Below are 137,172 nucleotides of genomic sequence, written 5' to 3' on the forward strand. Positions count from 1 at the left end.
TGGGGCTTGTGGGCACTGTGGTGGGGGCAGCGTTTTCCCAGCTCCAGCCTGTGGTGACCTGGCGGGGACTCCTGGGGTCTCCCGTAGAGTAGGGGTAACGCTGTTCCTTGTGTGGCCTCCAGGGGCGCCGTTCGCCCGGAAGCAGCATGGCCCAGGCTGTCCCCAGACCCCGGAGGGGAGGAGGTAAGAGAGCGCCCCAGCGTGGGTGTGTGTGTGTTGGGGGGGGGGGTCTGCTGTGCTCCGTGGAGTCAGAGGAGTTTCTGTTCTTGCTGTTTTTTTTTTTTTTAAAGATTTATTTATTTATACAAGAACCAGAGTACAGGCCAGATGTGGGGAAGGGCGAGAGGATCCAGCAGAGACAGAGCGGGGAACAGGACAGGCAGACTGATGAAACACACTGCTGAGGGGGGCAGTGGGGAGACAGGAGAGGTCTGTCGCGCCATGTGGGACCCTTGCTGGCAGCCGGGGATCGAACCGGCACTGCAGAGGCTGCGGGCAGCTTCACAGCCCAGCGCTCAACTGCTGCGCCACCAGGGGACGCCCTGTTCTTGCTGTTCTGGTTTGTCTTACTCTGGGGGCTCCATCACTTACTTCTAAAAACTGACACGTTTCCGCAGCCCCACAAGCTTTATTTGAGACAGACCAGTCTAGACACGTGTCCAGTTCTTCCTCTGGGTCCTCTCCCCCCACGCCATGGCAGCGTGTGGGTCCCACGGCACCCCAGGTGAACACAGCGGCATAGGGTTCCCAGACCTAGCCAGCCCGGGGTGGGGCCTCTCTGCACACGCGCAGCGTCCCTCTCCCACTGTCCTTGGGACGGCTGGTCCGGTTCCCCTCATGTGCCTGCGGGCATCCCAGCTTTGCCTTCAGTTGTGCCTCTGCTCCTGGGAGGCTTCTGCACTGACTCCCCCCTGAGCCCTCATGCTCGGTGCCGTCTGCCTTCATGGCCATGTCTCCCGGAGCCCCCCGTCCGGGCTGTCCGGCCTGTTGGCTGCAGGTGTCCTCGGCGCTTGCTTCCAGCATTTGTGTCCTGGGGCATCCGCGGTGCGTTCTTCCCGCGGCTGCTGCTCTGTGCACTCCAGCTCCTGCTCTGTGTCCCTTCCGGGCACGCTGCCCTGAGCCCGCGGGTGCAGAGAGTCTGGGTCCTCCCGCTGCCGCCTTGAACCGGCCTTCGTGTCAAGTGGTGGGGGAACGTGGTGTAAACATGTATGCTAAAGAGGGGAGGCCGGGGCCGGGGCCATGGCAGCGGGCGGAAGGGGAGGGGGACGCACCTGTGCGTGTAGTGGGGAGCTGCGTGGGGCACTGAGCCGCGACGTGAGGTGGTGGGCTGGGTTGTCTCTCGAAAATTCAGAGAACGTGAGGTTGAGAAGATGACTCTCTCCACGTGCAGGACATGAATGTTGCAGACAGTGAAGACGCACGTGGGGTCCCGCCGGGGCTCGGGCTGTGCGTGCGGCCAGTGCCCACGCTGGGCAGGGGGAGCGGGACGGCCCAGTTGGCCTCACAGCCCAGCCCCGGGGGCCGCCTGCAGCGGGGTCCGTGTCTGCCGCGCGCTGGAGTCAGAGGGGAAGGGAGCGGGGAGGGGGGCCGTGTGGCTGGGGCCCAGGAGTGGGCCCCGCTCCGCTTGGGGAGGGCCGCGGCCACCGCCCCTCCTGCCTGCCCTGGGAGCTCCCGCTTCTGCAGGCCAAGGCCAGGCGCGCGGGACTCGGGGGAGCCGTGGGATGGCCGGATGCGGCTGAGGGGGTGGCGCAGCCACGGGCCCCGTGAGACATCAGGGAAGACCTTTAACTTCAGCGACGAGGACAGACCCCGGGTTCAGAGAAGGGAAGCACACGGGAGTTTCAGGGCCGTCGTGAGGGGGAACAACGGCGGTGTCCTCCGGTGGCCGCAGTGACCCTGTGCTCCCGAGCAGACAGGCCGAACCCCGGCGACGTCCCTGTCAGGGAGCTGCTGTCCCGGCTGCGCCGCGGCCGCCCGGCGCTGCTCTCCGCTTCCCGTCGTCTCCTGCGCGGTCTCACGCGTCTGCTTACCGCCGTCCGTGGGGGCGCGGCGGCCGGGCGGCCAGTGCAGCCGGCTCGGGGGCTGATGTCTGCTTTTCTCCTAGACGGCGGCGGGACGAGGACGGCGCCCTTTGGAAGACGGGTCGGCCCGCAGGGACCTCTGTCAGTAAGACGGCGGCGCGTGCGCCCTTCTGAAGAAATGGGTGTTTAAGTGGGAAACACGTTTTTAAAGATCTTGCCAGCGCGCGTCCGCCCGCGGCCACGTTCCAAGGCAGCCGCCTTCGGCCTCCGGTCCCACGCGCCAGGGCACCTCTGTGGGGCTGCAGCCGGGCACCCTGGGTCCGGCCCCCGTCCCGCTGCCCTCCCCGCCCACCGCGCGGCCCCTTCTCGGCCCCGTGGTAGCGCCACCTGCTCGTGCTTGACTCCTGCGCGCGCTCGCTCTGCCGCGGTGGTGCTGGCACTTCGGGAACAGCCTCCGTCTCTTGGGGCCAGAAAGCACATGCGTGTTTTAGCTGCTGAAGTCTGTGTAAAAAATTGTGCTTTCTCAGGGTCACCCTCATCACAAGCACGGCCCCGTGTCCTCTGCGTCATGTGGGCTGTCTGCTCCTGCCCCGCGGCTGCCCCTGGGCCCGCTGGGGCCCGGCTCAGTGTCTGTCCCCCCACGGCGAGATGCTCAGCGCCTTGGGACAGGCATCCCTGGTTCAGAGCTGAGCCCCACCCCCTGCCTGGCTGGGGTCCACTGGTGCATAGACAGCACCCCACCAGCCCGTGTGGGGGCGACTGGCCTGGCCCGGCCCTTCTGGTCCTTGCCTGTTGCTTTGTGGTCTGAACCCCAGGCCCGAGGCTGCCTATACTGGACCCAGCCCTCCTGCTCCGCAGCGTTGCTGCCAGAGGCCTGACCCCCGTGCAGCCCCGCGAGAGCCCCTCCCCAGCCAGCCGCCCCCCTCAATGCACGGGGACCCCAGTCGGCCTGCTGCCCTTTCTTTCTCTTTCTTGTTGATGCAAATGTTTCTATTTTACAATAAACCCGTGATGCTGTGTGGGGCTCACGAGGGAGATGTCTAACTCGGGCGCAGCCGCGCACGCCCTCAGGCTCTGTAGTCGGTGGCTGCCCTTACGGGCCGGAGGCGTCTCCTCTGCCGTGGACACGCAGGGTCACAATGACACCGTCTCAGGGGCTCCCCTTGGTTTCAGATCATGACTCTCCGCGGAGCAGCCCGACTGCTGGCTGCTCCCCTCAGCCCGCAGGGGGCGCGAGTCTCAGCGTGAGCCCGGAGACGGTAAGCCGCGCTCGGGTGTGTGTTGTGGTCGCTGGTGTAGCGCGGTCGGCCTGTCTTGCCGTTCACCTTGTATCCTGGAGAGAGTGGACGGTGGTGGGAATCGGCGGCCAGAGCTGTAAGGCGTGTTGACGAGCAAGGAGAGGGAGCTGGGACCCGCAGCCGCAGCGTGAACTGCCTTGTGTGTAAAGCGCTGGACGCGGCCACTGTCCATGCAGTTGCCCTCGCGAGGCGTCTGCTCCGCTCGGGCCTTTGTCGCGCCTCCCTCAGCAGGCCCGGCTGGGACACGCGGTGGGGAGCCTGGCTGGGGGGGCAGCCGGGAAACGCCCCGATACCGCGGCCTGCTCCTCGGGGTCAGCTGCGTGCCCAGGGCTCCCTTGTAGCGCTGCCTCGAGTGGCCTCGCGAGGAAGGACACGCAGGGCCTCCTGCTGCAGGCTCTGGCCGCTTTTCACGTCTTTTTTAATGGGCAGTCCTAATAATCGGAGGAGAGGATTCGTTCCTTTGGGGCCATTTTCCTCCTTGCCGCTCTGTGGGGACGGCTGTCTTGGCTTCCTGAGCCCCGACCCGCTGGCATGGCCCTGCGGGTGCTCTGCCGGAGCTTCCCTGCAAACCCAGCACCTCCCAAACCCAGCACCCTCCTAGGGTCCTCCCCAGCCCCTGCCCCCCCGGGGCCACTCGGCCCCCTCCCAGCCCTCCCGGGGCCACCCGTTGCCCTCCGGCGTCCGCTCTGTGTGTGACGGGTGACCCCCACAGTTCCCGCCCCTCCGTGGCGCTCCTGCATTTTCCGTGCCGGGTGCACGGCTTACAGTCCCCTAAGTGACTGCGGGGCCCAGTGCAGAGGCCTGGGGTGGGGGGGGGGGTTCTCGCTTGAGACGGCAGCACGGGGTGACCTGATCCTGCCGCAGTGTGTCTCGGGCTGCCCGCAGCATGGGGTTTAGGGGTGTCTGCCCCGAAGTGACCACATGGCGCATGTTTCATTGAGGCGCCATTCACAGCATCGTTCCCTTTCAGCCGCCCGAGGAGGAGGGCCCCGTGCCGCCGCAGGGTGAAGGCTCAGGCAGGAGACCCCATGAGGCTGAGGAAACGGGGCGCCGTCAGCATCCGGAAGGGGGGGCAGCACCCCCGCGCAGTGGGCCTGTCGATGGCAGCCCCGAAATTCATCAGGGAAATGTGGCTCGCCCCTCTGTGAAGGCCGGCCTGGCCACTGCCCCCGGGTCTGCACACAGCCCGTGCTGGCCCCCCACCGGGGACTTCCCCCGCCGCCACGCCTGGGCGCAGACAGCCCTGGGGCCCTGGACGGCGGAGGCTGCAGTGCAGTGTGACCTGACCACGCCCTGCCCCTGCGGGGGCAGAGGCCAGAGGGAGCACCCCGGGGAGCAGCAGGCGCCCCCGGCCCCGCCCTGAGCCAGTGCCCCTGGTGGTGGGTGTTCTGGGGCCGCCGGCAGGTTTGGTGTCTCGTTGCTCTTTCATAGCTTTGGTGACTTTGGGTTTTTAGAAAATAAAATTTGGGGCGATGATTCATCGCATGTTGCGCTGCTTGCAGGTTTAAAATGCTTGCTTGTTGCGTTTATTTTAAAATTGAGTACTTCCCAAAATTTTAAGAATTTCAGGTGTTTTGTAGTCTCTTAAAGAAATTTGTAGCTGTTCATCTTAAATATTACGCCCCCATTTTAAAGTGATGGCATGAATTTTTGGATGTGTATTTTCTGTTTCAAGAACATTTTTTGTGGGTCTTTTCTATGAATTCAAAGTGATTGTTTTTCCTTGAGAAATAAAATACTTGTTTTTACTGATTTTGGCTTTGCTAACATTTCCTGCTGTATGCATCGCATCAGGATCTCGGATAACATACAGACGCGGTGTCCAGCTAGCTCTTTCGGGATCCTAAGTGTCATTCTCTAAGCTCCCAGGCGGCACCACTAGGCACCACTAGGCCCCTCGGGCGTCCCCGGGCCCAGGGCTCAGTGTCCTCTCTGCTCCCTGCGGAGAGCGGGTCACACGCGGCAGGAGGGCGTCTACAGGAGGGCGTCTGTGCCTCGCGGGCCTAGGGCCTGTTCCCCAGCGGCCGCCTGGGCCGTGGATGGGCAGTTCTCATCCTGCCGGGGAGAGGGCGAGGGCTTGGGCGCCCGGGCTTGGGACGGGCAGGTGTCGCCTCCCGACCCCTGCACTTTGTTGTGTTTCCTGCTGACAAGATCTTCCCGTTCGATGGGCCTGTTTTCTGGGTTGTTTTTTGTCCCTCGCAGCTGGAGCAGGATGTGGATGCCCGGGAGGGTCCCCTGTGTTTTAGGGTTTCAGGTGTGTAGTCGTCTGGGGCCCATTTTGAGTTGATTTGGGGTTTGGTGTGAGACAGTGGGCAACACTGCTTAAAAGGGGCGTCTCTGCACGATGGAAGGGCAACACCCAGGAACACACAGGCTGCCTGGAGGCGGCGCCTCTGCAGACACCTGGCCCCGGACGCCGCCGAGGACAGAGGGAGGCACAGAGGCGCCCGGATGGCAGTGGTCGCCTTAGCTTTATTGGTTATGTTCGTTACAGTCGGGCACTGACACTTTTATTAAAAAGATTTAAATTTTCTGTAAAGATTGAACTTCAATAAAATAACTTAAAAAACATTTACATAATATATCACTGAATCTCCATAAAATATACAATACTTTGATACAGCCGGAAGCTGGGGTGACTTTGAAGAAAACGATAGATACAGTCTGCGAGGGCTCACCTGTCACGTGTGGGAGTGACTGTACTGACCTCACCGGGACACGCGAAGGATCCAACACCGTGACATGCACTCGGAAACGAGATATACATCGTGAAATGCATATATTTTAAAGACATAAAACTGTATTTTGATTTAATCTAGATGTACATTAACTCTAAACAGAAATCTGAACATTTATTACAAAGAAAAGGTACCGTAACGCCAGCAAGGTGGAACTCGGAGCTGCAGAGCATGGGCTGGGCGTGAGGAACGTGGCTGTCGGCTTTGGCTACGGGTCGTCGCTTCCTTTTCAGCTTCACACGAGAGCACGACGGTGAACTGGCTGCACGCTGAAAGCCCCGAAACGCCGCGTGGCCCGTTTCTCCTCGCGGTTACAGTGAAGCCACAGAGCCGAAGGCCCGACCTCAGCTGTCTGAGGAGCGTTACGTGGACAAAGGCGGCGCCTCACAACGTTGCATGTCTGGCCGGGGGACGCGCGGGGAGAGGCTGGTCAGGGCGACAACGCTTTACACTCAGACGCGGACGGCGGGTAAAGTCCTCCCTGTGCTGGTGGACGTTGCCACAAACGCCCCTCTGTGAGGATGGGCACAAAGGTCCCTTCCTTGGGAGACGACAGTTGTGGCGGCGGCCACGTGTTCAGGCCGGTCTACCTGGAGAGCCGCTGGCCCTCCCTCAGCCCAGCGCCGGCTCCGCGCAGGCGACAGGACCCGGTGGCAGTGACAGCGGCAGGACAGCCCGAGTCCGCTGGGGCAGCTGCTCACAGAGCCCAGCCCTGCCCGGCATGGCCCGCCCCAGGCGGCCTGGGCTCCTGCTCTCATGGAGGGTCTGGGGCGGCCTCTGCAGAGGGGCAGGGGTTGCAGACGTGTAACCTGAGACCTTGCCGCCAGCGGAATGTGAAAACCACACACAGTCGTTAAACATCTGATTCTGATGCAAACACTTCTGTAATTTTGCTCACAGCTGTGCTGATGACATGAAATCAGGACCACCTCCCACCCTGCCCTGCACCACACTGCCCAGTCCCGGGGGACCTCTGGCTGAAACTCAGCAGGGAGCAGGTGGGTCGCCCGCCCCGCCTCACAGCTCATGGGCTCCGACTTCCTCGCTGCCCTGGATCCCGCTGGGGAGTGACTCACAGCATTTTGAAGGTAGTCACCCTAGGCCTTTCCCGTCAGGGAGCCAGCGGCTACGAGCGACTGGGACACAGACGTCGCCCACGTCTGGGTATCGTCGACAAGGGCCCCGTGGCCCCAGCACAGGACCCTGACCTCCCCGCCCGTCCCGCCTGAGGGCTCAGAAGCGGCTGAATGTGCCGGCCGAGCATAGGCCTCGCTGCTGCCGTGCCACCAGCATACTCAGAAGAAGGCCTGTGGCTCCAGGTGGGAGCTTGACGCCGGCTTGGAATGAGCAGGGGAAGCCGCCACGTGTAACGCCGTGCAGACGCAGCGGCCGGCGCTCAGCGCAGCCCTTAACGTTGCAGTGGCGGCCGCGGTGCTGAGCTCACACTGCGGAGGCCTGGACGCCAAAGCTTTGATTTCTCATATACTGTGACTTGTCACTGGATCTGAAAATAACACTAATTGGGGAAGGTCCCTCTTCCGTGGCAACCTGTCTTTTAAAAAATGGAAAATAATCCTCAAGCCGTGCCTTTGTCTTGTACGTCACATAAGCGGATCGTAACGTTCTCGCCGTGTACACAGCAGGCGAGACATCTGGGAGAAGAGGCCTGTGGCTAATTACTTCCCTGGTTCCTTGTGCGGTTGTGGATTTAAAGTTGAAAATAACATCCGCTTGTGCCAGGGAGAAGACGCCGGGCCTGGGGGGTCGCCCCCACCCCCAGCTGAGCGCCTGCGCTTGCAGTTAAGGCTCCGGAGACAATAAAGAGGAGTTGAGGCGATCACTGGGTAAATCAGAAAAGTAAATCCCTCAAGAGGGCACTTCATTGGCGCGACTGTTTCTTCCCGTCGTGGCTTCTCGCGCATCTTGCTTCTGCCTTGTTTCCTTGCACGAGGGGGTGCAGGGTGGGGGGCCACGTGCAGCTCCTGGGGACTGACTGCGAAAGCATCTGATTGAAGGGAAATAGCGTTCGGCTAAAGGGTGTTTCTGGCAGTAAAGGACTGTTGGGGGCCCGCACCCCCGGGCCTGGAGACCACGCCGCCTCCGCTAACTGTGATGGGGTCGCCGGCCATGAGGGAGGGCGTCAGGGGGCCGCGGAGTCGCCCCAGCCAGCCGGGACGGCCCTGCGCCGCGGGGCCAGCGAGCCTCATGGCCACACGGGCCAGCTCCCGACCCAGGCGTGGCCAGAGCTCGCTGGCCCACGGGCGCAGAACGCGGTGGACACTGGGAGAACGCTCGGAGCTGCCCCGCCTCCATCCCTTACATGCAGCACCGGGCCGTCCCCCTCGTTGCCCCCGGAAACCCCAACTTTTGGAAAAAAGGAACAAAATTCTCAGTGTGAAGAAAAAAGAAAACATTATAAATCTGGGTTGTTTTTAGGTTTTTTGGGTCAATTCCAGGGAAACTGAGAAGGGATCCAAAATAACTGCTTTTTTATGTTTTCATTAAAAATGACGCCTCAGTAAGCGGGGACAGCGCCCCAGGAGGGCAAAAAAACAAAGGTCAAGCCAAAGAGCAAGCCCCGCTGTGACTGACCCACACAGCCAGGGCCCTCCCTCGCCGGAGCTGCTGTCCATCCTCCCAGGACCCGGCGGGTGGAGGTGGGGCCTTGCACTGGACAGCTGTGGGGGGCCGGGGGGACATCTTCCTGCACTTGGGGGTCGGAGCCCGCACCCTGTGCAAAGGGCTGGCAGGGCCGCCCGCTCTGCGTGGCGATGGTGGGCGCTCAGGCCACACTGGGGGTGGTGGCCGTAAGTGCGGACCCTGGGGGCCGGGGATGGTGCTCCCCGCAGGGCTGCTGCGCCTCCCCCAGCCGGTCAGGGCGAGCTGCAGCTGGTTCCCAGGGCGAGGAGTGCCAGTGGCCGCATTCCGACAGGACACCCCGGACCCCACCCCAGAGCCCCGCGTCTGTGGCCGGGCCGGACCTTTGCCCTCGTGATTCTGGGTGGTCTCAGGAGAAATGGGTGCCACTGGCCATAGTGGATGCGATACCCACAGCCACTGTCTTGGGGACACGCACACGGTGCCAGGGTTTCTATCAGTTGGCGTCTTTGCATATGCTGGTTTCTTGTGTGTCTCTTGTGAAAAAAGGCCCTCATGGTTTTCTCTTCCACCTGTTGGAATATTCCAGAACACGAAGGTGTTGAAAGCCGGCTGCGGCAGGAGTCGGGTGCGCCCCCATGCCAGGCCAGGCGCCCGGTGCCTATTCCACGTCGGAGGCATCGTTGTCGGACAGGTGGTAGTTGCTGCCCTTCACACGGATGTACTCGATGTAGCGGCCCTCGCCCGCGTCCTCCGCGCCGCACGAGCACAGCCGGCCGTCGAAGAGCGACTCGATCTCCTCCAGCGTCTTCCCCTTGGTCTCAGGAAGGCAGCCGTAGACGAACAGGAGCCCCAGGGCCGCAAACCCGGCGTAGAGGAAGAAGGCTCCTGTGGGAGAGCACAGGGTGAGGGTGGCGGCGGAGACGCGGGCCACCTGCAGGGCGGGCTTGGGGACCAGCAGGGTGGGCGGGGCTGGTCGCAGCCTCTGCTGCCCGCTCCCCGGCACCTGCTGATTCCCGCGCCCCGGTGTCGCCATTACCTGCCTGTGCCCCGTGCTTATTTCTGTCATCTGATTTTTTAAGGGGGTTTATTTTGTGTAGAAGAGCTGGGGTGCCGGCCAGAGGTGGGGGGATTGAGGGGAGTCCCCCTCAACAGAGACAGAGTGGGGAGCAGAACAGGCGGATCCACTGAGACACTGCTGAGGGAGCAGCGGGGAGACGGGAGAGGTCTGCTGCGCCTGTGGGTAGCTCCCTGGCCGGGGATGGACTCGGGCCGCAGCGGTGACAGCCTGAGACTGACCACTGGGCCCCAGGGGAGGCCCCTGTCTCGTCACTGGCTCTGGGCACGGCGGTCCTGTCGCTTGCCGCGCACTCCCAGAGCTGCGGAGCGGGACGGCGCTGGGTCAGGCCGGTTGGTCCGCTCAGACTCACTGAGCGAAACTCCAGGTGGAGGTCGTTGTTTACCTTCCTGGATTGGCTGATTTCATTCTGTTGTCTTCCCAGCCTGACTGACCGCACTGACACCGTGTATGCTCGCGTCCCGGGACTCCTGTCTGAGCAGCCTGTGGCTGTGCCCCCGAGGTGCCCAGCGCGGCCGCGGGTCATGTGCCTTGCTGCCCGTGTGTTGCTCCGCTGGGTTTTTTTGTGATTTCTCAGTGGCCGCGGGCTGTTCGGCAGCATGTTGCTGAATCTTGACATTTGTGGAGTTTGGGTTTTTTGTTTGTTCTCATATTTGATAGCTCAATGCCCAGGCAGCTGGTGTGACATCACCACGCCTGCGTCGACCGAGGCCTGTCTGCGCCCGACCTGGAGTCTGGCTGGAGAATGTTCCACGCCCTCTGGCCTGCTCGGCCTGTCACCATGTTCTGACACGTGAAGGCCAGCGTGCTCGCTGGTTTTGGGTGTTCTCTTCTCTGACCTCAGAGGCGAGAGCTGCCTTCAGCCTCTCCCTCACGCCTGTCAGTGTATGCCCTGCATGTCTCTGCGCTCCTGTGCTGCAGACGCGTCCTCCTGCCGGCTGACCCTTTGTCATCACGCAACGGCCTTCCCTGCCTCTTCTGTCTGTCTGTCTGTCTGTCTGTCTGAACCGCATCTCCTGCAGGCGAGCTGTGAACGTAGCTTCTGTGAATCCATTCAGCCACGCACCTCCTGACTTGGGAATTTAGTCCGTTTACACGTAGAGTAACTATTGAGACGTGTGGACATCTTGCCGTCGTGTTAGCTGGTTCTGTAATGGTCCCACCTTTTTCTCTTTTCCTTTGTGGTCTGATGGTTTTCTCTAGTGTTATGTGCAGATTCCCCCCTAGTTTCTCATGTGAATTTAAGGTAACTTTGCTTGTTTACAGTGAGGTTTACAGGTACCATCCTTCGTGTATAATGGTCTGTTTTGAGTTGATACATTTTTTTAAAAGTTTTTGAAAAGATGTTGCTGAGCTTCGGGAGTATAGCGCCCTAACCCTAACCTCAGCAGTGCACGGCCACCCCCACCAGCCCAGCCCCCCTCACCACTACCAGACTGAACCCCCCCCACCCCTTTCCCCCCTGTAACCCCCAGGTGTCCTCATAGTCCGAGCGGTTTTCATTTGTGGACTATCTGTGACTACAGCCATCTGGTCTTTGTGTTTCTCTTTCTGGCTATTTTGCTGCTCAACATGATCACCTTAAGCTTTATCCCAGGTGCTGCAGACAGCAAGACCTCGGTTTTTCATGTCTGTAGGATTCCCAGGGCACGTAGGTCGTTCCGAGCTCCTGAGCGCCGTCGCCAGTCTGCACGAGCCGCAGGCCTGATGTCACTGCGCGGCGTGCGCCATCCGGGTTTCTCAGCGCGCGCGCGGGCCTGGGGCTCTGGCTCCCCTGCCGCAGGGGCGTGGCTCCCGTGTCATAAAGGAACTGCCCATAAGCGTGTGGGTTTCTTCCCCTGTGGCGTGGATCTGCGTGTTTTAATTCCAATTCCATGAAGTTTCAGTGATCATTTCCCTTTTGCTCATGATCACTTTGGCTATTTGTGGTCTTTTGTGGTTCTGCGGAAATAGAAATACTATGTAAGAAATGCCGTTGGGATCCCACCAGGGATACAGGGAAGCTGTAGGTGATACAGTCATTTTAACAACGTTAACTCTTCTGAGTCACAAACACGGGATGTTCTTACGTCCCTTGTGTCTGCCGGTGCTCCTGACAGCGTCTCAGACGTCCCAGCATAACGGCCTTTCTTGTCCTTTATTAACTTTATCCCCTTTTTGATGTGACTGTAAATGGGATCATTTCTTGATTTCTCTTTCTTCTAACTCACCATGCGTGTGTAGAAACGCACAGGTTTCTGTATATTGACTTTGGAGCCTGCCACCGTGCTGGTGGTTATTCAGGAGTATTTGGGTTTTTCCTGTGTATATTAGTCATGACATCTGCAAGCAGTGACGGTTTCAGGCACGGATGGGGGGAGCCGGCGGTCCTCAGGAAATCCAAATGGGCGAGTGATCACGAGGAGGAGTAAAAAGCCCCGATACCCCAGAGCCTGGACCCAGCCGCGTCCAGTGGGTGCAGGCAGGCATTGGAGAAGGCAGCCCTCCCCAAGGGGCTTCCCTGGTACTTAGGACCCCGACGCCACCGGCCCCAGCAGCAGACAAGGCCATTGGACCTTGAGAAAGCCACGGGCCAGCGTGAGGTCCCCAATGGGCGTGCCTGGAAACCTCGCCCGCACGCCAGTCAGCACGGGCGTTCACTCAGAGGCCGGAGGGCCGCACAGGGCAGTCAGTCAGCAGCACAGGCCACGTCCACAAAGGACAAACCCTCCCTCAGGACTGCGTGGCAGCTGCAGAAGCTGCGGGTGGGCATGTGACGGTGCAGGTCACAGTCACTGCACGGCGGCTGCTGCCTGTCTTGGGCAGCAAAGCAGCCACGGAAGGGATCAGGAAAGAGCCCCACGGCCATAGCGATGGCCAGTGTCCCAGAAGCCTGACCAGGTGGACGCCCCCCAGGCCAAGCAGCGAGACGCCAATGGGGACGGTACAGCAGCAGGGAGGAGGCCCTGGCGTGGGCTCCATGGCGGTTCTGGCATCTGAGCACCTGGTGTGCTGCTCACTGACAGGGGCTGGGGTGGGGGACACTGCACGTCAGGGCTGCCACAGCCCTCTGTACCCCGCCATCCTCATGGAGGATGCCTGCACCCCGTTGTCCCCTCAAGCCCACGCGAGGCTCCCCACGGGGGTGGCAGGAGAGACCGCAGGACCGCCGGGGCGGGCATGGAGCTAAGGGCAGGAGGCGCTCTTCCTACATGCGTCTCCAAGGCCTCTGGGGACAGGAAAGCTGCAGGGAGGCTCACCACGCCCCCTTTCCTGGGGAGATGTGGGCGCCTGAATCACAGGTGGACCCAGGCCCACAGCTGGGGCCTCTCTGCGGAGACACCCGCGCAGAGCAGCACAGATCCGTGGTGGCTGCTGCTGACCACAGCCACTGCCGCCCCTCGCTCCACGAGATGCAGGCAGAGCCCCGCGCGGCAGTCCCGCAGCCGCGGCCTCACCGTGGTAGGTCAAGCGCTCCGCCACATGCAGGAACGTCAGCGAGACCAGCACATTGCAGACCCAGTTCACGCCGGACGAGCAGGCGTTGCCCGTGCTCCGGGCCCAGAGCGGGTAGATCTCCGCGTTCACCGTCCAGGGCATGGGCCCCATTCCTGCAAGACACCGCAACAGCTCAGCCGCGGGGCAGCGACTGCGAACCCCTGGGAGACAGACGCCTGTGCCCCGGCACCGCCGCTTACCAGGCGCAAAGAAGGCCAGGTACAAGATGAGGCCCAGCAGCGCCGTCCAGGAGTAGGGCGTGGGGCAGAAGTTGTAGGCCCAGAACACCTCCTCGGCCTTGAAGCTGGTTTCGTTCTCACACCTGAAAGATACGCGACCAGGGTCCGCCCCGGGCTCTGGGCCGGGCACGAGGGCCCGAGTGGACGCGTGTGGACGCCAGCTGAGAGGTGGGGCACCTCGGAGGGCAGCTCCACGCTCGCTCACGCCGAGCAAACACCATGGCAGCCCCCGTGGATGGCGGATGGCAGACGGCACCAGCCGGGCGCCCGGGCTCTGCGCCCCAGTGTGCTCGCTGGAGCCCCCACGGCAGGACAGGGCCAGGACGGGAAACACTTGATTGCAAGTCAGCGACGTCAGTGCAGAAAGGCTGGCAAGTGGCTTCTGAGACGGGACGTCTGACCTGACCTGAAGAGGAGCAACTCTAGCCCTGGACACACGGCCCTTGTGGGCTGCACAGGCGGGGTCACCCCCAGGCTCTCTGGACATGAGGTCTGCTGGTCCCGGTGCCCCAGGAGCCGCTACTTTGCTGGCAGGAGTTGGGTGTGCGCTGGGCCTGGCGGGTGCCTGGGTGTGGGCCCAGTCAGGTGCATCTTGCCTGGGCGCTTCCTGGGGTGCCTCTTGGGGCGCCTGCTGCCAACTGGCAGCCCCACCAGGCCAGGTGTGGCACCTTGGAGCACATGTGCCTCCGTCCCCAGGGCTGCGGCCAGCCGGCTGCTTGGCGGAAGGGTGCGCCTGCGCCTGCCCAGGAGCCCTGCGGCCGTGGCCAAGCCCAGAGGCGAGTGTGGGAGCCCTTGGCTGTCCTGAAAGCCGGAGGCTCTCACCTGCAGTAGGAGCCACGCGCTGCTCTCGCCTCCCGGGGCCCGCGCCCCGCCCAGCGCAGCTCCTGAGGCCTCTGCCCGCAAGGCCAGCGCTGTCCCCGCGGCCCTCCTGCAGCCCGCCCGGAGCTGGTCGGCTGTTTGCAGAAGACGCCTTTTGTGTTTGCCTCCAATGACCCCAGCACATGGCTCTGGGGTCGGGGTGGCTGAAGCCCCCTCCTCTGTGGGGCCCGACCCCTGCCCTGGGGCATTGCACGTGGCCGGCAGGGCGCTGAGCCGTCAACTCGCGGGGTATATGGCCTGGAGCCCAGCCCTGTCACCCGTGTGCAGGCAGCACCCCGACACTGCAGGGAAGCCGGGCAGTGACCCCTCTGGAGCCTGGGGTGCGGACCAGCTGCAGGGAGGCACCCCGCACACAGCGGTGCTGCCCACTGTGTCCCCACACAGCCCCTACTTACCGGCCCCAGGCAGCCTCGCTGCTGGAAGTCTCCCCGACCGGCACGCATGAGGCCTCGCTGACCGTGGACCCGTTGAGCTTGTAGCAGAAGCCGCAGCCTGGGTCCAGCATGCAGTCCTCACAGACACTGAGGGAAGATGCAGGTCAGCAGGGGCCTTGCGCCTCTGGACACGCCTCCCTCCCTGCACCCCGCTCTGCTCCAGCCGGGGAGACCCCCACCCACGTGGCTGAGATGTTGGCCGGGCGCTGGGATGCAGCGCCGGGAGCCCGAGCAGGCGGTGGGGGGCAGGGGGTTGCCTGCGTGGCCGGGCAGCCGGAGGGCCACAGCCACTCAAGGCCCAGGTGCCCAGTCTCCTCCCGACCGGCCTCCTCTGGCCCCACAGTGTCCTGAACAAGCCGGTGTTCGGAGCGGTGGCTCCTTCCCCGTGGGTCTCCTCAACGCCGCGCGCTCGGTGCTGCCTTAACCCCAACTGGACGCGGGGCTTGGCTGGCCGTGCTGCTGCCTGAACTGGCGCCCACTCCTGGGGGCGCAGCAGCCCCTCTTCCCACTGGTCTCCCGGAAGCCCGAGGGGTGTGGTGAGCGGAGCTGGGCTCCGGGTCTGAGGAAACCAGCAGCCAGGCAGTGGCCCGCAGGCCAGGGCGCACCTGTACCGGGTGCAGGATGAGTTCTGTCCTGGCGGGGCCGCCGGCCTGAGGGAGACGTGCGGGGACACGCGGGCGGACAGCAGGAACCCCAGCGCCAGGACGAGGAGTGCGGCCGTGGTGCCTGGGACAGGAGGCGCCATCAGGCTTCCCCCACAGCCAGGCCCTCCCGATGCCCACCCTCCTGTGGCCCCAAGGTGTGCCCATAAAGCGCATAGGCTGGGATCCCTCCACCCTTCCCCTGCCTGGCCACCCTGAGAATCCCCAGCCTGGGCACCCTGGGAGACCCCACCGCCCGGAGAACCCCCACCAGCCACCTGGGGCGGGGCCCAGAGGGAGGTCGGGTGGCCCAGCCTCTGACCCACAGGCTGGGGCGCAGCGGGGATGTGGGGCTGGCAAGGGCTGGGGAGACCCTGTGCTGGCCACAAGGTGCCTTCCACTCCTGTCCACTCCTGTCTGCTGCGGCCCCTGGGGCCTGGGCTGCCTCCCCTGTCCCCCAGCAGGAGGCGCGAACCGGCGAGGCTCCTGGGGCACAGCGGGCTGAACACCTGCGGCCTGTGGACCTGCAGCTTCTGCTGTGCGCAGGGGCCTCAAGGGCTGCTCGCCGCACGCAACCGGCCCCGCGCTGCCCTCTCCTGTGCTGCGGAAAAGTGACCGAGCACAGGTGGGCAAGGAGCTCGTGGGACGTGGCTGCACCAGCTCCCGCCTGCCCGCCCTGCCTCCGCCCGCTGGCATAAACGAGGCTCCGACCTGCCCCCCGCCGCACCCGGGGTTTGCAGACAGCCGGCTTCTCACCCAGCGGGCTGGGGTCCTCTTCTCCGTGCACCGGCCAGCACGGCTGCCCTCCAGGGAGCTGCAGGGCCCACTTGGGGGGGTGGGGGAGAGTGGGGGCTGTGCTTGCTGAGAGGCCGTGAGGCCTGGTGCCGGCAGCACCTTCCAGGGCGGCGCGTCCCCTGGGAGGGCTCAGCGGACATCGGGATGCCTACCGGCTAGGCTGGCCAGGGTCAGCTTCCTGCGGCCCGCCTTCTCCACCAGCCAGACGCCCACGAGCGTGAAGACAAAGTTGGTGAAGGCAGTCAGGGAGGCCAGCCAGATGGCCAGCCTGTCATCGGCCACCCCCGCCATCTGCAGGATCGTGGCGCTGTAGTACCTGTGGGAGAGGACACGGTCACCCCGGCCCAGCCTGCCGCCTCCAGGAGCCCCGCGGAGCCTATACGCACATGATGGTGTTGATGCCCGCCAGCTGCTGGCACATCTGCAGCCCACAGCCCACGGCCAGGGCTCGGCGCACCGGCGGGTGGCTCAGCATCCGGCAGATCACGGGCCCTGCTGTCCAGGAAAGAGGACACGGCTGTTATCCTGGGCTCCACACCCACGAGGATAAGCGTCCCTGTCCCCGTGGAACCCACCAACCCAGCCGTAAGACGGAACTTACGGGGCCGGGGAGGATGGGGCTGGACCAGTGGGGAGCGCAAGCAGGCCTCGTGGACCATCCCCTGTGCACCCCCCTACGGTGCCTGTGAGTGACAGGGAAGGCCCCTACGAAGAGCCCTGGCCCCAGGCACAAAGCTGCCCCAACCCCACGTCCACCGGGGCCCCCGGGGCCCAGAAACGGCGTCAGGTTTCTGCAGTGTGAAGGGTCTGGCCATAGGGCCTGGACCTGAGGGACCCCAACCAAACCAGTCCCAGGGGCGTCCTCCCGCCCAGGGCCCGCGCCATGTCAACACTTATGCTGCTCGGAAGCACCCACGGAAGGGGGCCCCCTCCCTCCACCCCAGCATGCAGGCCAGGCCCTGTGCCCTGGGGAACAAGCCTGGAAACCCGCCTATAGAACTGGGGCTCCCCAGAGTGGGGAGGGGCGCAGGCCGGGGGGCCCAAGGGCATGGTGACGCTGCGGGCGCCTGGGTGGCGGTGGCAGGCCTGGGGGCTGTGGGTGAATCACATTCCGCTGTAAACAGCATTATCCAAAATGCCACGCCCCAAAGAGCTGCGCGTGTCGTCAAAACGTTTCAAGCGCAGCCCTAAGGAGAGGGGTGCGGCCGGCGGGGGCGCACCTGAGCCGGCCTCCTTGGCCTCCTCCTCCACGCCGCTGCGGATGCTCTCGAACTCCTCGTCGATGGTCTGGCTGCCGCGCATCTGGGACAGGATCCTGCGCGCCTTCTGCGTCTGTCCCTTCTGGATGAGCCACCGCGGGCTTTCAGGCAGGAAGAGGAAGCCGAGGAACTGCACGGCTGCCGGGACGGCCGCCAGGCCCAGCATGTACCTGCGGAGGAGCGTGGGCCGTGGGCAGATGCCTGCGGGCGCCCTGGAGCCCGGACGCCCACGCTGTGCCGGGGCAGGGCAAAGGAGCAACGTCTGGCTCGCGAGCTGCACGAAAGGGCCAGGCGTCTCGGTGCCCGCGCACCTGCGGCCCGGAAGAGTTGCCTCCTCCCCGCAGCCCCCGCCGGGCCCGGGGCAGGTGGACTGCGGCTCAGGCCACCTCGTGCTTTCTAAGTCGCTTCTCGTTGAGAGAGAGGCCCAGGTTGATGGCTCTACGGTCATTTCCACCAGGAACGGACCTTGTCATTTTGCTTTGCTGTCCAGTCTCCGCTCGGTCCTGGAGGAGCCCAGACCCATCCTCCGGCCCAGACAGGCACGCGGAGCCCACCCGACAGGCACGGGCCACGGGGACTGAGGGCGGGCATCCGCTCCAAGGTGGCTGCCCACCGCCCCGCGTCCACTCCTCCCGGGGATGACCATCCGGCTGCCGTCTCCGCCCCCACAGCGGCCAGTGCGCCGCTGCCGTCCGGGGTCACGGTCCGAGCGGAGCGTGCGGGGAGGCAGGGCCGACGGCGCTTTCGCGGGACAGTCCCGCGGCTTGCAGGCGAGGACATCGCGATTCCCGTGCAGCAGGCGCAGGAGGGGGCGGCAGCTGAGGGGCCCTGTGGCCTCCCTGGACTCAGCTGAACCGGCCCGGAGGGGGTTCCGCCCGCGTGGGGGCGTCAGCATCACGGCCCGACCCCAGGGGTCCGCGACAGCCGGGCCAGGTCAGACGGGACCGCGCTCGCGGCTTCCCGGGGCCTCTGCGCCTCCTGGGTTAATCACATCGTCACCAAATTTGGGGGGGTTCCCGCCATCTTTATCTGTTTTCACTTCAGTCTCTCAGACTAAATTATGTGTATCGAGCTCGGTCACTGTAACTGGACCAGCCTAAGGTACCTGATACCGGGCCAGATTCCTGACTCGCCTCAGCCCCACTGCCTCCCTGTCTCGGCAGCTGCCGTCCGCACCGCGGGCATCGCCTCGAGCCAGGCCCCGGCGCTGTCACCAGCCCCGCCTGTCGTGCTCAGTGCAAGGCCCAGCCTGGCGAGGCGCTCAGTGTCAGACTCTCAACGGCTCGTGTCCCTCCATGGAGGCCCCAGGGCGCCCCATGGCTCCCCCAGCCCCCAACAGCCTCGCGACAGCCAGAGGCCTTTCCTGGGGAGAGGCCGCATGGAGCTGCCCCAGAGGGAAGCCCCACTTCCCCCGCGGCTGGGCCCCAGCAGTGCCCAGGAACAGGCAGGTGGGGGAGCTGAGCTGCCGTTCCCAGGGGCGCACGGGGACCCAGTGGGGGCTGGGGGCCTGCAGGGCGGTGGGCGGGGCTCAGACCAAGCGCGCGCCTCCCACCCCTCAGGCCTACGGACCTCCATCCGTCCTTCTGCAGGCAGCTGAAGGCCCCGTCGACGATACTGGCGAAGAACTGGCCCCCGGTGATGAAGAGGGTGTTGGCGGTGACCAGGCGGCCGCGCAGGTGGGGCGGGGACACCTCGGCGATGTAGACGGGCACCGTCATGGACGCCAGGCCTGCGGGCGGGCGAGAGGGCTCAGGGCTCTGGGCGGGGCAGCCACCCTGGGCACCCGCGGACGGGCAGGGGAGGCAGGGGCGAGCCAGAGGTGCGGGCACCGCGTGGGGGCTGCGGGCAGGTCACAGGCACAGCCAGGAGCCTGGGGAGGCCTTGGGGGCGCAGCCTCTGGGGTCAGCCTCTGCGGGGCCAGGTCAGACACAAACGCCTGCACACGCGTGTGGCCAGGGCCACGGCTGGAGGGCTGGGTGGGTAGCCCCAACCGATGGGGCCCTGCAGGGGCCGGGCAGGCAGCGCCTCCCGCAGCCAGGAGCCCCGTTCTGCAGCCCCACCCGCGTGGACACGCTGGGCCACCACAGGCTGCACACAGTAGGGCACCCTGAGGGCAGCCAGTCGCCCGTGGACGAGAGGTTTCCAGGGTGTCCCAGGGCACTGGGTGGCCCTCCAGGGGGTTCCGAGGGCCACGCTGCCGCGGCAGTGCAGCCGGGCACCTGCGCAGAGCCCACGGCCAGCAGGCGCCAGGCCTCCGGGGCCAAAGGTGCCTGCTGAGGCGGAGCCGCAGGGCGGCAGGAGACGCCCGGGTGCCCGCTACCTGCCCGCCAGCTGCCCGGCCGCCCACGGCTCCCAGGCTGATTCTGTCTCGGGCCCCGGGGCGGGTGGTGGGAGTCTCGGGACAGGCGGGTGGGCGGCCCCCAGCGCCCCGGTGCTCTGCCCAACGAGGGGGGCAGCCCGGGCTCCCCCGCCCGCCAGCGGAGGGAGGCCCGGGGCCGAGGCCCGCGCTGCAGGGGAGGAGCGGCGCCTCCTGGGATGGCCGCTGGGGGCCCAGGGGCAGGCGGGACCCTCCACCCTCCTCGGCGCCCCGTGGCCGCCCCGCCCCCCAGCATCGAGGCAGCGGGAGCCCCGGGGAGCGCCCCAGGGCAGCCGCCCAGGCCCATCACCTCGGCCCGCCCGGGGCGGCGCTTCCCGCGGCCTCGAGGACTGAGCGTCCAGGCGGGGAGGGCGGACCCGCGGCTGCGGGGCTCCCCGGGGCTGCGGGGCTCCCCGGGGCTGCGGGGCGGGGCCTCCCAGCGGCTCAGCCTGGGGTCCCGCGGGATGGACCCGCCACTCGCCGGCCCCGCCCCGCCCCGCCCCGCCGGGAGCCCCAGCCCCTCCCGCCGGCTCTGGGGCAGGGGAGGCCGCGGGACCGCCTGGGGGGCTGGGCGGGGGGGGGGGGCCGGGGGGGGAGGGGGGTCCCCTGCCGCCCGCCCCCCCTTCCTCTGCAGGGCCCGCCTGTCCTCGCCTCCGGGCCTCAGACGGTGGGAAGGCGCGGGCGGGCGCCCTCCTGGGAGCCGCGCGGGGCCGCCTGCTCCCCGCAGCCCGCGCTGCCCGCTAGCCAGCTGCGCGCCCCCCAGCCGGCCCTGCGGGCCCCCCAGCCGGCCCTCCTTGGTGTACCCTGGAAGCCCAGGCAAGGCCTTCGCTCGCTGACAGCCAGACTGCCTGGCGCCTGCCAGCTCCCCTCTGACACGTGTCACCCGCAGAAGATGCCATTTCCAAATGCCCCGGAACAGCCCCCCCTCCTCCAGCACAGGCACGTCCAGGCGGCCTGCAGTTCCCAAGAGGACGTCACAGAAGCAAGCGCCTGTGCCTCAGGCTCCCCGGCCTGTGAGTCAGCTCAGGAGCTGCACCCCCAGCCCCCCACCAGGGCCCAACCCCAGCCCACATCCTCCGTGAACAGCGCCCTTTATACTGGGGTGACTCATCGCCTGCTGAGGGGGCCAGTGGGGTCGCGGCCCCTGACCTTCAGCGGTGATCCCTGCAGAGGGCCAAGCAGACCCTGTGAGCCGCCCCACTTGAGGTGGTGCTGTGTGCGGTCCTCGAGTGTCCTGCACCCCATCCTACCCATGTGGGCACCACCGTCCAGGGCCATCCATCCCGGCCAGGAGACGGCCATTCCCCTGCATACCAGCCCAAGGCCGAGGTCTGCTCCGCGGCCGCAGATACCCGGGAGCGTCCAGCAGCCCCAACTCCTATCCACCCCGAAGGTCCTGGGTCAGATTCCGCGGTGAGGACCTGGCTTCCCCCCGCCCCAGCGAGCCGGCCAGGCCCCCATGGAGGTGGTGGGGGCCGAGCCTGGGTAGGCTGGCCCTCACGCCCAGGTCCACTCCTGGCTGCGGCCCTGGGGAGCATGTGCCAGGGGAGCCCCACGAGGGCCTGGCTAGTCGGCGGCTTCTCATGTGCAGAGTGGGTGTCGCCCAGAAAAGGCTGCACCCCAGAGTCTGAGAGAACTTAAAATAGCACCTGCTCTTCCCACGGACCCGCGCACACCTGAGTGAGTCAGAGCTGCCGGGAACAGTTGACGCTGCCTCAGTGCAGCTCCGACTTGGGGAGGGTCAGAAGGTGAGGCCCAAGGCCGAGTGAGCCGGCAGGGAGTGTGGACGTGGGGTGTGCTCACACGAGGCCACTCAGTCCTGCCCGGGAGCCCAGAGGATGCAGGAGGCGGGGGGCCACGGGCAGGTGGGCACTCGGGAACGGGCACAGGCAGGCCCGAGACCCACGGACGCCGGGGCTGTGGGGTGGGGCGCTGGCCTCAGTGACGGGCCAGCAAGTCCAGTCTCCAGACACCCGTGACACGATCACCATCACCACGACTCACAGAGCAAGGGGGGCTCATTTGGGAAGAACCGTCGCTGCAGCCTGGCTCTATCTCCGCGCCTTTGGAAACGAAACCCGAGTCCAGGGAAAGCTGCGGGGATGGCTGCTCAGCTAGAGGACGACGCTCGCCCCTGGGGCCTCCCAGCTCCCGCCCAGGCACCCCAGCCCGGCCCAGCAGTGGGGCCCTGCGGCCTCACTCCCAGGGCCTCTCCACAGCACACCCGGCAAGGCCTGCTTGTCACGGGCCCTGGGTACCCCAAGAATTTTTAGGTTATAGATCGTACGTCTACAAACTCCTTCATGCAGAGGAGGTTTTTCTTCTCTCCCTTCTAGGCTTGTGATGTGGGGTTCCCAGATCACAAGCCCGGGGTTCACAGACTCAGAGGCCAGCCGGGGCCAGGCTCGGGGCCGGCCAGCAGGGTGGAGGGCACCGCGGCAGTGAGGAGGCCGGTAAGGACGTGGGCGGGAGCGGGACTTCCCTGCAGAAAACAGCTCCAGTCTAGCCTGGGCCCAGGAGGGCTCGTCCTGAGGAGCCGCGCGTTTTCCTAATGAGCTGATGTAGAGTCAGACGCTGTCTTCACGGTCACTTGGGTTATTGACGGGTTAGCGCTTTCCCAAGAGCCGCTCACCGCGGTGTCTCCCTGCTGTGAACAGGCATCTGAGGCCGCTGGACACGGATGCACGTTCTCTTAGGGCAGTCGGCGACCCGTTCCTCTTCCAGTCGCTCTCAGGCTTTGAAACGCCAGCTGCAGCTGTGACGCAGGCACCTCACCATGCCCCGAGCTCGGTGCGGCGGCTCACCCCGGTGTCAGGCGAGATCTGCGTTGCATCCTGCTCCCTCCCTTCGCAGTCGTAGTGGCGAGCCTCCCCTTTCCCGTGGGCTGACTGGCTCGCTGTTAAGCTCATCAGCACCGCTGGAGTTTTTATTTTGCTCCATTCATTTATTTCCTGTTGTTTGCGTGATTGCTGCACAGAGTGCAGGGCCCGTGGCGGGCCACACTCTACCTGCGCCCGCGCCCCCTCCCCTGCCCTGCTCCCCACATCTCTGCCCCTCCACACTGCAAACCCAGAGCAGCCCCTCAGCCTATGGGGGCGCTTGGGGCTGGGGGGGTGGGACCAGGACATGGAAGGACCCACGCTGCTCAGGCTGCCCTGCCTGCCTTCAAGGGCGCCTGGGTGGTCCCCAGCTCAGCCCTGCAGGTTTTTTTTTTTTTGATCCAATGAGATTTTATGTTTGTTTTGTCTTGAAGGGTAAGAATTCAGCAAGCTGTCTGGGGAGCGGCCTGTTTAGCAGCACTGCTCAGCGGTGGCCGGGCCCGAGGGCGGCAGGGCTGGCCAGCAGAGGGAGTGCTGGCACAGAGGGGCTGCAGGAAACTGCCCATGATGAAGGCCGGCCCAACAGCCCTGGCTGCGGAAGCGTGGGGGCTTGCAGGAAGGGGCCTGCACGCGGGGACCAGCCCGATGATGGGAGCCGTCCCCAGGCGCTATGCAGCAAACTGGGCCCAGGCGCCGCCAGATGTGTCTCATTCGCTCACCAGGCAAGCATGGAAGGGACAGGAACCAAGTCCCGACCATGTCAGATGTGGCTCCACGAGGCCCCGGAGGTGCCTGCTGACCACGCCATCTGTGCTTCCAGACCCTTCTCAGTGGCACGCCCCTGAGGGCCTTAGCCCCATCCCACATGAAGGCCGTCCCACAGCCACTTCCCTGCTAGCTCGGGGCTGAGCGGCACTCAGCACCTGTGAGGATGGCGTCCCCGCGTCCAGGCCCCGCTCCCTCCGCCACCCTAGAAGGAGGCTCCGGACATAGGGCAGCGACCCCATCACAAAGACGCGCCCGTGGCTCCGAGTGCCCAGCGCCCTGCAGTGGAAACCAGGAGGCCACGGGGTCCCTGAGGCCAAGGACTGGCCAGTGGGGCCGCGGCCGGGGAAGCAGCCAGCTGGCCCCTGCAGAGGCTGCCCGCAGGGCACGTGTGGGGAGGCCCGACCTGGGATTCAAGGTGGGGTTCACCTTTAGTGGGTGCATCAGCTCCCGAGGTGGGGGGGACGAAGGGGACGGTGAATGCGGCTTGAAAAGAAGCGTGAGGGCACAGGAGCGGGGCGTCATCTGGGGCAAGACGGGGGCCAGAGAGGAAGGGCCCCTGGAGGTGCCGGCCGGCCGGCGGGCGGGCGGGGCAGCCTGAGGGCCCAGGGGCTCCGCGGGCCTGACGGCCGAGCCTGGGCCTGGACTCCCGGCGGACGCTGGGGCTGGCGGCCGCCCCGGGCCTCGCGGGAGCGCCCCGGCGTCGGGCTCGGGCCCTGGGGGGCGGGCGGGGGGCCGGGCGGGGCGGGGCGGGGCGCGCACTCACCGATGCCGAGCCCCACCACCAGGCGTCCGGCCAGCAGCGTCTCCTTGGCGGCCGCGGCGGCCAGCAGCGCGGAGCCCGCGGCGCACAGCGCGCTGGCCAGCAGGACGGCGGCGCGGCGGCCCAGCGCGCCGTTGAGCGCGCCCCCCGCGAGCGCCGCGAGCGCGGCCGCGCCCGCCGCGCCGGCCACGAGCAGCTCCTGCCAGAGCGCGGACAGGCGCAGGCGGCGGCGCAGGGGCAGCAGCGCGCCGGCCACCACGCCCGTGTCGTAGCCCAGCAGCAGCCCGCCCAGCGCCGCGCAGCCCGCCGCCGCCAGCAGCAGCGCGGGCGGCCCGGCCCGCCCGAAGCGCCGCCGCGCCGCGCGCTCCAGCTCCGCGCCCGCCAGCAGGCTGCGCTCGCCGGCCGCGCCCGCGTCCGCCTCGGGCCGCCGCCGCTCGCCCGCGCCCGCGCCCAGGCTGCGCAGCGTGTACTCGGCGCGCGCCATGGCCGGGCCGCCCGCGCCCCGCGCCGCTCCGTCCCCGTCCCGCGGGCCGCCGCGTCACGTGGCCGCGCCGCGCCGAGGCCCCGCCCCCGGGAGGGCCCGCCCGACGCGCGGCCCGAGGCCCCGCCCCCGGGGAGGGCCAACCCGCGCGCGGCCCGAGGCCCCGCCCCCGGGGAGGACCAACCCGCGCGCAGCCCGAGGCCCCGCCCCGCGAGACAGCCAACACGACGCGCGGCCCGAGGCCCCACCCCCGTGGGAGGGCCCGCCCGACGCGCGGCCCGAGGCCCCGCCCCCGGGGAGGGCCATCCCGCGCGCGTCCCGAGGCCCCGCCCCCGTGGGAGAGCCAACCGGCGCGCGGCCCGAGGCCCCGCCCCCGGGGAGGGCCAACCCGCGCGCGGCCCGAGGCCCCGCCACCGTGGGAGAGCCAACCGGACGCGCGGCCCGAGGCCCCGCCCCCGGGGAGGGCCAACCCGCGCGCGGCCCGAGGCCCCGCCCCCGTGGGAGAGCCAACCCGAGCGTGGCCCGCGGCCCCGCTCCCGTGGGAGAGCCAACCGGACACGCGGCCCTCGGCCCCGCCCCCGGGGAGGGCCAACCCGACGAGCTGCCCGAGGCCCCGCCCCCCCGGCGGCCCCTGATGCGAGGGTGCGGGAGAGGGGGGTGTGGGAGGGGCAATAGGACAGCGCCCCTCGGTGGGCGGGGTCAGTGAATGAGGCTCCGCCCAGGGGCGTGGCCGGGCTGTGGCCCTGCGCGGCCGGCTTGGGCTCCTGGTGGGCGGGGCCGGGAGGGAGGCTCCGCCCCGGGCGGGGCCAGCCCGGCGCAAGCCCCACCCCTCGGCGCAGGGCTCCGAGGGCGCAGGCGCGACGGGCCGGGCCGCCGTCGCCCGAGGTCCGGGCCGCGGCCCTCGCCCCGGCCGCGTTGGGGCCCCTGACGCGGCCTCCGTCCCCGCGGCGCCGGCTGCCCAGGGCCCTCCGCGCCCGGCCCCGAGCGCGGCCCGCACGGCGCCTCCCGGGACAGCCCGACCCGCACGGTCCCCGGCCCCCGCGCCCCCCGCGCCCCCGCGCCCCCCGCGCCCCCGCGCCCCCCGCGCCCCGCGCCCACACGCGCGTCCGCACTCACACCCGCTCGCCCGCCGCGCCCCCCGCGCCCCCCGCGCCGCGCCGCGGAGGAACCTGGCGGGAGCGCGGGCGGCCGGGGTGCTCGGCCGCTGCCCCGCCCCCCCAGCGCTCCCGGGACACGCTCGCCGGGCGCCGCCCGCTGCCGCCGCCCGGGCTCCGCCGGGCCTGCCCCGAGGGGCGCCCTGGCCGGCCTGGGCCCGCGCGGCCGCTGGACGGGGGCCCGGGGCTGACTCTGCCGCGGCGCCCAGCTGCGCGCCGGCCGCGCCCCGGGGACGCCAGCAGAGCAGACGGGCCGGGCCGGGCCGGGCGGGGTCCAGGCCGAGGCGGACCCGCTGAGCTCCCTCCCCGCGGGCCGCGGTGGCCGGGCGCTCTGCAGGGCCCCTCCCCGGGCCCCTCTCCCCGACCCCGCCGCCCGCGTCCCGCGACAACCCCGCGCGTCTGGCCTCGCGCGGCAGGACACTGGGCGCGGGCGCCGGGGCGGCGCCGCCTGAGGCCGGGCCTGGGCCTCGCAGGCTGCGTTGCCAAAGTGGGCGAATTTATCGAGTTAAAACTGAGCAAAATACCCCGCTGAGGATATGAAATTATCTTTTATAGCTGGCTAATGGAATTATCTAGATAAATGAATGAGGTTCTGTCTCACACTTGCCTCCTGACTCGGAAGAACCTGCCTTTTAATCCGATAATGCGGGTTGTGTCGCCGCCCGCGCGCTGTGCAGTCACAGGCCCGGCCACAGCGTCTCCAGAGCAGAAGGACTTGCCCCGCCAGGCAGGGCTGTTGTTTGAAATGGTTCTCACAAAAGCTCAGTGAGGGGCCAGCCTCAGTGCTCCCCAGGAAACCCCATTACAGGGCCTCCCCGAGGCTCAAGCCACAGTGCACCCCTCGGACCAAGGTTGCTCCGTGCTTGATTTTCACTCGCGTTGCGAGTGTGGGGCAGACTGTTATGGGAGAGGTGGGGCATCCCCTACTCTCATCTGGGGTCTTCCTAAACTGGCGTCTCTTAGAAAACGTGTCTTCTTCAGTGCGGTGAGAGAGGTTTATCTGCAAGTGGGCACACAATTGAAAGAGGAAACGCAATTAGAAGAGAGGGAAACGGCAGCAGGGCCGGTCTGGACAGTGGTGACGCGGGCTCGGGCTCAGACACAGAAAACTTGCAGGAGATGTTGTTGAAATAGATGACAGAGAAGTGGAGACAGACCGAGTGCGTGACTGGGCAGGCACACGGCCGAGCCCGCCAGCCCACCTGAAGCGATGTGAGATCAGGGCTCATTGCAAGCCCCGTGGCATTTTCAAGGAAACAGAACAATCTTAAAATTTGTACGAAACTACAAAAGGTCCTGAACAGCCCCAGCAATCCTCAGGGAAAAGGGAACGGGACCCTCCCCGTGGCTTCACGCCCCTTCGTGAGCGTGATCAGAACAGCGTGGGGTGGGGACAAAACAAGGCACAGACCAATGGGACAGAAGTGAGAGCCCAAAATAAACACGGGAGCCGAGTGTGAGCGATCAGCTCTCAACACGCGCGGACACTTACGATCAAGTAGAGTCTCTTCAACAAAAGGGCTGGGAAACCGGCAGCCGCAGGCAAGAGAGCGAAACCTCCCGGCAGCCCCACCAAAACCAACTCAGAAAGGGTCGGAGACGTGGCCGTAGCCCCCAAAACCATAAAATACACAGAACAAACCCAGGCAGAGCCGTCCTTGGCACTGGCTCCGTGTTGTCACCAGGGGTCGAGCCTAAGGGCAAGGCAGGCAACAGCAAGAAAAACAGGACTGAGGCGAGCTGCGGGCTTTGCACGGTGCAAGGGTCGTCCTGACAGTGAGGGGCGCCCTGCTGGGTGGGGGCAGGATCCGCGCACCATGCAGCTGACGAGGGTTCAGCTACGAGACCTGAGCGCTCATACATGTGACAACAAAAATCCAGTTAAAACATGGGAGCAGGACTAGAGGCTTCTCAAAGACGCGCACAAGCCAACAGACACGTGAGCACTCTCGGCACTGACACCAGGGAAATGCAAGCCCGACCACGCGACACTGCCCGCCCCCCCACGAGCCCATGTCAAAAAGACCAGACACAATTGTTGAGAAGGAGGCGCCCTCCTGGAGATTTCTCAGAACGTTAAAAATAGATCTGCCATGTGCTGGAGCAGTTGCACGCGTAGGCATTCATTTGAAGACTGTGACAACACAAATTTGAAGGGGGATAAACTCGCCTCCATTCACCACGGCAAATAGTCACAACAGCAAGATGTGGAGACCAACTAAGGGCCCAGGACAGAGGAGTGGATTAAAAAGATGTGGAATAGTACTCAGCCACGAAGAGGATGGCTTCTTGCCAGTGGTGACAACACGAGTGGAGGGGAGGGGGTGATGCTGAGTGACGCGCGTCAGCGGGAAACGAACGCCAGGTGATTGGGCGTCTCTGCGGCACATAAAGAAACAGCAAAACAACCAGCAGATCTCACCAAAAATAACCTGGAGACTCAGGAAAAATGTAGAGTCCACCAGAGCAGCAGGGCTGGACGGGTGAGCGGAGGGCTTGCTGCGGCAGAGTGACGCCCTAGGACTTTGCTGGAGGGTGTTTTAGGTCACACACATATCGGGGTGTGGAGTTGCACCCCTAAAATTTATATGGTACTGTAAAACAGCGGTAAAGGCATGAGATTCTATGAAAAGAAGCACGTTTTGCACACATGAGCTGCGGCGGGTCCCCGAGGACGCATGGCCTGTGTGCTGCTCCCTGCCCGCCGCCCGGGGTCCGCCTGTGCTGATGTGCGGCCGTGGAGGGGCGCAGGGGACTTAATGCTCCTCAGACCTATGAACCCCTTTATTGTAAAAGTAAAATGCAGCGTGAGTTAGATGCTGGGATGATGCCGTGGAGGCGCCTCTGGGCCACGAGCAGCCTGGGCACCCCGCCCCCCAATAATCCCGTTACTGTGGTGGCGCCCCGGCCTCCCGGCCCCCCCGCCCCCCAAAGCCCCCCCTGGGCCCTGGCTCCGCGGCCCCCGGCCCCCTGGACACCGGCTCCGCGGCCCCCCCCACCGGCCCCCTGCCCCCCACGCCCCCTTGGCCCCCCAGGCCCCCCTGGCCCCCCGCTCTGCAGCCACACCCCGCTGGCGGGAGCCCCCCTCCCGCAGCCACAGACGGGAGCCCCGCAGGCCGCAGCCGGCGCGGGAGGGCAGGGGGGTCAGTCTGCGGGGGATCCGGGAGGGGGCGGGTGCACCTGCGCCCCCTTGGGCATCTCCTGCCGGGCACCAGCCTTGGGGTCTGCCCCGCCCGCCCCTCGAGCTGCCCGGCTTTGGCCAACGCCCTTGGCCAGCGAGCTGCGCTCTCGGGGTTGGGGCAGCCCCGGCTCACGAGCCCTGGGGGCCCCGCGGTGGGGGCCGGGGCAGGGGAGGGGCAGCGCTGACCCCCAGGCCGGGGCGGGGGACAGTCCAGGCCGTCTAGGGGCGCCCGCAGGCCGCGCGTGGGGGGCGGCGGTCTCGGGGTGCAGGCGCTGGCGGCGCGGCGGGGACCTGGGGCCTGAGCAACCTGCTACACGCCTGGGGGGACCCCACGTGTCTCCACACCTGCGGGGGGGACCCCAGCCAGGGCCTGCCCATCGCCAGCCGCGGGGGGCAGCCTATGAGGCCGCGGGTCCCCCAGGCCAGCACCCGCGGGCTCGGCCCGGTCCAGCCGTCACCCGCAGGCTCTGGCGCGCAGGGACCCGGCGGGCGTGGGGAGGGGGCGAGAGGTCCTCCCTGGGGCTTGTGGGGGGGCCTCGCCCCACTCCCAGCAGCGCCTCGTCGTGAAGGCGTCCAGGGCCGGCCAGGCGTGGAGCTTCTCCAAGCCGGGGCACTGCGTGGCTGAGGGTGGGGTGGCGGGAGATCCTCTGTGGGGGCCCCCACTCGGTGCTCGCTGCGCACCCCACCCTGGCCGCGCCTCGGTCTCCGGAGGAGGCTGTGCTGGGAGGCCCCGCTGGGCTGGCGCCCCTCAGGCGCCTCCAGGCCGTTGCCTGGGTCATCTCCACGCCAAGAGACAGCTGACACCTCGGCCGGCTGAGTCACCCCGTTATGAAATGCCCACGTCTCACGCAGGAAGAGGGTGGGCAGAGCCCGCCTGTGGGGCCCAGGGGAGCCTGAGGCTGCGGCTGACCGCGGCGGGCAGCAGCTGTTGCACAAGCCGCGCACACTGGAGTGGGGAACCCACAGCCCCATGCCCGCGACACTCACTTTCAGTTTCCAGCTCCAGGCCTGCCTCTCCCCGGGGGCCGGGGCGTGTTCCGTGACTGGGGCGGACGCTGGCCTCCCCCAGCTCCGGGCAGCCTCAGTCCAGCTTGGCCAAGGCCGTTGCCGTTGGCCCGCAGTCCCCAGGCTGGCCAGAGCCCAGCGCTCCGTGACGGAGGGAAGGGGACAAGGCAGGAAAAAGGGCCTGAGCCGCCGCCTCGCCCGGCTGCTCGGCCGGGGGCTGCTGTGTTCGTGCGGGACTCACGTCTCTCTCTGCAGCTCACATCAATGTGACTGACTTTCTCCCTGGCTCGACTCCTTTCTCGCAGGAGTGGGGACATGGCTGGTGAGGGCTCCCCCGGCCCTCGGGGGGCGCTTGTGGCTGTCCCTGCCCTGGCCACACTCTGGGGAGGCCAGTCCCTGGTTAGACAGCTGCCCTGTTCCGCAGCGCCCGCCCCGCGGCGCCCCTGCTTTGCCAGGACCTGGCGCCTGCCCCGCTCACGGCCCCCTGGGCCTGGTCTGCCGGCCTGGGGCTGCTTGGGGACCCCTCGTTTGAGGCTCTTGAAGGAATCGTCCCGGCTACAACATCATGAGCCCCCACAGCTGAAGACGTGCCTGTGAGCCTGAAGATGTGCCTCAAGCCCGAGAAGCCGCGAACAGAGCTGCCCTGTAAAGAGTGTGCTTGAAACATGGAAAACCTAACAACGGGCCCCAGTTTCGCGCTGTTCGAATTGCAGAGCTTTACTTTTGCTGCTGTTAGGTCAGAATAAATCGGATGGCATCTTGAAACAGAGCGTGTGCTTTGAGTGCTGGCCCAGCGGCGGGCGAGCCCCCTCACCATCGTGCAGAGTCGCAGCTGCGAGACCACAGCCCCTCCCGGGGCGAGGACCGTCCCCAGCCGGGACATGCGCGGCGGGCGGCTTTGCCAGGCTGCAGAGGCTTTCGCGCCCGTGAGATCCCCTGGGTTAGCGTGGACCGACATTAGATGGTGCTCGTGGCCAACACGTCATTAAAACGTGCGCATCACAAACTCAGGTAAAACAGGGAGGGGCTCACACTTCATTCCACGAATACTAAAACACTGACATTGTAGCATTAAAATATGCAGCTTACCTGGGAATGACTGACTATGTTTATATTTAATTCTTTCACCCAGAAATCCGGAACCCCCACGCACCCCAGTCCGCGGGTGTAGGCACCCTGGGGGCTTCCCACCGGCTGGGCATTGCGCGCTGAGTGACCTGCACATGGGCCTCCTACCGGGTTGCTTTTGGGATTTTTACCTGTTGTTTCTGTTGCTCCTGTCCCCGGCTGAGCGTCCGGCTCCAGGGTCCTGCTGTGGACATCCAGGCTCCCCCTGTCACCGCGAGGCGCGTGTGGGCTCTGCGGTCCTGCCTCTCGGAGTGACTGGGCTCCTGCGTCTGTCCTGGCCTGAGCGCTCCCAGGGGATGCGGTCACAGAGGCGGGGCCAGCAGGAACGCCCTGGGCTCCCGCCAGCCACCTCCAAGACGGGCCACCCCAGGGAGTGCCCCACCGGCCACCCTTCTTAGGCCGCCGGGAAGGGTCTGTCTTTCTGTCCAAATTTGTGAATTAGTGTTTTAGCAACGATGTTTATGGAAACACTCCCCAAACACACCGCTGGGCGCCGCCAGCGCCCCTTTTTATCTTTGCTTCTGGAACGTGGCCCCAGCGCGTGGGTGGGATCTCGGGGTCGTGGCACAGCAGGCGCTGGCGGCCTTGTCGCGGGGTGCAGGGGTGACATGAGGCGCTGAGTGGCTTTGCCAGGCGACCCCGCGACAGCCTGGCTTCGGGGCTGCCCCGTGCCCTGACCACGCACCCCTGCCACCTGCTGGGCTTTGTGCCCCGACCTCACTTGGGGGTCACTCGTCCCCCTCTTCACGCACCTGGATTCGCGGGTGCAGCCCCCCAGGTTTCTGTTGAGGATCTTTGCGTCTGTGCTCATTAGGGAGGTCGGTCTGCAGAGTTCTTTCCCCTTGTCTTTGGTGTCAGTGCGGCCGTGCTTTGGAGCCTCCTGCAGGGCGGTGGGGCGTCCTTCCCAGGGCTTGAGAGCCCTTGCGGGACGGGTGGGCGCATCTTTGAACGCGTGGAACTCACCTCTGAGGCCACGCGGGCCTCCGCTTGCTTCTGGGGAGGGTTTTGATTACTGTTTCCATTTTGCTGCTGCGATTGGCTTGCTTAGGATTTCTACCTCTTTACTCAGCGTGGGTGATTGTGCGGCTCTGAGAATGTGTTGAGCTTGTTTGCATATAAATGTTCATCGTAATCTCTGATTGTCCTCGGGATTTCTGCTGCGTCTGTCTGTTGTAATTTCTCCTCTTTCATCCATGATCCTGTCTATTTGAATTTTCTCCCTTTTTATCTTTGTGACCCTGGCTGGAGGTGTGTCTATTCTGTTTATTTTCTCTAACAACCAGCTTTCGGTCTCATTGATCTTTTGCATTGTCTTATTTATTTCTATTTCATTTACTTCTGCTTGTATTTTTATTATTTCATTCCTTCTGCTGGCTTTGGGGTTTTTTGTTGTGCCTTTTCTAGTTTTTCAAGATGGGAAATTAGGGTTTTTTTGTTTTTGTTCTTTCTTGTGTCTTAGTGTATTGCTGTATACTTTCCCGTTATTACTGCTTTTGCTGTATCATTCTGAAAGTTGTGTCCTCATTGTCATTTGTCTCAATGTATTTCTTAATTTCTTCTTTGATTTCCTCATTGATCCAGGGATCTGTCAGTAGCACGTTCTTCAGTCTCCAAGTAATGTCTTTATGGTCAGAGAAGAAATTTGGTGTGATTTCGATCTTCGTGTCTCTGATGATGTTGGTCTCGTGGCCCAGGCCTGGTCTGCCCTGGAGAATGATCCCTGTGCGCTTGAGTAGAATGCATAGTTGAAGTTTTTTGGCTCCAGGGTCCTATAGATGTCTGTTTTTTGGGTCCGGGTGGTCTAGATCTTTATTTAGGGCTATTGTGTCCTTGCTTATTTTTTGTCTTGTTGATCTGCCTCTTGAGAGTGAGTGGGGTGTTGAAGTCTCCTACTGCATATGTATTTTTTTTAAAAGATTAATTTTTATTTATTTAAACAAGCACTGGGGTGCAAGCCAGAGGCACGGGAGGGTGAGAGGATTCACCAGAGACAGAGCGGGGAGCAGAACAGGCAGAAGGACCGAAATCACTGCGGAGGGGCGCAGCGGGCGAGACAGAAGAGGTCTGTGGCGCCATGTGGGAATGTCCCTGGCCGGCCGGGAATCAAACCGGCGCTGCAGAGGCTGTGGACAGCTTCACAGCACTGCGCTCAACCCGCTGCGCCCCCGGGGAGGCCCTGTGTTTTCCTTTGACTCTTAGGTGTGTTCCCCCAGGCAGCAGAAGGTTGGGTTCTGCTTTCTAACTCAGGCTGCTACTCTGTGTCTTTTTATTGGTGCGTTGAGTGCATTTGCATTGAGGGCATTCCTGGTGGCCGGAGACTGTCCTTGCCGCTTTGTTCATCTTCCATGGCCCCTGTTCAGTGCCTTGTCCAGTTCTTCCTGCCCATGTCTCTGTGGGGTTAGATTTTAAGGCTTCTTGTCATATTTCTGGGAGTGGGGTTAGTAATACTGAATTTCCGAAGATCTTGTTTGTCTGAGAAGGTCCTTATTTTTCCTTCGTAGATGAAGGAGTGTTTTTCGGATGAAGAATTCTTGGCTGGTATTTTTTGCCTTGGAGTTTTAAAAAAACGTTACTTCACTCTCTTCTTGCCCGTAGTGTCTCTTCAGAGAAGTCTGATGTCAGCCTCATGGGTCTTCGTTCCAGGTTACCCGTTTCTCGGCTCTCGTCAGCTTCATTATTTTTTCTTTCTCTTGGACCCTTGGTGACTTTGCTCTTATGTGTCCTGCTGTAGTTTTCCTTTCATTATGCTGGGTTGCTGTCCTTCTAGCTTCCCGAATTTCTGTTTTCATTTCCTTCTTCAGGTTTGGGACGTTCTCTTCGATGACCTCCTTGGGTCGCTCTCCCTTCTCCTTCCGGGATTCCCGGGGCTTTTGTATTTCCAGACAGCTCTTGAAGGGTTTCTTCATTCTTCTTCCTTTGCGTCTCTCCTTTCTTGTTTGTTTCCTTTATATCCGCATCTTCGAGAGTACGGATTCATTCTTCCAGGTCACCTATTCTGTTTTCATGGCTTTTCCCAGAATTTTTAGCTCCTCCGTTCATCTTTTAACATCCTGTGTTTCCTTTAATTCCCCTTTCGAAGATTCAGTCTCGTTCTTCTGTTTGTTGATTCTATTTCTCAAATCACTTTTTTCCTTCTCTGCGGTTTCTCTTAGCTCTTCGGGTGTTTTCATTGTGGCGATTCTGAATTCTCTCTCTGTCAGGCGGGGAAATTCTCCCGTGCCGGTGTGGTTGGGTCCGGAGGCTGAGTCTCGCTGTGGTGCATTGTTTGCAGGAGGCTTGCTTGACCATTTGCTTTCTTCTTTCTTCCCACTGTTTGCTTCCCGATTTGTTCTCTGCTTTGGCGGCTGTGCCTCTGGTGCTGCCAGGCGTGACACTGGGCATTCCTGTGGGGCTTGGCCATCTCTGCCTCGGGCCTGGGCTGCTGTGGTTGGGCACGTGACTGATGCCAATGGGCGGGTCCGGGTGCCCCTGATGGATGCTGGAGTCCCCCTATGGGCAGGGCTTGGGCACGGGTTTCCCGCCTCTCCCGCCTGGGCGCCCTTGCAGGATGGCTGGTGTGGGAGGGCGGGGTCGCAGGTGCTCCTGACAGACCTCGTTGGAGAGAGTTTAGATTTAAAATGAAAGTCAGCTGCAGGGCCAGGTCTTGGGGGGCACACCCTCTGCGCACCCCATCAGCTGCGCTGCTTTCTGAGGCCACCTCACCTGCTGCTCCAGGGGTGGCAGGAGCCCCATGTCCTGGCCCCGCACTCGTGGGTGGGGAGTTTCAGTGCAGCCTGTGATGGCTGCAGGGCTCTCCAGAGCCTGCTGTGCAGTCAAGAGACAGCAAGGCCTGGATGCACTTAGCCCAGCGAATCCTGACGCCCTTGCGCCAGCTTCAGTGGCCTCCTGAGCCCCTGGGCAGCTGTCCCTGTGGTGACACTGCCACCGGGGGGCCTACTGGGAAGTCTCGCTGCAGATAGCAGTGTGCTGGGCCTGGCTGTGCCTCCGGCTTAGCGACGTGTAACTTCTCTGACACAGCTTCTTGAAAAACAGAAGTCACAGCTGCCTCGGGCTCTGATCTTGAGCCAGCTACGAGGAGTGTCTTTCTGGCCTAATGCAGGATCCAGAGGCTCTCAGTGACTTTTTATTTACAATTACCCATCTCACCAGCGGCAAAGCTCCCCCACAGTGGTCTCTGCGGAGAGCTGAGGAGCCCGGCCGCGCTCTGCCTGCCCTAGAGTCCTTTTTGCAAAGACACGTCACCCCGGTTGGGGGTGGGCAGCAAGCCCTCTTTGGGGCCATTTATAAATGGATACGTGGGCTCAGCCCTTGCAGGGCCTGCTGGCTGTGTGGGCGGGAGAAAGCCGGCAGTCCTCAGGGGACACGGCGCCAAGGATGGACTCCGGGCTGGTGGGCGTGGGCCTGGCGGGCTTTGGGGTCCTTGTTGCCAGGGGCCCGGGGCGTCAGTTTGCGTTTTCCTGCCCTGCTTGGCCACGTAACTAGCTTGTGTATATTCATAGCGTGCTCAGTCATGTCATCCAAGCAAGTTTGCTGCTTTTAAGGCAAACGACTGTGGCTTGTACCCTTTGTGTTCTTTTCTTATGCTAAAATGCCACTTGCTGTGGAGGATTGGAAAACACAGGGACGTAGAAGACCCTAAAAAACACCTTATTCTGCCCCTAACAGGAGCCGCCTCTGCTGGTGTTTGTCTCACCTGCTCTCAGTAGTCTCATCAGCAGGCACTGTTGGTTATTTTTGCAGCATTTGGATCAAAATTCTGTGATTTTATGACGTGTTCCTCACACATAACCTCCCACACAAACTGCAGAGACGAAGTTGGTGAGCGGAAGGAGGCATTTCTCCAGCCATGGAGCACAGTGACGCTGGACATTTATTTTTACTCTGAAATGAGTGAAGGACACGGAGCGCAGACTCCGACCTGTGCCGGCGGCAAGCAGGAGGCGCCCCTCCCCTCCCAGAGGCCTCCCGCAGCCCCTGGGGCATTTATCACCCCCCTGAATAACATTCGCCTTCAGCCTGTCTGCATGTGGCCCGAGCGTGTGCGAGTCGGCTCGTTGCGTCCCCAGAGGTGGACACGAAGCCACAGATGTGTGGAGGCCACACACGCCCGGGACTCCGCCGCCTCCGACTCGGCACCTGCTCTTGGCGTGCGAGGCTTCCGGTGCGGAGGCAGCAAGACCTGTCCCCCAACACGTTTCTATGCATTTCCTTACCCCACGGGTTTTTCCAGGTGCTGGGGCCGAGCGTGCGTGGTGTCCTCGCGACCTTCCCCTCTGTCAGTCGCCTTTTCTATCTTTTGTTTGAAATTAAGGTGTCGGGCCTCTCTGGTGGCGCAGGGGTTAAGTCTCAGCTATTGCTGGCCACTGCGGCCTGAGTCCCATCCCCGGCCAGGGAGTGACCCACAGGGCGCAGCAGACCCCTCCTGTCTCCCCGCTGCTCCCCTCAGCAGTGGGTTTCAGGCAATCCACCTATTCTGCTCCCCACTCTGTCTCTGGGGAGTCCTCTCCCACACCTCGGCCTGCACCCCAGCTCTTGTGTGCAGAAATAAACAAATCTTTAAAATTAGGGTGTTTTTTCCTGTGTGGTTTGTGATAGGTCTTTTTACGTATTATTTGTCTCTTTCTTGGGTAGACCCGTTGCAAAAATCATCCCCCAGTCTGTGGCCATCTTTTAAGTCCACGAAGTCTTTTTAGAGGCATGTTTTTTTTTTTTTTTAATTTATTTTATTTGTTTTTTTTTTTGTTTTTTTTTTTTGTTTTTTGTTTTTTGTTTTTTTTTTTTAAATAGAGGCATGTTTTATTTATTTATTTGTTTGTTTGTTTGTTTTGTTTATACATGCACTGGGTACAGTCAGAAGCGCGGGAGGGTGAGAGAATTCACCAGAGCCAGAGCAGGGAGCAGAGCAGGCAGAAGGACCGAAGGACACTGCTGAGGGGAGCAGCGGGCGGCAGGAGAGGTCTGCGCGCCATGCGGGACCCTCCTCCGGTGGCCGGGGAGCAGCCGGGGATCGAACCGGCGCCGCAGAGGCTGCGGGCAGCTTCGCAGCCCAGTGTTCAACCGCTGCGCCACCGGGGAGGCCCCCACGAAGTCTTTTTTGCCAAGTTTCGAATTGTGATGATTTTGACCATCTTTTCCCTCTATGAGTTTCTTCTTATGTGAGGTTTTTCCCTGGGATGCCCGAAACTTTCAGTTTCATTTTTCAGATAAAAATGCCCCGTCCACATGGGATTTATTCTCTAATGTGGGGCGCGGTAGGGTGAGGGTTTGGTACTTTTCCCCATGCCCGTCGGCCTCAGACTGACTTACCAGAGAGCCGTGTCCTTCCCATGGCCGGAGAGCGGCGGCGCCCGTCCTGCAGGTGAGGGTGGGCGCTGGCTGCTCTGTGCTGGTCCACGGTCCCCTCTTTAGTTGTGCCAGGAACACCCCAGCATCCCCGCGACCTGCTGAGGACGCTGTGCTCGTCCGAGGCCACGGGGGTGTACAGACTGGACTGCGACCCCCTCGGGGCTGCGGGCGGGGCTCGGTGTCCCGTCCAGCGGGCCCGGCCGGGTCAGCCTCCTCGGTGAAGAGGAGAAAGGCTGGCATGGCCTCCAGGTGGCTCTCCCAGTTGCCCTCTCTGGCCGCTCAGGCCTGTCCCCCTGTTGACAGTGCCGAGAGCTGTAGCCTTGCTGAGCGTTGCACCAGGTTGGGGATGTCGTTTTGTGTTACTTTGTGGAGAACCGGAGCCTTCTTGATGTTTCACCTCCTCACCAGGTGCCGTGGCCAGACCACCTCCTCCCAAATGCGTCACGTCTTCATAAAGCTCTTCAAACACGCCGTGGACATGTTCCCAGGTGTTCCTGGTTTCTGTGGACACAGACACCCCCCCCCCACCATGCTCGCAACTGTGTTAATGGTGTCGAGACTCAGCTTCCATTCGATAATGGCCTCACACTGTCGACCGTCCACACTAAATGACACGCATCTCCCCTTGGGGGCCCCACCCTCGTCCCTGTGACTTGTAAGAACTTTTGAAAAAATACAGCTCATTTGTTTTTTGTTGTAGGTAAAGGTTTATTTGTTGGGGCCTCCCTGGTGGCGCAGCGGTTGAGCGCTGGGTTGCGAAGCTGCCGCGGCCTCTGCAGTGCGGGTTCTATCCCCGGCTGCTCCCCGGCCACGGGAGGGGGGTCCCGCATGGCGCGCAGACCTCTCCTGCCGCCCGCTGCTCCCCTCAGCGGTGTACTTCAGTCCTTCTGCCTGCTCTGCTCCCCGCTCTGGCTCTGGTGAATTCTCTCACCCTCCAGCACTTCTGACTGTACCCAGTGCTTGTATAAATAGATAAATAAATCTTTAAAAAAAAGATTTATTTATACAAGAACCGGGGCCTAGGCCAGATATGCAGGAGGGCAAGAGGATTCACCAGAGACAGAGCGAGGAGCAGAACAAGCAGACTGACGAAACACACTGCTGAGGGGAGACAGGAGAGGTCTGCTGTGCCATGTGGGCAGCTCCCTGGCCGGCTGGGAATCGAACCCGTGCTGCAGAGGCTGTGGACAGCTTCACAGTGCGGCGCTCAACTGCCTGCGCACAAGGAAGGCCCTTCATTTAATTTTCAACTCTTTTTGGAATTTCTTTCGGTTTTGTTATCACCAGTAATGTCCATTTTGTTTTTCTCCCTAGAAGCAGCCCAAGGAGGCACAACCCCCCTACCCCAGCCCCACCTGTGGCGTCACTCTGGGCCATGGTCCCTCCGACTCGGGACCGTCAGAGTTCCGGGTTTGCCGACCGCTGGACGTTTCGGGAGGCCTGGGGACACTTTGCTCCAGCACTGCAGTCTTGGGGTCTGTGACCCTGGGGCTCTGCAGCCCCCCAGCCCAGCCTGCCAGCACAGAGGCGACCGTGACGAGCGCGGCCGGGAGAGGAGACACGTTCTCACTTAGACCCACATTTGTTTGCAAGGGGCCGCGTGTTTATTTCTCACAGTGGTCGGGAGGGAGGCATGAGGGAGAATTCCCAGGAGCTTCCGAGAATCGAACAGGCTGGAACTGGTCGGGAGGGAGCTCAGCGCGGGGATGGGCGGGGACGGGCGGGGATGCTGTTCTGACTGGAAAACCCTGCGCAGGGAAAACCGCACAGAGGCCCCGCGGCTGAGCGGGTGCCCGGAAGCCCGCCGGTCCTGCCTGTGTGGGCAGCAGGGAGTGGGCAGCCTCAGGCAGAGGGGCCCTGCAGGAGCCTGATGCCCTCGAACCCCCCCACCCCGCCGTGACCCAGGGTGCAGGGATGAGGAGGGCCCCAGCCCCAAAGCGGGGTGGCGGCCACACCCCAGCCCCACCCGTCTCTAGGTGGGGATGACTCAGGCCCAGGCGCCCCCAGGACAGAGCCCGCTGGATGTGGCGCTCCCAGCTGTCCACACTGGTGGCTACTGGGGCAGCACTGGCCGCCGACACTGTGGCCGCTTCCCCGTCCAGTCTCAGCCCCGACAGCTGCCTGCTGGGCCGCCGGCTGGAGCAGGAGACACCGTGTCCCTGGGGCCGCCATGTGCCGCCCGCACTCCAAGCGGGGCCGGCCTGTCCAGGAGAGCGGCGCGGGGCATGTGTCCAAGCGGGGCGGCCTGTCCAGCGAGGGTGGCACGGGGCATGTGTCCAAGCGGGGCGGCCTGTCCAGCGAGGGCGGCGCGGGGCATGTGTCCAAGCGGGCCGGCCTGTCCAGGAGAGCGGCGCGGGGCATGTGTCCAAGCGGGGCGGCCTGTCCAGCGAGGGCGGCGCGGGGCATGTGTCCAAGCGGGGCGGCCTGTCCAGCGAGGGCGGCGCGGGCTTGTGTCTCAGAGCCTCTGCCTCGGCCAGTCCCAAGCCCGGCGCGCAGGCCGCGGGCCTCCGGGCTGAGGGCTGGGGTCCAGCGCCCGCCCTGGCCTCGCGCCCTCGCCGGCCTGGGGGAGCGGCGGCGGCACCCCCGGGAGCAGAGGGGGAGCTGGCCGGCCTCCTCCTGTCCCCGGTGGCCTGGAGTCCGGCCTGGCGCAGGGCGCCCGCTGGGCCGGGGCCGCCCCCTCCGGTCCTTTCTGCGCCGCCAGCGCGGCCCGAGGCGGTGCCGCAGGAGGAGCCGCGGGAGGCCCAGCCCCTGCGCGAGGCCGGGGGCGCCGGCGAGGACGGGCCGGGCCGGGCCGGGCGGGGCGGGGCGGGGCGGCGCGCGGGGCGGGGCGGGGCGGGCCGGGCCGGGCGGGGTGGGCCGGGCCGGGCCGGGCCGGGCCGGCCGGGCGGGCAGCCGGGATGGCGGGCGCGGGCGCGCGGGGCCGCGCGGAGCAGCGGGAGCGGCTGCGCCGGCTGCTGGGGCGGCTGCGGGCCGGGCCGGGGCGCGGGCCCGGCGCGCCGGAGCGGGCGCTGGAGGAGCTGCTGCTGCTGACCTTCGCCGACCACGGTGACCGCGCGCGGGCGGGGGGGGCCGGGGCCTCGGGCCGCGCTGACCCGCCCCGTCCGCAGCCGCCGAGCTGTTCCGGGGCCGCGACGCGCACGGGCCGCTGCTGGCGCTGCTGGACGCCCACCTGGGCGCGGCGCGGGTGCAGCAGGTGAGCGGCGCCCGCGGGCGGGGGGCGGGGGCTGGGGGGCCGGGCGGGGCTTGGGGGGCTTGGGGGGCGGGGGTGTTGGGGGTTTGGGGGCGCCGGGCGGGGGGGGGCCGGGCGGGGGGCGCCGGGCGGGGGGGGGCCGGCGCCGCGCCTGGACGCAGAACGGGCGGAAAAGCGAAACTTGGAGGTTGCGTCACGGGAAGCGGGCGCGGCCCGGGCCCCTCGCTGCCCGCGGCGCCTCTGGCGGGGGCGGGGCGGGGACCCCGCGGCCGCGACGGGCCCTCCGCGCGGGGTCGGGGTGTCTGGGCCGCGGCGCCCGCTCGGCTCCCCGCGGCCCCCCAAGCGCGGTCCGGGGCGCAGCGCGTCCGCGCGGGGCTCTGCTCCCGGCCGGGGTGGGGGGGACCCCGGGCCGCGCCCCCGGCTCCGGCCCCCGCGCCGTCGGGGCCGGGGCTGCGCCTGCGGCGGGGGGTCCAGGCCCGGCCCGGGAGCGCCCCCCCGCGGGGCCTCGGGAGTCCGCGGCCGGCCCCGGGGTCGGGGTCGGGACTGGGGGCCGCGCCGAGGCGGGTCGGGGGCCCCTGGAGCCCGCGCGGGTCCGCAGAGCCTTCGCGCCCGCGCCCCGCCGCCCTGAGCACCGGCCCCGGGCCGGGTCCCCGCGTCTGCGCGTCCCGCGTGGCCGGGCGGCCCCTCGGCATGGACGGGCCAGCGGGGCGAGCGCGGCTCGTGCTGACGCCCCGTCCCGGACCCGCTGCCGCTCCGCGTCCGAGAAGCGCCCGCGGCGGCCGGGGGGGGGCGGCCGGGGGGCGGCCGGGGGGCGCGCGAGTTTGCTCCCCCCAAGCAGGACACGCGCCCCGGAGCCAGACCCCGCGCTGCGCCAGGCTCTGAGGCCGGTGCCCGGTTTCCCGCCTCCCTCTCGGCGAGAAGCCAGCGCGGGGCAGCCGGGCAGCGCCAAGGAGAGGCCTGAGCTGCCTCCCCGGACTGCTCTGTGGCCCCTGGCTGGGGCGGCAGCAGTTTCCAGGGGGCCGTCGCCTGCGTCCTCACCTCCTCCCCGCAGGCGGGGACTGTCCTTGCAGGATGAGCCTTTATTTACAGCAGCTGCGGGGCGGTCCCTGTGCTTTGCTACCAGTGACCTGTTTACTCACAGAGGCTCCGTCGCCTGAATCTTTTTGCAAAGCGCTTCTCCTGGTGCTGACAAGAGCAGGCGTCCCCAGCAGGCATGTCCAGCCACACAGGTGTCCCCAGCCACGCAGGCGCCCCCACCAGGTGTCCCCACTCGACGTCCCCAGCCACACAGGTGTCCCCAGCCACACAGGTGTCCCCAGCAGGTATCCCCAGCCACGCAGGCATCTCCAGCAGGCATCCCTAGCCACACAGGTGTCTCCAGCAGGCATCCCCACCAGATGTCCCCACGAGACGTCCGCAGCCACACAGATGTCCTCAGCCACACAGGCATCTCCAGCAGGCATCCCCAGCCACACAGGTATCCCCAGCAGGTGTCCCCAGCCACACAGGTGTCTCCAGCAGGTGTCCCCAGCCACACAGGTGTCCCCAGCAGGCGTCCTCAGCAGGGATCCCCAGGCTCGCAGGTGCAGGGACCAGGTGACATCTGCTGCGACTTAGCACTTACCCTCTAGAAATGGCCGCATGGCATCTCAGAGGCTGGGAGGCGTCTCTGTGACTCCTGGAGGTGCAGAAATAGCCGGTGTCTACGGCAGCTGCATGGTCAGCGCTGAGGGAGGGGGAGGGCGTCCTGCTTCAGCACAGGTGCCCAGCGCTGCGGGGGGGGGGGGTGACTCGCCAGCGACCGGGAGTCACAAAGCGGCGCAGTGGCAGGTGGGCCGTTGGGAGCCGGAGGAGCCTGCAGGAGGCCGGTGTGACCACCGTCTTGGGCGCCCGACGGTTGCCCCCAGGGAGTGAGGTCCTTGTGGGGATGGACATCCTCGCCTCGGCGCCTGCCCGCCCAGCTCTCCACTCTGTCTCTGCCCAGCACGCCCTCTGCCCGGCCTTCCCGCGTCCGTCCTGGGAGGGTCCGTTTCCCTGTTTGCAGTGGCCACGTCTAAACTTCGGGAGCCGCTCCACCCCAGCCCGTGCTGTGTGCCCACGCCTGGCCCACAGCCCGCCCGGGCTTGCGACTGGCGAGCCACCGCGCCCGGCCGTGGGGCAGAGCCTGGGCTGCGGCCACGAGCCCTGACACAGGAGGGGCACAGAGGGCGGCAGCCACGTGTGGTTTGGAGCTCGACAGTCATCTTAAAAACGTGTATCAATGAACTTTGCATCTGTTAGAAGAGCCTCTTGCTCGAGGGGGTCCGCGTGCAGGGCCTGTGTGCGGCCCTGCCGGGAGGGATTGTGTAGGGGTGGCCGGTGCACCCTGGGAGCTGGGCCCTGAGCCTGCCCTCCTGCTTGGCCCCTTTTTCTGAAATGGATGCGGCGTCGTGGCTTTGTCTAAAACCCACTCATCTGCCACTGTTTTCTCTCTGCGCCGGGGTGGGCATCCCTGATAAGTTATGCTCCCCCCCCCACCTGTCTCCACACCCCCGCCCCACTGCCAGCCAGTGCTTGTCCCTGAGCCCGATCCGAGGTGGAGGTGCTGGCCCCGCCATGCTCGCTGGAGCGTGTGTCTCCACGGCCTGCCCTGGAGCTGTGGTTTCTCTCTCTCTCTCTTTCTCTCTTTCTCTCTCTCTCTCTCTCTCTCTCTCTCTCTCTCTCTCTCTCTCTCTCTCTCTCTCTCTCTCTTCAAGCACTGGGTACAGTCAGAAGTGCGGGAGGGTGAGAGAATCTACCAGAGCGGAGAGCAGAACAGGCAGACTGACGAAATACACTGCTGAGGGGAGCAGCGGGCGGCAGGAGAGGTCTGTGCGCCATGTGGGACGCGCGCCATGTGGGACCCTCGCCGGAGGCCGGGGATTGAACCGGTGCTGCAGGCAGCTTCGCAACCCAGCGCTCAACCGCTGCGCCACTGGGGAGGCCCTGGAGCTGTGGTTTCTGGGTCTGCCCGCTGGGGAGGGCCTGCGGAAAGACACGCCGCGTGTGGAGCTTGCTCCCGGCCCGCAGGGCTTCGTGGGCACAGAGGGTTGTGCCCGCCGGCTCGCTGCCCCTGACGCTGTGGCTGTCCCCCCAGGTGGGCTGGTCGCTGCTCTGCAGGCTGCTCGAGGTCTGTCCAAGCTCCACGGAAGGCCTGACGGCGCCCCCCGACATCGGCCCCGACTGGGAGGTGCTCGGGGCCCACCAGTAAGTACTGCAGAGGCAGGAACGGGCTGGGATTCAGTGGGGGCCAGCACAGCCTCCTTCTCAGGGGCTCCCCCGTGGGGGCTATGCGGGGTGTCTGTGTCGCTGGCTTGGGAAACACATGCTGGAGGGAAGTGCCCGGCGTTGTTTTCATCATCAGAACACGGTTGGTTTCTCTTAGACTTGTGAACTCAAAACAAGAAGAGTTTTTGCTTATTAATAGTACAACTGGCCAAACCACTAGTTCTGCAAAAAAATACAGGAACTGAAAAGTCTGAGACTAGTAATTTAACAGGTTAGATGCCGCCTGGAACGAGAGCGCGTTAGTGCGTTTCAGGACGGCATTCAAGCCCGAGGGCTGCCGGCCCCGGGTGGTCAGGCCCCGGCCCTGCCCGCAGCCTCGCCAGCTCTCAGCCAACAAGGCGCTTTCTGAAAAATGTTCCAGAAAAGTCCTTTCTAGACACTTCAGTTCTTGACAGTTGAGTGTATCTTCTGCCCTGAGCTTCTGCTCTTCACACCTGACTCCCCCGTGAGCAGGGCGGAGCCTGTTTCCTTCCAGCACCCAACGGTGAGTGTCCCTGCTGCAGCTGCAGCTGCGGCCGCGCCTCTCACTGCTGTCGGCATCAGCGGGGGCTGCGACTGGGCAGGGCAGATGCCCGCGGGTCCCGCTTGCTGAGTGCCTCTGCCTGCAGCCTCCAGGCCTGAGGGCATCCGGGAACAGCTCATTTACCACCAGCCGGGTCGCCATCTCAGACTCATCCCTGGAGTCCTGAGGCGGCGCTGGCCTGTGGCTGCAGAGGGGTCCAGGCCGGCCGAGTCGCCGTGGCTGCGGGGCTGTTGGAAGCTCAGAGGGTCATTCTCTGGCACAAGCTGCTCAGGCCGAGCCACACCAGCACACGCCCGTCCATCGTGCCCCCGCCCCCCCGGCCCATGCTTATCCCTGGGTCCCTCGGCTGGAGGTGGCCACGTGGGTGCACAGGCGTGGGGGCCCCACAGCAGACGCCCAGGCGACCCGGCACCTGGACCACAGCTCCTGCAGTAGGAGACTTCTGCCCCAGAGGCTCCTGGGATTGAACTGGAAGGTTTAGAGGAAAAGCCTCGACTTTGAAAGGCTGGTCACCTGCCAGCGGCCGGAGAGGACCTGGCTCAGATGGGGGGAGTGCGGGCGGGCAGGTCCCCGGGTGGGTGCAGGGAGAGACGGCCCCTGACACTCACCACGGCTTCTGCCTCCGTCCACAGGCTGGTTCTGAAGATGCTCGCGGTCCACGGCGCCAGCGCCGACCTCTGCACGGTGGGGCTGAAGGCCCTCGACCTCCTGCTGGCGGCTTCAGGTGCTGGTGGAGTCTGAGTGTGGAACCGCAGGCGCTTCTAGCCGGCGGCCGCGCGTGCCTGGGTGTCTGTCAAGTGCGGTGACGACATGTGTTCTGTGTCAGTGATCTGAGAGCGGATCCGTTCTCGCTCCTGATTTCTTCACTTTTTCTCTCAAAAATCCCACCTGACACCACCCCCCATCTGTATCTGTAGCCCCAGCGTCGCCTCCCACCTGCTTTGGCCTGTTGGCCATTCATTTCCCTGCCTCCTGCTAAGGGCCGGCTGACAGGAGCATTCAGAGGCCAGCAGCCTCCTGAGGGACGCCCGCCGCTGCTGACGTCCTGCGAACGGTCAGGTGGCTTTGGGACGGTTCCCCAAGCTCCAGGAGAGAGGCCTCTGCTCTGCCCCTGGCGGCCGCTGGTGCCCTGGTGGAACGGGGACGTGGGGTGACGAGAGCAGGGCGGGAGGGCCGTGGTGGGCGTCTGGGGCCACGCTGACGGGGGCTGCGGTCTCTCCGCTCGCGGCCGGGCCTTTCCTTTTTTAGCCTCCGGCCATGGCAGGGCTGAGTTCCCGTCTGCAGTCCCCCGGCCCTGGGGTGAGACGGGCAGCCGGACATGGTTGGGGACTCGGAAGCGGATCTAACTCTTTCCACGAGGCCTCGGACCTCGCGCGGCAGGGGAGGTCTCCCTGCACGTCTGGAAGCTCAGCACAGACCCTCGCTGGCGGCCAGCCCGCAAGCTGCCCAGTCCCTGGCTGATGAGCTCGTGGGTCTCAGAGTCTCCACTGGGGCGTGGCCGGGACCCTCAGCAGCGCCTCGCGGAGGAGGAAATGCTGGTCCCTGCCCTGCCCAGGCTCACGTGGCCAGACGAGTAGCAGAAGTGGAAGCCCGATGTCCTCTAGCTTCAGGCCACTTGAGCCTGTTTAAAGAGCCACATGTGGTCAGTGGCTACTGAGGTGGACAGCAGGGGCAACATAAAACATGGTTAGAGGAGCCGTCCAGTGGGGAAGCTCCTTCATGGGAAGGAGAACCACGTGTGGCCAGAGGACGCCGGGTGCCCCTGCGTGGACACGTGAGCCTTCCCAGCCCAGCCTGCCCCTGCCGGAGCCTCTGCCCTGTGCCTCGACTCTCCAGTCTCTCCTCGGGGGGCCCAGGGCAGTGAAACTGGCCTGGCGCTGGTCATCTGCGGCCGGGGCTGAGCATCTGGGACCGATGAGTGTTTCAGGATGAGACGCCTCAGCTGTCCCTGTGCCTGCTGGAGAGGCCACGGCCCCGCAGGGCGGCTACTTACGGCCTGTTCTCTCGGCAGGGAGGATTGCGCTGCTGATTCTGGAGGAGGAAAGTGACGTCTTCCTGCTGGTCCTCAGCGCCATGCGCAGCTTCGCGGCCCGCAGCGAGGTCCAGCAGTTGGGCTGCCGCGCCCTGCACGTGCTGCTCGAGCGAGGTGCATGGATGCGGCCTGCCTGGTCATGGCTTGAGGGCCGGGGGGTGGGGGAGGAGCGGTCGTGGCCACGAGCCCCGGGCTGTGGAGGATGGACGGGCTGCCTGGGCAGTGACTGATTGGCGAGGCTCGTCTGCCTGGGCCCAGGCGGGGCTGGCGCGCGGTGGGCGTGGGCTCCGTGCCCTGGGCTCCTCCTGACGCAGTACGTGGGGCGCAGGACCCTGCGGGGCGCCCTTGGTCACAGCGGGTGGGGGCCTGAGGCCCACAGGGGCATCTCTTTGGAGTTGAGCCGTCCTCCTGGGCCCTGGGCAGGTCCCTTGCCTGCGCCTGTCGCTGCTCGTGGAGACGCCTCAGGGAGGGGAGATCTGAGCAGTAGTGTCAGGGCAGGATCCTGCGCCTCTGGGGGCTGTGCCCAGCGCGCCCCGCCCCGGCAGCCCCGGCCTTCTGTGTCCGACCTGGGGCAATGCTGGAGCCCCCCGTGGCTGGGCGCCCTCGCAGGGCAGGTGGAAGGAGACTGTCGTACCCACCAGGGCAGGCTGGGCCCTGTCTCTGAGCTGGTCACTGCGCCTTCGAGTCCCCCTGACAGGGTGGCCCGGGCGCTCCCTCCTTCTACCCCCACCCCCACCCACGGCCGCCCTGTTGCTCTGCCGTTTTCTTCAGAATCCCCTAAAGAAACTGTAAATTACTGCGTTCTCCCCTGAGAATCCTTCGGCCGCTGACTTGCTCATGCCCGAGCACATGGCGCGCCCGGGCAGAGCCGGGCCCTCAGCCCCAGCAGGTCTGGCCGCGCGTGTGTCTCCCCGACGGCCTCGGCTCTCAGCGGCCTCTGCCTTCCAGTCTCCGAGGAGCAGCTGGCGGAGTTCGTCGAGAACAAGGACCACGAGGTGCTGCTGGAGGCGCTGCGGCTCTTTGGCGGTGATGTGGAGGTGGTGCTGCCCGCCCTGCTGTGCCTGCACGCCCTCGCCGTGCCCTGTGAGTGTCGCGGGTGCTGCGGGGCGGGGGTGGTGCTTGGGAGCTGGCCCTGCCGAGCCCCTTTGCTGGTTCGTGGGGTGACTTACGTATTGGTCCTGCCTGCAGCTGGCTCTGGTACGCTCTGACATGTGGGGGCTGGAGCGTGTCTCCTGCTGTCTGGACCCAGGATGGGGAGACGCACAGGCCGGGGCGGCTGTGGAGCCTGGTCCTGAGCGCAGCAGAGAGCGAGTGACCAGAGATGGGGGGGCAGGGGGCAGGCGTGACCAGGGGAGCCCATGCCAGTGGGCAGGGCATGCGGGAGGGGGCTCAGGAAGGTGCGTGTGTGCGCGCAGGCATGGCTGTGTGTAGTGTGTGTGGACACCCAGGCACCTGTGCGCCCATCAGTGGCGGGAGGGGCAGCAGGGCCAGTGCTGACCCTGGAGGCCGCCAGACCCCCTGAGCAGAGGTGGCAGGGCGGAACCAGGCCGGGGTGGGGCTGCGTGGAGCGGGTGCAGCCGCCTGTGAACCAGCACAGGCCGGAGGTGCAGAGGAGCAGGCGCGCCCAAGCTGCCCGGGTTAGCCCCGCCCCAGCGGTACCGTGTGCCCTGCAGGGCGTCCCTGGCCGCACCCCTGTCCTCGCACCACCCTGTGCGGCGTCGCTGGGAGCAGATGTAGGGGCTTGGGGGCAGGTCAGCGTGTGGAGCCCAGACCGGGGAGGCTCTAAGCCGCTGCTCCCGAGGCCACATGGCGGGGCTGAGCGGTCAGGGCCGAGCGGTCAGGGCATGGCAGTCCGTGAGCCGAGAGTGCCCCTTTACGTCCTCGTCCAGCGAATCATCTGTGTCCGGATCGTTTTCCGCCACCGTTTTCCCACAGAGCGAGTGGTCTCAGGATGCAGGGGTCAAGGCGTTGGAAACAAAGGGCGTGGTGGTCAGCGGGCGCCGTGCCTGTCGCAGCTGAAAGACGCCGGCTTTTCCGTCCAGAGCAAACCATGTCTGTTGCTCTGGGTAAAACGTTTGTTCCAGGCCGTTCCCTTCGTTAGCACACAGTCCCCTGTGTCTGCGTGTTTAAGTCAGCACTATTGAGAGTGTGTTTCTGGGGAGGCCGTTCACACCAGGAGGGGACCAAGGCCCCTGTGGACGCCTCGCTGAGGCCCAGCCTTGGCTCTGGCCTGTGGCTGCCCCAGCACCCGCCGCCTGCTCCCTCCTGCTCGGAAGCCTGACTCTTCAGGAAGCCTGACTCTGCAGCCTCCAGTTCCCGAGTGACAGGCACTGGCCGCCACAGCTGGCCTGTCCTCTTTGTGGCTGCCTGACCTCCCTTCTGGGGCCGGGGAGGCACCACACAGGACTTCAGCAGGGCTGTGGGGCCTCGGAGGGTGCTGACGCACCCCGCTTGACCCTGGCTCCCCGCAGGCAGCAACGTGGAGGTGCTCATGAGCGGCAGCGTCCGGTGCTACAACGTTGTGGTGACGGCCATGGCGGCGTTCCCCGGCCACGAGGGCGTCCAGGAAGTGAGCTGCAGCCTGCTGCACCGGCTCTCGCTGGGTGAGGCCCGGCGCGTCCCCGCGGGCGTCCGTCCCGGCGCGTTCTGGCGAGTGCCAGCTCATGGCCAGCGGCCCTGGTGTCAGGTCACCAGCAGTGTCACCCGTGAGGGTGGGGTGTCGCGGTGGGGCCCCGCCGCTGGCCGCCCTGGCCTCCTGGGCGTGGGCGGCGTCAGGGCCGCAGAGGTGCAGAGGACGCACAGGGCAGGCGCTCCTGCCAGCTGCTTCCCCCTGCTTGGACACGCCGACCTGAAGGCTCTGCAGGACCCGTGACTGCGGCCGCCCAGCCCAGCTGCTGTCTCCCTCGCCTCCAGGCAACTTCCTCAACATCCTGGTGCTGAACAAGGTGCACACGTTTGTGGTGGCAGCCGTGGGGCGCTTCCCGGGGAACGCCGCCCTGCAGGTGGCCGCACTCAGCTGCCTGGCCCTGCTCAGTGAGTACCCAGGGTGGCCATGGGGGACACCACAGGGACCGGCCGTGGGGGACGCTGCGGGGACAGTGGTGGGGATGCCCCCAGGGACGGCCGTCGGGGAGCCCTGGGGCCAGCGGCTATCTGGAGAGGCCTCGCCCTCAGCACACACCGTCCCCGCGAGCTCCTTGCCTCACCTGCACTGGGAACGGGAGCAGACGAAGCGGCGCGGTGGGGAGGCCGTGCGCAGAGCTGCCTGAGCCTCTCTCATCCGGCCGTGGCTCCGTCCCCGGAGGACACGTGGGCCCCCTGCCACCAGAAGTGCGCCTCCAGCAGCCCCTGCTCAACCCCGGCCCTGGGCTCGGCCCCCTTCAGCCTGTCAGCCCCGCCCGTGCCGTCTCCCCGAGCCGCCACTTACAGACGGGACGGTGGGTGACGCCGGCGTGCTAGAAGGGCCTTCTCCTCCCCGAGGCCGCTGCCCCGAGGCCGTCGCCCCGCAGTGACGTCTCAGGGCCAAGCCTCACGTCTGGCTCGCGCGACTAACCACGTCTTTGCTTTTTCAAGCCGAGACCATTTTCTTGAACCAAGACTTAGAGGAGAAGAGTGAGGCCCCAGGCGCCACAGCGGCAGCGGAGGACGAGCGGCTCTTCTGGCTGGAGGCCTGTCACCGCGCCCTGGCCGGCCACCGCAAGGACAAGCACGTGCAGGTTGGTCTTGCCGCTGCCCGCGGGGCCTGTCCCGTGGGGGCCGGTGCTGACGGGCGTCTCCCCGCAGGAGGCCGCGTGCTGGGCGCTGGACAACCTGCTCACGCACCAGCGCAGCCTGCACCGGAGGATCGGCGACGAGGACGGCCAGTGAGTGCCCGCTGCGCGCGGGGGCCCAGCCGCCTTCCTGGCACGTCCGCGGGCCGTGCTCTGGCGGAGGGAGCTGTGCCTTCGCGTTGCCCTGAGCATGCCGGCGTGTGCGTTCTGACCCTGCCGTGGGCCGGGCCATGTGTGTCTGGGACCTGCTGTGCCCTGGGTCATGGCGAGGGCATCGTGCACCTTGGGGCTGACCCCAGATGGCGCCAGGTATCAGGTGCCCACAGGAAACTTAGCCTGGACGCTGCTGAGTGTCTGACCTGCTTTGGACGCTCCTGCTTTTTGACCGTTTTTGGTATCTCCTCACCTCGGTTGCCTTCTTCTCGTTTTGTCTCTAATCATGTCCCTCCACCTGCCGGCTCGTCTCTCCACCGCTTGCCACTTTGAAGACAGGCGTCCTATTGTATTCAAAGCGTTGGACACTCATGTCCCCTTGGAGCTGTGGGGTGCTGTCCTCTCGGTGGGCGCCGTGCTGGCGAGCAGAGGCTGGTGTGGTCATGCGAGGTCACTCACCCTGGCCCTGTGCTGGCCTCCTGACAGGTTCCCTGTGCACCGGGAGGTGATGCTGTCCATGCTGATGCACTCGTCCTGCCCGGGGGTCTGCCAGGCCGCCACCAGCGCCCTGTCATCGCTGCTGCAGCAGAACAGTAAGGGCACCCCCCCACCCCGTGACTTATGGTAGGAGCAGCACAGTGTAGTCAAGGCAGACACGGGCTGAGTCCTGCACACTCGGACAGAGCAGGCGAGGCGGAGGGTGGACACAGTACAGCTAAATACAAGCAGGTGTTTTTCTTCTGCACCTCAAAGCATTACGTGCATAGAGTGTAACCTGCATAGAGTGTTTTCTTTTTTTGCAGAAATTGTATCATTTTATACTGTTTCTTTGGTGTGAGTACAAGAACTGGGGTGTAGCCAGAGGTGCAGGGGTGAGAGAATCCCCTAGAGACAGAGCGGGGTGCAGAACAGGCAGATCCACTGAAACACACTGCTGAGGGGAGCAGCGGGGAGACAGAGAGGTCTGCTGCACCGTGCGGGCTGCTCTCTGGCCGGGGATCGCACTCAGGCGACGGTGGCTGGTGATAGCTTCATAGTGCTGAGACTTATCCCCTTGCACCACCAGGGAGGCCCTGACTTTAACTCTTTTCTAATCAAGTTTCACACTTTCTTTTTTCTGATAATAAATTTAAATCCTCGCGTCATTTTTTTCCAGCCGGTGGTTTCCCGAGAAGCTCCCGTTCTGGTCAGTGTACCAGGCCCTTGTGGGCTATAGTGGGTCTTGGGGGGATTCTTGTGCCTGCAGTAAACCACAGGTGGTCACTCCTGCCCACCTTTCTTCCTGCTGTTTTCTTAATAGCAGAGATGTTCTGGAAAGGCGCTGGCTGGATGCACAGTCACGGCTGTAGGATCTGGCCAAGTGTCCACGGGGCGTCTGCTACAGCGTCACCGATGCTGGCCGGTCGGCTCTGTGCCTTGGAGGGACAGGCACTGCCCGGGGCGGGACCCAGACGCAAACCAACTCTGTGGAAGCAGTTGTTTGTTTTAAATTTATGTGGAAATTTAACCGGTTCCCTTATTTTGACCGTTTTTCTTTTTTTAAAAAAAGATTTATTTATATAAGAGCTGGGGTACAGGCCAGAGGTGCAGGGAGTGAGGGGATTCATCAGAGAGAGCGCGGGGCGCAGCACAGGCAGACGGACCGAGAGCTCCACTGAGGGAGCAGCGGGGAGGCAGGAGAGGTCTGTGCCCTGTGGGCAGCTCCCTGGCCGGGGATTGAACCCGCGCTGCAGGGGCTGCGGACAGCTTCACAGCGCTGCGCGCAACCCGCTGCGCCACTGGGGAGGCCCTATTTTGACCATTTTTTCTGTGGTCCACTGTGTGTAAAATCCTCGAAGTGAAACCTCAGGAAAAGGTGGTAAATGAGGGTGGGAAGCAGGCCAGGCCCTGCAGAAACAGACCGGCCGGAGCTGCCAACGCCTCCTGAGCTCGGACGCTGCTCGGCTGCCCATCGCGAGCCGGGAAACCGGCTTTGTCATGTAGGTGATGGGACACGTCCTTACAGCCAATTTCAGGAAGGTCCTGCTGTCCAAAGGGATCCACCTGAACGTGCTGGAGCTGATGCAGAGGCACGCGGGCACCGCGGAGGTGGCAGCGAGCGGCTGCCGCCTGATGAACCGGCTTTTCCAAGGAAGGCAAGAGGCGTGGAGCCGCTTAGCTGGTCGGCCCTGGGGGTGGTCGGCGCGGGGCCTGCCTTGCCTCGGGGTGTTGAGCACGAGCCTGGCCCCCGCCCAGGATGGTGGCACGTAGCCTGTCCCAAGTTCTCCCCAGGAAATGCAGCGGCGCCCGCTCCTGGACTGGCGCAGCTGCATCTGTCCCACCGCTCGGCCCCTGCTGCGGCGCTGCCCGAGACCCTGCTGCCACTTGGTTTGCTTCTGGGCTGTTGCGCTGGGCTTGCGTGGCAGAGTCGGGGCGCGCTTTTAACGGGCGTTTCTGCCTTCCACAGCGACGCCTCCCTGGACACGGTGATGGCCGTGGTCCCCAAGATAATCGCGGTCATGCGCAGCCACGAGGCCGAGCTGCCGGTGCAGCTGGAGGCCACCCAGGCCATCCTGCACTTCCTGGCGCCAGGTGGGCGGCGAGTGCTGGGTCCCCTGCTGGGGAGCCCCTGCGAACCCTGTTAGCTTGGGCAGCTCCCACCGCTGGGCCCTGCTCAGGGGACGTTGTTTGTCCCGGAGCCCCTTACACCTGCCCTCCATTGGTGGGTGTGAGCGTGTGCACAGGCGGCTTATAGGCGCGTCGCTTGGAACCGGGTCTACTGGGTACGGATGTGCCTGTCCCTGCACCCTCGCCTCAGCCCCGCTGCAGCTGTGCTCGCCCCACACAGCCCGGGACGTGCTGGCCCTGCCCGCAGTGGCGCCCCAGCACCCCACCCTGGCCCACGGCCCTCAGACAGTCCGGGGACAGCTGACAGCCGGCCACAGCTGACGCTTGCAGGAGCACGAAGGGAAAGGCTGTGGCTCGCGTGGGGCCTGGGAGGCATGACTGTGAGCTGTCGGCGTAGCGTCCAGCTTCTTCTCTGCCCGGGGCTGGGCTGAACATGGGTGCTGCCAGGCACCTGGGGATGTTCAGCAAAAGGGCGTGGGGCGGGCTCCAGCCTGAGTCCATTGGTCCGGGCGTCCAGCCTCCTCGTGGCCGACCCCTCCCGCGCCCGTCCCCCGGCCTCTCTGCCGCTGCCACACAGAATCTTGAAGGCCCTGCCTGCGAAGCCTCTGGCCCCCTCCACGCCAGGAGACCCTCGCGCGTGCCTCTCGGGTCTGCGATGAGAACCGTTGCTGTGTGTGCCTCAAGTGGGGCCCCTTCCTCGAGACAGAACTGCCTCTCAGAAATCAAGCGTGTGGCTGTGGGTCAGCGCTGACCATTCTTAGCAAGTGGCAGTTTTTTAAATTTTTAAATCTTTACGAGAAAAGTGTGCATTTATCCCTCACACGCGTTTATTTGCACATTCATGTGTTTATGTGCGTTTGGGCTTAATTGCACACTTGTGCATTTCTTCACACACCGGTGCGTTTATTTCTGGTCTGTCCTGCGTGTAGGCGTGCCCGCGGAGAGCGGGGGAGGCCCGCGCCAGCTGGACGCGGCCAGAGAACAGTGCTGGAGAAGCGGCCTGCACAAGCTGGTCCTGGCGGCTCTGAGCCGGGTAGGTGCTGTGTCCCGTGTCCGCGCTGCTAGCCAGACCCTCAGATGGGGGCAGAGACTCCCAGTGCCGCTGCTGTCAGCTCCGTCCCCATGTGGACACGCAGGCATTTGCTCCCGAGATCCTGTCCAGGCTGGTTTCTGGAAGGAGAGGGGCCAGGAGACCGGCCCTGCCTGGGTCAGGAGGTGCGGCCTCCTTGGGGCTCCGAGCTGGCAGCCACTGAGACCCACCCAGAGGGGGAGCGTCCCAGGGGCCTGGGGTGGAGGCGGGTGGGAGGCTGGGAGTGGCTGCAGGGTGTGGGGCGTCCCCCACAGGCCTGGTCCTCACAGCAGGTGGCTCTGCAGTCTGGGAGGGAGGGGGTCCCGTTTTCTGTGTCTTGACTTGCCGGCTGGAGGGACTGCGGTTTTGGGGCATAGTGCCGGCCGCGGCGCCCCCCTGCACCCCCGGCCTGAGCCCGGCCTCTGCTCTGAGGTGGAGACCACATTTCTAACGGCGGCACCGCCCTCTGATTCCAGTTCCCGGGGCACCCTGGGCTCCAGCGGGGCGGCCTGCGGGTGCTGTCCACGCTGGCACTGCTGCCCGAGGCTGTGGAGGTGCTGCGCCTGGACGGTGCTGTGGACACGGTGCTGCCCAACCTGCAGGGGCACCCCCATGACGCAGGTGCGCGCCAGGGCCTGCCTGGGGGTCTCGGGCTCCGTCTCACATTTAAAGCCATTTCGCTCATTTTCTTCTGTTCCAGAAATCCAGCATCTGGGTTTAAGTCTGATAGGACATCTGGCCACGAGCACCAGCCTGAGCACCGGAAAGGGCCCCCTGCTGGCCGCAGTCCTGGTGTCCGGCCTGTGGCGGTTCGAGGGCCTGGTGGACGTGCAGATCGGGGTGCGTGGGCACGGCCGGCGGCACCTCTTGTGCACCGAGGGGTGTCCCCGAGCCCGGCGCAAAGTCTAATCCCGGCAGGCGGAGGGTGGGGAGGGTCTCTAAGCCGCTCCCGCTGCTCTCCGGAGCCCCCAGGACAGCAGGCTTGTCTTCCCCATGAAGGGCAGGACACGCGCTGAAGAAACTCCCGCTGGGCTGGGCCTGCTTCGCTTGCGTTTCAGATAAATTGCAGCAGCAGGTCTCTGTGAGGCCCGTTCTGCTTCAGCATCAGCTGTTTCCATCAAGTCGTTTTGCCTCTTGTTTTTTTTCTTTTTTCAAAATTTTTTGAAGATTTATTTATTTATGCATCCCAGAACTGGGGTGCAGGCCAGAGGTGTTTGAGGTGAGAGGGTTCCCCAGAGACAGAGTGGGGAACAGATCAGGTGGATCCACTGAAACCCACTGCTGAGGGAGCAGCGGGGAGACAGGCGGGGTCTGCTGCGCCATGTGGTTGCTCCCTGGCCAGGGATTGAACTCGTGCTGCAGAGGCTGCGGACAGCTTCATAGGTTGTGTCTTAACCCCTTGTGCTACCAGGGAGGCCCTTGTTTTTTTTTTCATGCAGTGAAACATTATTAGTATTTTTCATCAAGTAAAGTTTAAAATGTGATGTTATTCATGAATTGTCCGTATGAGAAATCCAAAATGCTAGTGCAGGGCTGAGGGGTGCCAGAAACATGCGGCAGCGCAGGATGGTGCAGGCGTCCCGAAGCCCCCTCCGCTTCCGTCAGGGGCCATGTGGCTCGGCCTTGGCCAGGGGCACAGCCAGCCGGGCCCGCCCACCGCTTGTGTGTGCACGAGGAGCCGCGTGGCCGTGCTTTAGAATCCCAGGGCTCGGGATCCCCCACCTTTGTAGATGAAAATAACTTGCAGAATCCTGCCTTCTGCGGTGCACCTGCCGGGGTAACTCAGTGGGCCGGAGCTGAGTCCAGGGGGTTGTTGGCGGGGGTGATCTGTGCATCCAGCCTGGTTGGGGGCTGGGGGCTGGGGCACTGTGGAGCCAGGGGCTGGGGACCCGGGGGCTGCCTTTGGCCTGCTAGCACTGTCTCACTTTTGGTGTTTATTGGCTTTAAATGTGAATGTGCATTTCCAGCAGGGCCGGCCTAGGCCTGGGAGCACCTGTGGACCCTCAGGAGCTGTTCTGGGCGCCAGCTCTGTTTCAGTTCATGTCAGGGCGCATCAGGACAGTGTTTAGGCTCCAGGCGTGTGACTGACGCCAGCATGTCTGTGCTTCCTCGTGTTCACAGTCAGCGGTTGAACCTGCCCCTCTCCGGGCCTCCCGTGTCCGCCTTTTCCCTCCTGCTAACCTTCACTTGGTCTCAGGCTCCAAAAGCATACTCTTGCTTTACCAGCTTGTCTGTTGGCTGGGTTCTCTGTGTCCACAAGGGAGTGGTCAGTGTCACTGATGCCACCCCGTCCATCCTGCTGTGCAGGCGCACCCACCTTCTTCAGGGCTGAGTAGTACTCCGCCATCTGCCCTTGGGCCCTGGGACTGTCCACAGCCCTTGGCGCTTAGGCACGGAGCAGTGATGACCTGGGGCGTTTAGCGCTTTCCGTGTTTGGTATTTTTCAGGGAAATACCTGGAAACTCAAAACAGCAGTTTCCGTGTTCAGGCAGTTTCACCCACACTGTGCTGAAAGGGAATAGAGGCTCCCCGCGAGCCCTGGGTCACACTCGTCCCTGGAGGCCCTGGACCTCACAGCTCCTGCCGCGTGCCGGGCTGGGATCTGGGCGTGCGGGGCGGCCGACCAGTGAGCCTGTGCTGGGGCCGGTCTCCATGAGCTTGAAGGAGCAGGGGCTGTGGTCGGTCCCGTGGGGCAGCTTTCCAGAGGAGGCACAGAAGCAGCCACGACCTCTGCTGGCTGCGGTGAGGCCAGTGGCCCCTCCGGCCCATGAGTGCGGCCTGCAGAGGGCGCGTGGCCAGCGAGGCCTACGTGCTCCCCTGGACTTGGTGCTTTAGGGCCTGGTGAACACGCCACGCAGGAGGCAATTGCCCCTCTGCGGGAGCCCCTAAACCCTGGAGCGCCCCTCCCGCCACGCGCTGGTGACGTCGCCCCTTGCAGGGCCTCCGGACGGCGCTGAGGACGCTGGAGCTGTGGGCGCCCTTCGCGGGGCTGCTGCTGCGGCACAACTTCGACGAGGTGCTCTCCCGGCGGCTGAGCGCCTGCGCCCCCGAGCTGATGGACCCGCAGGTGGGGCGGGTGGGGCTGGGGGCCCAAGGCTTGGGGGTGGGGGGGGTGGGCCGGGGATCGGCGCCGGGTGTGGGGGGCCTGGGGCTGAGCGGTGGGGCGTGTTGGGGGCTGCCACCGACCCCGCCTCCCTCCAGCTCCTGGACCTTGGCTGCAAGTGCCTGGCCAGGCTGGCCGCGGAGGACGAGGCGCGGGGCGTGCTGCTGCGACGGGCCTGCGAGCGCGACGATGGCGTCCTGGCCGAGTGTCTGCTGCTGCTGGGGGCCGACGTCAACCGCGCGCAGGCCCCGGGCGCGCCCGCTCTCATCTGCCAGGTGAGCCCCCCGCGCCCCCTGCCCCGCTCCGGAGGTCCTGCGGGGCCTTCTGGCTCGCGGGCTCCAGAGTAGCGTCAGGGGCGCGGCCTCCCCATACACCCCGTTTATCTCGTGGCCATCTCCAAGCGCTTTCTCTCTGCGGGGCCCCGTGAGCCCCTGCCAGCTCTTTTGAGGCGCTCTCCCCCCTGCAGGCTGCGGGGAGCCACCCTCAGTGGTGACCGGCACGTCCAGCGTGCGCCTTCCCTGGGGGTGGACAGAGCGCGCGTGGGACGCAGTGTCCAGCAGGCCCCGCCGCCACCTGCGTGTCCTCCGTGGGGGGTCTGGGCCTCAGGGCCGCGCGCGCTGCCCAGTGACCCTGGGGAAGCCTAGCCCCCCGCCCTCGTGCCCCCACCCTCGTGCCCCCCGCCTCCAACGCCCCGCCGCCCGCCGCAGGTGTGCGAGGAGGCACGCAGCCCTGCGCTGGTGGAGCTGCTGCTGCGCCAGGGGCCCCGCGAGCAGGACGTGCGCTCCGCACTGGCCCTCAGCGTGTCCCGGGGCGACGGGGCGGCCATCGGGCTGCTGCTGCGGAGACTCGCGCTGGACCCGGCCCACGGCAGCGCGTGCCTGGGCGGCCTCGGCCTGCGGAGGGTGGAGCCCGCCTGGCTGGCCCCGCTGTTCGCTGACCCGACGCCGAGCCCCGGGGGACAGTCGAGTGAGTGCGGGCCGCGGGGTGGGGGGTTGGGGGGGTGGGGAGTGGCTCCGGGGTCGCGGCTGAGATGGCACTTGGTTCCTGTCGCCGGCACAGGCACCACCGTTTGGGTTTTTTTCCCTCGGGTTGTAAAATGCTCAACAGTGACCCGCATCCTGCAGCTCCCGGCTCACGGGTCGGCCAAGGTGGGCACCCCAGGGCAGAGCCTCCTGCTGGAGCTCCCGGTGCTGGGGCCTGCTCGGGGATGGGTGAACCACCCACTGGTCAGCCTGGCATCGCCCTGTGCCTGAAAGGCCAGTGTCCTGCTGCCTGGCCACCTCCCTGGGTGCCTCCTCCCACCCCAGGAATCCTCCAAAGCACATCAGTAACAGGTTGGCTTGGCTGTCGCCTGCTCCCCACCCAGCCCGGCCCAGGCACGGGTGCTGTCCCTATCCCCCCTCACCCCGGGAGGTCAGCCGGGGCCCAGTGCTTCCCCAGGCGCCCCCTCCCCATTCTGATCCCTCAGCCCTGGCCCTCTGCCTCTCTGCTGCGTGGCCATCCCGCAGCGACCACCTCAGGTGGCCTGGCTCTCAGACACGGGTGTCGCTGAGGCACGGTTGGGCCCGATGTCTTGAGAGTGGACATCAGGGACGCCCCTCGGGTCCTGGCAGCCTCTGGGGCCAGGGCAGAGCCCATGAGCGCTTTCCCCCTGAGGTGTTGTGTGACGCTTCTGCGGCTGACAGGCCTGTCCAGGACAGGCCCCTGCGGCCTCGAGGGCCCGCCCTGCCCCGACAGCCACGCCCAGGCCGTGTGCCACGGGCCCGGCTGAGCGGACTCCGGCAGTCACAGGGCTGGAGGCTGGACCCCTGATTGCCGCACACACACACTGTGGCAGCCGAGGGCCCCTTCCTGCCTGTGTGAGGCAGGCGCCTGGTCCTGTGAGACCCCACGCTGGCCTTGCTGGCCTAGGGCCCAGGGCCCAGCTCTGGTTCACAAAGGCCGGCTTTGTCCTCCGCACGCAAGCTCTTGCTTTTTTTAAGATTTATTTATTTATTTATGCACACAAGAGCTGGGGTGCAGGCCAGAGGTGTGGGGGGTGAGAGGACTCCCCAGAGACAGTGGGGAGCAGAACAGGTGAACCCACTGAAACCCACTGCTGAGGGGAGCAGCGGGGAGACAGGAGAGGTCTGCTGCGCTCTGTGGGCAGCTCCCTGGCTGGGGATGGACTCAGGCAGCAGGGGCTGGGACAGCTTGAAAGCACTGAGACTTAACTCCTGTGCCCTCAGGGAGGCCCAAAGCTCTTGTGTTTTCAAGATCATTAAACGTCAGCCCTCAGCTGCCCGTGGGGGAGCCCTCAGCTGCCCGTGGGGGAGCCCTCAGCTGCCCGTGGGGGAGCGAGTGTGAGGGGATGGGAGAGGGGAGTGGGCTGCGGGCCGGTCCCTGCACTGGCCGCCCGCTCAGCCACCTCTGTCTGCAGGTGTCGGGGCCGCCCTGGCCAGGATGGTGCTGGGGCACCAGAGGAGCAGCACCGGGGCGGGGGCAGAGGCCCCCCGGGGCGAGGGCAGCCTGGCTGGAGACGCGCAGGACAGGTGCGAGGAGTGGACCCTGGTCACCGAGTTCCTTGTGGACGGCGTGTTTTCCCAGAGTGACGACCCCGACAGTGAAGGTATCTGCTTACCGTGAAGCACCGTCCGGCCTGCCTTAAAGCTCACCCCCCTGGGGGCGCGCCCGGCCTGGGGACCCAGCCCGACACCCCTCCTTTGGAGGAAGCTGCTCGGGCTGGACGTGTGGATGCCCGGGCTCCCCACGGGCTGCGCTGTCCCGAGCCCCCCGGGCGAGGGTGGGTGTGAGTCAGGTGCGCCCGGGACCGCCGTCGCCCGAGGGGCTGGCGTGCGAGGTGTCTGTCCACACGGCGGGACTGGGGAGGAGCTGCCTTTATTAAGATCAAAACTCCCACGAGCGCTTCCAACCCGGCTGTAGGTAGCTGGGGGAAGTGGGCGAGAGACGTCCACCCACGTGAGAAGCCACAGCCTGACGCTGCAGGCCCTCCGAGGACTCCAGGCCTGCGGGGCGGCGGGCGGCGGGGGGCTTTCTCGCTGTCGCAGCCTCTGCCCGCTTCTCCTCACATCCAGGCAGCGAAGGCTCCGATCCAGCGGGAAAGCTCACACGCTCGGGCAGCCCGGGGGGGTCTGGCCACCTCCTCGCCTCGCCGCACCCCTGCTACTTGCCCCGGCCCCTGCGCCCCGCCCTGCCGGTGAGGACCCCGCCCCATCACCACGTCGCCCTCACCCGGGCTGGGGCCGAGACCCGGTGCACCCCCATGGCGCGTCCCGCTGCGGCTGTGGGGACTCCATGTGCTCCTGGCTGCGGGTGCCCCCCACCGCTCAGACCCCGAGGGCTGGGGGGCTCGGACAGCCCCTGAGGCTGGGATGGCACCGGGGGTCTCTGCGGAGTCGGGTGGAGCGTCTGTCTCCCAGCAGGGCCCCATCGGGGATCAGGAGGACTCCAGGGAGGGGAGAAGGAGCGTCTTGTCCCCCGAGGACCCCCCGCGTGAGTGTGGGCCGTGGCGGTGTCGCACCCGCCTCCCCGCTGTCCCGGTCACCTTGCCCAGCCCTGCACGTCCTGCTCTTGGGCTGCGGAGATGAGACGGGGGCGGGGGCGCTGCAGAGGCTCCGTCCAGGCTGCTGAGACCCGAAGTGTGACTGGCGCCCTCCGTGCCCTCGACCCTGCGCCCTCTGCCGTGTGCCCCACCCTGCCCCGGGCAGTTCTGGACTGGCCTTCCCGCCGCGGGTCCCTGGTGGGCAGGCTGTGGACCGCCCTGGCAGACTCAGGGACCTGCCTCTTTTGGCTGGTTGTGACCCAGGGCCCTGGGGCAGCCTGTCCCCCCCGCCCCCGGAGACGGGGCGCATCACGTCCTTGGACTTGTCGGCCAACGAGCTGCAGGACATTGACGCCCTGGCCCAGAGGGGCGGGCTCAGCGCTCACCTGGAGCACCTGGAAAGGCTGGAGCTGCACCAAAACGCGCTCTCGGGCCTCCCGGCCCAGCTGTGCCAGGTGCGCCCTGCCCAGCCCCCCCCCGCTGCTGCCTGTGCCCCTCCTCGCTGCCATCCCACCGGCCCCCGGCCCCTGCCACCCTGCCCCCGCAGCCCCCTGCACCGGCCAGTTCCATCCCTGCCCCATCCCTGCCTCCCTGCCCCCCGATGTGCCACCCCCGTGCAGCCACCTCCCTGCGCTGGTGTGCCTGTGACTTCAGGCCCCGGGGGGTGCTGTCTATGTCCTGGACGTGACTCCCCTTCTCTGTTTGCTCAGAAACGCCTTGAGGGCGGCAGGAGGTGGGGGGTTCGCAGACCTCTGCCTCTGTCCGGCTGTATGAGAAGGGGCGCGGCTGCGGCGTGAGCCTGGCAGACGCTCTGTCAGATGAGCTGGGCCTGCACAGCCCCGGCCTCAGGAGACAGGTGGCCCAGCGTTGCCGTTTTGCTCAAAGCTCCTGTTTTGGGCGGGGGTGACTTTGCCTCTCGTGGTCACATCCTGTGCTGGGAGGTCAGGGGCCAGCGGGCAGCGGCCGGGGCGAGTGTCTGGGTTACTCAGCTCACGTCAAGCTGTGTGTCGAGGGTGTGAAGGATCAGACCTGCTCAGTGTAAACCTGCTGTGGCACAACGTGGCGCCCGCCCTGCCTGGGGGTGCTGGGGCAGCGTCGGGTCCTCCTCCTAGGGTGGCGTGTGCAGGGGAGAGGAAGGAAAGGGGTCCCCACGGCGCCCGTGTGCGCGGGGTCTCCTGCCCCCCAACGGGGCGGGACCCGGGTTCTCGCACTGGGTGGGTCTGTGGGTGCAGCAGCTCCTGGACCCCGCCCGGGACAGCTGCGGGCGCCCCCGCGCCCCCGGGAAGGGCGGCTGGGGCGGCGGGGTCCACCCGCGTGGCCTCCAGGGAGCTGCGTCGAGAAGCAGGGCAAGGAGAACGGGGACTTGGCCTCGGGAAAGCAGAGCCTGACGGCGCGGGCACGCCGGCCCCGGCCCGGGAGACGGACACCCGACTCGGCCTCGCCCCAGCCCTGACCCCGAGCTGTTTTGCCGCCGCTGGTAACTGAGTCTCGCTCCATGGAAATATTCCGATCAAACCTCAGGAGCTGGTGACTCACCAGCGTCTGCTCTGACCCCCGGGCAGCGCAGGGCAGGCGCTAGAGCTCTGGGGCCGGGGGCGGCCCAGGCTGCGGGTTGCCCGGCGCAGGTGGATGCACGTCTGCGGGGTGGAGAGGGGGTTGCTTTTGGTATTTTAGCTCTTTGGCAAATAATCCTGATGACAAATAATCCTGACAAACATTTAGAAGACACAGACGGGGCAGGTAAACGGGAGCTTTGCGTTTGTCGCGGTACGATCGGAATTTGCTTAAATGGGGATTTGAGATGTAACGTTCCTTGGAGAGAGCTTCTGCGCAAAGTGTGCGCCCGCAGCGTGCTCCCGTGTGTTAAGTGTGTTGGTGTGTGACATTCTAGTATTTCGAAAGCCTGACCCGAGGTTGCCGGCCCGCGAGGTCACTCTCAGGTTGCCCAGGCCTGTCCTGCTGCTCCCCAGCGTCCCACGGCCCCGCCCAGCCTGCCCATGGGGTTGCGGTGCCCGGTGGGCTCGGCCGGCTCAGGCGCGCCTCTCCCGCAGGTCCTGAGGCGCCTGACGCACCTGGACTTGCACAGCAACAAACTCACGTCCTTCCCGGCCCACGTGCTGAGCCTGAGCCGCCTGGCCTTCCTCGACGTGTCCAGGAACGACATTGGCCCCCGTGTGCTGCTGGACCCGGCGTTGTCCTGCCCGGCACTGCGGCAGCTGAGCCTGGCCCACAACCGGCTGAGCAGCGTGCCCGAGGGCCTGGGCGCCGTGGCCAGCAGGCTGCAGCAGCTGGCCCTGGAGGGGTGAGTGGGTGGCCATGGCCGCAGGCCTGGGCTGCAGGGCGGCCGTGGTCTGGCCTCCCGTGCCCTGTGGGCGCCTGCAGCACCGTGCTCTTGTTCCCCGGCAGGAACGAGATAGCTGGGACATGCCCCTGCCTGCGCTTGACGGAGCTGAGGGCCTTAAACCTGAGTAAAAACCGCATCTCGGACCTGGCGGGCGGCTTCCTGGAGGCCTGCCCCAGGCTGGAGAGCTTCAGCGCCAGCATGAACCTCCTGGGTAGGGCTCCTGGCCCAGGCCCTGGGCGCTGCGGGGAGTCAGGCACGGCCTTTTGGGGGGACGTGGCAGTGTTGAGAACCTGGCTGTTCCCGTGCAGCGTGCCGGCTGCCATGGGGTATCTGGGCATGGCCGACGTGGGGGGTGGGGGCATGGCCTGGAGGGAGCTGTGGGGGGGGTAGGGGTTGGGGACGGGGGGGGGGGGGGTCGCGGCCTGGACACACTGGACTCACAGCCCACATCTCCCCACCGTCCGCTTTGGGCCTAGGGGGCCGCAGGCCGAGCTGGGGCTCGGGCTGCACTGAGGGCGTCTGGGTGGGCAGGAAGGCGCCGCGGCGGCCACGCGCATCCTTGCCACAGGAGGGGGCCAGCAGATGCCCCAGACACTGTCTCTGCTTCCTCCAGCCACCTTGCCCACCCTGCCCCCCTCCTTGACGAGCGTGAAGCTGGCCCAGAACAGTTTCGCCTGCGTCCCGGACGCCCTGCTCAGCCTCCCGCAGTAAGTGGCTCCGGCGGGGAAGGAGCAGGTGGTGCCTGCGGGTCCAGCCCCGATGTCCTGCGCTGCGGGGCCCCTGCGCACACTAGGGCAGCAGCTGATGGACATGTTCATGTTTCTGAAGCAGAGAAATCAGGTCTCGAGTGGGTGCAGCCTGTGTGTGCCTATCGCACACCCCACATGCCCTCCACATGCCACTGACCTCAGGCAAAGGCGGGATCCCAGACCCGACCCCGGCAGCCTCACGGGAGGGTGCGGTGCAGGCACTGGGCCCTGTAGTTTGTGGGCTTCTAGCCTGCGGCCCCGTGGAAAGGGCGCTGGTGCCGGCGCCCAGTCCTGGAGTGCCACAGGGTCAGCCACGGGGTCCGCGCTGAGGTCTTGGTCTCATGGTGAAGGCGAGGGGTGAGGCGGCTGTGTGTGCTGGGCGCTCACTGGCCCTGTCCTCTCCCGGCTGTCAGCCTGCGGTCCTTGGACATGAGCAGCAACGAGATCCAGAGCCTGCCGGGCCCGGCGCACTGGAAGTCCCAGAACCTGCGGGAGCTGCTGTTTAGCCACAACCACATCAGGGTCCTGGACCTGGGCGACAAGGCCTGCACCTGGGCCCGGCTGGAGAAGCTGCACCTGGCCCACAACAGGCTGAGGGAGGTAGGCCCGGCCCCGCCCAGGGCCAGCACCAGCCTCACCTCTGCCCGTCTCAGAGCCTCGTGTCAAACCCGCTACTTGCTGTTTGCTGCTCTTTAAAGGAGTCGGGGTTGGGGGAGACCCTGGGGGAGCCTTGTGCCGCCGTCGGGGCCTAGGGGCTGTGCCAACGCGGCAAATCATAAAACCTGAAAGAACTCGCTTGTAGGAAGCAGAGACCAGAGGTGTGCGGGCGCGACCCCCGCTGTCCTGAGCCATCTGGGGCCCGCGGGGTGGGGGCAGCTGCCACGGCTCCCAGCCGAGTCGGCCCCCAAGTTTGCGTCCTCGTGCCCCTTGCCAGACGCGCTCCAGCCGCTGTCGCCTGCGCTCCTGGGCCCGGCCCGTCCCCCGCGCCCCTCCCCCTCACGCCCCCCACCCCTCTCTGCAGGCGAATCGGGGTGTCTTCTGTATGAAAGCAGCGTGCGTGCCCGGGGGGTGGGAAAGGAGACGCCCCGTGTATGCGACAGCCGTGCAGGGCATCTGCATGGGGGGGGGTGTCTGCGTGGGGGGCTGGGGTCCGGAGAAGCCGGCGGGGGGCGCCCAGGACTCCCTGGGGCGCCATGTGAGCCGCCCGCTCCCCGCTGCTGCTTCCCGGCACTGAGCGCAGCCCTGTCTCTTAAGCTGCCCCCCGAGATCGGCTGTCTGCAGAACCTGGCCTCGCTGGACGTCAGCGGCAACGCGGAGCTGCGGTCCTTCCCCAACGAGATGGGGAAGCTGAGCAAGATGTGGGACCTGCCCCTGGACGACCTGCGCCTGGATTTTGATTTCAAGCGCGTCGGCTGCAGAGCCAAGGACATCATCAGGTGAGGCCGCTCCGCCTGTCGTCTCCGCCCTTCCGCCCCCAGCTGCGTGGGCGTCGTGGTGGGAGGGGGCGAGGGGGGCCGCGGGGCGGGCCGTGGCTCCCCAGCCGGCCCTCCTGGCCCCATGGCCTCAGGATGGGCGGCGCAGCGGTGTCTGGTCAGGCGGGCCCCAGTGTGTCCCCTGCCCTGCTGCACACGGTCACTGAGGGCCTTGGGGTCAGCACCCTGCCCTCGAGGGCGACTCCTCCCGGTACCGAGACCTGCCCCCTGCTCCCCGCCACGCCTGGCTGCACCCTGCAGAGTCCGGCTGTGGTGGTGGCTCATTCCAGCCTCCGGCCCTTTCCGGCAAGCAGCTCCGAGGCCGCCCCGCCTCTGCCCGCCCCTCCCCCCGGGGCACCCTCCCCGCCCGGCCAGCTCCGTGTGGACAGGGGCCCGCACCCCCCATCCCTTCTGCCTGGTCCTCCGAGATTTCCTTGGGCCCCTTTATCCCTCCTCGGGAGGACAGCCTGGGTCTTCGTCCACCCGCTGGACGTAGTTTGCAGGGGAGGGTCGGCCTCCTGCGTCCGCGTGGCCCCGCCGTGGCCCTCCTGCTGGCGCGATGTCCGAGTGGGGCCGGCAGTCCTCACCAGATGCACTGGGGGTGGGGGTCAGCCCGCTGGCCTGTGCCCTGTGGTGCCCCATGGGGCCGCAGGCCTGCGCTCGTGCGCCCACGTGCATGTGTGAGTGTGCATGCCGGGGTGTCAAGACACAGAGCACACATGTGCACGCACACGCTGGAGCACACACACACCCACCCACAGGGGAGCGCACACGTGCACACATGCTGGAGCACAGACAGGTACACACGCTGGAGCGTACATGTATACACACGCTGGCACACACACCCACGCTGGCGCACGCACCACCTCTCTCCGGTCTCTGGCGTCCCGGGCTCTGCACTTTATATCCCGCACACGGACGCGGGCGCTGTCTGGGGCTGGCCTCGCGCGCTCCCCTCCGCACCGGCACACGCGGATGTCTTAGAGACATCGGAGGCGGGACTGAGCCTCGGCCGCAGCGTGGTGTCGGCCCACGGGCCCCGTGGCCGCCGTCACCAGCACGCTGCGTCACAGGCTGCCCGCGCCTCACAGCTGCCCCACGCCAGGTTCCTGCAGCAGCGGCTGAGGAAAGCCGTGCCCTACAGCCGGCTGAAGCTGCTGGTCGTGGGGAACGCGGGCAGCGGCAAGACCACCCTGCTGCGGCAGCTGATGAGGGCCCGGAAGGCCGAGGCCGCGGCGCCCGGCCCCACGGTGGGCATCGACGTCCGGGACTGGCCGGTGCCTGTGCGTGGCAAGGGGAAGCGCGACCTGGTGCTCAGCGTCTGGGACTTCGCAGGTGCCTCGTCCGGGGGCCCTCCTGTGCAGTCGGGGCACCCGGGGGCGGGGGGCTGGAGTCGTCCCAGAGCCACTAGTGTCTCCTCGTTTCTCCCGTCCTGGGTGGCCCGGGGCGGCCCCGGGCATCGGTGGCCTGCGGAGCCCGGCGCCTTGCGGGGGCGGCAGAACAGCCTCTCCACGTGGTGGCGCCGCCCACGGGTGGGGATGGACCCTGTGCGTGTCCCCGCAGGCCGGGAGGAGTTCTACAGCGCCCACGCCCACTTCATGACCCCCCGCGCCCTCTACCTGGCCGTGTTCGACCTCAGCAAAGGGCCGGCCGAGGTGGAGGCCATGAAGCCCTGGCTCTTCAACATAAAGGTGCTGGACTCGGACGTTCTGTGTGTGGTGTATGTGTGGTGTGTGGTGCGTGCGGGGTGTGTGTGTGTGTTGTATGTGTGTGTGTGGCGTGTGGGGTGGGCCGGGTCTGGGTGAGCAGGTGCTTCTCTCCCCTCACCCGCCCGTGGGGCTGTGTCTGGTGGGCATTGGCTGGGGTCAGCCACGCTCTGGAGGGGTCAGCCGTGCTCTGGAGGGTTCAGCCACAGTAAAGTGCAGTGATGGGGTGACGTGGGCCACCCACTGGCCCCGTGTCTCCCTGGCCTCTGTCCTGACCCCGCCTCCCGCAGGCCCGCGCCTCGGCGTCCCCCGTGGTACTCGTGGGTACGCACCTGGACATCTGCGAGGAGGGCCAGCTGCAGGCCTGTGCAGCCAGCGTGGCCCAGGAGCTGCTGGGGCGGCGGGGCTTCCCGGCCGTGCGGGGCTGCCACTTCGTCAACGCCACGCAGGACTCGGACGCCCTGGCCAAGCTGCGCACGGCCATCATCAGGGAGAGCCTCGGCTTCAAGGTGGGCCTGGCCGCGGCCTCGGGGTCTCCTGGCTGCGCGCTGGGGCACGGGACCCTTCACAGCGCTTCCCACGTGGGCCTGCGTCCTCTCACCTCCGCAGCCCTGTGGCCCCGAGTGCCGTCCCTGCATGTCCCTCCCTGCTCTGGCCCCTCTATCCCCCTTGGGCTCCTCCTTGGAGGAGCCAAGTCCTTCTTGGTCAGCCGTGCTGTCCCTTCCTTGGGGCCTGCCATCGCCCCCTCTGGGATGCCGCTGCTTGTCCGGCTTGTGGGGCTGCTGGCCTTTTGCCGGCCAGGTGGCTGGTCGGCCCCTCGGTGTCCTGGCTGTGTCCAGCTTGTGGACACGCTCTGGGCGGCCAGACAAGCTCCGCCCTCCTCTGGCGAGGTGCATCGGTCAGGGGGCGCCTGGTCACACGTGCGGAAGGCCCTGCCTGGGCTCCGGGGACTGCGCTTTAAACCGTGCCGGGCCGCCCAGCTCGGCTGCGCCCACTACGTTGTGCCCGTGGGGGGTGCTGAGAGCCGTGGCCGGCTGTGGGCCGTGGTGTTGTGTCTCGCGGGAGAAGGACGTTCACAGTCCATTTTCGTCCCTGTGGGACGGTTGGGTGCAGGGGTGAGGGGCTGGGGACCTCCCTACGGGAAGGGCTCCGGGGCCTGGCCCTCGGGGTTTACTTTACGCTCCTGGTTGAGATAGCAGGTCGAGCTCGGCGGCCCCAACCTGGTCCAGCCGGGTTGGCAGGCGGGGAGTGCAGGGTGGGGGCTCATCTCCCGAAGTTCACAGCAGGGCGGCGCCCCTCCCAGCCGGGCCTGCAGACCAGCTCTGCGCGAGGGCCTCGATGGGGCGGGCCCTGACCCTGACGCTGCCGCCATCCCGCTAGCTGTGGGGTGTGGGATGGTGGGGACAGGGAATCCTTTGCGAGTGGGGGGGTGCCCGCGGTGCCCGGGGGCTGGGGGGCTGGGGGTGCTGGGGTGGCCAGGGGTCCTGGGCGAATGTTTCCATGCCGGCTTCTGCAACGTGGGGTGTCAGTTGGGGGCTGCCCCAGGCCCTGAGATGGGCGGTCAGCTGGGTCCATCTCTGCAGATCCGGGCCGAGCCCGTGGTGGGGCAGCTGGTCCCTGCCTGCTACGTGGAGCTGGAGAGGCTCATCCTGGCGGAGCGCAAGAGCATGCCGGCCGAGTTCCCCGTGGTCAGCCGGCAGCGGCTGCTGCAGCTCGTGAGGGAGCAGCAGCTGCAGCTGGACGAGAGTGAGCTGCCCCAGGCCGTCCACTTCCTCAGCGAGTCAGGTGGGCACCCGGGCTGGAGCTTGTGCGCGCCCTTCCCGCTGCCCCAACCCTGACCCCCGCCCCTGATCCACCCGACCTGCCCCCCATCCGTCCCCTGTCCTGCCCCGCCGTGGGGTCCCACATCTGCCCCGGGGGCCTTCCCCCCACCGCAGCCGTGCTCAGCGTCCCCCCGCTGCAGGGACCCTCCTTCACTTCCAAGACCCCGCACTGCAGCTGGACGACCTGTACTTTGTGGACCCCAAGTGGCTCTGCAAGGCGGTGGCCCAGGTGGGTGTCCGGCCGCGGCCGCGGGGCAGGAGGCGCAGGCGGCCCTGGGGTCGGGCTGTGCTGGCCCCACGCGCCCACAGCCTGGCCAGCCTCGGCGGGTAAACGCCTTCCTGGACCCGCGGAGGGAGCCGGGGCGGCTCTGGGGGGACTGACGCGCGTGTCCCCCAGATCCTGACGGTGAGGACAGAGGGGTACCCGAAGCACCCCCAGGGCATCGTGTCCCGAAGAGACGTGGAGAAGTTCCTCACCAAGAGAAGGCGCTTTCCCAAGAAGCACCTGCCGCAGTACTTCAGCCTCCTGGAGAAGTTCCAGCTCGCACTGCCCCTCGGGGAGGACCTCCTGCTGGTGCCAAGCAGGTGCGCACCCCTCGGGGTGCGCCCAGAACTCTCCGCGCACGCGCCATGCTGTGCTCACAGCTCCGCAGCCCGGCCCTAGCTGCGTGGTGCGGGGTCACGCCGTGGGGCCGCAGCGCACCTGCCCCTGGAGGTGGGGATGAGGCGAGCGGAGGCCGGGGGTGGGCCCGGCGGGGTCTGGCCACCACGCAGCCTCCTTGGGGACCAAAGTGCCCCAGGCCTGATATTTCCGCACTTTTTTCTGGGCCGTGCGTCTTTCTGAGTTTTATTTGATCTCTTAATGGTCATGCGTGATCAGAGGAGCCCGGGTGAGACCCTGGGTTATGCGTCTGCAGCCCTGAGTGGTGCCGGCTGGCCCCCGGCGGGCGGCCGCTGAGCCGATGGGGGCGCAGAGGAGGGCATGCCATGACCCTGCGCCCCCGCCTCAGCCTGCCCAGCCACACGCCGGTGATCGAGCTGCCCCACTGCGAGAACTCGGAGGTCACTGTGCGGCTGTACGAGACGCCCTGCTTCCCCATGGGCTTCTGGCCGCGGCTCATCAACCGTGTCCTGGAGATCTCGCCCTACATGTTGTCCGGGAGAGGTAGGCCCGGGCGGCCAGGCCGGGGGTGGGTCCACGTGGGTCAGCTAGAGGGATGGCGGGAGGGCGCGGTGGCCGTGGGCTGGGCCTGGCACAGGTCGGAGCAGCCACCTGCACCCCGAGCTTGCAGTGTGCCCCCTCAGTGACGATGGAGCACAGATGCCATTTTCCCGAGTTCACTTCCCCGTGGGGCAGCTGAGCCGGGAGAGGGGCCGGCGGAGCCGCAGCGCGCATGAGGGAGGGTGCTGAGGGCTGGGGCAGGCGCCGCCCTGCCGTGACAGGGACCGGCTCCGTTTAGGACAGGTGCCCATTCTCGGCCCCTCAGCACCGGGGCCTGGGCCTGGTCAGGCCACTTGCTGGGCACTTGGTTTGTTTCATTGCGAATTTGGGGTAAAGAGCAAACGTCGCATCTAGCGAGCCGGCGAGAGCACCTGCGAGTGTGGCTTGCCTGGCACGGCCACTCGAGCAAGGCCACCTCCCCCCTGGGCCACGGCTGCTTGCCCAGGGCTCGCCGTGGCCCCGGCACACGAGGTCTCTCCTTCCTGCAGAGCGCGCACTGCGCCCCAACAGGATGTACTGGCGGCAGGGCGTCTACCTGAGCTGGTCCTCCGAGGCCTACTGCCTGGTGGGCGCCGAGGCCCCGGACGGCCGCCCCGAGAGCTGCCTGCGGATCACCGTCCCCTCCTGCAGGAAAGGTGGGCCTGGGAGCCGGCTGGGGCTCCTGCCGTGTGGGGTGGCTGCTGACCGCCCTCTGCGCAGGCCGCATCCTGCTGGGCCAGGCGGTGGACCACATCGATTCACTCCTGGAGGAGTGGTTCCCGGGGCTGCTGGAGACAGACGTCTGCGGGGACGGGGAGACGCTGCTCAAGAAGTGGGCGCTGTACAGCTTCCGCGATGGCGAGGAGCCCCAGAGGATCCTGCTGGACGACCTGGCCCGGGAGGCAGAGCGGGGTGGGTCTGGGCATCCCTGACCGCCGCGGCCCGTGGGGCCTGGCTGTAGGACGTGGGCGGTGCTGCGTGGCGTGGCTCACACGGCCAGGGTGGGGGCCAGTGATCAGATGTGGGCATGGGCAGCACTGGAGTCCACCCGCCACCTGGTGGACCTAGGAGTGGGCTCATTGCAGTCGATGTTGATTGAGCCTTTACTGTTGGCTCTAGCTTCCTAGAGCAGGGTGCAAGGAGTCAGGAAACATGATTATTTCTGTATGTCACAAGCACAGATTTAGCTACATCGAGGAGGGACTGAGGGGCCCAGGGGCCCGGGGTGGCATGTTGTGGGGGCCTTGGGGACACGTGTCTCAGGTGTGAACCTGCCCCTCAGCCAGAGACGGTGTCGCATGCCCGCACTACCTCTGTGAAAATCACATGGCGTAAAGGTCAGAGTCCTCATTCACCTGGGAAAGAGTTCAGTTTCCTAAAGGCGTTTTCTGTCCCCAGGAGACCTCCTGGTCAGCCCAGACGAGCCCCGGCTCACGGTGCCCATCGCCCAGATCGCGCCCGACCTGATGCTGGCTGACCTGCCCAGGAGCATCGTGTTGCGTCGTGAGGCCCTGGAGCTCCAGCAGGCGCCCGAGCTGCTCCTGGGTGAGGCTCGCGTGGGGCCGAGACTGAGCCGGGGACGTGGTGTCACGATCTAGAAAGTTCTCTTTGTCAGCCGGCACAGCCTCTGGAGCTGCTGGTCTGCTGCAGGCTGAGCTCTGAAGTGACTCGTTACAGATCCGGGGTTTGCTTGGGTGGAGGCAAGACAGGACGGGGCGAGGACAGGGCTCCAGGGCAAACACAGACCTGGAAGCAGGTCCTGGGTGGGCGGCCGAGGGAGGCTCTCAGTGCCGCCCGCCCTTCCAGCTGCAAAAAGACCAGGAGCCCCCCCCCCCCCCCCCCGAGAGAAGCAGCTGCTGGCCGCGGCGGCTGTGGCGCGTCCTATTTAAACACACACGTGAGGCCTTGGGTGGCCACTCAGCAGCTGGGGGCCCTTCCCCTTTGGGGGCTTCCCCAGCGCCGTGGAGGGAAGGGCTGTGGTGAGGTGCAGTGCTGCATCAGGGGGGCAGCGGGGTGGGCGGGGGCAGGAGGTCAGCTGACTTTCATCCGAGCCTCCCAGTGGTGGTCACAGGCACGGCTTGTTTTGTCAGGGTGCGGGGAGTCAGCGCTAATTCCCAGCAGACTGGGGCGAGCGTGCTGGGCGGCGGTGGGGAGGGCCTGAGGCAGGTAGGGCTGCGCCAGGGGCCAGCCCCCACACACAGCGCCAGCCGGCCACTGGGGCTGGGGTCACCAGGGCCCCCAGTTGGGCTCCAGGACCTTCCTCTCTGCCCAGGCGACGGCAGCTTCGGCTCCGTGTACCGCGCACGCTACGACGGGGAGGAGGTGGCCGTGAAGATCTTCAACAAGCACACGTCGCTGCGGCTGCTGCGGCAGGTGAGGCTGGCGGAGGGGCGAGGCCCTGGGCCCAGCTACAGGGCGGTGCTTGGTCCGAGCATGGCCAAGCATGGCGGCGCGCTCCGGGACTGGGACCTGCCCTGCTCCTCTCCTGCAGAGGGGCGTCCTGAGGGGCCTGGGGTCGGCGCGGCCACGGCAGAGGGAGGTGGGTGGCTGGGGCCCCAGAGCGGGTGGCCCAGACCAGCGAACACGCGCCCCGGGCTTGGAGCTGAGTGGAGTGGGCCCCCCCACCCCCAGCAACGCTGCCGAGCAGGGTGCGGTAAAGGCCCACCGCTGGGCCGGGCGTGTGGGTGGTCACTGGGGGGTAAGGCCACTGCAGGGTGGGCGTGGTCACTGGTGGGTGGAGGGAGACTTGGTGTCTGTGGAGCAGGAGCAGCACTTCCTTGGACACCCGCGGGGGCTCTGGTCTGGGGAGGACCAGAGCTCCCAGGCCATGTCTGCAGGCCCTGCCCCCTGGAGGCCAAGCTGGGGACAGTCTGGGGCCCTCTTGGTGCGCACCTGAGAGCTGCCCTCCCCGCAGGAGCTGGCCGTGTTGTGCCGCCTGCACCACCCCAGCCTGGTCTCCCTGCTGGCGGCCGGCATCCGCCCGCGCATGCTGGTCATGGAGCTGGCTGGCAGGGGCTCGCTGGACCGGCTGCTGGAGCAGGGCCCCGCCGGCCTCCCCCGCACCCTGCAGCACCGGATCGCCCTGCACGTGGCCGATGGCCTCAGGTGAGCCCTCCCTGGGGGCCGCCTGGCGCTGCCCATGGTCCCTCACCACCACCATGCCGTCCGGCTGCCCACATCCGGTTCATTCTGGCGTCCTGCCCCGAGCTGGTCCCCACAGACTAGTTCTGGGGGGGGGGCGGGGCTCAGCCCCGCTGGACGGGGTGCCCTCTCTGTGGCACCCCCTGCTCTGCAGCCCCCCAGGCAGTCGTGGACCTGGGCTGGTGGGCAGCACCACCCACACACAGCGTCAGGCTGTCACCTGCCGGAGAGGCCGGAACCAGGGAACAGCTTGGTGGGGGGGGGGGGGACGCAGATGTGGGTGGCTGCAGTCACTCTGGGCAGCAGCGGACAGGCTCCCCGTCCAGGGCGCTCTGCTCCCAGCATCCCCTGACCTCTGTGTCCCTCCAGTGTTCGTAGCCCGGCGCCCAGCGAGGTGCCCTCATCCCCAATCCCGCTGTCTGGCCTGTCCTTGCTTGGGTGAAGCGGGAGGCTTGAGGAACTCGGGTGTCCCCGGCCTCCCATGCGCTGTCCACTGTGCCATGTCTGGGCCCTCGCAGAAGACGAGGTGGCCACTGGCCTCTACCTTGAATGGGAGAGGAAAGGCCTCTCGGCAGCACGGACACTTGACAGTGATCGAGTCCCCCCCAGTTTACTTTCCTGGACTGTTTGCTGACACCTGTGGTCACCTGTGCCATCATGGCGGACCGACTTCCACTCATGGAAGCCACGCGCTGGGCTGGTGCAGGTGTGAGGCTGCGCTCAGGAGGAATAAACCCTGAAGTGGGACGTCCTGCCCCCAGGCCCTCCCGCCGACTGCCACAAGGGCAGGCCCCAGGCCCCGGGCTGGTGTCTGCGCTCTGTGGGGTGGGCGGGCCTGGCTGCAGTGGCTGTTTTCCTCCTGCCCCCGCCTGCCCTGTAGGGCAGGAGGCACTAATGGACGCTGCTGAGCCCTCAGCAAACTCCTTTCCAGTCCACCGCCCGTGTGACGGTCAGCTCATTAGTGGATGCGTCTGCATCTCAGCCCCAGGCCAGGCCAAGATGAATAGGCCCAGTGTCCGCTGGCAGCTAGGCCGCACCTCCTGCGGCAGCACTTAGCAGGTGTCCCGTCCAGGTAATGGGGTAAATATTTGTCGTAAAATGTCAGCCATGCCCTGGAGCTGCAGGCGGACACAGGAACCCGGTTTGCCTGTGTGAGGCCAGTCCAGAAGCGTCGTGGGGGTCCCTGAGGCCTGGAGGTCCGGGTGCTGGGGCCTGAGGACGGCCTGCAGGTGCTCCCGGGCACAGGCTCAGCGGGCGCCCACTAGTACCCCCTGCCCTGCTGGGCAGGGGGAGTAGGAGGGACACGGGGCAGCGCCACAGGTCATGGAGGTCAGGTGTCCCCGCCCACCCCCGCAGATACCAGGCTGGGGGCCGTCACCCACAGTCGCGTAGGACAGACCGGTGGAGATGGACACACTTGTTTATCTTGCCTGTTTTTTTTTTTTTTTAAAGATTTATTTAATTTATACAAGAGCTGGGGTGCAGGCCAGAGGTGTGGTGGGTGAGAGGATTCACCGGAGACAGAGTGGGGAGCAGAACAGGCAGACTGACGAAACACGCTGCTGAGGGGAGCAGCGGGGAGACAGCAGGGGTCTGCTGCGCCCTGTGGGGAGCTCCCTGGCCGGGGATCGAACTCGTGCTGCAGAGGCTGCGGACAGCTTCACAGCGCTGCGCTCAACCCACCGCACCACCAGGGGGGCCCCTCTTGCCTGGTTTTCACCCTTTACCGAACGACTGACCCACGTGCTGGGCCCAGCGGCCAGTCTCTGAATGGAAAAGTTTCAGGCCCCCACGCCCCCTTGAGACCTGCTCCAGCCCCAGAGTCCTTTGTCAACTTGACTTAGCGTCAGACCTGACTGACCGTAAATCCTGCTGCACGCGGTTCGGCAGTGGCGGTTGGAAAGGCTTCTGTCGTGATTATTACTGAAGAAGTGGACCGTTTGCCCCGCGTGTGGAAGCGGCTGTCGCGTCATTGTCGAGAGAGAAGTGAAGCTGTGTTCCAGGCGGGGCCGTGCTTTGCTCTGGTTTTGAGAAAGTCAAAACTGTTTAAAAGAGGGAGTTTCAGCGAAACCCCATCAGTTCTATCAGCACATCCACGGTTAAGTGCCCGCCTGCCCGCGGGGGCCTTCACAGGCCAGTTGGGGGCCTCTAGGACCCAGCGGGGGCCGCGCCTCGAAGCCCCCACCAGCCGGCATCAGGCCACCTGCCCCCGCCACCCCCTGGGCTGAGGTCCTGCCCGTCTGTGGGCCCTGCCCCCAGTCAGATGGGCCCGTGTCGCTGCCCCCACGGGGCAACTCGGGGCGGATGAGTGTCCAGCGCGCCCGACGGTGTCTCTGGCCGCAGGTACCTGCACTCGGCCATGATCATCTACCGGGACCTGAAGCCGCACAACGTGCTGCTCTTCACGCTGCACCCCAGCGCGGCCGTCATCGCCAAGATCGCCGACTACGGCATCGCCCAGTACTGCTGCCGCATGGGCATCAAGACCTCGGAGGGCACCCCAGGTGGGCCGCGCCTGGGCCCCTTCCCTGGGGTGCTCCTGCCAACTCCCCGGCACGGCCCTGCCCGGGACGCTCCTCTTCACACAGAGCCTTTATTTATTTTCTTACATCACTGCTGCCTCGTGCGGTGTTTGCTTCCTCCCTCGGGCGTGGTCCTGTGTTCTCTGCCACCCCAGCCCCCGTTACCCTCCACCATCCCTCGTGCCCGCCCTCCCCTGGCCTGCCCACCCCCCCATGCTGTGTGCCTCAGGCCCGTGGCCTCTAGTTTGCCTTTCTCCTCGTCCGGGAAACATCAGAGCAGAAAGATGGGGTCTGCGTGGGGAGGGTCTGTTCCCACGGCGGGCTGTGGTGTCCCTGCCATCCCGAGACCATCCCCTCGCCCGCCCGCCTGCTCCTCCACCCCCACATGAGTCCCTGAGTCCACCCCAGGCTCTGGACACACACACACACGCCCTTGGAACAAGGGCAAAGCCCGCCACTCCCACTGCCGAGAAAGCAAACCGCTGCCCGGGGCACGCGTGTGCTGCTGTCCTGCCCCGCACCCCTGCGGCGGCTCGTCGCCTAAGGTGGTTTCCCAGGTGTTCCGGGTACGCCGGTTCAACCCTGCTGCTGTTGTGGTCAGCTTCCTCTTGATTGTTGCTATGTTTACTGTTATTGCTTATCTTGGACCTTCTCTCACATCTTGAAGACTGAGAGCGGCCTCCCTCTGTTAGCCAATGAAAAGCTTTGCTCCCCTCTGGGGGGGTTCCGGGTTTTCGGGCGGCCCTGGGCTCGGGCTGGCTTGGCTGTGGGCCTGTTCTCACCTCTTCACGAGGGCAAGGGGTAGTCGGAGCCCTGGGGTAGGGGCCACGGCGCTTCTGGAAGCCCCTGCCCCCACCCGCGTAGATCAGGGAATGAGAAATAGGGCGTCGAGATTCCTCCTGTTGGTTCCCCCTCCCTCTAATCCCCCCTTGAGCTTTCACAGACTCACCCTCGTCCTCAGGGCCACAGGGGTCGGGTATCTGGCTGCGGAGGCGGCTCCATCCCAGGAGGGCCGGTGGGGACCGCCCGTCGCCATAGCTCCGGCCTCTCCTCGCCCCAGGGTTCCGCGCGCCGGAGGTGGCCAAGGGCAACGTGGTCTACAACCAGCGGGCGGACGTGTACTCCCTGGGGCTGCTGCTCTACGACGTCCTGACGGCCGGACGCAGGATCGCAGAGGGGCTGAAGTTTCCAAACGAGTTTGATGAGTTGGCCGTACAAGGAAAGCTGCCGGGTACGTCCGGTTTATCTGACAAGATGTTTGAATGGTGGCGGCGGCTTCGCGTGCACGTGTGTAGCGGTAGTTTCATCTTCGTTTCACGGCTGGTAATTTTTTTATTTAGCACATGAATATTCCTATTTGACGTGTTAAGAAAAGTAGCACATTTAGGCTTTTGAGAACCCTGGGTCAGTGCCGATGTACGTGGCATCACAGCGAGGACCCTGAAGGAGCCCACAGCAGGTCTGTGTCCTGACGTCCGTTTCCTGCAGTGAAACAGCCTGCGGGCGGGCCGGAGCTCGGGCTGCTCATCACAGCCTCAGCAGCAGGCGTGAGCGAGCATTTGACGGGAGCACATCTGTCCGAGGGGCACGTTTGCGCCTTCACGAAATCCAAGGACTTGGGCCTCTTTGCCTCGACTGCCCCTGCAGTTTCCTGCGTGTCTGCTCTCCCCGAGTGCCTCTCGTGTGCCTGGCGCAGGGCACGTACCTGACCGTGTCCCGGGCAGCTTCCCGCTCCCAGCCAAAGGGGACGCGTGGTTACTCGGGTGACCTGCATGCCCAGGCGGGCCTCCCTTCCCCGGCGGGGTGGGGCAGCCGGTCAGCGGCGCCTGCGCTTCCATGTTAAGGCAGAGAGAGCCCCTGTCCACGGAAGCCTGAGACGCCAGAGGCGTTTCCACGAGCTGGAGGTGCAGGTGTTGAGGGCGTGTGTCCGGCTCCGTCTCAGCCGTCTCAGTCCCACAGACCCGCAAGTGCCCCGGGGCCCGTGGAGATCAGGCGACAATCAGGCTGCGGGTCCGCGGGGCGCCGGACAGCGTGACCTTTGGCCTGTCTGAACAGAGAGGCCTGTTCTGCTTTTCTGACCGCCCCTCATGTGTTCTAGACCCAGTCAGAGAGTACGGCTGCGCCCCGTGGCCACTGGTCGAGCAGTTGATCAAGAAGTGCCTGAAGGAGAACCCTCAGGACAGGCCCACCTCTGCCCAGGTACCCAGCGGTCACCGCTCACCCCTCTGCAGAGAGGCCGGGGGCTCGGGGCCTCGGGGGCCCACGGGCACAGACTCCCCACACCCTCCCTGGGGCCCTGCATCTCCAGGATGTGGCTGCCAGGCCTCCCGGCCCCGCATGTGGGCTGCGTCCAGCACAGCGGCCGGACCCGCTGCCCGTGCCGTCCGCTCTCCGGGTGCCCAGGCCCTCCCCGCCGGTCTCAGGACGCCTGTGGGTGTTGTCCACCCCCACCTGGCGGAGGAGCCCGTTTCTGGCCAGGAGCCCCACCCCGGAGTGTGGGGTTTGGAGTGGGGCTGCGGGGTTTCCGCTCAGGGGGCGCATTTGAGGTTTTCTTTCCCTTCCAAGCCACCTGCAGACGAAAGGAGGTGTCTCAGCTCACGGGCCTGCGTTTCCCCTTGCCGCCTCTTTGGGGCCCACTTGAGGGGACGCCCCCCTCATGTCCTGGCCGGCAGCGGGGTGGGGTCAGCAGCTATGGGGGGGGGGTGCGGGGGGAGGTCAGCATCCGCGGGGTGGGGTCGGCACCCCAGGCTGCTCACGCGCCTCCTTCCCCGCCACCCCCAGGTCTTCGACAGCCTGACGGCGGCCGAGCTGGTCTGCCTCGCGAGACACGTCCCGCTGCCCGGAGACCCGCAGGCCGAGTGCGCGGCTGCCTGGAGCCTTGGCGGTGGGCGCGTGGGCGTCTGGCTGGGCTGCGGGCGGGCCAGCAGCGGGCATCTGGCCAGTCTGGACCTGCACACGGAGGCGCTCACCTCCCAGGTCCTCCCTGACCCCACAAGGCCTGGCGGCGTGGTGGGGGGGGGCACCAGTTGGCGTGGGGGCCAGGGAGGGCCTCCTGACAGCAGGGTGCGTGTGCCCCACCATGGGCGTCTCGCGTCAGGACCCCGGGCTCTGAGCTTGGGGAGTACCTCTGAGAAAGGTCAAGCAGCCTGGGGGGGAGATGGGGGGCACTTGGCAAACGTGGAGTACCTAGAGGAGAGGGGGTGCAGCTCCTTGAGGGCCTTGGCGCTGGGGCGGCTTTGTGACGGGCATGTGTACCCCGAGACCGCTCCAGTGATGGGACAGACACAGGGGCTGCCAGGCCTGACTTGGGCTGTCAGACGCACCCGGAGGGGACGGTCGTCAGCAGGGCAGGGCGGAGGGGCCGGCGGGTGGGAGGACCTCCCGGCAGAGGCCTCACGTGCATGTCTGTCCAGGAGGTGGCAGACAGCCAGGTCCTCTGCCTGGCCCTGGTGCCCCTGCCGGCTGACCAGGACGTCTGGGTTGTGTGCGGGACCCAGTCCGGGGCGCTCCTGGCTGTCAACGCCCAGGACGGGGAGAGGAGGCACGCCCTGGGGCGCATGACGGATGCCGTGACCTGCATGTGCTGCAAGGCCTTCTGCGGGCAGAGGTGCGGCCGGACGGGGCAGTCCTTGGGGGCCTTGGGGAGACTGCGGGATGGGGGGGCGGCAGGGGGCGGCAAGGGGCCACTGTGCAGGCTATGGGGGCGGGGCGGGGCCCCTGCCCACCCTCACACACCCGCTCAGCCGTGGCTTCCTACCTGTTTCCACCTGTCCTGGTGGTGGAGGCCCGGAGATCACTGTCCCTTGCCGGGGTGGCCGTGAGTGGCCATTCGTGCCCGCAGCCCCCAGCCCTGCCCTGGGGACCTCCCATCGCGCCTCCCCACACCTGGTTACAGCCCGTCTAAAGGCGCCAGTGGACTAACCCAAATGGGAGACACCCGGTGGCTGAACGAGTAACTGGTCACCTCGGTGGGCACACGCCGGGAGCCCTGGCCAGTGGCAGGTGTCCGCGCTGTCACCCCCAGGCGGCCCGGTGGAGGCTGTCCCTGCGCGCTGCTCTGATTAGGTTCAGGCCTAGAAAGCACGTAGGAAGCCCAGGTGTTTGGCAGCTGAAGCCCACGCTCCGCTGGCGATGGCGGGTGGTGTGCTTGGCTTGTTGTCAGGGAGGAACTTCACTAGAGCCAGGGCTTGGGCAAGAGAGGCCGCTGGGGACGGGGCAGGGAGGAAGGGTCTGTCCGTCCAGAGGGCAGGGCCTTGAGGTGCTGGGGCGCAGGGGCCTGAGCCCTCTGAGCAACCCACTCTCCCCCAGAGGCTGGAGCAGGGATGTCTCTGGAGGGCCACGTGGGAAAGGGTGGCCGGCCCAGGCACAGACAGGCCTGGACTGTGACACTGTCCAGGGGAGGGGGCGGGTTTCCCTCGAGGGGGCGGGGGGTGCAGCCTGTCTCTTGATTTTGCGACCCTCCGATCTCTTTCCTTCCCGCAGACAAAGCAGTTTTCTTTTGGTGGGAACGGCCGATGGCACCTTAGCGGTTTTTGAAGACCGAGCCGTCAAGGTAAAGGAGCACGCCGGTCGGTCGCGTCCTGCGGCCCTTGGTTTTCTGGGCGCCCGTCCCCAACCTGGTGTCCGGGGCCTCTGGGGCCAGAGCTGCTGCTCGCCCTTGTCCCCACCCCACGCGCCGTGAGCGCCCACGGCCCGGCGCCCCTCAGGGCTGGTCTTCTCTCTGTCCAGAGCCCAGGAGCCGCCCCTCTGCAGACAGTGACTCTGGGGGACGCCAGCACCCCCCTGCTGTGCTTGAGCGAATCCGCGAACTCAGCTGAAAGGAACCTGGTGTGGGGAGGCTGCGGGACCAGGGTCTTCTCCCTTGGCCAGGACCTCTCCGTGCAGACGCTCATCGAGACCCGCACCAGGCAGCTGTGAGCCCCCCTCCCGCTCCCCCGCCAGCCAGCTGTGAGCCCCGCTCCCGTGGGGTCTCGTGTCTGCCATCCCTGGGCGTCTCTGAGGATGCCTAGTGCGTGCTTGTGAGAGAGTAAATGTGCACTTAGAAAGCCCTGCAGCGCAGAAGCGATCGGTGGTCGCCATCCTGCCCATGTCCGGGGGAGCACGGGCACCCGCGGCAGGCTGGCGTCCGCAGCAGCGGCCAGTGTGGGGCTTGGGCCAACCGGCCCCTCAGCCATCCATGGCTCACATGGGGCAACTGCTGTTCACCTGCCTTTTCCAGTTAGCTTTTCATTAAACGTTTCTCAGCGTCGTTCACTCGGGTGAAGTGACTGTTTACAGTTGCATGAACGCAGTTTTTTCCTCATAACTTGGCTGGCCTGTGTTGATGCAAAGATCCCCGTGGCTTTAGTATCTGACGCCACTGCCTCCAGAGTGAGTCTCAACACCTTGTGTTCTAAACCACTCGAGGCGTGAGGGGCCTGGTTCTAATTTTCCAAGCGTTCTTGACATTAAGGACTTTACTGCGACTGCGTGAACTTGCAGATGTTATATCTCAGAGACACGCAGATGCCTGGGATACCTGGACAGCGTAAAGTTCTGTCAAGAACCAGATGAAACAAGTTCAGTCTAAAACCAGAAGTACACACTGGTTTTCTCTCACCCCCGAGGGGAGCCCGAAAGACCCAGGGCAGCCAGTGGCTCATGCACTGCTGGTCAGCAGGCTGGGGTGCGGCCTTGTGCGGCCGGGAGCCTGGGGCTGAGCAGGAGGCGACCAAGGACTCCCCCACCCTCCAGGTTCTCCTACGGGGCGTTCGGCGAGGCCAACGTCACAGCTGTGGTGGGGGACATGGTGCTCTACGTGGCCAAGCAGAGCAGCCCCTTCGTGGAGGTCTGGGACCAGAAGACCCGGAAGCTATGCCAGCTCGTGGACTGTGCCCACTGGTTAAGGTGCCGCCTCCGGTCTTCAAGCGTTTATGGGAAGCACATCTAGAATGGGGTGTGTGCGCCTCAGTGTGCAGCACAATTATTCTCAATCAGAACGTTGTTCACATGTACATGTGATCAATTTCCCCGTAATTCACGAATAATTTCCCTTTGTAACTGGCGCTGGTGGAATGCTTGCAAAGCCGACTTCGTCTTCTTTAAATCGGGCAAATTCCTTTACTGGATGGCAGGCTTTTTCTGAAAATTGTGTTTACCCAATTTATTTCAGAGTTTCTGAAAGTTCAGAGGCTGCTGCCTTTGATGATGTGTTCAGGCAGGAAACGTGGCCTCAGGGCCCGTGGCAGTGACGCCCTGTGTAGGATGGCGAGCCCCCCCAAACGCCCCCACCCAGCCCCTGCCTGGCGTGGGGGTCACCAGGCCGCCTTCTACTTGCAGGGAGGAGGCGGCACCAGGAAGCAAGGACTGCAGGCCCTCAGCCACCTACGTGGGGAGGGTGAAGGCGCTGTGTCTGCAGAAGAACACAGCCCTGTGGGTGGGCACCGGCGGAGGCTGCATCCTACTGCTGGACCTGTCCACGCATCGGCTCATCCGGCTCATCCGCGGTTTCTACGACTCCGTGCGGGTCATGGTGACCGCACAGCTGGGCAAGTCCCCAGGCTTCTTGCCTGGTCCCTCTCTCTTTTTAAAGATTACATGTTTACTTGTTTTTGTCTTCTTGCACAGTCGTTCATTTTTGTACAGTGACTGGTTTCTCCCCCAGGTGCGGCCCCCACGGTTTTTCCACCACCACAGCCCCCCAACTGTCACCCTGTCCCTTGAGCTCATCCCTCCTGTCTTCTGACCCCTCTCCTTCCCCTCCCCTACCATGTGCCTCAGACCTATGGTCAGCTGCCCTGGTTTGTCTTTGCCTTGACCTTTTGTTCCGTTTCTCTATATCGCACATATGGTTAAAACCATTGGTATTTATCTTTTTCCTTCTGGCTATTTCACTGAGCATCATTCCTTCCAGCTCCATCCATGTTGCTGCAAATGGCAAGAGCTTATCCTTTTTGATGGCTGCGTAGTATTCCATTTTGTGTCTATAGACCACATCATTTTGATCCAGTCGCCTCTTTTTTGGGCATTTGGGTTGTTTCCGTATCTCAGCTGCTATAAATAGTGCTGCCATGAACACAGGAGGGCAGGTGTCCTTTTGGATTAATGTGTTTGTGTCCTTTGGGCAGATGCCTAGGAGTGGAGTCGCTGGGTCATAGGGTAGCTCCATTTGCAGTAGTTTGGGGACCCTCCACACGGCTTTCCACAGTGGTTGGGCCAGTCTGCACTCCCTGTTCTCTGGAGACTCCAAGTCTGCTCTTCTAAAAATTTGTTCTCACTGTCCCATGTCCCTGGGGCTGTCTTGGCGGCTCTTGGCCTGAGCTCAGACTGGGAGCGGGTAGAGGAGTGGGTGCTCCCGTCCCCCAGGAATCAGCGGTGGAGTAGCTCTGAGCATTGGGGGGTCTTGCTTTCTCTTTCTCCTTAACACTTAAGGCACAAATGGGAACTCTATCACGTTGAGGTATTTTTGCTTTCAACAAAGAAATTACATGTTGATTCTGATCCTAGTCTAGCATCTGTCCTTATGAAAGAATCCTGTTAAATAAACTCATGGTCCTGTGGCAGCACAGCCAGCACCACAGTCCACAGATGTGGCAGTTCAGGATGTTTAACTCAGGCTGTAATGTCGTCTTTTGTCTGGTTCCTGCTTTTCGGCTGTAGTGTGAAGAAACCCTAACAGCACACAAGTATGCTTTCTGCACACGTAATTCCCATTTCCTTGTCTTTTTTGGACCAGTGGTTTGGCTTAGAGAACAGCAGTGGTCTCGACACAGAGTCGATCGATCGCACAGTAGCAGTGCAGGGCTACGTCCTGTAGTTAAAGCGTCTGTGCATTTAGAAATAAGGCGTAAATGTTTAGAGCCTGAAGAAAGTGCTGAGTCGTTTCTCCAGGCTGTGCTGCGCTCCCCACGCTGCGGCGCGGTGTGCCCTGCGGGTCCCTGGACACGGCGCGCACTCCACTGTGAGGGTGCTCCACCGTCCTCCCAGCGTCCTCCCACAGAGAGCACCCCTCAGCGCACGCCCGCCTCCCCGCTGCCTGCCCGGGCCCGATTACCCTCGAGGGCTGCTCGGCCGCCCTCTGGCCTCGCCAGCCGCAGACCGGGGAAGCTCTGGTGTCCGGCCACAGGCCCCCGCGTGAGGCCACGGCCCCGTCAGCTCCCCGTGGGTGGCACGGAGCTCGGCTGTGGGTTTCTGCCGTCCCCGCTCCTGGAGTCGCGCGGCTGGGTCCGCACGTGCCTGTCCTCTCGCAGCGGCTCCCGGCCCTGGGGGGATCGCGGGGGTCGGGGGGCTCTCTGTCTGTGCCAGCTTCCACAAACACGGCTCGTGAGTTCTGACTATGGCAGGGGGTGCTGGAAGGACGTGGACCCGTTTTGCAGAAAGGTTTTCTCAGATTTCACGCAACTAATAAAACCATAGAAGGAGACAAGAAGTTTTTAACTTAAAATGCTGGTCTTTTTGGAGGGGCTTTTTTTTTTTTACCATACACGAGATGTCTCCTGAAAGGAAGGACTTAAGTCCCCAGGATTTTATCTCTTGAAATGTGAACAACTATTTTTTTTTGTTTTAACAATTTACATTGTTTTAACAGAAAATTCCTGTTTTTTTTCATTTTTTGGGGTAAAGGAAGCTTTAAAAACGTCGTGCTGGTTTTGGGGTACACCCGGAAGAGTTCTGAGGGTTCGCAGCAGGAGAAAGGTAATGTTGACAGGACAGGCCCCTGACAGGCAGGTGTCCTGGCCACCCCGGCCCTGACGTGGGCCTCATGTCTGAAGCCTTTCTGGTTCCGGCTTCTTCACAGCACAGATAATTCAGACACTCTAGAGTTAGGTTTCAGTAATTTCAGTGTTAACGTGTTTATTTTTTTCAGAGTAGCAACATCAGCCACCATTAATAGGGGAATAAGTGCGAATTAGCCCAAATTAAAATAAATGTCCATATTTTCCTGTAAGTGACCAATACCCAGATGGTCTGATTCTGAACAGTGTCTGGGAAAACTCAGAGAATGAAATGTCTGGTTATTAAAAGGTCCACACGCCTTTTGAAGTGTTAGTATTTATTTTTCTGTAATGAGTTGTAAATGTTTCCAAATATAACCTGTTAAAAACAGCAGTAACTTAGTGCATTATTCCCTGTTTGTGCCTGCATTTGTCTAAGGCAACTGCATATAAAACAACGAAATTGAAATAAAATAAAGGTGCTTTGTCACATCTTGGAAATCAATGTCACTTTTTATTTTTCAGAGCTTCAGTCTTGCGTGTCTGTCTGGGACATCAACCTCCCTCATGAAGTGCAGAACTTAGAAAAGCACATTGAAGTGAGGAACGAACTCGCTGAAAAAATGAGAGGGATCTCTGTGGACTGAGGGCTGCCGAGTCCGGCCTGCGGAGGAGAGTCTCTTCTTTTGTAAAATTTCTTTAAAAAATGTTTACATATGAAGGGTTTCCACTCTTTGAAAAGATCGTGTGTTTATGAAGGAGTGTTAATATATTTTATTTTAAACATAAATGTCTCCAAACAGCTGCCAGCGGGAGTATATTTTAAGAGAGCTATTTATATGCAGTATTTTAGTTCCCCGTAGGTCGGATTCTTCTGCAGGTTCAGCAGTAGGATCTGAAAAGGGCTTACCTTGCAGGCCCGTCTCTGCTGCACTGTGGGCGCTTCTTGGCGCTGGCGGCGCCTTGGGGCCCGAGGCCAGCAGGGGGCGTGGGGCACAGCGTGCAGAGTGACCCTCAGAGGCAGGGGCTTCGGAGACCTGCCGGCTGTGGAGACCCTCGGTTTGGGGGCTCTTAGGTGTGTGTCGGGGTCTCCAGGTGTGGAGGCTTCAGTTTGCTGTTCGTGGTCCCGGCCTGCCTTGCACTGCAGCACCTGCTCCCCAAAGGCGGCCCCTCGGCCCTGGTGTTCAGGCAGAGACCCTCTCCCCAGACCCTGTCGGCCCCCACTGCCACCCCTCCCTGGCATGGGGATGCACCTGCGTGGGGCTCCTGGCCAGGGGGCGTCAGGCCAGGACCCTGGTGCGCGCTGACCTGTGCGGAGCCCCACCCCCTGCTGTGGGGCCCCCTGCCGTGGCCCCCCCATCCCCGCCCCTGGGCCTGCTGGGCGCATCCTCTGGAGCTGGAGAGGAGGCGGCTGCGGGTTCCTCCAACGTCCCCACTTTTCTACAAAAGACAATCATGGAGAAATCTGTAAATGAACATTGTATTTAAATGGAAAAATAAACATGTTGGAGCGTGTTTATGCATCGTGACATCGTGATGTGTCCTCGCGCTGGCCTGAGTGTCCTGGGGGAGGGGTCGGTGTCGTGGGTGACCATGGGGGGCGCTGGGGACAGGCAAGCGGGAGCTGGTTTCTGGGGTGCTGTGGGTTCTGGCGGGCCTGGCCCTGGACACTCGGGGCGCTGGGGGACGCTCCTCCGCCTCTGTTGGTTCCTGGGCCGCAGAATAAAGACAGACCCTGGAACTGCGGACTCAGCAGGCCACTTCATTTAGGATCAGACCCTGAAGTTAGCTGCAGCTTTAGAGCTTCCTGGGGAGGCCGAGGGGTTGGGGGTGTCGACAGGTGAAGAGCTGGGCCTTGTGGGGACCGGCAGACGCTGGGCCCGGGCTCAGGTGCGCTCCCCGCCGGCGCTTAGGTGCCCCCCATCCCGCTGCACCCCACTAAGGCGCCCCCGGCTTCCTGTGCTGACCCCACGTCGAGTATCAGCAGCGTTCACAGGCCGCCAGCTCGGACAGCCGTGCTCACTGTGCCTGGAGGGGACTCGGCTCTCGACGGCCCCTAGGCCCCCGGCCACCCCTTGGCCCCCGACCGCCCCCCGGCTCCCTGCTGCCCCCCACGCCCTCCCCACGCTGGTCAAGAGGGACCAGCCTGTCCCGAGCACACAGCCCCGGCGCGTCCGGGCGTCCTGGTGCGCCAGCCCCGGGGCTGTGCGCGTGGAGGCCACTGTCCCTCCCGCCCTGCTCACGGTGCTGACCCCGCACCCCGGGCCGGTCCTTGCCCTGAAGCCCCATCTGCTCTCCGGGACTGTGCCGCGGGCGCTGAAACCCCGGAGCGGACAGGCCCTGCGGCGGCTGGTGTGGCAGATGCCACCGTCCCGCTGATTTCTGGGTTCGCAGAAATGTCGGGGTGTCTGCCAAGCACGAACTGGGGTTCGGGCTTGGTCGCCTCGGCCTGTGGCCTTGAGTGGGCGGCGCGGGCAACCGGGGTGTGGTGGGGAGATGCCAGGGCCAGGACCCTAAGGCGGCGGGGGGCGCGGGGGCAGCCGCCCAGTGGGGTCTGTGGGCGTTGGCGCATTTCTCCCGCTCCCTGCCCTGCCCGGGTCCAGACGGACACAGGCAAAGTCTGACTGTGACCCCAGGACATCACTCGGGGCCGCCCAGCCTCCCGCCCCCCGGGGAGTGTGGGTGCTGCCCCCCTGGCGCCGGCCATGTGCGGCCCCCCCTCCAGGAATGACCCAGACGGCCCTGCCTGTTGAATCGGCCCCGGGTGTTTGGGGTGCTCTTCCCAAAGCTCCCCATTCCTGGGCTCTTCTGCTTTCCCCTGCTAGTGCGGGGCAGAGCCAGCCTCACAGCCAGCAGCGGCCTGATTCTGTGGGTGCCTCCCCATCCCCCCATTCACCTGCCACCCAATCCCCTAGGCCCACCCCAACACCTGACCTACCCCCGTTCCCTCCCCGCCCCCGCCCCAGACCTCTGCCCTGCCCTGTCCCCCACCCTGCACCCCTACGCCCAGATCCCCGCCCTGACACCCCGCCCCAGACCCCCTCCTCCCCACAGCCGCGTGTCCCCCAGGAGACACCCCCCCCCCCCCGTGCCCCTTCTTTGTTTCAGGACGGGGCGCCCTGCCCGGGGTGGCCGCGGGTGTGTCCCTCCATGTTTGCGCTTCTCGAGCCCGAGGACGTCCGGACTGACGGGCGCAGATGGCGCGTCCATGGCTAATCCCCTGTTTGCCGAGGGCGGGGGGCCTGGCTGCCCGCTGGCCCGGTCGGGAGGGCGCGGGGTGGGGGGAGCGGGCCTGTCACCAGGGCCATGAGGCCTATAAAGCGCTGCTGCCGCCGGGTCCCGCAGCCTGGCCGCCCTCGCCGCCATGAAGCCCGCCTGGCTGGGCCTGGCGGCCGCGCTCTGCACACTCTGCTCAGGTACCCGTGGCCGCGGCTCTGCCGCCCGTCCTCCTGCGCCGCGTCCTGCCTCCCTCGGGCCGGGCCAGAGCCGGTGTCCAGCCGCGGCCGCTGTCGGGCCGAGCACCGGGAGAGGGGCTGGGAGAGCCCGGGGAGGGCGCCGCGGCCGGGCCGCCCTGGGCCCTGTCCAGTTATGACGGCCCTGCGCGGCCTCCCCACCCGGGTCAGGGGTTTCCTGCGCCTGTTCTCGGCCGTGGCGCGGCCTGAGGGCCAGGCCAGAAAATGGCCGGTGGGAAGTCCAGGTACTGCCCCTGACGCGCTCATGCTGGGGGGCGAGTGTGAGTCTGGGGCTGTGGGACCCCCCTGGGCTGGGGGTGCCTGAGCGCGCCCCTGTCACACGGGAAGCAGCGCAGGCAACGCCGTCAGCCCAAGGGCTCTGGTGTCCTGGGATGCAGACGCGGATCCCGCTGACATCCCCCACTCACCCCTCCCAGCCCAGCCGGGTGCAGGCCCCGGAGGCTGCGCCCGCGCATCCTGCGGCCTCCCAGGAGCCATCTCCTGCCCCGGGGTGGCTGCCCTCTGGCAGAGAGTGGGGGAGCCGGTGCCCCACACACTGGATGTTGGGGGCTGCGGGCCCCGCAGGCCAGCGCAGATCAGGGAGAGGGGCTGCCCTCCGTCTTGTCCGCTGGTGTTTGCCCGGTGGAGGCGCAGCCCAGCGGCTTCCCATTGGAGCAGGACTCAGGGGACAAGCCCTGGCTCCTCGGCAAGGCGGCCACGTCCTGGGCAGGCGGCTCTGCCTCGCCCACGCAGGCCCCGGGTCTGGGGCTGGAGGAGCGCTGCCTTCCTGCACCCCGGCGGCTCCTGTGCCCCCACGCTGCCCAGACCCTGGCTGAGGAGAGTCCCCGCCGAGCGGGGTCCAGACCCCAGGATCAGGCGAGGGCGGGGAGGACCGGTCAGCAGCCTGCCCCCGTCACAGGGGCTCCTCTTCCCTCTTCCCGCAGGTGTTAATGCGGCCAGAAGCGGCTCAGGTAAGCGGCCCCGATGTCTCTCACTGTGGCAGGGAGTATGGGGCAGTGTCCCAGGCCGGCCCGGAGGGATGGATGGATCAGGGAGGATGGATCAGGCAGGGAGGATGGATCAGGGCTGCCGACACTGCGAGCTGCCCTGGCCAGCATCTCTCATTTGCCTTCCCTGCGAGGCGCTGCTCTGGGGCGCCCTGTTGGCGCAGGCAGTGGGGTTCCCGGTGCCACCTGCCCACGGCGCCCACAGCGGGCCAGGAAGGGCTGGACATGGAGGCCTGTCCGGTGCCTGCAGGCCCAAGCCGTCCTGTGGGGGCCGCTGCGCCCTGGCTCCCACTTCACTTGCCTGTCTAATCTAAACACACCCCAGTGCCTGGGCCTGCCCGCCCCTCTGGGCAGCTGAGTCCTCCTCCAGAGGGGCAGCGAGCTGGGTGTGCAGGGCTCATCCCCGTTCTTGTTCCAGCCCCACCACAGGCTCTGGTGTCGTGTCCACCCCTGTCCTCCTGGCTCATACCCAGGGGGTGCGGTTGCCAAGCGGCTGACAGGGCGAGGGTGCTGGAACGTGGCCGCCTGGCGTGGAGGACGCCCTGGCGGGTAGCCCCGGGCCGGGGCCTGCTCTGTGTGGCCTGCGTTTGGCTTCTGCCCCTGCTTTCGTGCCCTGGTCCTCCCAATGATGCTCGGAGCCCACAGGCCTCTGCACACCCAGAGGCTTCCTGGGCCGAGCTCCAGGCGGGGCTTGTCCTCTGCCCCACCGCACACGGGCATCCTGTGTCAGGGCTGGCTCTCAGTGGCTCTGTTTGCTGAGGGTCTCACAAAGCAGGGCCTTGAGGGAGCCCGCGCCTGTGGCTTGCCTGACCTGGAAAGGACCAGGCGCCTGCAGGCTCAGGCTTCCCCTACAGGGCGGGCCCAGGTTTTCCTGACGCCCCGAAGCCTTAGAGTTCCTGCCCGGCAGGAGCCGGGAAGGGTGGAGCTGGCGAGGGGCCACCGGCGGTTTCCAGGAGACAGTCGGCTCTGAGTTGTGGCCCAGCTGGTGGGGCCGTGGGTGGCAGCGGCCCCGGTGCGGCGTGGACACGGGTGCGTTCTCTGATTCTCCGTGTTTCTATCTGGTAGCAGAAGAAGCCCCCGCAGGATTTGGCGGCACAGAATTTGGTGACTCCACCTCAAATCGAGATGAAGTAGATGCAGGCCCCTCTGGCCTGAGCGGATTCGGTGTGTTGGCTGGGAGTGGAGGGGCCGCCGCTGGCCCCGCTGCTGGCAGAGCAGGTACTGGAGCCTTGGTTCCTGCTTCAGTCGGAGACGTGGGCCCTCGGCCCCGGGGAGGACGCGGTCTGTTGGCCGAGAGGCTGTCAGTCACCTGTTCTTGAAGGACCTGCTGCTTCCTGCATAGGTCGGCGAGTGAAGAGGCGGCACTGGCAGGCTGGCTGCCTGGACGCCCTCCGCCTCTGTGACTTGCCCTCTAGAGGCCCCGCTCCTGGGCTTTGTGCAGGGAGCAGCCTTGGTGCCCTGGGGGCAGTTTTGAGATGCTGACTGTGAATGTCAGCTTTCACAGTCAGCATTTTAAATTCCCCTACACTCATTTGAAAAGGTTGTCTTGAAAAGAAGGCCAGAAAGAATGGGAGGGGCCGTTTATTCAGAATTGAAATCACAAAAGCTGTCAGGGCCAGCAAGCCTCTGGGCCGGGTCTTGGGACTGGTGACCCTGAGCCCCAGGCGCTGGGGGCCTGCGGGTGAAAACGCAGGTTGTTCAATGCCTTTGTTCCTTGCTGATTAATGAACCAGCTTAGTGAGTTAAAGTGGTAACAGCTTGATTTTCCAGACTCACTTGGGTTTTGTCTTTGATTTTGGGCTTGGGACAGGAAGAAACGTGGCCCTTGGCCCTCAGCGGGGCTCTGCCTAGGGGGCCCCTGGGCGTGGCCTCAGGGCTCCAGTGGAGGGAGAAGAGGCCTCCTGTGTGCAGATCACTGGGCCCGGTGACTTGCTAAATTCAGCAGATGGTGCCAACAGCAGGGAGGCTGCGGGGCGGGGCCTCTCAAGAGCATGCGCTGGGCTGGGGCCTCAGGACACCGGGTCTGGACTGGAGAAGGTTGGGGGGAGGGTGGCGGGCTGTGGGACAGAGGGGGCCGCTGCCGGCCGGCTGGCGTCGGATCTCCAGCACACCTGACCCTGGTAAATTTGATCCTGCAGTTAAAACACTTGTGCTAGACGCACTCACAGTGAACTCGCTAACCAGAGGAGAGTAACTCAGGTCCATTTTGATGTTTCATCAGTTGGCAAATGGCCACCTGCTTGGGAATCCAGAGCAGAGGACGGAGAAGCTGCCTTGGGTTTTGGAGATGCTGCCGGGCGCGGGGGCGCGCGGTGCCCGCGACCCACACGGCTGGAGAGCAGGACTCGCAGGGGGCGCCAAGGGGTCGCTGTCCTGGGGTGGAGATATTTTTCTCACTTGTGCACAAACATTTTGAGTTGCTCGTTCTCAGCACACCCTGTGACCGGCATTTCACACCCTGCAGGCGGCGCTGGTGGGAAAGGTGGAAGTTCAGTGGTCGGTGATGGTTCGGAAAACGTGCGAAGGGATGTGGGGGCCACTGGGCATCGGGGGTCTGGACCTGCTGACGGTGGAAGGGACGGCACTGTGGGCGGTGTGGCTGCCTGGACCAGCTCCAGGGACCCTGGATCCGGGGTCCGGGCCAGCTCAGGTACTCCACTCAGCGCAGTTGCATTTTAAGTATTTCTTGTCATAATTAATAGTAATTTGAAATTTCTTAGCCGGGAGGATCTGTTTTGGACTTGAGGGAAGTATCGTGCTGCTCTGACTTGGGACAGTCTGTTCTCACTGGGCCGTGTTGGCGGCCGCCGTCCAAGGCAGTGACACGTACGAGGAAATCTAGTCAATGGCTTTGGAGTTGACATTGGCTCCTGCGTGAGCAGAGAGGACTCTCAGGACGCATGTGTCTGTGTTCTCACGGCCACAGCCTGCGTCCTGCAGGTGTTCCCAGAGCAGAAGTGGGGAGCCAGGCTTTGGGGCATAGCAGAAAGCTCGTGAGGAAATGGGTGAAAGGCCTTTGCCCTGGGCCAGCTGGGGTTCTGGTCCAGCTCGAGGCTAAGCAGGCGGATCAGAGGGCTATAACCTGTGTTCAGCTCTGACCTCGTGGAGTCTGAGCCGGTTTCGAATGTTCCTCCTTGTTTTATTAACATGTTTGCTTCTCTGCTAGTAGAAAAGTCTTGGTCATCTTATTTTGAGCCTGGAGAAAGGACAGGAGACACTGAATTTGATTTTGGAGATTCTGGTTCAAATCGATTGGATGGCAGCGGCCTTAGTGAACACGGAGCGAAAGGTACCGGAGCCCCGGGGTCCAGTGTATGATGTTGGTCGTTTCTGTGCTGGAAACACCGGTCACAGAATGCACTGAACATTGTCTGGTGAGGGTGTTGCGTGCGGGTCAACATGCTGGAGACGATTTTGGAAATTAAGGGTTTTGGGCTCGGCGCCAGTGAGGAGGCCTGGGCCAGCTGACCACAGGCAGGCCATGTCTGGGCTGGCCAGGCCCAGTGCTGGGAGCCAGGCGGCCTGCCGACCAGGTCTGGGTCCATTTGGAACGGGCTTCCAGCTCTGCCATTGTTTAAGTAATGTCCTCGTGTTCCCATTAGAGGAGAGCATCTGGCTCTCCAGCGTCGGCGTTGGAGACGGAGCTGAGTTTGAGTTTGGAGGTGCTGGTTCGCGTGGGCTCCCCGGTGCCGGCCCTGGCCGCTCAGGCCTGGCATGGAGGCGAGAGGGCGGCCCGGGAGCAGGGGCCGAGCACCCCGGCGGAGGCTCTGCAGGCGCAGCCCGTGGCGTGGGCCCGCCGGGCCTGCCGGAGCTGGGAGGCAGTGGCAGGGAGCGCCGCGGTGGATCCGCCCGGGCCGGGGGAGCGAGTCCTGTGTATCCTATCCCGGGCGCTGTTGCCAAAAGACCCAAATGATGGGCCTATTTCCTTTAATCACACTTGGTTTTCCACCAGGCGCGAAGGTGTGGTCTCCCGGTCCTGGCGGTGGAGGCAGGAAGGGCACAGTTGGACCCCACGGGCTCGGGGCCACCAGCCCGAGCAGCGCAGGTACCTGTGGCCTGGCCAGGGTTCCCGGCAGGCACCGTGTCCGGGGAACAGAGTCGTGTCTGCTGGTTAGCAAGTGAGGACCCCGAGATAAATCTTAAAGGACAGGAATCACGAACCTCCTGTTTGCAAAAGCAGCCAAGCTCGGCAGTGGTGTGCGGGGCCCCTGTGCCGGGCATGGATGGCCTGGCCCCCATGCTGGCCGTGTGGGGCTCCCCATGCCGGGCGTGGACGGCCTGGCCCCCGCAGCATGCAACCGTCACCTACTGCAGTTTTGTGTGCGCGGCTGAGGGTGCAGGCGGGACTCATGGGGTCCAGCTGTTACGCTGGGCCTGGGCCTGGCGCCTCAGCTGTTTGCAGGTTCAGGTCGTCTTCTCTGAGAACCTCCTCAAGTGGAAACACCAGGCTGTGCAGTCTTGGAGCCGAGCGTTGCTCTAATCTGATCAGCTACGCCAGGGGCCGCCCATGCCAGGCCCTGCGGGCGCCAGGCCAGAGCCAGCCTCCGGGCAGGGGTCTGGGAAACACCCTGGTTCGTGTTTCAACCCAACCTCAGGATGAAAACTCTTGTTCAGTTAAGCGTGAGCAGCAAGGCCCTGCCGGGAGTCCGTCTGCCTGAGCTGCTCAAGCTTCCGGCCACTGTCTGTCGGGTGAGGCTCGGACGGGAGAGCAAGAACCGAGCCGGGGTCACTCTCAGCCTTTGGGCATCAGCTTTGAGGTCAGCGCTTCCTGGAAGGAGGAAATCGGAAATCGCTGGTTCTTCTGGCCCTGACTTGTGGTCGAGACCGAGGCTGGAGAGCCTGGGGTCAGCCCGCTCCGGGCCGCAGGCCTGCTCTGGGCTGCTGGAGGGGACTTGCCCTCCCTGGCCAAGGGTGGCCGGGACTCCAGACGGTGTGTTCGGGCGTCAGCTCTGGGCTTCAGGACAAGCCAGGGAGGTGTCTGTGAGCCGGTGCCTGGGCCCCCGGCCCGCTCCCCGAGCCCCAGGGGACCCGGATCCCCCAGACCTGAAGCGACTCCAAGTGGGGCTGTCTGGCGGGGGTGGGTGGGGCCTGAGCTGGGTCCCCGAGAGTCGTCGGCTGTGGCTCCGCCTGGCTGGCCTGGGCCCCGCGTGAGCCGGTCCCCCAGCATCCCTTGCGGCTCTGGCCCGCCGGGCCCGCTGCCCGGCCCTCTTCATCCCGCTTTAAGATGCTTTTTCTCTTTTTCACCCCACTGAGTCACCCCCAGACAGAGCCTGATCGTTCTGTTCCGTTTTGAATGAGGTGCTGCTGGCTCCTCCCACGCAGAGCCCAGGGAGGAGCAGGGTGTTGAGGAGAGTTAGATTCTGTGTTTCTCTGAAGCCGAAGGTTCTTTTGTCTATTGATTTACTAGGACTCGACGTTACTACGTGTTTTTCATGTTAAAGTGACATGAAACAATTTGTATGCAGGAGAGGCTCAATCACATTTCAAGAGAAACAGAATAAAACAGTGCAGTTTCCTGGAGTTTCTTTTATTTTTTAAATATTTACTTATTTATGCACACAAGAGCTGGGGTGCAGGCCAGAGGTGCGGGGGGTGAGAGGAGTCACCAGAGACAAAGCAGGGAACAGAACAGGCGGATCCACTGAAACCCACTGCTGAGGGGGCCGCGGGGAGACAGACGAGTCTGCCGCGCCCTGTGGGCAGCTCCCTGGCCGGGATCGCACTCCAGCCGCTGTGGCTGGCGATGGCTTGACAGCACCCAGACTTAACCCCCGTGCCACTGGGGAGGCCTCCTTGATTGTTTTCGTTGAGCTGCTTTTAGACCAGCAACGCCTGCAGCGGGTGGCACCTGCGGACACAGCAGACAGCAGGGGAAGGTGGCTAAGGCTCCCTGGCAGCCTGGGCTTCTCTCTTGCCGCCCAGCCCGCACTCTGGGCCATTCCCGGAGTCCACCCGGCCGCTTGGCTTCACAAAGGGCCTTAAAAATGGCCAACTGTGGGAGCCAAGGCTTGGGGGCTCGCACTGTCCCTGCAATCGGGAGAATTGCATTTTCTTTGTGTGTCCATCACTGAATCATTGGTGCTCATGGAGGCACTTGGATGAAACTTGCCTCGAGCCCATGGGTGAGGCTTGGGGCGAAATGGGTTGGGAGTGCTGCTGGGGTGCAGACACTGCCCTGGAGGGGGCGAGATGGCTGTGCTGGGGCCTCTGTGGCCATGGGGCCCTGCCAAGCTGTGGGAACACAGGCACCCCTGGCCTAGCCTCCACCCTTGGGGTCTGCGGACGTGAAGCCGCCTGTGCCCACTGTGACATGGCTGTGCCTTGTGCCCCGCAGGCTCCCACATTCCAGAGGCTACTCCCAAGTACTCGGAGACAGACACCATTGTGGGTGAGTGGAGCCGTTGCCTTGCAGGGCGCGCAGACCAGGGCCGGCCCACACTGAATCCGTCAGCTGGGCCTCCTACCGCCTGGCAGTACGTCTTGCTCTGACCCTCTCCTGAGATACACCCCAGACATGTCCACATGAGGTCGGTTTGGAGGTGCTGGGTCCCGAGAGTGGCTGCAAGGTTCACTCTGGGGAAGGTCTCCCCAGAGCCCCCCTTTTGGCAGCACCAGCGAGTTCCCAGGTGACAGAGACGATGGTTGTGTCCAGAGGGCAGGTTTGTTACAAGAGGGAGGGAGAGCAAAGGGCACTTGCATGGACACAGCGGGCAGCGAGGCAGCACGAGAGGGATGGATTTGCTGAGAGAGGCCTGCGTGGTCACAGGGGGCAGCCTGGGGGAGCCTCCCCAGCTGAGGGGTCAGTGAGGAGAAGCCCCGGCATGGCCACTGGTCCCGACAGGCAGGAGGCTGCTGCCCCGTGGAGGGACAGAGTTGGCAGCGGGGGTCTGACGTGGGTCTAGGCGACCAGCGGCAGCAGCCTGTGCTAACTGCAGTGCCCTCCCACCCACAGGCGAGGCGTCCACGTGGGGCAGCGGCTCCTACAAGGCCTTCGACGGTCACATCTTCTCCTTCCAGTCCTCCTGCCCCTACACCTTCTGCCGCCACTGCGTGGAGTCGGGTGGGGACTTTGATGTGGAACTTCGGCGCAGCCCTGGCGGCGCCATTGAGAAGACGCGGGTCACCATTGATGGCAACGACATCTCCATCCTTGGAGACCTCGTCGTGGTGAACGGGGAGAGGTGAGCGTGGGCGGGCAAGGCCGGCAAGCGGGAGGGAAGGCCGAGGTCACCCTGTGCCCCGCCCCCGCGCTGGACGCTCCGCGGCTGTGACCTCCGGCTGAGGTTTGGGGCGTGGGTCCCACGCGGGCAGGGCGGCCTCTGCCAGGCTGTTTCGAGGGCCCAGATGCAGGTGGTGTGTGTCCGGCGGCGGCTCCTGCACAGAGACGATCATGCGTGTGCCAGGAAGTGCACACGGGCTACAGCGACGGGCTCGGGCCGTTGTGTTTGGAAATTGCCGCCGCGGTGGCGGGGTGGGGGGCCTCGCCGGCGACCCCAGGGCCAACGCCTTTGCTGTGGGTTTCACTTGAGATTTTTGAAGTCGTCTGATCACGTTCACCGTTTTTCTCTCATTCGTTTCTCTAAAGCCTCAAGTATTTATTCATCGCTCCTCATAAGCCTTCAGTATCAGAAAAAAGTCATTCTGCTTCTTCTTCAGAAATTATTAAAACAGGAAGCCTGGGCTGCTATCCCTCGTCAGGCCGCGCTGGCTGCGGCACGTGGGCTGGGCGCGGCTGGGCTGACCCACTGTGCTCTGCTCCGCAGAGTCCAGCTCCCCTACACCAACAAGCTGATCCACATCCGGACGCTCGGGGAGTACAAGGTCCTGAGCAGCCGCCGCGGGACCCTCACACTGATGTGGGACAGAAACAGCAAGCTCTCGGTAGGCCCAGCGCGAGGCCCGCATGTGGGGCTCGGTGCCGGTGCGTCCAGCCCCATGCGTCCAGCCCTCTGCGTCCAGCCCTGTGCATCCAGCCGTAAACACAGGAGCTGTCAGGGACACTGCGGCTGCGGCTTTGCAAAGGCCCCTGCCGCTGCCCGCTGCGCCGCTCAGCGTCCAAAGTGCCAGAAAGGCCATGCTGTTGTCAGGCTGCTGTCCAGCCGACAGGCTTGGGGTGTCGGGAGAAGGTGTGGCCCCGCCCAGCAGGAGGGCTCTGGGGACCCCCAGCCCAGAGGCAGGTGCCCCTCCGGCCTGCACCCACCCGGCCCTCTCTCTCCCCCAGCTCACTCTGCACAAGCAGTACGAGACCTGCGGCCTCTGTGGCAGCTTCGGCAGCGCGCCAGGTGAGGCTCTGGGCACTGGATGATCCACACTCGCCTGAAGAAAGAGAAACTGTGGACAGAGCCCCAGGCCAGTCTGGAGGCCGCGCAGGAGCTGGGGCCTGACCAAGCACCTCTTCCTTTCAGGGAACATCTCCGAGCACCTGGCCGCCAGCAGGATCCCTGGGGACTGCCCGGAAGCCGTGGCCAGGGCCCATGAGGTCTGCGCGGACGGGGTGCAGGTAAGGTGCCACGGGCCTGGCCGCCTCTCCGGGCCTCACACTTTGCACTGGAGCCCCGCAGACCTGGGCCCACGTGTCTCCACTCCACCCCCATGCCCGTCACATCCGGGCCTCCCAGCCTGCGCTGACCATGCAGAGACTGTGCACTGGCCCCCAAACCTCGGCCCGCACCCTAGGTGAGCAGCTGAGTTGTGTCCTGGTGACACCCTGTGGGCTCTGTGCGCCGCCGAGCTGGGGGCTGGCGCCGGGGCCTGGGGGGACGGCACCCTCCCCTCCGGCTCTGCTCAGAGCCAGCTGCCCGGGGCTTGTGGACACTGTGGGCCTGCTGGGCCCCTGGGGGCGTCACCCCAGAGCCACCTTGTTGCTCCCAGCAAAGCAGATGGAGAGGCTCCCAGGAGGCCCCTTGCCCTGAGGCCTGGCCTGCGCCCCGGGCTGGCAGGGAGACCCCCATCGGCCCCTTTGCTCCCGTCACCTGATGGAGATGAGGCCTGGGGTGACGCAGCCTCGCATCCTGGTGTGCGGTGGGCGGCATGTCCTCCTGGCTGGCTGGTTTCAGTGGCGCGGATATGTGACGGGCACCCCAGGGCCCTGCTGAGCCCAGAGCCTATGCCCTGGCCAGAGGCCCCGGCCTGCCCGCTAGGGCCAGCACCTGTGTGGACAGCTGTGGGGCTCGGAGAGCAGGGTCCTTGGGTCCTCCCTGAGCTCCCCATTCCGTGGTGCCAGTGGGGTCCAGCTCTGTTCAGGAGAATGGGCTCCCGCAGGGGCGCTGGCCCCACCCCACGGCGGGGAGAGCTGCAGCGGCCCTGTGTCCCGTCGTCATGGGGGCTCGTCCTGCACCGCTGGCTTCTGTTGACTGACCAGGGGGTTCCGAGGCCCCCGAGGCCCCTGCCGTCTGGGCTTCGAATGATGCGGGGTGACAGCTCGGTGGGCGGTGCCGACGGAGGGATTTCTCCCCTGGCGTGGCAGAGTGGGACTTTGGGGCCACGCGGGGAACTGGCTTGACTTGCTCAGTAGGGCCTGAGGCTTCGCGGGCCCTGGGTCTCCTGTGCGCTGGGTCCCTCCCGTCGCTGCTCCTCCCCGGAGCGTCCCCCCTCCCCCGCTTCCTGCGGGGCTGACGTGCCTGCTTTGCCCGCAGCACTGTGACAAGATGATCCGCGACTACTTCGAGCAGTGCGGGAAGGTGGGCCCGCTGGCCCGGGACTACCAGGCGGTCTGCGTGGACGAGTACTGCCGGGCCCAGGGCCGCGCCTCCGCCTGCGCCACCTTCTCCGAGCTGTCCCGGCTGTGCGCGGCCGACGGCCCCGGCACCTTCGAGGCCTGGCGCGAGGACCCCGAGGTGTTCTGCGGTAGGTCCCGAGGGCGCGCTTCTCTCAGACACGGTCCTGCCGTGAGGGGGGAGGAAGCCAGGCCCTGGGGTGGGGGGCGGCCCCAGTCGGGTGGGAGCTCAGCAGGGCGGAGCCCCCACCCCCCCCCCCCCCCCACACCAGAGCAGCAGAACGCCGAGAAGCCTCCACAGGAACGTGGAGGAGCCCCTGGCGTGGTGACGAGGACTGAGCTAGTCCTTCCCAAGCTGAGTCGGCACTGGGTGTGAGCTCCACGCAGTGCAGAGCCCTGGCCCTGGCATGTTCCGTGCGCGGTCCCCACATCCCAGGCCAGGGGACGTCGTGGCGCCTGCATCCTCCACGCTGCTGTGAGGGCGGCCGCGGGGCTCAGCAGGAGGGCGGTGCAGTTGCCTGAGGAGCCCCCCCCAACCCCTCACCCCTGCTCCCATGTCCCTGCCCCGTGCCTCTGCCCCTGACCCCGTGCCCCTGCGTCTCTGTTTCTGCAGAAAAGCCCCTCTGCCCCGAGGGACACGTCTACAGGGAGTGTGTGCCGGCGAACCCTGCCACCTGCTCCAACGTGGCCCCCTTCCAGGACAGCGAGTGCGTGAGTGGCTGCACCTGCCCGGAAGGTACTGCATCTTGGCTCTTCCCAGGAATCGCACGGCCCCTGGGACGGCCCCAATCACATGCGTGGGCGCCCCCTGCTGTCCCATGGTCCCGCTGGACACTGCCTGTCCCCCCGGGAAGGGACTGAGGCACCCCCGGGCCAGGGCAGGCGTTGACCACGGTGCCACCCGCAGGTTACCTGCTGGATGACGTTGGAGACAAGGGCGGCTGCGTGCTGAAGGCAGAGTGTCCTTGCGAGGCCGGCGGGAAGGTGTACCAGACAGGGGATGTCCGTGAGGGGCCCTGCGGCTCCCAGTGGTACGTGGGTGGCCTGTCTGCCATCCCCCGGCAGCTCTGTGGCCTGGTCATGCTGTTCTTTCTCTCGCTTGATTTACTTCCTCCATCCACCCTGCGGCTCAGGAGTCAGAGCAGCCTCGTCACGGTTTCTGCCGACCTTCCATCCCAGGTGTCCTTGCACAGGACGCCAGCTTCATGTGTCCTGACGGGCACCAGACGCGGTCACCAGCCAGCCCTGGGCCTGGGAGGACAGGCAGCAGCTAGAGAGCCGGGGCCGCAGGGCAGCTGCCCAGCGAGTGGTCACACGTGGCCCAGCTCTCTGCGCCCCCCACCTGGCCGTTGGCCCTAGTGCAGGCGGTGGCAACTGCCTCAGGGTGGTCCTGGGGTGCCCGTGGCCTGCTGAGTCAGAGCAGTGTCTTCCTCCCTCTGTGCCCTGCACCGTCGCAGTGGCCGCACCTGGCTCCCCCGAGACACTGCGTCTGCAAGGAGGGTCTCTAGGCAGCCGCTGTGTGCTCCTCCCCACACGCTGGGATGGTCAGTGGGGACAGGAGGTCAGTCACAAGCCGAGGAATGGCTGCCATGACCTGTGGGGTACGGCGCCGCCTGCAGAGGCTGGCCCAGGCTGGATGCAGCTGCAGGTACCAGAGGCTGCACGCAGGGACTCGTTCTCTAAGAAGGCGAAAGTCAGAGCCGCGGAATCCGTGCTGACCGCGTCTCCTGGGTCACTCCCGCTCTCTGGCCCTCGTCCTGCTGCGCAGTGCCAGTGTGCAGGTCCATGCGAGATTTCACGGTGACTCTTCTAGGTGCCTTTTGGCGTCTGGGACGTGGTGTTTGAAACCGCAGCCCCCGCTGACCTGAGGCCTTGTACAGAGCTGGTGAGCGGCGGGGACAGCCGTCCAGCAGAGTGTCAGGACTCGCTCCGTCCAGCCTCTGGCTCCTGTGCTCAGGCTATTTACTTCGCGCCAGGAAGAGCCTGCCTGGCCCCCTAATGTAGCCGTTGTGTCTCCCCAGCACCTGCCAGGAAGCCAAGTGGTCGTGCACTGAGGCACGGTGCCCCGGGAGGTGCAAGGTGGAAGGAAGCTCGCTCACCACCTTCGATGGGGTCAAGTACAGCCACCCGGGGAACTGCCACTTCCTGGCCATCCACGTGCGTAGCCGCCCCCTTCGCGCTTCCCGCAGGCCCAGTCCTTGCCATTAGCACCTGCTTTAAAAACGGGTCACAAACAGCCCCTCATTCCTAGCACACGTGTGGCGAGCCCTGCCGGCGCGTCCTGCTGTGCCTGAGCTGCCCAGCGGGCAGAACACACAGCCCCGCGTCCACTGGGGAGTCTCCCGCGTCGCATGCTTGCCTGCTCCCCAGCCCCTCTTCCCCTCACAAGGCGCCCCCACCCACCGGCGCCCCCTTATGTCTGTGTCCAGCTCTGAGGATGCAGATGGGCATCCGTGGGGCCTCGCCTTCCTGTGAGACTCTTTTCAGAAAAAAGAGAGACCCCTCAATACTGCCAGCCTGGCCACAGGCCCACCCTGTAACCTGGGTGGCGGCTTCCCCGGGCGGTGCTTGGCCCTTGGCCGGGACTGTCCATCTCCCCTCCTGGCAGGAACCCAGCGCGTAGGGTTGCCCATCCTCGTGCTGGTCAGCGTCCAGTGCCTAAGAGTCCGGCCACTGCCAGCACGTTCTCGTGTTCCTCTTGGCTTCTCAGGCGGCTGGTGCCGGGCATGTGGCCCGCAGGAGGGCAACCCAGCTTGTGGGGAGAGTGGGTGGGCAGTGGCGGGTGCAGGGCAGTGCTCGCCTGAGCCGCGCAGACGCTGGCCTGGAGCAGGAGCGGCAGCGCCTCGGCCCGCAGTCCACGGCAAAGCGCCTTTCCCAGGCGGAGAAGCCGAGATGGGAGGGAGGTGGTGCTGAGGAGCCTCCTCTGAGGGTTCCCTGCAGGGGTCGCGCCGCCCAGATGCCCTGCGGCCCCATCCCTCCCACCCCCCACTGGACCAGCGGACCTGCATCCAGTTCCAGAAGCACTGGCTACCCCGCATGCACGAGTCGCACTTGGGGTGTGGCGCAGTGTCTGCCGTCACTGAGCCCTCAGCCAAGTGCAATGCGTGTCCCTGACAGGACGAGGACTGGTCCGTCACCGTGGAGCTCCGCCCATGCCCCAGCGGCCAGTCTGGGACCTGCCTGACCAGCGTGGCGCTGCTCTTGAACTCGGTGAGTGACCAGCCGCTGTGCTGCTCAGACCATGCCCAGCCGGGGCTGCTCAGACTCAGAACCCCGGTGGTGGAGACAGCCGGTCTGGGTGAGGCCTGGGTGCGAGTGACGCTGCCGGGTCCGCCGGATGCTCGGCACGTGCAGGGTGCCAGAGGCCTCAGCGCACCGCCCCCTGCACCCCCTGGCCGGGCAGAGGCGACTTCGCTTGCTTATACTTTCTGCAGTTGGAACGGACACCGCAGCCAGAAAAGGCCTGCGTGGGGCGGTTAGCCGTGCCGGCCGGGAGCTTTCGGGTCTCGAGTTCCCTGTCTGCAAATCAGGGCTAAAGATTCCTTTGGGGTCTTCTCCAAAGCACTGTGCTGGGAAGCAAGTACAGCAAAAGCTTTAGGAATGTTCTGCGTTGCGGACATTTGTACGTGAACTGAATAAAACTGTGCATCTCTGGCACACCAGCTTGGGCCCACGTCGCACTAAGGGGAGTTCGCTTCCCACATTCAGGTGAATTAACCATGTGCTTTAAATATTAGTCCGTTTCAGTCGACAAATACGTATTCAATAATGATGGGACCGTCACGAATGACAACATCAGAAATCAAAGTTACTACTATTCAGGTAGGTTTGGTAATGACACTAAAAGTAGATGTCATTTGTTTTTATTTTTATTTAGTTTTAAAGATTTTATGCATGCAAGAACTAGGGTGCAGGTCAGAGGTGTGTGTGGGGGAGAGGACTCCCCAGAGACAGAGTGGGGAGCAGAACGGGGGGGTCCACTGAAATCCACTGCTGAGGGGAGCAGCGGGGAGACAGGAGAGGTCTGCTGCGCCCTGTGGGTCACTCCCTGGCTGGGGAGCAAACTCAGGCTGTAGTGGCTGGTGATGGCTTCATAGTGCTGAGACTTAGCCACTGCGCCCCCAGGGAGGCCCAATTTGCTCAATTTTTAAAGGTATTAAGTGTCTCTGTTATTAGCAGATTGCATTGAAGCATTTTAAGAAGTTAAAAGCTGTTTCGTCTGTTAATCACTGCTCTTAATGTGGCACTTTTGCAGACAAATTACAGATCTTCAGAGTGTCTTCCTCGTACCTGCAAGTGGAGACACACTTCCACGTGAAGATGCAGATCCAGACGGTCCCCGTCATGCAGCTCTACCTGTCCATGCCCCCCGGCCGGTTCACGGACACAGTCGGTGGGTGCCGCCCTCCCCGCCCCGGCCCGGCCCGTGGTCACTGCATGTCAGCCATAAAAGTACTCCTGTAACCTCCCGAACATGCGGTGGCCACGTCACTCCAACCTGCTTTCTATTGGAAAAAGTTCTATTGCAAAAAATGGTCTTCAACACTTTACACCTTGTGAGATTTTTCAATCAGGGTATTTAGTGAGTTGGGATTTATGTTGTATATCACGTAGCTAAGGCTTTGTGCTTAGCACAAAAAGGGCTAAGATGCACTTTTTTTTTAAAGATTTATCTTTTATTTATTTATACAAGCACTGGGTACAGTCAGAAGGGCGGGAGGGTGAGAGGATCCACCAGAGCCAGAGCGGGGAGCAGAGCAGGCAGAAGGACCGAAGTCCACTGCTGAGGGGAGCAGCGGGCGGCAGGAGAGGTCTGCGCGCCATGTGGGACCCTCCTCCGGTGGCCGGGGAGCAGCCAGGGATCGAACCGGCGCTGCAGAGGCTGCGGGCAGCTTCGCAACCCAGCGCTCAACTGCTGCGCCACCGGGGAGGCCCCTAAGATGCACTTTTATTTAAAAGCCTTGTTGTCAGTCCCAGCCATGTCACTGCTCATCTTCTGGGCCCTCTGGTGTGAGGTGGCTGCCATAGAAATCAGTTCTCATGGCTGCTGCTGGGCGTCGTGCCAACAAAGCAACCACAGCAGCCGGAGGCGACCAAGCCTTTGCAGCAACCCACCACCTGGGAAGGTGACTTGTATGCTCCCAGGGATGAGCATGACTCAGGGCAGGAGGGCGCAGATAAGGGCCCACTGAGCGCAGGGCATGTGGTCACATAAATGCCGTCATCAGCCTCTCCTCCTTGGAGCAGGTGTGGATATAGCAGAGACAGGAGCAGCACAGGCTGGGGCCAGGGATGTGAAAAAAAAAATGGGCATTAATTCGTGGTGTCAGGAAACAGCACTTTATGTGTAAAGAGTGACCAGCGCATGCTCTGGGGCCGCTTCCTCGGGCTTTGATTGGATCAAAGATCCGGGGGGCTGGACACCCCCTCAGCGCCGAGGCACCACTGAGCGCCGTGTGCTCCTCAGGGCTCTGCGGCTCCTACAACAACAGAGCCGAGGACGACTTCATGTCCAGCCAGAACATTCTGGAGAAGATGTCCCAGGCCTTTGCTGACTCCTGGGAAATGATGCCCTGCCAGAGAGCAAGCCCTGCCTCCTGCATCAGCATAGAGAAAGGTATGGCCAAGGGCGCTGGTCGGGCACTCTGGGGTCGAGGCTTGCATGGTGACAACGTGGGCATGCCTGGTCCTGCTGGCTGGTCTCCCAGCTCCGCCGGTGTTCGAGGAAACAGCAGAGACACAGTCGGGCTGGCTGAGGCCAGGAAATACGTCGGCCATAGGGAAGCAGGTTGACTAGTTACCCAATTCTTGGCATCATCTTTCCCTCCTTACCGAGTCTCCCTGCAGTTGCAGCATTTCAGGGTGAGAGCAGACGGCACAGATCACTTGTGCGTTACTCGTCCCTGTCACTTGGTTGTGCAAGTGATTAGAGCAGAAATAGGCGCACCCCAGTGCCTGAGCTGCTGGTGCCTCCTGTGCACTAGACATACCAGCCTAGCAAAGTGGCTTGTCAGGCGCCTCTGAGCTGTTGTGATCCAGCTTGTGTTGCACCTGAGTTCTCCACGAATCCAACTCAGTTTATCCACAGAGACTCTCGAGGACCCTATGAGGGTGTTGCCCCTCAGCGTGCTGTGGCTGGGGCTGGTCTCCTGACAGCGGACATCAAGCCGTGACCCCAGGGTGCAGGTGCAGGTCTTGCCCTGGTTGTCACCTGCTCTTTCACAAGGAATGCAAGCGACTAAAATACATGTTGATACATAAGTTTCTGAAATAATGTGCATATTCAAGAAGACCGCATAGCTTGGGACGATATTTAAAAATTTCTAAGGCAATTCCTTTTGAAAATTTTGGTGCTTGTTTTGATTTCAAAAACGTTAATGTGTCAAGTAGAAGCATTGAGGTCAACATAGCACAAGATGCTGGATGTTCACAATGCTTGTAGGTAGCACAAGTGGAAACAGAAGAGGTAAAAAAAAATGTGTATCTTATAAGAAATCAAGGCAATTGATGACAAACTGAACTGTGAATGATTTGAGCTAGAAAAATTAACATTTAGGAAGTGTTAGCAGAGCTTGTCCTTCTGGGTCACCAAGCATTTGCCTCTTGGATGCTTTTCTGGTGACTTTTCCTTTCTGTTAATTTGGAAACTGGGTTATTTATAAACCAACCACATGTCAACTGGGCACCTGAACGCTGACACTCGTGTTTGGGTGAGTGGTATTGGTTATCTCAGGAAAGCTGAAGGGACCCTCTGGGATGGCTAAGACGCGATGGGGTGGTGCAGTGCTGGCTTCTACCATCCTACTATAATTTAGACATAAACCTATGTTTTAGATTAAAGGCACCTAAATAAATAATCTCCCTTTGTTCCATTTTTATAGACAGTGCATATCAGAAAAATCTTAGTGGCTTTAATTACAAGAGTCCGAAGCTGATAAAGATTCTGCTTAGCTTGAGCATTTCTGATTTGTGGTGTGCTGTTTTTCATACAATAATAGCAAATTAGTTTTATCGTAGCAAATGTATTGAAGCTTAATTGTTTTAATTAAGTCAAAACTGTTAAAATTTATACTTTTTCTTCCAGTTACAATCATGACCCTGTTGGTAGTAACTTGGGAAGTGTTCGTTTCTTCCAGAGAGGTTTGCGGAAAGGCACTGCGGGATTCTCCTCGACACCAGGGGACCCTTCGCCTCCTGCCACCTGGTGGTGAACCCCAAGCCCTACCACGAGGTATGCCCGGGACAGCAACCACGCCCCGCAGCTGCACACACGTTGAGGGCCTCCCTGGCGCCTGGGGGGGTCTCGGGCTGTGGCCCCCACGGCCTGAGTTCGATCCCGGTGGGGAGCGGCCCGCAGGGCGCAGCAGACTCGCGCTCTCCGCGCTGCTCCCTCCGCGGGTGTGGCAGCCCGGCCCGCCCCGCTCCCCGCGCTGTCTCTGGGGAGTCCTCCCACCCCCACCTCTGGCCGCACCCCAGCTCTGCTGCGCAGAGTTAAGTAAAGTCTAAGAAACGGGGAGAAGCCCCGACGTGGGCCGGCGTCACGGTCCGCGCCGAGGCCCGCGGCTCCCCTCTCGCCCGGAGCCCGCCCGGCCGCCCAGCCGGGGCCGCGAGACGCCCGGGCGGGCCCGTCCCGGGCTGGGAGGCCGCGCGGTGCTTCGCGTTTCGGGGGGAGTCCGCGGAGCTCCAGGGAGCCCCGGGCGGCCCCGTCTCACGCCCCCCCCCCCGCCCCCCAGGAATGCAAGCGCTTCACCTGCACGTGCGAGCGCGGCCGCGACTGCCTGTGCGCGCTCCTGGGCAACTACGTCAAGGCCTGCGCCGAGCGGGGCACGCTGCTGGCCGGCTGGCGCGACGGCCGCTGCGGTGAGGGGCGGGGCGGGGGCGGGGCGGGGGCGGGGCGGGCGAGGCTGCTGGCCGGCTGGCTCGACGGCCGCTGCGGTGAGGGGCGGGGCGGGGGCGGGGCGGGGGCGGGGCGGGCGAGGCTGCTGGCCGGCTGGCGCGACGGCCGCTGCGGTGAGGGGCGGGGCGGGGGCGGGGCGGGGGCGGGCGAGGCTGCTGGCCGGCTGGCTCGACGGCCGCTGCGGTGAGGGGCGGGGCCGGTGGGGCGGGGCCGACGTCGCCCCGCCCCCTTAGCCCCACCTTGTGCGCCCGGACGCCGGGGCCTATCGAGATGACGTCATGACGTCCTGCCACAGAAGCTGCCTCCGAGCCGTCCCTGCGCTTTGCTTCCTGCTTTGTCTTCCTCAGCGCGTCCGCGTTCGCGCCGGGGCGCGCGGGTGTGTGTGGCGGCCGCGTCTGTCGCTGCCGGAGGCGGCGTTCGTGCGGGCTCTGTGCGGTGACGTGGTCGTGGCGGGGCCGTCGCTCCGCCCGGCTCCGCGCCCGCCTTCGGCTGCGCGGCTGCGGCCTTCCCGGACGTCCTCTCGGGCGCCCTCCCGGCTCCTCGGGGAAGCCCGAGCCGTCCTCAGAACCAGACGGTCCCAGGACCCGCCCCTGAGTCCCGCGGCCCGGCCCGCTAGCGGAGCACGGCCCGGCGGGCTCCCCGCGGGTTCTGTCCCCGCCGTGCTCTCGGAGGACCCCCCTCCTCGCGGGTGCAGCCCCAGGCGTCCCGGGCAGCCGTCCTCCCTCCCCAGCACTGCGCGAGGCCGGCACCGCCCCGGGGGCAGGGCTCTGCCTGGAACCGCCCGCGAGCGTGGGCCAGGACAGCCTTGGGAAAAGCGGAAAAAATAATTTCATTCTTCTTGGTCCGCGTGTCCCGCTGGGTGCCCGTGATGCCCTGGGCTCGCGCCACCATCTGCACCTGCGCCCACAGAGCACTCCTGTCCAAGCGGCCTCGTCTTCAAGTACAACGTCAAAGCCTGCAACAGCTCCTGCCGGTCCCTGTCGGAGAGAGACAGGAGCTGTGACGTGGAGGATGTGCCAGTGGATGGCTGCACCTGCCCCACCGGCACCTTCCAGAACAGCGAGGGGCGCTGCGTGCCCAAGTCCCAGTGCGACTGCTACCTGGACGGCCAGGTCCTGCAACCTGGCAGGCTCATCCACCTCGATGACAACAAATGGTAGGACTGGCGCCGCAGCCCGCGGCCTGGGCTTTGCTAGCTACGTTCCCTACCGAGGCTGGCACCACCCCTCTAACCTGGAGTGCCCTGCCCCACTGAGGCTGGAAGTGGCTCATCCTACTCTGGAAAAATCCCTGTCAGCCCCCACGTGCAGACACCGTCCCAGCTGCCTCTCAGCTTGGGGTGCTTGCTGGGCCAGGTTGAGCAAGACACCCCTCAGGACATGCTTGGAAGTTGGCACCACACAGCTGCCGCAGCACTGGGCCAGCCTGGAGTCGCTGGCTGGTCAGAGGCAGGGCTGAGAGATGGCAGCTGGGAGCAGTGGCTCAGGCCTAGTGTCTGTGGGATGACTTGCCCACACCCTCCCTCAGAGATGGGTCATTCTTGGCGGTGTAGCTGCAGGAAGCTGCTCTGAGACACGCAGGATGCACTGCCCTCGTGTCTGTGGTCCCCGAAGCCGGTCTGTGTCAAGGAACAGCTTTGCATGACCACTTAAAGGCGAGCATGCAAATGTGGCTGGGTGTGCCCAGTCTGCCTCTGTGGATGCTGGACATCCACTAGCTCCACTTAGTGAAAGCCAGGCCCCCAGAGTGGCTTCTGTCTCACCCCCACCGAGCTCCGAGGGGCTGGGCGCTCTACCTGCCGCCTGGGTCTTGCTGCCTACCTGCTATGAGGAGGCCTGGCCTGAGCTCTGTGTGACGCACCCACAGCCCAGACCTGTGTGTGCTCTTGGACCCTGCAAGGCTGTCCCCACTCAGCTCTCCTGCTCGCCAGCGGGCCTCGCCCCCAGCAAGGGCCAGACATGGCCGCCCTCCGGGGGCTGTGGATCCTCCTGCCCTGCTGCGCCCCCAGCCTCCGCGTGGGGGCTGGTACCCAGGCCCTGGTCAGGGCCGGGCATGCCTGCTTGGGTCCCCTTCGCGCATCATCTGGGGTCTGTGTCTCACTCAGTGGACTAATAGGATGGAGCAGATGGCTCACGAGCAAGGGGGCGGGGGTGCTGTGGAAGTTCGTCGAGAGGCGTCTGTGAAATCTGAGGTCTGATGTGTCACTTTCCTTCATGCCCAGTGTCTGCCGGGACGGGCTCCTGCTTTGCCAGACACCCATTGACTTAATGCTGCGTAAGTGTGGGGTCAGGTGCTGAGGCGCTGCTGGGGGATGCACAGCCCAGGCCAGAGGCCCTGCTCACCGGACTCCCTTGCTCTGCAGAGAACTGCTCTGGGGGCGCCGAGTATGTGGACTGCAGGGACCCGAAGGCGCAGAGGCGGGTGGATAGCACCTGCAGCACCCGGAACATCCCCACCTTTGATGTGAGTCACGCATCTGACCAGCTGTCCCGGCAGGAGGAGATGCGGGGAGAGGCGGCGAGCAGGCCCACAGCCTGATGCCTTTGGCCTCTGCGGTTGCTCAGCTGTTGCGCCGTGGCCACGGCCTCTGGGGTCTCACTTGGGCCTCTTCCCGCAGGAGAACTTGCCTTGCAAGCGCGGCTGCTACTGCCCGGTCGGGATGGTGAGGGACTCGAGGGGGAAGTGCGTCCTTCCCGATGACTGTCCCTGCTCCTTTGGCGGCCGGGAGTACGAGCAGGGCAGCGTCACCGCGGTCGGCTGCAATAAGTGGTGCGTGGGGTCCACCGTGTGCCCTCTGGGGTGGGTGCAGCCGCCCTGTCTTTATGGGCAGGGTCGTCCTTCCAGCTGTGCCAGAAAGTCATGGCCAAGGCGGGTTAGAGGAGAAGCAGCTTTGTGGCAGCCACTGCCCGTCCTGTGCTGAGCATCCGCGGGTCCCAGGTTTGCCCCGCTCACACCCACGCAGACCACGCTTGGGTGTCTGATTCCCATGTGAGGCGCTGATGCCCCCTGTCCCCCCAGCACCTGTGTGAAGGGCTCATGGAACTGCACTCAGCACGAATGTCAGAGCACCTGCCACATCTATGGGGAGGGCCACGTGCGGACCTTCGATGGGCGGAGCTATAGCTTCGACGGCCTCTGCCAATACTCGTTCCTGGAGGTGAGTACCTGTCTCCCGAGGCTCCCTCCTTCACCTGTCGAAAGTTGGGGTGCCGGGGCAGCACTGTGCATCCAAAGGCATCAAGTCAATCATTCATTATTTGGGAAGGGGTTTGCGCATCCTCAGACCTCGGAATAACTGACCAATCATGCCAGACACACCGGGAGTGCAGGCTCGCACCAGGGACACGCGGGAGGGGGGCAGGAGGGGCAGCGTCCACTACTGAGGACCTGTGCAGGCGCCTCTACCCCTGCCCCACCTCCGGACGGCTGCCGCAACGCCAGCCTACAAGGTCTCCACTGTCTGTCATCAGAGCAAAAACCCTCTTCAGGTTTTAGCGGAAACAGGTGCTGATGTGGGTCCTGGGGAAAGCAGAGTGGGGTGATGGGATCTTAGAGAAGAGGGGCACCCTCCCCCCAGTAGTGGCCCATGTCCCTGGAGGGTCTTCCTCTCCCAGCCTGACAGTCAGAGCCCTGTGGGCGTTTCTCCACCGCAGCAGGACTGCGCAGTGACCCTCAGAGCCGGCGCGTTCTCTGACTTGTGACTCGCGGGCTGCCCTGGGCTCTGCTGGCAGAGGCCAGAGCCAGGCAGCAGCGGCAAGCACGGTGCCAGGGTCTCGCTGTCTCCAGGCTGGGGCGCCAGCCCGTCACTTCTTGGCTGAGCGTGCTCATGTGCCGTCACCCGGGCGCTGCAACACTGGAGCTGGCACCGCCCCACGACAGATGCGCAGCTGAGTGGGAGCGGCGAGGCCAGCTGGCAGAGGCCAGGGTGCCCTGGTGCGCCCTGTTGCCTGCTGGAGCCTGCTCCTTGCCTCCCGCAGCTTCCCAGGTTTCAGAGAGAAGGCGGACACGCACTGCTTGGGATCTACAATTTACTTTTGAATATCAGGTCCATGTAAATCGCCGAAGGGGAGTAAGAAAGGCCCCTCCCCTAGCTACTCAGGGAGCCCAGTGCACCTGTGTGGTGGCGGGAGCGAGCCCCGGGAACTGGGCCGCACAGCACACGCCATCCGGCGGTGGTGGAGGATGTGTGATGCCTGCTGGGGAGGTGCTGGTGCTGATAGCCCCCCCCCCCCCACCGCCTGCCAGGATTACTGCGGAGGCGAGAACGGCACGTTCCGGATGTTGACAGAGAGCGTCCCGTGCTGCGAGGACGGGCTCACGTGCTCGCGGAAGATCGTTGTGGCTTTCCAGGTAGGCGCGGGCACGGCGACTGGGGCTTCTGGGTGCGGCTGGCGCGGGAGGCAACCTGAGCCCATCTGCTTCCAGGACCAGAACGTCGTGCTGCATGACGGCAAGGTGACGGCTGTGAGGACTGCCGAGAGCAAGGAGTGCGAGCTGCGCGCCAACGCCTACTCTGTGCACACTGTGGGCCTCTACCTGATTGTCAAGTTCAAAAGTGGGATGACCGTGATCTGGGACAAAAACACGAGAGTGTCCGTGATCCTGGACCCACACTGGCATGTACGTGGGTCACCAGGGCTGCGGCGGGCACTGGCTGGGCTGGGCCTGGGGGTGCGAGAGGGGCGGGCAGCCTCGAGCGCTCAGCCTTCGACGACTGTGGACCCGAGCAGAGTCGGTGGGAAGTCAGGGCATCCCCAGGCTGCTGGATCCCACGCAGTGGCTCTGCTGCTGACGTGAGGCACAGTCGGTGTGTACGTGGATGTGCACGTCTGAGAACCCACGTTTCCGTGTGTGTGGCTCAGGCTAGTGAGTAGCAGTAATTTCTTGTCCTTGATCATCTTAGTTGATGTGCAGTTGTGTCCCACTCCTGGATGAACGGGAACAGTGTGCTGTCCACAATTCCTGGTTTCCTTCCCAAATTTGGGGCTGAGAGTAGACCCGGGACCGCTGTGCCCTGCAGATGCCCCCCGCGGGCTGTCCCCTTCACCGCCCCGGGGGCATCTTGAGCCTGCGTGACCCCATCTGGCTGTGCAGGGCAGAGTGTGCGGCCTCTGTGGGAACAACAACGGTGACCTCAAGGACGACTTCACCACACGGCATTCCTCGGTGGCGGCTGGCGCATTGGAGTTTGGGAACAGCTGGAAAACGAGCCAGGAGTGTGCGGACACAGTGGCGCAGGTGTTCCCGTGCGACTCCAACCCGTACTGCAAGGCCTGGGCCGTGCGCAAGTGTGAGATCATCCGGGACAGCACCTTCCGGGACTGCCACAGCAAGGTGGGCAGGGCCGCAGCAGGTGCACGGAGCAGGTGGTTGGGGCCACGGAAGGAGGGCCAGGGGCAGGTGCCGCATCCAGGTGGGCAGGGCCTCGGCTGTGTGCTCAGTGCTGGCCCGACCCATGCCCCCAGGTGGACCCCAGTGCCTACTACGACGCCTGCATCGAGGAGGCCTGCGCCTGCGACATGGAGGGCAAGTACCAGGGCTTCTGCACGTCGGTGGCCATGTATGCTGAGGCCTGCAGCGCTGTGGGTGTCTGCGTGACCTGGAGGCGGCCAGATCTCTGCCGTAAGTGGCGTCAGGGTGGGCGGCCTGAAAACGGGTGTGGTGGAGGCCCCTGTAGCGCAGCCAGCCCCCCTCCCGCACTTCCTGCCACAGTCACACAGCCTTGCCTGGCAAGGCTGGGGCCTGGCGATGCGCCCGTCTGGGGTGGGGGGCGGTGCCTGTTTTAAAATCCAGCACCTGGCACGCCCGTCACTCGCTCAGTTCCAAGAGGTCCCTGTGCGCAGGCCGGGGACGCCTCCATGCTCCGATGAGCGGGGGCTGTCTTGTCTGTCTAGCATCCCCGGTGCCCCTCAGCGCCCCCACCCGCGTGTTAGTTTTGGTTAAAAATGTGAGCTTGGACACGAAAATCGTGAATCTGGATTATGACCTAAATTATCTCAAAATGGGAAAATTCGCGTTTGCCTTTCCATTTCAAACGACTGTTCATGCCTGATTTAAAGGAAAACGCATTTGGACGCTGAGTGTTACCCCTTTGCCGGGAGCTAGTTTCCGTCACACAGCACATGGGCAAAGGCCACCTTGCTCAGGCTGTTCCAGACACCCCCTCCCCCTGGAGCCGTGGGCAGGTGGGGGCGGGTCCCGTGGCAGGCGGCGCGCCGCCTTGGGCCTGACGAGCTATCTTGCAGCCGTGTACTGCGACTACTACAACTCCCCTGGGGAGTGCAGCTGGCACTACGCGCCGTGTGGGACAGTGACCGCCAAGACCTGCAAGGACCACGTCATCGGCCAGAAGTTCTCTGCACTCCTGGAAGGTAAGACAGCTCAGTGCCAACCACAGAGTGGTGAGAGAGAATTAGGCTAACAACTTAAGGCTAGAAAAATGTGAGTTTTGGCCAATTCAGTCTCTTCTGTTTTGTAGTTTAGTGAAGAGTTACTTCCCTCTGTTATGCTCGTCCTGTTTCTAGACTAGGGACGTTTTCTCTATAAACCCCCCTTGATAGCAGCTCGTGAGGATGCCATGGGGTGGCCCCAGGGTCTGTCCCTCCGCCTTCCCACAGGCGACCTTGTCTGGAATCAGTGCCTGGCCGGGCCCATCTCTGTGCTGGGTGCTGGGCTGGGCCCTGGGGTGCAGTGTCCGTCCCTGTGCATGCAGGCTGCTACGCCCAGTGCCCTGACGCTGCCCCCTACCTGGACGAGAACACCATGAAGTGTGTGACCTTGTCTGAGTGCAGCTGCTTCTACAACGATGTGATCCCCGCGGGGGGTGTAGTGCAGGACGACTGTGGGAGGACGTGGTGAGTCCCCCGACGCCCGTGGCGGTTCTGACTCTCGGCTCCCGGGAGAAGCAGGGTGCTGTTCCCCTCTGTCCCCACGAGGGACCGCTTGGCGTTGTTGTATGTACCTGTGCCTGTGGTTTCTGTAAGTCCCCAAACCTGCCGGTGTTTTGCTCCCCCTGCACTAAGCAATGCAGGCAGCATCACCAGGCAGCACCAGGTGAGGAGGAAGCTCTGATGGAAATGTCAGGCTGAGTTCAAGGCTCCAGACAGAGCCTCGGAGGCCAATATGGGGTCTCCACTAGTGCGTGGGGGCCTCCCAGAGCCACAGGAGCCTGGGAGGCAGGGCTCACAGCCGTGTCCTCTGGCCCAGATCTGCGGTGAAGTGACTGGGCCCCGGCAGTCAGAAGCAGCCAGTGGCCGGCCTATGCCTGGGGGCTGCCCCCCAGTAGGAGCTCTCCTGCTGAACTCCATGGCGACTATCACAGACACTTTGACTTTAAGCTTGGGAGGTGCTTGTGATTAGGAGTTGAGATCTCAGATTCATTCTTTAATCTTCCAGCTACTGCATCGCGGGGGAGCTGGAGTGCAGTGGTGAGTGTGTCCCCTGCCCCGTGGTCAGCACAGAGCTGGCCCACACCTCTCCGGCCTGTGGCAGCCATCCTGGGGCTGGCTCAGCTCCTATGCTGCCTGGGCCCTTGGAGTCCCCCGCAGAGGGTGGGGCCGGTGAGACTGACAGAGACAGGGTTAGGTGATCGGGGCTGCTCATAAGCCACACACACCCCAGAATAATCCCATTGAGCTTGGTGAGAACATGCTGTGTGCAGGGGAGAGGTGACGCAGGTGCCCCTGCAATCTAGGACTTTGTTCTACGTTTTTATTCCTGTAAATAATACTAATTTACGGTTGTTTCAGAAAAGGACACTAATTCAACATTTAGAGGTAAGATCATATTCGTGCTTTAGATGTGTGTTTTGGATTTCTCTTTGTGGTTAATCCTTTGTGTTTCTGTGTGAACCTGGGCCAATAGAGTTTGCTGGTAAATCTGCTGATACCAGAATCGTACAGTGAACAGTTATCAGAACATGTCAGAATGTTGCTTGGCTATACTCTGAGCCAAGGTAAGGAGGCAATCAGATCTATGTGCTTATTAAACAGCATCTTCCGAAGCTTGGCGTGTTTAGACAACAAATGGGACAATAGCTGTGTCAGAACGCACAGGCGGCGCCAGATAGGGGCGACTTGCGTCCCCTCCAACCCTGGCTCTGCCATGCACCCCATGGCATCTCGGCTCAGTCCGCTCAAGGGTGTGCTGGCAGAACGCAGCCACTGTTGTCTGGGACAGTTCACTTCCCATGCAGCTAAGTGTTCCTGCACCATGGTGGTGGCCGAGCCCTGTGTGTGGGGTGGCCCTGTGGGGGTGGAGTGGTCCCAGGTATGTGGTCCAAAGAGGGGTTTCATTTCTGTTGAATGTATTTGGGGTCATGTCAGCCACTGGGGAGCCAGGGCTTAGCTGTGGGTGACACACTGAAGCTATTTAAAGCTCAGTTATTACTGTTCACTCACCTGGAGACAAGGTGTCCACATCAGTTTCTGAACCCAATTCCGTCCCCACGAGTCTTTGACTGAGTGATGACAACAGACAAAAGTTCCTGGTTTGGGATGGGAATAGTTACCATATGATGTGATTAACTTACATAAAAATGTGTTTTGTCTGCGTACAATCTTGGAAAATTTTGCTTAATTTATGGAAACTAGTTTCTTGAACTAAATTTCCCAGTAAAAATTATTCAGGTAATGCGTTTTCACACACTGTGTCTTTCCCAAATAGTCTCCACCTCGACAGTGACATCCATGCCCAGCACTGAAGCAGGTAAGATGCACCTGTTAGCTTTTGCTTCTCAATTAGCAGCGAAAGGAATTTACGACACCGTCATTGTGCCCCTTTTTTTTGGATCTGTCATTCCGCGCTGACTCATTCCCTAAAGGCCAGGCAGCAGGTCCCATGTCCAGTGTGACACGACCAAGCAATAACTTTCCTCCAAATTAGCATGTCCTCAAGACACTTCACGCACCGTGGTTGTGGAGAAAGTGCCTGCTACACAAAAGTACATGTTGAATTCCTCGTAGCTCACTTATAGTTTCTCTTTTGCTCAGACCAAGGAATTTTACCTTACTTGGCAGGGGCAGGAGAGTACAAAAGTACACTGAAAAGTGTTAGCGTTTGATAAGTACACGTAGCCGTTACACGTAATCACATGCTGGCAATCTAGAGGTATCCAAACGGCTCTCAGTAAATGCTCTGTAACCTTGTCCTTCAATGCCGTTGAACACACATTTCCACTCACACCTCTCGGGCCCGGTCACAGCAGTTGTGCTGGTTGCAGCACCGGTCGGCCGCCCCTCCCCCACGATTCTGTCATCCTGGCACAGCTGCTTTTGCAGTGATAACATTTTGGGGGGAAATGTTACTTCAATCACTTCAACTCTAAAGGGGCTTTTAGAGGAAGCTTTTGATGAATACACGATGCAAAGTGATAGTTCTTTGACCTCTTACTTGTGGCCTATAGATTTGTAAAGTTTAATTTCACATTTAACAGCCGTTTACCTATGTGGTCTAGTTTCTCTGAAACTTAATCTCAGGTTGATCAACTTGAAAATGACCTCAGGGGTTCTCTGGAACCTGACTTTCCTCTCCTTGGAACTCATGTCTGTGTTGTTTTCTCAAAAAATAGCAGCATCCACTCGTGGAATCACAGCGTCAGGCGGTAAGTCTCCAGGTGGGTGAATCTATAGCCTTTCAAATGCCGACAAGATGTAGGAAATTTTCTCAGCTTATGTATCAGAACCAACATAGCCACTGCCTATACATAGGGTCTGTTTCCTAGCCGAGCACTGCCTGTCGTCTGCTCATTCCTCCTCTTTGAAATAGCAAGTGCCTTGAAGCTACAAGGCTCACCATCCTCCTGCTCCCCACGACAAGGTCCCAAACCGCAGTGCTGCACTTAACCACACACTTGTATGATGCACGCACGGCACTTCTGTTTCCTGGCCCAAACTTTCTAATGCAGGTTTTGAGTATTGGCACAGAATATTTGGTGAGAGAAAGACTGTTAATATTAGGTATACAAGGTGATATATTTGATAATGAGATGTTTGGCCACTGGAGCTGACTCCCCTTCTCCAGAATACAGAGACAACGTAACCTCCAGACTCTGGGGATTACAATGATCTTTCATGTTTTAGAATCACTATGGTCACTTTAGGTACCTTTATAATTCTAAATGTTTTCTGATTATCCGGGAATTAACACAGTCCTCCTAAGCAAAGCACAGGTTGGGACTGCTCTGGCAGAAATTGCTGATAGAAAATACAAGGTAGGGAATGAAAGGCATGACATAAGATGGTGTTTATCACGTGAAAGAAAGAAAAATTAAAGGGGGAGAAGGTAGAATGAGTGCTAGGGTAAAACATGGAGAGAGAAAGCATTAAAGTATCATTGCACATATACTGTATGATTTCATAAGCATGAGAGGACTAACTGTGCTGAAATAAGTGACAACTGCACAATCATTTGTAGAAAAGTAACAAGATCATCTGTTGCAGAAACTGAAAGCAGGAGACCACAATATGAAACAAAAGGGACAACTGTATCATACCCCACATATTCAGAAGTGACTGAAACAAACTTAGAAGGATCAAGGACAAGAGAATCATCACCAAAGGAATCAAGGACAACTGACAAAATAGTTGATACCTCACAAACAACTGGACTATCAGGCAAGGGGACAGAGCCAACAGGTGTATCATCTAAAAGCCCAGGAATTACAAAACCATCAAAGGCTAATTCAGGAACATCTGAATCAGGATGGAGTGGGGTAGCGAACACTTTGTCATCGTCCACACTTAAAGAAAGTGGTAGAATTACTGGTAAAAATACACACACAACTGTAGAATCTGGCACGGAGACAGGGAACACGAAAACATCCCAGGAAAAATCAGAGACAGCAAGAACCGATGGCTCATCTAGCACTGCTGAGCCATCATCTGAAGAAAGAGGGACAACAAGACCCTCGGGTGCCAGGACTGCCACCACGGGACCCGGAGCCGAAGGTTCTGGAACTGCTGGATCCTCGCCCAATGGTCCGGGAACGACTGGCTCTTCGCCGAACGGATCCAGGACGACTGGGCCATCTGCGGGAGGCTCCGAAACCACGAGGTCACCGTCAAAAGGACAGGAGACCACGGGCTCACCCACTGGGGGGTCTGGCACGACGGGCGCTTCGGGTGCAGGTGCTGGGGCCACTGGGTCGTCCCCAAAACCGCCACAGACAACTGAGTCGTCACCGAGGGAGTCGGCCACAAGCGGACATTCCTCTCGTGAGACCGGCAAGACTACCCACAGGCATCACGGCGCAGGTGGGACGGGAGCCACAGCTGATAGCCGAGAGACAACTGCGTCCCGAGAATCGTCGACAAGTGGCCACTCCGGTGAGGGCTCTGCCACAACAGGACCTTCCGGTGTAGGGTCCCGCACCACCCAGACACACGGTGGAAGTCCAGACGCAACGGGTCCATCTGGCGTGGAGTCCGGCAACACCCAAAGCCCTGGTGGCACATCGGGAGCCCCCCGGCCCTCGGGCACAGCACCTGCCGCCCATGGGTCATCATCCTCCGAAGAAAGCGGGACAACAGGGTCCTTGGGTCCTGGGTCGGCCACCACTGCACCCGCTACCGTAGGTTCTGGTACTGCGGGAACCTCGCCCATAGGTTCGGGAACAACTAGCTCTTCTCCCAGCGCATCCAGGACGACTGGGCCATCTGCGGGAGGCTCCGGCACCACGAGGTCATCCTCAAAAGGACCGGAGACCACGGGCTCGCCCGCTGGGGGGTCTGGCACGACGGGCGCTTCGGGTGCAGGTGCTGGGGCCACTGGGTCGTCCCCAAAACCGCCACGGACAACTGAGTCGTCACCGAGGGAGTCGGCCACAAGCGGACATTCCTCTCGTGAGACCGGCAAGACTACCCACAGGCATCACGGCGCAGGTGGGACGGGAGCCACAGCTGATAGCCGAGAGACAACTGGACATGCGTCCCGAGAATCGTCGACAAGTAGCCAATCCGGTGAGGGCTCTGGCACAACAGGACCATCTGGTGTAGGGTCCCGCACCACCCGGACACACGGTGGAAGTCCAGGCGCAACGGGTGCATCTGGCGTGGAGTCTGGCAATACCCAAGGCCCCGGTGGCGCATCGAGAGCCCCCCGGCCCTCGGGCACAGCACCTGGCGCCCATGGGTCATCACCATCCTCTGAAGAAAGGGGGACTACAGGGTCCTCGGGTCCTGGTTCAGTCACCACTGGACCCATTGCCGAAGGGTCTGGAACTGCTGGATCCTCTCCAAGTGGTCTGGGAATGACTGGCTCTTTTCCTCGAGGATCCAGGACGATGGGGCCATCTGCGGGAGGCTCCGGCACCACGAGGTCACCGTCAAAAGGACAGGAGACCACAGGCTCACCCGCTGGGGGGTCTGGCACGACGGGCGCTTCGGGTGCAGGTGCTGGGGCCACTGGGTCATCACCGAAACAGCCACGGACAACTGAGTCTTCACCGTGGGAGTCGGCCACAAGCGGACATTCCTCTCGTGAGACCGGCAAGACTACCCACAGGCATCACGGCGCAGGTGGGACGGGAGCCACAGCTGATGGCCGAGAGACAACTGGACATGCGTCCCGAGAATCGTCGACAAGTGGCCACTCTGGTGAGGGCTCTGGCACAACAGGACCTTCCGGTGTAGGGTCTCACACCACCCGGACACACGGTGGAGGTCCAGGCGCAACGGGTGCATCTGGCGTGGAGTCTGGCAGCACCCAAAGCCCTGGTGGCGCATCGGGAGCTCCCCGGCCCTCAGGCACAGCACCTGCCGCCCATGGGTCATCATCCTCCGAAGAAAGCGGGACAACAGGGTCCTTGGGTCCTGGGTCGGCCAACACTGCACCCGCTACCGTAGGTTCTGGTACGGCTGGAACCTCGCCCATAGGATCGGGAACGACTGGCTCTTCTCTGAGCGGATCCAGGACGACTGGGCCATCTGCGGGAGGCTCCGGCACCACGAGGTCACCGTCAAAAGGACCGGAGACCACGGGCTCACCAGCTGGGGGGTCTGGCACGACGGGAGCTTCTGGTGCAGGTGCTGGGGCCACTGGGTCATCCCCCAAACCGCCACGGACAACTGAGTCACCACCGAGGGAGTCGGCCACAAGTGGACATTCCTCTCGTGAGACTGGCAAGACTACCCACAGGCATCACGGCGCAGGTGGGACGGGAGCCACAGCTGATAGCCGAGAGACAACTGGACATGCGTCCCGAGAATCGTCGACAAGTGGCCAATCTGGTGAGGGCTCTGCCACAACAGGACCATCTGGTGTAGGGTCCCGCACCACCCGGACACACGGTGGAAGTCCAGGCGCAACGGGTGCATCTGGCGTGGAGTCCGGCAACACCCAAGGCCCCGGTGGAGCATCGGGAGCCCCCCGGCCCTCGGGCACAGCACCTGGCGCCCATGCGTCATCACCATCCTCTGAAGAAAGGGGGACTACAGGGTCCTCGGGTCCTGGTTCGGCCACCACTGGAACCGGTGCTGAAGGGTCTCGAACTGCTGGATCCTCTCCAAGTGGTCCGGGAACGACTGGCTCATCTCCGAGCGGATCCAGGACGACTGGGCCATCTGCGGGAGGCTCCGGCACCACGAGGTCACCGTCAAAAGGACCGGAGACCACGGGCTCACCAGCTGGGGGGTCTGGCACGACCGGCGCTTCTGGTGCAGGTTCTGGGGCCACTGGTTCGTCCCCAAAACCGCCACGGACAACTGAGTCGTCACCGAGGGAGTCGGCGACAAGCGGACATTCCTCTCGTGAGACCGGCAAGACTACCCACAGGCATCACGGCGCAGGTGGGACGGGAGCCACAGTTGATGGCCGAGAGACAACTGGACATGCGTCCCGAGAATCGTCGACAAGTGGCCAAACTGGTGAGGGCTCTGGCACAACAGGACCATCTGTTGTAGTGTCCCGCACCACCCGGACACACGGTGGAAGTCCAGGCGCAACGGGTCCATCTGGCGTGGAGTCCGGCAGCACCCAAGGTCCCGGTGGCTCATCGGGAGCCACCCGGCCCTTGGGCACAGCACCTGGTGCCCCTGGGTCATCACCATCCTCTGAAGAAAGTGGGACAACAGTGCTCTCGGGTCCTGGGTCGGCCACTACTGCACCCGCTACCGTAGGTTCTGGAAGTGCTGGAACCTCGCCAAATGGTCCGGGAACGACTGGCTCTTCTCCGAGCGGATCCAGGACGACTGGGCCATCTGCGGGAGGCTCCGGCACCACGAGGTCACCGTCAAAAGTTCAGGAGACCACGGACTCACCCGCTGGGGGGTCTGGCACAACGGGCGCTTCGGGTGCAGGTGCTGGGGCCACTGGGTCATCCCCCAAACCGCCACGGACAACTGAGTCATCACCGAGGGAGTCGGCGACAAGCGGACATTCCTCTCGTGAGACCGGCAAGACTACCCACAGGCATCACGGCGCAGGTGGGACGGGAGCCACAGCTGATAGCCGAGAGACAACTGGACATTCGTCCCGAGAATCGTCGACAAATGTCCACTCTGGTGAGGGCTCTGGCACAACAGGACCTTCTGGTGTAGGGTCCCGCACCACCCGGACACACGGTGGACGTCCAGGCGCAACGGGTCCATCTGGCGTGGAGTCCGGCAACACCCAAGGCCCCGGTGGCGCATCGGGAGCTCCCCGGCCCTCGGGCACAGCACCTGCCGCCCATGGGTCATCATCCTCCGAAGAAAGCGGGACAACAGGGTCCTCGGTTCCTGGGTCGGCCACCACTGCACCCGCTACCGTAGGTTCTGGTACTGCGGGAACCTCGCCCAATCCTTCGGGAACGACTGGCTCTACTCCCAGCGCATCCAGGAGGACTGAGCCATCTGCGGGAGGCTCCGGCACCACGAGGTCACCGTCAAAAGGACCGGAGACCACGGGCTCGCCCGCTGGGGGGTCTGGCACGACCGGCGCTTCTGGTGCAGGTTCTGGGGCCACTGGTTCGTCCCCAAAACCGCCACGGACAACTGAGTCGTCACCGAGGGAGTCGGCGACAAGCGGACATTCCTCTCGTGAGACCGGCAAGACTACCCACAGGCATCACGGCGCAGGTGGGACAGGAGCCACAGTTGATGGCCGAGAGACAACTGGACATGCGTCCCGAGAATCGTCGACAAGTGGCCAAACTGGTGAGGGCTCTGGCACAACAGGACCATCTGGTGTAGGGTCCCGCACCACCCGGACACACGGTGCAAGTCCAGGCGCAACGGGTCCATTTGGCGTGGAGTCTGGCAGCACCCAAGGCCCCGGTGGCTCATCGGGAGCCAGCCGGCCCTTGGGCACAGCACCTGGTGCCCCTGGGTCATCACCATCCTCTGAAGAAAGTGGGACAACAGGGTCCTCGGACCCAGGGTCGGCCACCACTGCACCCGCTACCGTAGGTTCTGGAAGTGCTGGAACCTCGCCAAATGGTCCGGGAACGACTGGCTCTTCTCCCAGCGCATCCAGGACGACTGGGCCATCTGCGGGAGGCTCCGGCACCACGAGGTCACCGTCAAAAGGACAGGAGACCACGGGCTCGCCCGCTGGGGGGTCTGGCACGACGGGCGCTTCGGGTGCAGGTGCTGGGGCCACTGGTTCGTCCCCAAAACCGCCACGGACAACTGAGTCGTCACCGAGGGAGTCGGCCACAAGCGGACATTCCTCTCGTGAGACCGGCAAGACTACACACAGGCATCACGGCGCAGGTGGGACGGGAGCCACAGCTGATAGCCGAGAGACAACTGGACATGCGTCCCGAGAATCGTCGACAAGTGGCCACTCTGGTGAGGGCTCTGGCACAAAAGGACCATCTGGTGTAGGGTCCCGCACCACCCGGACACACGGTGGAGGTCCAGGCGCAACGGGTGCATCTGGCGTGGAGTCTGGCAGCACCCAAAGCCCTGGTGGCGCATCGGGAGCTCCCCGGCCCTCAGGCACAGCACCTGCCGCCCATGGGTCATCATCCTCCGAAGAAAGCGGGACAACAGGGTCCTTGGGTCCTGGGTCGGCCAACACTGCACCCGCTACCGTAGGTTCTGGTACGGCTGGAACCTCGCCCATAGGATCGGGAACGACTGGCTCTTCTCTGAGCGGATCCAGGACGACTGGGCCATCTGCGGGAGGCTCCGGCACCACGAGGTCACCGTCAAAAGGACCGGAGACCACGGGCTCACCTGCTGGGGGGTCTGGCACGACGGGCGCTTCGGGTGCAGGTGCTGGGGCCACTGGGTCGTCCCCCAAACCGCCACGGACAACTGAGTCACCACCGAGGGAGTCGGCCACAAGCGGACATTCCTCTCGTGAGACCGGCAAGACTACCCACAGGCATCACGGCGCAGGTGGGACGGGAGCCACAGCTGATAGCCGAGAGACAACTGGACATGTGTCCCGAGAATCGTCAACAAGTGGTCACTCCGGTGAGGGCTCTGCCACAACAGGACCATCTGCTGTAGGGTCCCGCACCACCCAGACACACGGTGGAAGTCCAGGCGCAACGGGTGCATCTGGCGTGGAGTCTGGCAACACCCAAGGCCCCGGTGGAGCATCGGGAGCCCCCCGGCCCTCGGGCACAGCACCTGGCGCCCATGCGTCATCACCATCCTCTGAAGAAAGGGGGACTACAGGGTCCTCGGGTCCTGGTTCGGCCACCACTGGAACCGTTGCTGAAGGGTCTCGAACTGCTGGATCCTCTCCAAGTGGTCCGGGAACGACTGGCTCATCTCCGAGCGGATCCAGGACGACTGGGCCATCTGCGGGAGGCTCCGGCACCACGAGGTCACCGTCAAAAGGACAGGAGACCACGGGCTCGCCCGCTGGGGGGTCTGGCACGACGGGCGCTTCGGGTGCAGGTGCTGGGGCCACTGGTTCGTCCCCAAAACCGCCACGGACAACTGAGTCGTCACCGAGGGAGTCGGCCACAAGCGGACATTCCTCTCGTGAGACCGGCAAGACTACCCACAGGCATCACGGCGCAGGTGGGACGGGAGCCACAGCTGATAGCCGAGAGACAACTGGACATGCGTCCCGAGAATCGTTGACAAGTGGCCATTCTGGTGACGGCTCTGGCACAACAGGACCATCTGTTGTAGTGTCCCGCACCACCCGGACACACGGTGGAAGTCCAGGCGCAACGGGTCCATCTGGCGTGGAGTCCGGCAGCACCCAAGGTCCCGGTGGCTCATCGGGAGCCACCCGGCCCTTGGGCACAGCACCTGGTGCCACTGGGTCATCACCATCCTCTGAAGAAAGTGGGACAACAGGGCTCTCGGGTCCTGGGTCGGCCACTACTGCACCCGCTACCGTAGGTTCTGGAAGTGCTGGAACCTCGCCAAATGGTCCGGGAACGACTGGCTCTTCTCCGAGCGGATCCAGGACGACTGGGCCATCTGCGGGAGGCTCCGGCACCACGAGGTCACCGTCAAAAGGACAGGAGACCACGGACTCACCCGCTGGGGGGTCTGGCACAACGGGCGCTTCGGGTGCAGGTGCTGGGGCCACTGGGTCATCCCCCAAACCGCCACGGACAACTGAGTCATCACCGAGGGAGTCGGCCACAAGCGGACATTCCTCTCATGAGACCGGCAAGACTACCCACAGGCATCACGGCGCAGGTGGGACGGGAGCCACAGCTGATAGCCGAGAGACAACTGGACATTCGTCCCGAGAATCGTCGACAAGTGGCCACTCTGGTGAGGGCTCTGGCACAACAGGACCTTCTGGTGTAGGGTCCCGCACCACCCGGACACACGGTGGACGTCCAGGCGCAACGGGTCCATCTGGCGTGGAGTCCGGCAACACCCAAAGCCCTGGTGGCGCATCGGGAGCCCCCCGGCCCTCGGGCACAGCACCTGCCGCCCATGGGTCATCATCCTCCGAAGAAAGCGGGACAACAGGGTCCTCGGGTCCTGGGTCGGCCACCACTGCACCCGCTACCGTAGGTTCTGGTACTGCTGGAACCTCGCCCAATCCTTCGGGAACGACTGGCTCTACTCCCAGCGCATCCAGGACGACTGGGCCATCTGCGGGAGGCTCCGGCACCACGAGGTCACCGTCAAAAGGACAGGAGACCACGGGCTCGCCCGCTCGGGGGTCTGGCACGACGGGCGCTTCTGGTGCAGGTGCTGGGGCCACTGGGTCGTCCCCCAAACCGCCACAGACAACTGAGTCATCACCGAGGGAGTCGGCGACAAGCGGACATTCCTCTCGTGAGACCGGCAAGACTACCCACAGGCATCACGGCGCAGGTGGGACGGGAGCCACAGCTGATAGCCGAGAGACAACTGCGTCCCGAGAATCGTCGACAAGTGGCCACTCCGGTGAGGGCTCTGCCACAACAGGACCTTCCGGTGTAGGGTCCCGCACCACCCAGACACACGGTGGAAGTCCAGACGCAACGGGTCCATCTGGCGTGGAGTCCGGCAACACCCAAAGCCCTGGTGGCACATCGGGAGCCCCCCGGCCCTCGGGCACAGCACCTGCCGCCCATGGGTCATCATCCTCCGAAGAAAGCGGGACAACAGGGTCCTTGGGTCCTGGGTCGGCCACCACTGCACCCGCTACCGTAGGTTCTGGTACTGCGGGAACCTCGCCCATAGGTTCGGGAACAACTAGCTCTTCTCCCAGCGCATCCAGGACGACTGGGCCATCTGCGGGAGGCTCCGGCACCACGAGGTCATCCTCAAAAGGACCGGAGACCACGGGCTCGCCCGCTGGGGGGTCTGGCACGACGGGCGCTTCGGGTGCAGGTGCTGGGGCCACTGGGTCGTCCCCAAAACCGCCACGGACAACTGAGTCGTCACCGAGGGAGTCGGCCACAAGCGGACATTCCTCTCGTGAGACCGGCAAGACTACCCACAGGCATCACGGCGCAGGTGGGACGGGAGCCACAGTTGATGGCCGAGAGACAACTGGACATGCGTCCCGAGAATCGTCGACAAGTGGCCAAACTGGTGAGGGCTCTGGCACAACAGGACCATCTGGTGTAGGGTCCCGCACCACCCGGACACACGGTGCAAGTCCAGGCGCAACGGGTCCATCTGGCGTGGAGTCTGGCAGCACCCAAGGCCCCGGTGGCTCATCGGGAGCCCCCCGGCCCTCGGGCACAGCACCTGGTGCCCCTGGGTCATCACCATCCTCTGAAGAAAGTGGGACAACAGGGTCCTCGGACCCTGGGTCGGCCACCACTGCACCCGCTACCGTAGGTTCTGGAAGTGCTGGAACCTCGCCAAATGGTCCGGGAATGACTGGCTCTTCTCCCAGCGCATCCAGGACGACTGGGCCATCTGCGGGAGGCTCCGGCACCACGAGGTCACCGTCAAAAGGACAGGAGACCACGGGCTCGCCCGCTGGGGGGTCTGGCACGACGGGCGCTTCGGGTGCAGGTGCTGGGGCCACTGGGTCGTCCGCAAAACCGCCACGGACAACTGAGTCGTCACCGAGGGAGTCGGCGACAAGCGGACATTCCTCTCGTGAGACCGGCAAGACTACCCACAGGCATCACGGCGCAGGTGGGACGGGAGCCACAGCTGATAGCCGAGAGAAAACTGGACATGCGTCCCGAGAATCGTCGACAAGTGGCCACTCTGGTGAGGGCTCTGGCACAACAGGACCATCTGGTGTAGGGTCCCGCACCACCCGGACACACGGTGGAGGTCCAGGCGCAACGGGTGCATCTGGCGTGGAGTCTGGCAGCACCCAAAGCCCTGGTGGCGCATCGGGAGCTCCCCGGCCCTCAGGCACAGCACCTGCCGCCCATGGGTCATCATCCTCCGAAGAAAGCGGGACAACAGGGTCCTTGGGTCCTGGGTCGGCCAACACTGCACCCGCTACCGTAATTTCTGGTACGGCTGGAACCTCGCCCATAGGATCGGGAACGACTGGCTCTTCTCTGAGCGGATCCAGGACGACTGGGCCATCTGCGGGAGGCTCCGGCACCACGAGGTCACCGTCAAAAGGACCGGAGACCACGGGCTCACCAGCTGGGGGGTCTGGCACGACGGGCGCTTCGGGTGCAGGTGCTGGGGCTACTGGGTCGTCCCCCAAACCGCCACGGACAACTGAGTCACCACCGAGGGAGTCGGCCACAAGCGGACATTCCTCTCGTGAGACCGGCAAGACTACCCACAGGCATCACGGCGCAGGTGGGACGGGAGCCACAGCTGATAGCCGAGAGACAACTGAACATTCGTCCCGAGAATCGTCAACAAGTGGTCACTCCGGTGAGGGCTCTGCCACAACAGGACCATCTGGTGTAGGGTCCCGCACCACCCGGACACACGGTGGAAGTCCAGGCGCAACGGGTGCATCTGGCGTGGAGTCTGGCAACACCCAAGGCCCCGGTGGAGCATCGGGAGCCCCCCGGCCCTCGGGCACAGCACCTGGCGCCCATGCGTCATCACCATCCTCTGAAGAAAGGGGGACTACAGGGTCCTCGGGTCCTGGTTCGGCCACCACTGGAACCGGTGCTGAAGGGTCTCGAACTGCTGGATCCTCTCCAAGTGGTCCGGGAACGACTGGTTCATCTCCGAGCGGATCCAGGACGACTGGGCCATCTGCGGGAGGCTCCGGCACCACGAGGTCACCGTCAAAAGGACCGGAGACCACGGGCTCACCAGCTGGGGGGTCTGGCACGACCGGCGCTTCGGGTGCAGGTGCTGGGGCCACTGGTTCGTCCCCAAAACCGCCACGGACAACTGAGTCGTCCCCGAGGGAGTCGGCCACAAGCGGACATTCCTCTCGTGAGACCGGCAAGACTACCCACAGGCATCACGGCGCAGGTGGGACGGGAGCCACAGCTGATAGCCGAGAGACAACTGGACATTCGTCCCGAGAATCGTCGACAAATGGCCACTCCGGTGAGGGCTCTGGCACAACAGGACCTTCTGGTGTAGGGTCCCGCACCACCCGGACACACGGTGGACGTCCAGGCGCAACGGGTCCATCTGGCGTGGAGTCCAGCAACACCCAAGGCCCCGGTGGCGCATCGGGAGCTCCCCGGCCCTCGGGCACAGCACCTGCCGCCCATGGGTCATCATCCTCCGAAGAAAGCGGGACAACAGGGTCCTCGGGTCCTGGGTCGGCCACCACTGCACCCGCTACCGTAGGTTCTGGTACTGCTGGAACCTCGCCCAATCTTTCGGGAACGACTGGCTCTACTCCCAGCGCATCCAGGAGGACTGAGCCATCTGCGGGAGGCTCCGGCACCACGAGGTCACCGTCAAAAGGACCGGAGACCACGGGCTCTCCCGCTGGGGGGTCTGGCACGACCGGCGCTTCGGGTGCAGGTGCTGGGGCCACTGGTTCGTCCCCAAAACCGCCACGGACAACTGAGTCGTCACCGAGGGAGTCGGCCACAAGCGGACATTCCTCTCGTGAGACCGGCAAGACTACCCACAGGCATCACGGCGCAGGTGGGACGGGAGCCACAGCTGATAGCCGAGAGACTACTGGACATGCGTCCCGAGAATCGGCGACAAGTGGCCAATCCGGTGAGGGCTCTGGCACAACAGGACCTTCTGGTGTAGGGTCCCGCACCACCCGGACACACGGTGGAAGTCCAGGCGCAACGGGTGCATCTGGCGTGGAGTCTGGCAATACCCAAGGCCCCGGTGGCTCATCGGGAGCCACCCGGCCCTTGGGCACAGCACCTGGTGCCCCTGGGTCATCACCATCCTCTGAAGAAAGTGGGACAACAGGGTCCTCGGACCCTGGGTCGGCCACCACTGCACCCACTACCGTAGGTTCTGGAAGTGCTGGAACCTCGCCAAATGGTCCGGGAACGACTGGCTCTTCTCCGAGCGGATCCAGGACGACTGGGCCATCTGCGGGAGGCTCCGGCACCACGAGGTCACCGTCAAAAGGACAGGAGACCACGGGCTCACCTGCTGGGGGGTTTGGCACGACGGTCGCTTCTGGTGCAGGTGCTGGGGCCACTGGTTCGTCCCCAAAACCGCCACGGACCACTGAGTCGTCACCGAGGGAGTCGGCCACAAGCGGACATTCCTCTCGTGAGACCGGCAAGACTACCCACAGGCATCACGGCGCAGGTGGGACGGGAGCCACAGCTGATAGCCGAGAGACAACTGGATATGTGTCCCGAGAATCGTCGACAAGTGGCCAATCCGGTGAGGGCTCTGCCACAACAGGACCATCTGGTGTAGGGTCCCGCACCACCCGGACACACGGTGGAAGTCCAGGCGCAACGGGCGCATCTGGCGTGGAGTCTGGCAATACCCAAGGCCCCGGTGGCGCATCGAGAGCCCCCCGGCCCTCGGGCACAGCACCTGCCGCCCATGGGTCATCACCATCCTCTGAAGAAAGGGGGACTACAGGGTCCTCGGGTCCTGGTTCAGTCACCACTGGACCCGTTGCCGAAGGGTCTGGAACTGCTGGATCCTCTCCAAGTGGTCTGGGAATGACTGGCTCTTTTCCTCGAGGATCCAGGACGACGGGGCCATCTGCGGGAGGCTCCGGCACCACGAGGTCACCGTCTAAAGGACAGGAGACCACAGGCTCACCCGCTGGGGGGTCTGGCACGACGGGCGCTTCGGGTGCAGGTGCTGGGGCCACTGGGTCATCACCGAAACAGCCACGGACAACTGAGTCTTCACCGAGGGAGTCGGCGACAAGCGGACATTCCTCTCGTGAGACCGGCAAGACTACCCACAGGCATCACGGCGCAGGTGGGACGGGAGCCACAGCTGATGGCCGAGAGACAACTGGACATGCGTCCCGAGAATCGTCGACAAGTGGCCACTCTGGTGAGGGCTCTGGCACAACAGGACCTTCCGGTGTAGGGTCCCGCACCTCCCGGACACACGGTGGAGGTCCAGGCGCAACGGGTGCATCTGGCGTGGAGTCTGGCAGCACCCAAAGCCCTGGTGGCGCATCGGGAGCTCCCCGGCCCTCGGGCACAGCACCTGCCGCCCATGGGTCATCATCCTCCGAAGAAAGCGGGACAACAGGGTCCTTGGGTCCTGGGTCAGCCAACACTGCACCCGCTACCGTAGGTTCTGGTACGGCTGGAACCTCGCCCATAGGATCGGGAACGACTGGCTCTTCTCTGAGCGGATCCAGGACGACTGGGCCATCTGCGGGAGGCTCCGGCACCACGAGGTCACCGTCAAAAGGACCGGAGACCACGGGCTCACCTGCTGGGGGGTCTGGCACGACGGGCGCTTCGGGTGCAGGTGCTGGGGCCACTGGGTCGTCCCCCAAACCGCCACGGACAACTGAGTCACCACCGAGGGAGTCGGCCACAAGCGGACATTCCTCTCGTGAGACCGGCAAGACTACCCACAGGCATCACGGCGCAGGTGGGACGGGAGCCACAGCTGATGGCCGAGAGACAACTGGACATTCGTCCCGAGAATCGTCAACAAGTGGTCACTCCGGTGAGGGCTCTGCCACAACAGGACCATCTGGTGTAGGGTCCCGCACCACCCGGACACACGGTGGAAGTCCAGGCGCAACGGGTGCATCTGGCGTGGAGTCCGGCAACACCCAAGGCCCCGGTGGCGCATCGGGAGCCCCCCGGCCCTCGGGCACAGCACCTGGCGCCCATGCGTCATCACCATCCTCTGAAGAAAGGGGGACTACAGGGTCCTCGGGTCCTGGTTCGGCCACCACTGGAACCGGTGCTGAAGGGTCTCGAACTGCTGGATCCTCTCCAAGTGGTCCGGGAACGACTGGCTCATCTCCGAGCGGATCCAGGACGACTGGGCCATCTGCGGGAGGCTCCGGCACCACGAGGTCACCGTCAAAAGGACAGGAGACCACGGGCTCGCCCGCTGGGGGGTCTGGCACGACGGGCGCTTCGGGTGCAGGTGCTGGGGCCACTGGGTCGTCCGCAAAACCGCCACGGACAACTGAGTCGTCACCGAGGGAGTCGGCCACAAGCGGACATTCCTCTCGTGAGACCGGCAAGACTACCCACAGGCATCACGGCGCAGGTGGGACGGGATCCACAGCTGATAGCCGAGAGACAACTGGACATGCGTCCCGAGAATCGTCGACAAGTGGCCAATCTGGTGAGGGCTCTGCCACAACAGGACCGTCTGGTGTAGGGTCCCGCACCACCCGGACACACGGTGGAAGTCCAGGCACAACGGGTGCATCTGGCGTGGAGTCCGGTAGCACCCAAGGCCCCGGTGGCGCATCGGGAGCCCCCCGGCCCTCAGGCACAGCACCTGCCGCCCATGGGTCATCATCCTCCGAAGAAAGCGGGACAACAGGGTCCTCGGGTCCTGGGTCGGCCACCACTGCACCCGCTACCGTAGGTTCTGGTACTGCTGGAACCTCGCCCAATGGTTCGGGAACGATTGGCTCTTCTCCCAGTGCATCCAGGACGACTGAGCCATCTGTGGGAGGCTCCGGCACCACGAGGTCACCGTCAAAAGGACCGGAGACCACGGGCTCACCCGCTGGGGGGTCTGGCACGACGGGCGCTTTGGGTGCAGGTGCTGGGGCCACTGGGTCGTCCCCCAAACCGCCACGGACAACTGAGTCGTCACCGAGGGAGTCGGCCACAAGCGGACATTCCTCTCGTGAGACCGGCAAGACTACCCACAGGCATCACGGCGCAGGTGGGACAGGAGCCACAGCTGATGGCCGAGAGACAACTGGACATGCGTCCCGAGAATCGTCCACAAGTGGTCACTCCGGTGAGGGCTCTGCCACAACCGGACCGTCTGGTGTAGGGTCCCGCACCACCCGGACACACGGTGGAAGTCCAGGCACAACGGGTGCATCTGGCGTGGAGTCCGGTAGCACCCAAGGCCCCGGTGGCGCATCGGGAGCCCCCCGGCCCTCGGGCACAGCACCTGCCGCCCATGGGTCATCACCATCCTCTGAAGAAAGTGGGACAACAGGGTCCTCGGGTCCTGGGTCGGCCACCACTGGATCTGGTGGCGAAGGGTCTGGAACTGCTGGATCTTCTCCCAATGGTCCGGGAACGACTGGCTCTTCTCCCAGCGCATCCAGGACGACTGGGCCATCTGCGGGAGGCTCTGGCACCACGAGGTCACCGTCAAAAGGACCGGAGACCACGGGCTCACCCGCTGGGGGGTCTGGCACGACGGGCGCTTCTGATGCAGGTGATGGGGCCACTGGGTCGTCCCCCAAACCGCCACGGACAACTGAGTCTTCACCGAGGGAGTCGGCGACAAGCAGACATTCCTCTCGTGAGACCGGCAAGACTACCCACAGGCATCACGGCGCAGGTGGGACGGGAGCCACAGCTGATAGCCGAGAGACAACTGGACATGCGTCCCGAGAATCGTCGACAAGTGGCCAATCCGGTGAGGGCTCTGGTACAACAGGCCCATCTAGTGTAGGGTCCCGCACCACCCGGACACACGGTGGAAGTCCAGGCGCAACGGGTGCATCTGGCGTGGAGTCCGGCAGCACCGAAGGCCCTGGTGGCGCATCGGGAGCCCCCCGGCCTTCGGTCACAGCACCTGGCGCCTCTGGGTCATCACCATCCTCTGAAGAAAGCCGGACAACAGGGTACTCGGTTTCCGGTTCCGCCACCACTGCACCCGGTGCCGAAGGGTCTGGAACTGCTGGATCCTCACCCAATGGTCCGGGAACTACTGGCTCTTCGCCGAGCGGATCGTGGACAACTGGGCCATCAGCTGTACCCTCAGACTCCCCCGTTGATTTTTCAAATGTGATAACCACCTCTTCTTGGTCTTCTATTGGGGAGCTTGTAAACATGGTAACCCTGTCTGCAGGTGAGTTATGTTTCTGAACCTTAGTTAATGAACAAATTTTCTTTTTCTGTTTTGTTTTTTAAATATTTATTTTTTTTTCTTAATTGAAATTTATGGGCTAATTCACTCAGTTTGGTAATCATAATTTATTTTATTTTAATCCTTTGATCTTTAGAAAAATTTGTTCTTTATCCTTGTATTGTATTTTCCATTTGACAACTTGCAGTAGATGGGACTTGAGAGCTTTCTCGTATTTGTGCGCGAATCTCCACTGTAGCTTCCGTCGCTGGTCCTGCCCTGCTGGGAGCCAGGTTCAGTTCTCCTGTATGGAGTAATAGAAGTAGAGCGTGATTGAGACCCATTTGGGAACTGAGTTTTGGGCAGTTATCAAAGGACCAACTTTTGGGAAAGGGTGATTCGAGATATGTTATACTGGTACCATGTGAACTTGAAATTTATTAATGACCTTAAGTTTTGTATTTTAATCATGAATCATGTCTAGATAACAATTACCTCTTTAACTAGTGACAACTGAAGAACCCAATGGAGAAGCCTCAGTAGCAGGTCAGCGCACAGCCAGCTTCACCACACCTGTAATGTCAGGTGAGTGCGGAGGTGAACTGTCCATGCAGGTTGGAGCTCAATGTAAGCTTCTCTGAAATATCAATACTGAATTGTGCCATTTTTTTGGTGCATGTTTTTGCTGTTGTGTCTCAATGGAAGAATAGAAAACTGCCTTCCCAGCGCCCCTTCTGTCACTAGATAGATCTTAAACTACGATGTCAGAAACAAGCCTTCTAAAGCAACAGCTACGAACACTCACTATGCAATATACTCTTCTATTATGAACATGTGATTTTGTCAGCAGCTGGGAGCTGCATAGTATTTTTATCCACAATTTTAGATGATTTAGACCGAGATATTTAGTCAGCAGATGCAAGTGACGGTGCTTGGCACTGCAGCCTGACCCTCACCTCATGCTCTCTTCAGCAGCAGTGGTATAAGCAGGTTAGAGGACAGAGTAAACCATGTTTTCTTCTTGGCAAGAAAATATGCTGAGTATGGAGTGACTTGATTATTGTGTTTTTAATGAATACAGAGGCACTTGATCTATTTTGTGACTTCCTATGATTAGTCAGGTGAATGGCCATTTACACTCTCTCTCCCAAGCCATCTCTACCGACTTGAATCAGTGAGATAAGCCCTTCTCAGAATGACACACCTGCGCTTTTTTTTTTTTTTAAATAGAGGCATGTTTTATTTATTTATTTGTTTGTTTGTTTGTTTTGTTTATACAAGCACTGGGCACAGTCAGAAGGGCGGGAGGGTGAGAGGATTCACCAGAGCCAGAGCGGGGAGCAGAGCAGGCAGAAGGACCGAAGGACACTGCTGAGGGGAGCAGCGGGCGGCAGGAGAGGTCTGCGCGCCATGTGGGACCCTCCTCCGGTGACCCTCCTCCGGTGGCCGGGGAGCAGCCGGGGATCGAACCGGCGCTGCAGAGGCCGCGGGCAGCTTCGCAACCCAGAGCTCAACCGCTGCGCCACCGGGGAGGCCCAGACACACTTGTGCTTTGAAATAACACCTTATAGACCAGGGCAGCTGTCACACTGATGTGACTATATAAGATGAATTAAAACAAATTCTCTCTGAAAACCTGAATGTGCTCTCTCCTTAACAGGCTCAGAGAGCGGAGTCCCTCCAGATCTCATTGTCGGTGAGTAGGGCTTGATGGCCGTGAACATGCCCTGTGCAGTGCAGCTAGGAATGCCTGTTTCATGCCAACCCTGACCCAGATCTAAGGGGCTGTGGTATTTTCCCCAAAATACGATCTCATGTGAGCAAATCTTTATGAATGGAGACAAACCAGAAGTGAATATTTGTAAATATATCTGTGTTTTTAAATTTCAGAGCCATCAAGACAGCCTGAGGTAACAGGTGAGGAAACAGGAGACAATAAGTGTTTGATGGAAAAATGGGGTCAGAGTAACTACAACTAAAAACAAAACAGCAGAAGGCTCAGAGGTCTAGTAAGAGGCGTGGGCATCAGGTTGCACCAGCAAGGGCTACCCCTTCTGATGTCATAACAAAGGCTTACATGTGATGAAATTCTACACTTGTGTGCAAATGCACAAGTACATAAATACAAAAACAACTCCAGAATTCTCCCTCTTGATCAGGAAAGAAAGGACCTTATTTCTCACACATGGGTGTCCCTTGCCAGTGCTGTTTCCAGAGGGTGGGAGTGGGAGGGGACAGCTTTATTGGAGACTGGTGTCTTTTTATTTTTAGAAAATATTTATTTATTTAGGCATACAAGAACCGGGGTGCAGATCAGAGGTGCGGGTGGTGAGAGGACGCCCCAGAGACAGACTGGGGAGCAGAACAGGCAGATCCACTGAAATCCACTGCTCTGAGGGGAGCAGCGGGGAGACGGGAGAGGTCTGGGGCACCCTGTGGGTATCTCCCTGGCTGGGGATGCACTCAGCCTGCAGCAGTGACAGCCTGAGAATTCGACCCCTAGGCCGCGGGGAGGCCCCGATGGGTGTGCTTTTAAACTTCATTTTAAAAGAGAAGCAACACGAGCGTGTCTGGAGCGTCCCCCTGCCTCCTGGCCCCTGGCGTCCTGTCACGACCCAGCCCAGGGAGGCGTCGCCTGTCTATGCACAGCCCCCATGGGTGGGGCAAGATCCCAGGCCGCCCATCCTCTGGATGCAGAGCAGGCTCCGGGGTGGCAGGCCTGGGCTGGGAGCTGGCCAGGGCGGACGCTGCCTCTGGGGGGTCGGGCGGTGGGGGAGCAACCACGGCTCAGCCTTGCGTCCTGGCCCTCGGCCAGCTCGGGGTCTGCCATGGCCCTGCCCCCGGCAGCGGTCAGGAGCCCAAGGGCCGAGATTGGCGGGTATGGGGCCAGCCTCGAGGGGTGCCCGGGCAGGGGGTCCCTGGAGCCCGTGCAGGCCAGAGTCACGTCCCCTGCCTCCCTCTGCATTGCGGGTGCCTCCGCGGGAGCTCCCGGAGCAGCCGCTGCTGCTGGTGTCTCTGCCGCAGGTAACCAGGCAGCTCGGAGCCGCCGACCTTGGCGCCCCAGGCTGCTGCCCACGCCTGAGGTGGCCTCTGGGAGAGAAGCGCCAGTGAGGGGCTGCGGGCCGGCTGGGCTCCGGGAGCTGCGTGGGGCACCGCTGTGGGCGTGCCTTGGCTCTGGACTTTGCTGGCGGCTCTGGGGCGGGCGGGCCTGTGGCCTCGTGTCCATCTCCCCGTGCTCCCGGGAGTGGGCCTGGCCGAGACCCCGTGGGCCTGTCCCCGCCTCGCGCCGGGACACGCCCCTGGGAAGACGTGGGCATGACCGTCCGCTTCTTTCTTCTCAGAAACCCCCGGAGAAGCAACGGAAAACCAAGGACACACGACGGGTCAGTATGGGGAGCCTGGCCCCGGGCGCTGGCTGCGTGTGGGCGTCTGTGGCCCCGAAGCCACAGGCTCCACGGGCGCAAGGCCATCCAGGCAGGCGCCCCCTCCAGCACGTTCCCCCCCAGCCCGAGGACTCGCGTGGCGGGGTGCAGGGAGGTGGTGGGGTGCAGGGAGGTGGCGGGGTGCAGGAAGGTGGTAGGGTGCGGGCTGGGCGCAGGCTGGGTGCGGGGAGCTGGCTGGGCGCGGGGAGCTGGCTGGGCGCGGGGAGCTGGCTGGGCATGGTGCTGAGGCTGGCCCACAAGGAGGGGCTGTGTCGGGGGCAGAGGTGGGCACGCGGAGGCTGTCCAGGCTCCCCAGACCCGGGGTTCTGAAGCAGAGTCTGCCGCACTGGGGTGTCCCGGCCGCCGGCCTTGGTACGGGCTGCAGCTCCTCCAGGAAAGGTGGCTCCGGACCTGCGTCTCAGCTGGTTCCTCCGGGCGCCGTGGCTGCCGGTTCTTCCCTGCCTGCAGGAGCCACGGGCCCGCGGAGGTGCTGCTGCTCCTGTGCAGCCTTGCTCTTTATTTACTCTGAGCTTGGCAGGGACAGAACAGGGACCCGGTGTTTGGCTTGGAATCCGGGTTTGACTTCGGGTGCCCGGCCGTGGCTTGCGGAGCCGCTCCTGGGCGGGGGTGGGGGGCACAGCATGAGGCAGGGTGTGGCACACAGGGACATGTGCCCTGTGGCCGGGCCTGCCCCCAGAGCCACCTCAGAACTGCCGTGGGAGCCGCGCACCTGCAAGCTGGGGCGGCGCCTGGTCCTGGTCCCCACCAGAGCCAGACGTGAGGCAGAGCGCGTCTGTGGAGACTCTGCTGTGGCCATCATGGTCAGCACAGGCCACCCTGGCCACACTTCCCTGGGCCGAGAGACTAACGTGCTTTTCTCCACACAGGCTGCCCCACGCCCCTGCCGCCACCTCCAGGTATGCCCCGCCAGCTCTGCAGCGCCCCGCGCCCCTGCTTCTGGCTGTACCTTAGCGTTGTGGCCGGGCGGGCAGCAGCCAGGGCCTCCCAGCCGCGCTGCGCCCCCACCCTGGGAAGTGGTCTGAGCTGCCTGCCTGGCCAGACATGTGTCCTGGGGCCATGGGCCTGTGAGGGCCCCGGGTCACCAGTGCCGGGAGATGCGTCGCCGTGGGGGCTTCTTGGACCGGCAGCTCCAGGCGTTTCTGTTCTGAGGACAAAGCAAGAAAGATCTGGGTTAGGTGGATCCTGTAAATGTGGGGTACTCAGCCCCGCTAGTCTCCAGCCAGTTGGCTGATGGCAGCGAAAGGCCCCCTGTCGTTCACCCTCTTCACCCCTGATGGGCGACGGGGCTTGCCGAGAAACGCAGGTGACCCCAGATGCAGCTGAGACAGGCCTCACTGGAGAGTTGGGAGCAGGTCTCAGCCGCTCGCACGGCCACACACCCACACGTCCGTGTTCCCTCTTAGCCTCAAAAGGTTTACTGGTCTAAATGCCACAAGGATGGGTCCAATTAATACGAAAGTTTGAGGACGAAATTTCCATCATTTCCATTCCAGTAACAGGCACCGACGCCTGTTAAGAGACCCCGCACTGGAGCATCCAGCCGTGGC

At 63.9% G+C, this 137,172-nt stretch overlaps 3 protein-coding genes across 3 annotated transcripts; 2 read left to right on the forward strand and 1 right to left on the reverse strand.

Annotated features, from left to right (window-relative positions):
* Positions 1 to 9,316: 9,316 nt before the first annotated feature.
* Positions 9,317 to 38,831, reverse strand: SLC2A13 (solute carrier family 2 member 13; the record flags this gene model as incomplete). The annotated part of the gene is made up of 11 exons (XM_084256197.1): positions 9,317 to 9,543; positions 13,171 to 13,323; positions 13,411 to 13,532; positions 14,724 to 14,849; positions 15,368 to 15,488; positions 16,351 to 16,514; positions 16,585 to 16,693; positions 17,419 to 17,627; positions 19,027 to 19,186; positions 24,164 to 24,670; positions 38,810 to 38,831. The coding sequence occupies 11 exons, from the start codon at positions 38,829 to 38,831 to the stop codon at positions 9,317 to 9,319; spliced, it is 1,920 nt and encodes a 639-aa protein (XP_084112323.1).
* A 1,520-nt stretch (positions 38,832 to 40,351) lies between these two features.
* LRRK2 (leucine rich repeat kinase 2) lies at positions 40,352 to 85,046 on the forward strand (the record flags this gene model as incomplete). The annotated part of the gene is made up of 50 exons (XM_084256198.1): positions 40,352 to 40,499; positions 40,562 to 40,647; positions 43,760 to 43,869; positions 45,106 to 45,197; positions 46,485 to 46,619; positions 47,454 to 47,592; positions 48,981 to 49,108; positions 49,419 to 49,538; positions 50,079 to 50,221; positions 50,289 to 50,368; positions 50,915 to 51,021; positions 52,434 to 52,563; positions 52,875 to 52,999; positions 53,965 to 54,068; positions 54,581 to 54,583; positions 57,043 to 57,171; positions 57,306 to 57,482; positions 57,915 to 58,173; positions 59,627 to 59,815; positions 60,282 to 60,403; positions 60,630 to 60,699; positions 61,013 to 61,203; positions 62,800 to 63,050; positions 63,155 to 63,303; positions 63,706 to 63,799; positions 64,255 to 64,441; positions 65,096 to 65,277; positions 66,419 to 66,648; positions 66,877 to 67,004; positions 67,310 to 67,528; positions 68,603 to 68,804; positions 68,983 to 69,071; positions 69,240 to 69,427; positions 69,853 to 70,007; positions 70,553 to 70,699; positions 70,764 to 70,955; positions 71,442 to 71,588; positions 72,316 to 72,416; positions 72,958 to 73,148; positions 75,528 to 75,688; positions 76,767 to 76,937; positions 77,805 to 77,905; positions 78,488 to 78,682; positions 79,120 to 79,313; positions 80,189 to 80,258; positions 80,435 to 80,619; positions 81,440 to 81,592; positions 82,025 to 82,237; positions 84,312 to 84,379; positions 84,925 to 85,046. 50 exons carry the CDS (start codon positions 40,352 to 40,354, stop codon positions 85,044 to 85,046), a joined length of 7,272 nt encoding a protein of 2,423 aa, XP_084112324.1.
* Positions 85,047 to 87,763: 2,717 nt separating this feature from the next.
* MUC19 (mucin 19, oligomeric) lies at positions 87,764 to 117,642 on the forward strand (the record flags this gene model as incomplete). The annotated part of the gene is made up of 33 exons (XM_084256199.1): positions 87,764 to 87,815; positions 88,796 to 88,822; positions 90,039 to 90,139; positions 91,323 to 91,508; positions 92,461 to 92,731; positions 95,193 to 95,246; positions 95,811 to 96,039; positions 96,622 to 96,739; positions 97,080 to 97,140; positions 97,264 to 97,358; positions 98,494 to 98,704; positions 99,187 to 99,309; positions 99,481 to 99,604; positions 100,595 to 100,730; positions 101,691 to 101,928; positions 102,829 to 102,966; positions 104,041 to 104,190; positions 105,710 to 105,804; positions 106,307 to 106,433; positions 107,380 to 107,626; positions 108,692 to 108,744; positions 108,833 to 108,933; positions 109,088 to 109,239; positions 109,489 to 109,627; positions 110,716 to 110,820; positions 110,896 to 111,090; positions 111,565 to 111,804; positions 111,936 to 112,092; positions 112,716 to 112,841; positions 113,183 to 113,324; positions 113,866 to 114,029; positions 114,665 to 114,738; positions 117,388 to 117,642. 33 exons carry the CDS (start codon positions 87,764 to 87,766, stop codon positions 117,640 to 117,642), a joined length of 4,686 nt encoding a protein of 1,561 aa, XP_084112325.1.
* Positions 117,643 to 137,172: the final 19,530 nt, after the last annotated feature.

This window comes from Talpa europaea, assembly GCF_964194135.1.
Source record: "Talpa europaea genome assembly, chromosome: 15".
Lineage (NCBI taxonomy): Eukaryota > Metazoa > Chordata > Mammalia > Eulipotyphla > Talpidae > Talpa > Talpa europaea.